This window comes from Hippopotamus amphibius, chromosome 5 (genome assembly GCF_030028045.1).
Source record: "Hippopotamus amphibius kiboko isolate mHipAmp2 chromosome 5, mHipAmp2.hap2, whole genome shotgun sequence".
Taxonomy (NCBI): domain Eukaryota; kingdom Metazoa; phylum Chordata; class Mammalia; order Artiodactyla; family Hippopotamidae; genus Hippopotamus; species Hippopotamus amphibius.
The window spans coordinates 30315488-30451160 of NC_080190.1; the positions used below are offsets into that span (position 1 = coordinate 30315488).

The following is a 135673-nucleotide window of genomic DNA, read 5'->3' on the forward strand; positions in this document are numbered from 1 at the left end:
TAGCTGGATGGAATCTTGGTAAAGGACAGTGTAGGGGCACCTGCTGCCCTTTGTTCTCAGTGTGCCAATTTAGTCCTGGGGTAGATCAGTGTGTGAAAGAAAAGAAAGGTACAGGGTTCCCTTTCCTAGAAACTTCTGATTAAGAAGATGCTTTGTTACACCTTTTAGAAGACATCCAAATGGATAAACATCATTTTATTTCTGAGCGTATAAGAATAAATTTCAAAGAGTCTCCTCCCTACGTATTGCATCCATCAGTGTAACTGTTTGCATCGTTATTGTCATAATTTCCATTGTCCAATGTGGTTCACTATGGTGGTTTTGCAGTATAGATGAGAACATAACTATTTCAGAAGAATGGGGCATTGGATACATTCTGTGGTACAGTGCAGGTAAGAAGTTGGTGAGCATCCTTCATCCAGTATGTTTCCACTTTCCGACATCTTTATTGTTCTTGGTACTCCATAATCTGAGAATCTTTTATCTCCCTCAACTTATTCTCCATATGGTTTCTCAATAAAAACCCCTCTCTCAGGTTAGGTCAAGTTTCCTTACTTTCATCCCTCCCCCACAGGATATAATCCCTTCCTCGGTTTCTCTTGGGAGGAATGCCTTTTCTGCCTTTCCCAATCCTTTCCTTCCTCCAAGGTCCACTTTAGATCCATGTCCTCCATCAAGTCCTCCCTGACAGCTCCTGCCCAGTTCCCTCTTCCTTCTCTGACCTCCAACTACACAATGGTATGTGATAATAATAGCCTTCATTGGCCCACTGGTTGACAAAGCGCTGCACTCACTTGAGATTTTCACAAGCCCCTGAGGCTGGTAAGGAGAATTTTCCTGTCCCCTTAGAGAGAATGAAAAACCATATCGCAAATGGCAAAACTGGGACGTCAGCTCGGGTCCTTAAAGTCCAAAGCTTTTCCACTACAGTCTTTTGTCTCTCACACTTCCATATGCTAACAGTGCCTAGTTCAGAGTTGAGAAAAATTAGACTCTGTGAGGGGCATGGCCTCTCTGAGAGCTAGAGAAGGCGGCATATCTCTAAAGCACTGCAGAATGAGGACAGGAATTCACTTGTTTGTTATGAGATTTCTTTTTGAACCAAAGAAAAGAGGTATTAAAAAAAAAAACACTAGCAGAGAAAATCTCTCTCCTTTGGCTGGGTGACATTTCATGCCTGTCCATATTTCTATGTCAGACTTTGAAAAATGAAGAGCTAATGCAGTCTCTTTCCTCACAAAACAAAAGGAAGAGCTGGGTGTTTCCCCACTAAAAGACCCTAATATGATGACTGAAACATTAGGACTGAGGCTGAGTCACTGGCATTGGCAGAGTGTGTGTGTGTGTGTGGAGCGGGGGGGGGGTCAGAGACTTCCCCTGAGCTTTCAAAGCTGGCAAATGTACTTAGGACTGCAGTTACACACACCTGTTAGCTGCAGCCAGTGCTGACATTGTCAGCATCTGCAACATGGTGCAGGGAAAATCTCCAGCTGTCTTTAGTTATTTCAAAATAGATCTTCTCCAGATCAAGGCGCCAGTATTTTAGGTGTTTTTAAAAAATATTCATTTATTTATTTGGTTGCAGCAGGCGGGCTCCTTAGTTGTGGCATGTGAACTTTTAGTTGCAGCATGCATGTGGGATCTACTTCCCTGACCAGGGATCGAACCCAGGCCCCCTGTGCTGGGAGAACAGAGTCTCATCCACTGCGCCACCAGGGAAGTCCCTAATATTTTACATTTTAATAACTTAAAAACTAATTTAGGATTTACAAGTAGTTGCAAAATACTACAGAAATTTCCTATGTGCACTTCACCCAGCTCCCCCAGATGATACTATCTTAGCTAACCATAGTTGTTTGTTTTTGATGTAGTATCTAAGAACAAATACTTTATTATTATCTGCGATGGTTCTAGGGGTTGGTGAGCTCAGCTGGGTGGTTCTCACATGGGGTCTTTCATTCAGTGACTATCAAATGACAGCTGAGTCTAGAGTCGACTGAAGGTTTCTTCACTAATGTGAAGCTGGGCTGATAAAGTATCTCTCTCCATGTGGCCTTTCCTAGCTCCAGCTTCGTAACAGCAGGGTGGTGTCAGGGTAATCAGATTTCTTGTGTAGTGGCTGGCTTACTCCAGAACAGTTGTTCCAAGAGGCCCAGGTGGAAGCTGTAAGGCTTCTTATAATGCAGTCTTGAAAGTCCCAGAACTTCACTTCCATCACACTCTGTTGGTCAAGCATGTCACTCCTGCCAGCCAGATTCAAGGAAAAAGGGAATCAGACTCCACATCACAATGAGAGAAGTAGCAAAAAATTGACAGCTGTCTTTAACCCATGACAACTGCCCTGCAGTTTGGTACTCCCAAGCAAATAGACAGCATGCTAAGGAAGAGCTCACTAGAAGCGTTTCGTCATTAGTAGGATAAGTCCTTATGGTTGGCTCTGTGAGAATTTTCATCCAGTCACAGGGTCACAGCACCAGTAGGCAGCATATGCTCAATAAATGTTGTCTGATAGAGCCATCGAATCACCTTCTCAACCCATACATAGTAAGTGGAAATAAACAGGGAAGTAGTGGCTATCTCTGTGGACTTTAGGGTAAACCCTGGAATTGCCCTTGTACTGCTGCAGCTTCCATTCTCCAAGTAGGCTGGAATCCATAATGTACTTTTTGCTATATTTGTGTCTGTTGCAGAGTAATCCGCCTGGGCTAGGTAAGGCACTGTGCTAGGTACTATGTGTGTTACCAAGATGATTGACGCTTGGCTTCTGCTCTCGGGAACGTTGATTACAATTCCTCACTACCTTTCTGTTGGGGTCTTATTTTCCTGCCTGGGTGTTAAGTGTGAGTGGAAGAACAGTGGGGAGGAGAAGCCGTCCGGGGAAGCAATTGCCACGACTGTTGTGATGGTTAAAACAGGCTACTCCATGAGGGAATCAGCAGCTTGCTTATTTTTTTTTTGCCTTACCACACCACGGGGCTTGTGGGATCTTAGTTGCCCGAACCGGGGCCCTCAGCACTGAAACCGCGGAGTCCTAACCACTGGACCGCCAGGGAATTTCCAACAGCTTGCTTCTTGACAGCAGAGTCTATGGGAGGGAAACATCCTTCTGGTTCTCTCTTAGGCGAAGCGCAGGGGATGAGGATTGGCATGTCGGATCTCGGTTTTTTTGTTTTTTGTTTTCCCTTAAAAATGTACACCTCGTCAAATCATCTGGGGAACAATTCTTTGAGTACGCACCATCTGGGTGAGAAGAAAAACCTTCATTGAGAAGTGGGGACCTTCCAGCCCACGGTGGGTGGAGTTGGGGAAGTCTTAGGAGCACAATGGGCCGCAGCGGAAGCTGAAGCGAGGGGAGAGCGAAGAATGAAGCCTGCGCTGCTTGAATTAAGGGAGAGGCGCAAACTGAACAACTCAGCGGGCCTGTGTACTGAACATGCTTCCTGTGCTCCTCTTCCTCAGATTAAGGTTCCAGCCTTGGGGTTTGTGGGGAGGAAATTCAGCGGAGAGGAAGTTAGGTGGGAAAGTGGGTGTGCCTGACAATAGCAGAACTGAGTGAGAGGGCGCCACCTGGAGGCCTTTTCTGGTGCTGGGCGCACAAAAGTGGAAACGGGGTGCGCCTGGGAAGCGGTCTCCGCGTCTGAAGAGAGGGAGAAGAAACTCCCTTATAAACGGTGTCAGAATAGTACCAGCATCATCTGAGGTAAGGGATGGGTGGGGTTGGGGGACTGTGGTTATCCCAGTTTAGTGTGCATTAGAATTACCTAAAGGGTTTGATAACCTCGTATTGCTGGGACAATTCCCAGTCCACATGGAAAATGGTAAACCCATAAATCACCTCATTCAGTACGTCTGGGGTGGGGGGATGAGAATCTGCAGTAGGTCTGGGGTGGGGGGATGAGAATCTGCATTTCTAACAAGTTCCCAGGTGATGTTGATAGTGCTGGTCCAGGGACCATGAACCTCTGGTTATCACAAATAAGTCTGTTATGGCCATTCATGTACAAGTCTTTGTATGGACATATGCTTTCATTTATTTGGGGTAACTATCTAGGACCAAAATTGCTGGCATGTGAGACTTATGTTTCATTTTTAAAGAAATTACCAAACTATTTTCCAAAGTGGTTGGACCATTTTACATTCCCACCAAGTTCTAGTTGGACAAAAGTTCTAGTTCCTCTACATTTTCACCAACCCTGGGTATCATCTGTATTTCAGTTTTAACTATTCTAATAGATACATGGTACTATTTCATTGTGGTTTTAATTTGCATTTCCTTAATGTCTAATGAAGTTGAACATCTTTTCGTGTGCTTTTTTGTCATCTATATGTCCTCGTGGTGAAGTATCTGTTCTAATCTTTTGCCATTTTCTTGTTGGATGGGTTAATTGTTTATTATTGGTTTCTTTCCTATTATTAAGTTTTGAGAGTTCTTTATTCTGGATATAAGGCTTTCATCACATACATGATTTGCAAATATTTCCTTTCAATCATCATAGACTTTCCATTCTCTTAGCAGTGTCTTTCAAAGAGCAGAAGATTTAAATTCTGCTGAGGTCCAATTTATCAATTTGCCTTTTTATAGAATGTGCTTTTGGGATTGTGTCTAAGAAATCTTTACCTAACCCAGGGTCACAAATGTTTTCTCCTATATTTTCTTCTAGAAATTTAATAGTTTTAGGTCTTACATTTAAACCTATTGTCCATTTTTTGTATATAGATATCCAATTTTTCTATCATCATTTGTTGAAAACACAATCTATATCTCAACATTGCTTTGTAGTTTGCAGAGTACAGTGCTTTCATACCTGTTGTCAGATTTATACCTAAGTACTTTATATCTTTTGCTACTCTTGTAAATAGTATTGTTTATTTAATTTTAATTTCTGATTGCTCATTGCAAGTATGTAGAAATGCCATTAATTTTTGCATATTGATCTGGTACCATGCAACCTTGCTAAACTCATTGGTCCTAGTAATCCAGACCACATTATTCTTTTTGTATTCCTATAAATATTCTGGAGCTTTGTTCTAGGATTTGGTGAAATCACTTGGGAACAGTTTAATGCTTTGGGGTCTTGCTTTTAAGATTTGTTAGGTAGGAATGGGGCAGTGTTCAGCCTAGGACTAATGAGTCTTTACTGTAGAGCAGTATCCTTCCGTGTATTCATACTCCTCCGCCCCGTGCCCCCCACCCATGAATCTTGACGTTTTCAAGTCTGGCTGGTGAGAACAGACACTCTTCTCAGCCCTGTGTGAGTGCCAGCCAGTTACCTCTAACCTTGTTAGATGATTCTCTGGCCTCAGGTAGTTTTCATATATGTATATGCTGATCAGTCCTCAGCTGAATACTCAAGTGAGAACCTTCTGCAAACCTATAGAACTTCCACTTCTGTGCAGTTCTCTCCTAAGAACTCCAGCAGCCTTGGTCTCATTGGACTCTCAGCTTTGTATCCTCAGCTAATTGAGTTAGCCTGGCTCTGCCTGGGTGCCACCTCTCTATGCAATGGTCTGGGAACTCTCTTAAGGCAGTAATCTGGGGCAATTATAGTGCTTACTTGATTTGTTTCACATCTCTCAGGGATCACTATCCTACTTTGCCTGATATCCAGTGCCATTCAAACCATTGTTACAGATACATTGTCAATTTTGGGGGTTGTTTCAGGTGGGAGAGTAAATCAGTCCTTAATCTTGGCCAATAGTTTGCATTTAAAATTTAAAGCATGCTTTCATCTTGAAAAGTATTTATATATTTTACAGAATTAAAAACAATTGGCTTATGTATTTCTCAACTAAAACTATAGTTTTCTTCACCTGAAAACTGTCCCTGACAAAGTGAATTGCCCTTTGCTGTAAAAGCATCCCCATTACTCACTCCAGGATGTTAGAACAGAGCTGCATCTGAATATAAACCAAGCTGTATTAAATCACTGTGTGTGTATTTCACAATGACTGGCAAAACACAACTCTAGTTCTAGGTACAGCCACTTGAGCTAGAGCAGCAGCATTAAATCTTCGCCTCACTCAAGTATGGCCACTCTGTGGTTTGCTTTACAGCTGACATGTCAAAGACATTATGAGGAAGAAGATGAAACTCAAAGGTAAGATTTATAAACATATGCTCCCTGCTCTTAGAATAAGTGTCCCTGAAGACTTCAACCTAAAGTGGACCTCTGTAAGTCAAGATCCTGATCATGCACGTGCTGATGTCTTCTCTTTGGATACCAGTGGGAATTGTTAAGTGACTATGTAAATCTGACAATAGTGAAGTGCAGGCATTTATTTGAGAGGGTCGAATGGGGGAGGTGCAAAATATGAAGCAGTAACAAATGAAAACTGCCTGCAGACATGGAAGAATGACAGGGATGTACTCAGGCATGTATTGAAGCATTAAAATGTCAGTACATTATAGAAAGAATACAGATTCTGAGGCCTTGAATAATACCGATTCAAGTCCTATTGCTGACAATTATGTTTGCGTAACCTTGGGGATGTCACTTTACCCTTCTTTAGTTCCCACAGTACTACCTTATACAGTTGTTGCAAGAATTAAATGAAATAATATGTGCAAAGCACTTATAATAGTGCTTGGACACAATGAGCTCAATATAAGTATTAGTCATTCGTACCACCATCATCATTTTATTTTTCATATGTGGGCCACCACGCAGCTTGTGAGATCTCAGCTCCCCAACCAGGGATCAAACCCGGATCACGGCAGTGACAACACCTGCTCCTTTCCTTCTGCCTCTTCAGTCTTGTCTCTGTTTATCCATTCCCCTATTTTGAATCGCGAAGCCTATGGACCATCCTGGAAAAGGTAGAGCTCTACTTAGAGGGCAGGCTTCACAAAGCTATCAAAGACAAGATTCTCTTCATGGTGGGCAGTAGAGAGGTCTGTGTTGTGGCAGGGAGGTTATGTATCAACACTCATGTTAATACATTTTTTAAATAATCAAAGATAATACTAACACTTCGAGTCTCGGTGATAGGCTCATGGGGGGTGTATCGTTACAGAAATAGGGAAACCAAGAAATGGAAGACCTTCGGGGGCACGATGATGAGTTTGGAACAGAGCATGTATTGGAGCTACAGCATCATTCCAGGAGTAGGTAGGCAAAAGAAGGCTGGATAAATAGATCAGAAATTAAATGGATTTGGGCATCATTCTCGAAGAAATGAGAGTTGAAGATGTGGAAATGAATGAGAAGAGAAATATAGAGAAGGATGAGAGTTAAGAACAGAACTTTAAAAAATACCTACATTTCAGGATAAGAGTTGACAACCGTTGACAACAGGATTCAACAAAGGATCCTGGTGTCCAGGCCTCACCCCGATGGATTCCATCAGAATCTCTGGAGGTGGAATTCATGCACTAACATTGTCGATACCTTCCCCAGCAACTCCATGTGCAGCCAAGGTTGAAAACCATTGTTCTCACGGCTTATGCGATGCTTAATGGTTTTTAGTGTTGTGGGGGAAAGCAGTTACTAAGGAATAAAGTCCGAATTTTTTGGATTTAAAAACCAGAAACTCTAACATTCTCATTTTGCTGAGGAACCCGGGGCTCAAGGAGATTAATTAATTGTGTGACCTTAAACAAGAAATTTAATGAATTTCCAACGTTGTGCTACCTCTCACTGGCATAGACCCAGACTCTTCTCCCTCATCCTCTCTCACCCGCTCCTCCTCACCCCAGCCAAAGTCCTCCAGTACCCGTGCCCTGAGACTCCCAGGGCGGTGCAATCCTTCCAAAGGCCCTCTGTTCAGATTTTAGAACACATTTCTGACAGGTTAAAGGCTCACTCACCTGAGGTTTCTTTAGCAGCAGCAGACTAGACCACGCTGTCGGAGGAAAACGCTTTATGGGGCTCTCTCATAACTTTGTGAGCCTGGGGAGAAGGTTAACCTCTAGGAGGAAAATGGGGTTGGGGGATCCTATATTTTGAGGTGCTGGAGGTGGAGAAGCCTTGACTTCTAGCACAGCCCCCTCCATGCTGTTTATGAATTGGCGTTGAAGTCTGGGGCTGTGGGGGTGAGGCTGCCAGAGCTGATGAGGACACGGCATTTGTGGGAATTCTGTGACTCCAGAAGGCAAAAGGTCAGTTTCTTTTCATTGACAGTGTTCTTGCTGCCCGAGGGTTTATCTCTAGAAATCTTGACTGGTTTCCAGGGTTAGGCTTCACCTCTATTGTTATCTGGAAACACAGGAACAGCCCTGTTGTCGTGCCAGACCGGGTTAGACATTGGACCCCATTCCCCACGGCACTGTAACCATGCCCTCCCCCAACGAATGAAGTCCTACAGTCTTCCAAAACAGCTGGAAGAGGATTTTTAAAGATACACAAACCTGCTTATGTTCCTCTCATACATATACGTTCGGGCTTGATTTGGACTCCCCTGTCTTTCATTTTTTCTCAGGGCTCCACAAGATCAACCATGAATATGATCCAACATGGGAATGCACTCTGGAACTTGAGGACATGCCTGAAACCCCCTGCAAACTCTTGTCTTCCACTCATCCTCATACACTGAAAAGATGTGCACATGTAACTCCTGAACTCACATATGACTCCGCCAGTCCGTAGTCACACTAAAAGTGGGTTCGAGTTCCACATGTACTTGCTAGACCTCGGTTCACACACTTCCACCTGGACATTTGTGTACACAGGGCTTGTTCATTCCTAGCAGAGCCAACATCTGTGTTCATGACCACGTCAAAAACACATCTTCAGGTTCCTAAGAAACAAATGGCGATAGAGAAGGGAAACAGGGCAGTTGAAAGAATGGCCCTTCTCCTTCTGCTCCTGTCCTGAAGCAAAGCAACCAGGATCTTTTGGGCTAACTTGGTAGGGGCCCCAGTGTAGACTTTTATAACAGGCCCTGATCTGACTCTAAGGCTGAGAGTAGCAATCTCCTCCCCGCTGGGTTCCTCCAGCTGTCTCCAGGGCAGTTCTCCCTAAATGCAAACTATTAGCATTTCCTGTTAAAACATTTCTAATAAATAAATGAATACATCATCTTTTCAACCCAAAGCAGGTCTGAAAGCAGTCTAGGAGCTACTTTGAGCTAAGGACGGACATGGACCACCCAGCACCAGCCCGCTGGCCCAGGGCCAGTGCTGCTTTTGTTTGAATTCCTGTATGAGTAACTGCTCGAGTTGACGCCAGCCAAACTCAGTGAAATATTATTTTTAATATTAAATAAATAGATGGTGGGGTGTGTTGATCTTTTTTTTTTTTCCAGTGAATTGCAGCATCACAACATAGAAGCTGGCTCTTGTATCCAGATTTCCTCAGATAGCAGAAGGAAGGTTGACATTCTCTTTGACCTTCCTCATGGAGCACTTACCCCCCAGGAGACAGAAAAGTCCCAGTTGGTGTTGACAGGACCCTATTTGGAGTAGGCTGGGAGTTCAAATGCTAACAAAACTTGTATGGGATCACCAACCACTTTTGTTAATTTTTCTAACTTATCAATTCCTTTCATTATACAAAGGCACATGCTCTTTATATAAAAGTCAGAAAGCAGAGATAAACAAGAAGCTGCTGAAATCCTACTACCCAGTAAGAGACGATTACTGCTAAATTTTGGTGACTATTCTTTCCTACTTTTACATATCTATATGAATGTATAACACTCAACGAATGTTGATTTTACAAAAATGTACATTGTACATACGTATGTTTTCTTTACACAGAATTGCTCTTGGGCATCTACTTTATGTCAGTAAATACTCTCCTAAAATGCTACTTGTAAGGACTGCGTAATACCCCATAGTGGGGTATCATGTGAATTTGCCGTAGTACACTCAACCTGTCGCCCATTGTTGGATATTAAGGTTGTTTCCAAGTTTTTTCTATTATAAACAACACTCCAGTTTAAAAAAAATCCCATAGCTAAATCTTTGCACACATCCTTAATTATTTTCTTAGGATAAAGTCCCAAAAGTAGACTTCTAAGACTTTGGCTACATATTGTCAAATAGCCGTCTAGAATGATTATACCAATTTACATTGTCACCAGCAGGGAATCAAAATGTTCCCCTGCTTGAACCTCTGCCATGTTGCATATTATTCTTCAAAAACAATCTCTGACAATTTGTTAGGCAAATAAAAGAAAGAAAAAGAGAGAGAGAGAAAAGAAAAGAAAAAAAGAACCACCAGCCTTAAACGTTTAACACGAGAGGAGAGCAATGTAGAAGTTTTGCATGTCTGAGTCTTTTTTGCAACATGTTTTTTGCCACGTTCGGCAGCGAAGGGAATGGACAGAAGAGGAGCCCCTGGCTGTGATGGGCTTCAGAAAGGCTCAGACAAGTGAGAAGATGCCTTGATATCAAGTACGACTGCAGGAAGTTCCACGGGGGTTCCCCAAATGTATTCTCAATGAGATTCATTTATTTGAAGGGAAAAGACACTGAAGTCAAGGAGGTTTTGGGAACAGTGGGATAAGCCAGGCTAGACCAGTTTCTTCACAGCAGTATTTCTCAGAACCTATAAAATGGTAATGGGGGTGCTGAAGCTCCAAGGGGTGACATGGTAAGCAGTTTAACCACAGATCCAGCTTCACCCCCCCCACCCCCCGCCCATCTTTTTTTATTTTCCACAAAGCATCTCATGGACCTGGAGCTTGGTGGAACACACTTTAGGAAATGCAGTCTGATGCCATTGTGGAAAATGGTCTTCACAGAAAAAGCAGAGGACGGCATCTAGGACAAAAATGAAGGGATGGGGAAGAGAGAAAGAAGGGGACAAGAAAAAACAGGAGAATGGAAGGGAAATTAGAAAAAAAGGGGGGGATAGGAGAGAAACACAAAGGGGAAGGGAAAGGAGAAAGGGAGGCAAAAAGAGGGAGGAAAAATGAAAGAGAATGAGGAAAAGGAAGTGGGGAGCAGGAAAGTACCACTAGAGAGACCCCTTCTTACTAAAACCACCTCCCCACTGCTTTGAGGAGTGACTCAGGGGCCTGTGTCTTCCCTGTGCTCACCTCCCCACAGCCACCCACCCCCAGGATGTCACCCTCCACCGCTGGTTTTCTCTGAAATGTGAGCCATCTCACAGTCCCTTCCTCAATGGATAATTACTTAAAATGCAAGAATTCATTTGCAAAGGAAGCTCAGAACATGGCAATAAACAGTGGGCCCCAAAGAAACCCAGAAAAGTGGAATAAGAAATTCCAAAAATATTTAATTACTACATCTCTCATTATTGTTGTGTAGCTTCTTGTAGTATAGAAATGACCAAAACCAACCAAACATACTCTACTCAGCCAGGAAGTCTAGTTGCCTAAAGAGCCGATGAAGGCAAATTGACAGCTTTTAAATCCCAACAGGGCCTTTTACCCAAAAGGGCCTGCTTTCAAGCAAACTGAAAGCACCAAAGTGGTAAAATAAATTCCTGAAAGCTTAAATGCTGTGCATGTACACAGAGCTAAACCCCTTAGAATTCTACAACAAAAAGATACTTAACTACTTAATGGAAGCTGTTTGTTATTTTTTAAAAGTCTCAAGTAACACATGCTAGAATAGAAATAAGTATTTGGAAATAAACTTATGGAGTGTTCATCCAAATCTGAAACCCCTAGAGTTCTCAGAAATATGGGGTAGGATTTGAAGCAGTTACATTAAGATTGACACCAGATATCATTAGAAAAGTGATTCCCAACCTTTGAATCACCATGACCCTTTTTTTTTTTTTTTGGCGTTTTTCCCTGTAGTCAGTCATTTATTATCTTGGTTTTCAGTCTGTATTTATGTCCACAATTACTCATGGGTTCAATGCTGGACTGTCAGATTGACCAATAACATCCCCAAATTTTCTGTGATTTCGACAAATCTAGTGACTAGCATAATACACCCTGGGTTAGAGAATGGAGTTGATACTATTCTACCCAAAAGGACAGAAACTTGACATTAAGTTAACCTATTTAATCTTATCACAGATAAGGAGTTGGCCCTTCATGTTATTAAAAATAAGACATAAGCCAATATTACTGGCTTTGTAAATGCCCCAGAGGATGAAAACACCCACATTTGAGATTTTTCTGAAAACCTTCAAGCTTTTAATATTTGTTGCATTTTTTTAGAGTTGACTCATCTTAAGCCTCTAAATCAGGGGTGGACAGTGATGGCACATGTGCCACTGTTCTCACTTTCTTTTTTTTTCTTTTAATAAATTTATTTATTTATTTACTTATTTATTTTATTGGCTGTGTTGGGTCTTTTTTGCTGTGCGCGGGCTTTCTTTAGTTGCGGTGAGTGGGGACTACTCTTGGTTGTGGTGCTTAGGCTCCTCATTGCCGTGGCTTCTCTTGTTGCGGAGCATAGGCTCTAGGTGAGTGGGCTTCAGTAGTTGCAGCACATGGGTTCAATAGTTGTGGCTCATGGGCTCTAAAGTGCAGGCTCAATAGTTGTGGCGCACAGGCTTAGTTGCTTCGCAGCATCTGGGATCTTCCTGGAGCAGGGATCGAACCCGTGTTCCCTGCATTGGCAGGCAGATTTTTAACCACTGCATCACCTAGGAAGCCCCTGTTCTCACTTTCGGTACCTGTGGCAGACATCTCTAACTGATCTCTACTTTCCCACTGAGTCGTTTTCTTAATACAGTGTTCCAAGCAACCAAGGGGTCAGAGCTGTTGCTGAAGATGAAATCAGCTTGTCTTTCCTCGTCTACTCTGAATCTTAGGTGTTTTGTTCATAAGGCAAGTATAGGGGATATAGGCTCAGGATTCCTCTGAGTATGAAAGCTTGAGATCCCCTATTAAAGATGGAAGATGTAGAAATGAGGGGAACCAAGAGAGGTAGAGTCACATGAAAATAAAATCTGACTTCTCCCCCATCCCTTTGACAGCTGATTATAAATAACCCCTCCTCATTCTTTTTGCTTCCTGTACTCCTCTTCCTAGCAGGAGTGCAAGGATCAGACAAAAAAGGTATCGGAAAGGTTTGTCCAAGAATGGATTAGTCTGGGCTGGGGAAACTTCCAAACTGGTCTTGGAGTAATACTGATACCACCCTACAGGGCCACAGGGTCACAGTTTCTGGTCTCCCAAGTCTCTCTCTCACATTATCTCCTTGGAGCTTGACAGCCCTGTGAGAAAGGACAAAGAGATGTTGTCTTCCCTTTTACGCATAAGAAAAGAGAAGCTTAAAGAAGGTAACCTTGATTTTGCAAGGTCATACAGCTGTGAAGGGATGGAACTGGAAAAAGAGCCCCGGTTTTAAAACTGAATTCAGTGCTCTTTCTGATGCACTTGTGCTGCTGCTCACGCTGGGGTGTAAGCATGCCAGGATAGGTAGTGCAGGGCCAGGAGATCATTTCAAAGATTTAGTATAAAATGGCACTTCTCAAAGGTTTTAGGGAAACATTTGGGTATAAAAAGAGTAAAAGCACATTATAAAGTAGAATGCAGAATTTGCAATGACTTTTTACAATAAAATATAAGATTTCAAAGATATTGGCACCCTTTTTCTGGCCATGACCCCAGGCCTTCTGATGGTGTGCTCTTATTGTTCTCGGCTGTTCTGGTGGAAATGAGTGAGAAGTACTGCTCTTTATCATGCTGCCTCTCACCTTTTCTTTCCTCCTTCTCCTCCTGGTTCTTCTTTGTCATCTTCATTTATTTAGGTGATGTTGGCACTCTCAGAGCCCCGCAAAGGCAGCCTGCTTGTGATCATTTCAGAGGCGTGGAGCTGCTGTGGGTAGGTTCTGGTGAGGCTATCTTCCTGGCTTACAGACAGCTTCCTTCTCAACATGTGTGTCCTCACATGGCAGAGAGAGCAAGAGAGGCTTTCTGCTGTCTTTTCTTTTCTTTTTTTAATTAATTAGTTTTTTTATTTTTGACTGCGTTGGGTCTTTGTTGCTGTGTGCGAGCTTCCTCTAGTTGTGGAGAGCTGGGGCCACTCTTCGTTGTGGTGTGCTGGCTTCTCATTGCAGTGGCTTCTCTTGCTGTGGAGCACGGGCTCTGGGAGGGCAAGCTTCAGTAGTTGTGGCGCATGGGCTTAGTTGTTCTGCAGCATATGGGATCTTCCCGGACCAGGGATCAAACCCATGTCCCCTGCATTGGCAGGCAGATTCTTAACAACTGTGCCACCAGGGAAGCCCTGCTGTCTTTTCTTATAATGGCACTAATCCCATCATGGGTGCTCCACCTTTAAGACCTCTCTGGCTGGATTGATCCAGAGCCTGAACCCTGTCATCGAGGACCCTGGTGTCCACAGCATTGCCTTCATACTGAGACTGATGTAGGATGTCTGAGACTTTGTGCTTCCTAGTTCACCTCCAGTGAGCATGTCTCATCAGTTGGAATTATAGCATGGACCTACTCCCAAACCAATCACCATTGCCAGTGTGATGGGCTTTATTGATTCACTTAAACCAAAGTTCATTTCAAGAGCTGAAGGGTCAACCCAACCAAATTCTACAGCTGCTTCATAATCTGGGAAAGAAAAGAGGAGAGATGATGGGACGTGACCATGTTGCCCACTACAATTTCCTCTTTAAAACTATCAGCTTCAAACTGCTGACTGTGTCTGGTACATGGAAAGTTGTAAGTAAAACAAACTGTCCAACTGACCATCTGCCTGTTTATTATGAGCCATAGTGAACATCCTGGGAGAGGGTAATAATGGAATGGACCCTACAGAAAACACAAAGGGAAATGCTGTGAATCCTGAGGCCAACACCTCTCTGAACTCTTATGTTGCAGCAACACAAAGGCATTCAAGAAAGGGACAGGGGACTTCCTAGGTGCCGCAGTGGTTAAGAATCTGCCTGCCAATGCAGGAGACATGGGTTCCATCCCTGCTCCAGGAAGTTCCCACGTGCCGTGGAGCAACTAAGCCTGTGTGCCACAACTATTGAGGCTGAGCTCTAGAGCCTGCGAGCCACAGCTACAAGCCCGCGTGTGCCTAGAGCCCATGCTCTGCAGCAAGAGAAGCTACTGCAATGAGGAGCCTGCACACCACAATGAAGAGTATCCCCCGCTCACTGCAACTAGAGAAAGCCCAAGTGCAGCAACAAAGACCCAACGCAACTAATAAATAAATAAATTAATTAATTAATAATAAAAAAAGAAAGGGACAGAAGTCCCTGACCCCCAAAATTGCATTTGGGGTTTCATTGGGTCCACGTTCTACCTGCATCCACTGCCTCCTCCAGGTCTGGGAAGAGCCATCTTCATTCTTCGTCCATATGGAAATTTAAATCACTTTGCAAATGACTTTGGAATATATATAGTTTAAAGGTCCATTATGCTAAGTGAAACAAGTCAGTCGCAAAAGGACAAATACTGTAAATTACACTTGTATGAGGTACTTAAAGGAATCAAATTCATAGAGACGGAACAGTGGTTGCCAGGGGCTGGAAGTGGGGCAAATGGGAAGTATTGTCTAATAGGTAGAGAGTTTCCAGTTTTGCAAGATGAGGCGTTCTGGAGATGGATGGTGGTGATGACTGCATAATGATGTCAATGTCCTCAATAGGACTGAACCGTATACTTTAAAACGATTACAATTGTTTATGTGTATTTTACCACAATTAAAAAAAATGTTGAGGGTCATTTGTGGGATTTCCTTTTGTTAACCTTACTTTCACCATAATTTTTTTTTAAATTTCTTTTTTTTATTATAAACATCTTACTTGAATAGTCAGCAATTTTTCCCCCCACCTCAAGCACCTAGACTTTTTTTTTAACAGTTAAATTTAGACCTTCTATTGATCTACTCTGTTCTTTTTCTAGATTCACAATTTTTTTTCTTTCGTCTAAAAGGTTGCTTTTCATTTTTACCCTCCTGATAATGGAGTTCTTTTGCAGCTCCTTTCCCCTCTCCCAAGTAGAGTAACTTTAGTTAACCTTAAAGCCATTAAAGTTACCATCATCACACATTTTCTTGGCAGGATGGGCATAGCCCAACTGCATTTTGGGTAGGATTCAGCAAAAGCCAAAGTCTACCACTAACTGGGGCTGCAGCCTGAGTGTCACATCTTTCCCCAGGTGCTCAGCAGTCACCTCCTCTGCCAGGTCCTTTATGAACAAGATTTCACTGGGTTGTCCCAGCTTCCCTGAGATGTCTGTATATCATCACCGTTATACACAGGGACACCCAAAGATGTTAAGTAACTTGTTCAAAGCTCATAGTTAGTGTCCTTGGCTCTAAGCTTTGTAATGTCTTTCTTTCTATGCTACACTGCCTCTACGCAGTCTTTTCCTTCTACTCCAGGCATTAGGATATTTCCGTACCTGAAATGGGGGTTAAAGAAGCTGACTGGGAAGAACTGGGTGGAATCCCTGCAGGAAGAGATGAGTCATCACTTGCCTTGCCTTCTGACTTGCCTTCCACTGTCTCCCTCTCCATCTGCCCAGTTCCTCCTGGTTCCCCCAGTTTTCCAGATGCCATCACCACACCTAACCCAAAGGACACATCAATCCTCTCCTTAGTTGGAATAATCCTCCCACTTGCTAGCCTATGAAATTACCCAGTCCATAAAAACTAACCACCCCATACTTTTGGGCCGCTCTCAAGCCTTTTGAGACAGATCACATTCTGTCTATGGAGAGTGGCATGCATCTCTCTCAATAAATCTACCTATCACTTTGCCTCTTGCTGAATTCCTCCTGTGCTGAGACAAAGAACCTGAGCTTCCGTAAGTCCTGAGACCAGGTGTGAGATTTCAATGAAAAGACAGTGGGTTCCAGTCCCTGCCCACAGGTTTAAGTCCCAATCTGAATTTTGGCTGGGTTTGAATCCCATCTGAGTTGTGTGGTTTCAGAGTTAAGAGTGTTCAAATTCCAGCCAATGCCCATCACTAACTAGCTATGAGACCTCAGGCTGGGCAAATCTTTCCATACCACCAAGTCCCATTTCCCTCCTAGGTAGGGTTTCAGGGAAGACTGAAGAGTTACATGCACAGAGCATTCAATAATCCCTCCCAAAATGTCCTGTTATCAACCACCCTATGAGTTGGGTGTTGATATTCCAATTTCACAGATAAGACAGCCTTTGAACCCAGGTCTGCTGTGGTCAAAGCCCATGTTCTTTCCAGCTCCCCCCTGCTATGACCCTCAGGTGAGTGCTTGTTCTGGTGCTGTCTTCTACCGTTTCCAGACTGTGCATTTGTGGAGGCCAGAACAACCCCAAATAAACAACTGTTTGAACTGAACGGGTGAAAGCCCATGTTAGTAAAAGGAGAGGAAATGATTTGAATTTGAGAGACAGAAAAAGCACTTGTACCAGAGGCAAATAGATTAATTCATTTAGAGAGTCAGTTAGTTAATATTTACTGAGTATTCATAAGATACTTGGCCCTATTCATATAGATCGTACCATTTTGGATGCCTGGAGGGAGTGGGGAAAGCAGGGTGCGGGGATTGGAAGAATGGGGAAGTTGGCCTTAAAAAAAATCTGAATTATAAATTTTAATATTATTTTATTATTTTCAGATAATTGGAAACCTCAAACTGGATTAAAAAGTATTATTAGAAATAGTAAAAGCTGATAACATAATATGATTTGTAATAACTATGCTAGTAACTATTATGTGAAAACGTTTTTGTCCTCTTCTATTCCCAAATCCTTGCTGCATGCATTCTCTGTGTAATCTCTCAAGACTGGTCACTTTAAATTCCAAATTAGCACAGAGTTCAAGTGAAGGTTTTTATTGGACTGTTGCTGTAGGCAGAAAGTACTTGAAAAGAAGATACCACACCTTGGATAGGAGGTGCAGAGAGCCTTCCAGAGAGCAGGACTTCGTGTCTTGAAGGAGGTTCATGCTCCTTGACTCAGGCATTCATTTGACTTAGGAGGGGGACGAGCAGCACAGGTAGGAACCCCAAAAGTCCCAGGTATGTGCAGTTAGTTGGGGGTAACACCACCGTTGCCAGGAAGGCTTGATGTGGTTAGGGTTCTGGATGAATTGGTGGAAAGAGGGGAAGAGAGGGAAGAACCCAGGGCCCAGGATCCCTCAGTGTGGGCATCTGCAGGTTCAGGCAGGTATCAGAACAGACAGGTTAAAGCAGGTTGGATCACAGGTGACACAGTGAGGAAAGACTCCTGGGAGCGGCTCCCAAGCATGAATCCCCAGAATGAGTGCTGAAGTGGGAATGAGATGAATCTGCGGACCTCTCTCCTCTTGTGATCAGTCTTGAGTCATTAAATGGATTCTGGCTGATGCAGAAAGGGAACTGGCAAAGGCAGTCTAATAGGGTGCCTTCAAGCATATTGAATCCCAGGCTGTCACAGGCTGAGCGATCTTGGTAACTCATTTCATCTTTAGGCTTCCCCTTCCTCATCTGTAAAGTGGGGATGACAACAACAGTACCTGCCTCCTGGGATATTATGAGGATTAAATAATTTGATGACTGTCATATGCTCAGCATTGTACACAGCACCTAAGCACCTCGGGGCTCAGTATCAGGCAGTGATGATGATTATTGAACTGCAAGAACCTAGGGCTACCACTTTTGGTTTGTTAGCCCCTCAAGGGCAGGATCTATGGTTTTATTTTTAGCACTCATTAAATTACTTAGTTCACTATCACAATTGTTAATAAAATAACACTCAGCTATTTTGTAACATGGCTTCTGCTTCCAATGATGACTAATATCTGATACCAAGCAACCTCTCTGTGGACCTAGAACCAACGCTTTCAGGTTTTTTCCCACCAGAAAAAGAGACAGCTGAGCCATAGCAACACAGCTGAACTGTCATATGAGTCATCCCTGCTCCCATTGTATATCCTTACATTATTCCCTGAACGTCAGATCCCAATAAAAGAGCTAGCATAGAAAGAAAGAAGAAAGGAATATGAAAGCAGAAGTACAGAATTGGCTGCCTGGAGGGTTGGAAGGCATTTCTGAAGGTTCTCCTGACCAACGGCCCCACAGCCAATCAAGTAACAGTGAGGTCAAGAAGGGGATGGAGAGAAGTGGCAGGAGGAAGGGAGCCCTCCAAGGAAAGGCAGGTTACAGCTTCTAAGGGGGTTCAACAGAAGTTTTGCTTCTAATTCCAATGTTAACAACTGATCTATGCTATGTTAGACAGGCTGAAATTCCTGGGGAGTAGACAGGAGGTCTTTTTCACAGATCCTGAGGTCTCTTGCTGAGAATCTCTTTTGCAAAGAGGCAACTACCATCTCCTGTAGATACTCTCATCAGATAACTAGGTTAAATTATAATAGACTTTTTTTCAATCCCAATTACTCTCTTCCACTTAGTTTTTGTAGTACTCAATGTACAGTGTTACCAACTTTCTTTCTTTGCCATCCCTTTTCTTTTCAAATGTTGTTTCTCTACTTCTCTCTTTCATTCAAAGTATAAACTATTCTTTAAAAAGTCCCTTTGTTTCCTTGTTTTTGCTCCCTCTGCCTCTCCAGCTCTCTATCTCCTGCCCTTTGCCCTTCTGTTCTTTCTGATTATTTATTTCCTTTTCTGTTTTACTTGCTGTTTTTCTTGCTCTAACACTGCATATGAGCCTCTACTCATATTCAGGTCTACATCTTCAGCCCAAGATAATTCCATCTCTTCACAAGGGGGAAAAACTAGAAAACCCCAGAGCTCTGGTTCTGACCCTTCTCTTATTGTGTGGCTGTGTTATTCCTTAGTGCTTTTAATTCTTAGTCTCATCACTGAAAAGAGAGAATGACCCAGGATACTACTCAGTAATGTGCTCCATTAATCACTTTTCAACTAAAGGCTTAGAAGGCACAGCTTCACTATTTAAGGTACAAGATATTCCAGGCAGATATTATGCCACTGATATTATGTTCTTACAGGACTAGGTGATCTGTCTGAAGTCTGGCCTCTGCCAGTCTACTTTCCACAGGCATTGGGACACTCTGTGATTCTGGGATTCACTTCAGAATTATAGAGATTTTGGCAGAAAGTTTCTTCAAAGCGAATGCAGTCCATCTAGCCACCCAACATCTATATCCCTGAATCCAGGGAAGGGAAACTTACTACTTCCTAAGGCAGCCTAATCCATTCCATGACCAAAAAAGAAAGCTGGATTTTCAAAGAAAACATTCGTATATTTGGTCATGGTGGTTGTTTGCTTAGCAAACTCTCCTTCCATGAATCATAGTTATTTCTAACTTTCAATAGCCATGGGTCATTCCCCTCCTATCAAAGTCTTTGAAAGAGAGAGGGCTTTAAAGTTATCAGAATACTGGATTATTTGTCTTTTTAAATTTTATAGATGTGGAGGTAAAAATGTGTTTTTTAGTGCATGGATCCATCCTCATCAGCCTCATCTTCATGTATAATATTAATAGCTAATACTTCTGTAGAATTACTGTGTGCCAGGCATTATTCTTAGAATTTTGCATATATTAAATTGAGTAAATGTGATTTCTCTAAACAACTTTTCCTATTTGCTTCCTTGCAGGGGCCCAGAATTTGATGGCACATTAACAAAAGAAGGAATCTAGATGTCACCTAGTTCAATCCTCAACTTTCCCCGTAAGTCCCAGAGAGGGTGTGTGCCTTACCTTAAGTCACACAGCTATTAGTGGTAGAGTGGGATCTCAAGCATCTTAATAATAACAAGCTCACTGTTCATAGCCAGGATCAAGAAAGGTATTTTAGGAACCTGAGATTCTCTTTCATAAGAATCTGCCTTGTTTTGCTCTATGTGTGGCTAATACTCTGCCACAGTTGCCAAAATCACTTTTCCTCCCCTGTTATCTTTTTTAATTAATTAATTAATTAATTAGCTGTGTTGAGTCTTTGTTGCTGCGCATGGGCTTTCTCTAGTTGCAGCAAGAGAGGGCTACTCTTTGTTGCAGTGCACGGGCTTCTCATTTCAGTGGCTTCTCTTGTTACAGAGCACAGGCTCTAGGCAAGCAGGCTGCAGTAGTTGTGGCTCAGGGGCTCAATAATTGCGGCTCACAGGCTCTAGAGCTGAGGCTCAGTAGTTGTGGCGCGGCATGTGGGATCTTCCCGGACCAGGGATCGAACCTGCATCCCATGCATTGGCAGGCAGATTCTTAACCGCTGCGCCACACACACCTGAGGCTCAATCTTCATTCTACCACTTAAAATTGTGGGATCTTGTGTATGTGACAACTCTGAATCTCTGCTTCCTTCCATGTGACAGCACTTATCTCAGAAGCAAATGTGGGTTTCAAACAAGATATTTGAAAAGCACATGGAATACATTTGCATAGTGTTAGGCATACAGACACTCAGTAAATGTTAGTTTCCTTCTCTTTTACTGTGTGTGTGTGTGTGTGTGTGTGTGTTTTGGAAAGAAGAGGAGGAAGGTTTGATGAGTATGAATTGGAGGACCAGTCCACAAATAAAGGATTTGTAAACAAACAAACAAAAAATCAAACTCAAAACAGAAAGGAACAGAGGTGAGAAATGGAAAAAAGAAGTTTAGAAAAATACTAACAGTAAATATTTACTAAGCACCTCCTATTTATATATTTAGATCATCTACCCTAGTAACCAATGTATGGGACTCAAGGATATTCTTGTCTTCAAAGAGCCTACAATACTTTTGAGGAGACAAGATTTATTCATTTGTAAAAGAGACAATTAAAATGCAAAGGAGTTGTTACTCTTGAAGTTGAGAGGAGAGAGCAATCTCTGTATTTATGGTATCTTTGGAGATCAGACAGTTCAGTGGTGCTGTGGGTGGGAGGCAAGGGAAGATGAGAACATCTTGAAATGACCAGCCATTTGAGTGATGACTTGGCTTGGGAATATCTTTACAAGAGGAGACCGTTGGTTTTGTTAAAACTGCAGTGGTGAAAATGATCTTGGTATTCTTGTAACAATAGAAAATCTCCAAACAAACCTAAATGAGGCCTGGCAGTGTCACAGCCTTTATGCTAAGGGGGAGGGGGTGGGTGGGCAGGCTGAAGACCTGTGCATACTCCTGGTTTCCTCATTCAATCTGAGAGACTCTGATACCCCTTGTTGAGTTACTTATCCAGATTCTCTTTAAGCTCCGTTTCTTTCTTTCCCCAGTAGATCCCTGGAGAGATGCCCTTTCAACCCTCCATCTCTGCTAAATGCCTTTTGGATCCCAGCAGTGGAGCCCATTGGGTGATTGGATTGACTCAGAGCAGACTATTACTGAGGCCTGTTAGGGTTGGTGAAAAGAATTCTAGCCAAATCCTCCAGGTTAGAAGAGAAATGACAGCTCCTCCAAAAGTATTCCCTTGACAAAGCACAGCAACCACCCTTCAAAGGGTTAATACTACCCCCCCCCCCACCCCCCAACTTGCTGCCAGAGATCAGCTAATCTGATAATTATGGCAACAAACACAGTTTAGACAAACAAGACCTGACCCTAAGGGTTTGGAATGAAAACATTTACTCTCTCCCTCCCCAGAGAGACTGTGCCTGGAGCATACACACAGAGAGACACTGGGAAAATACCCTTGTGCGGGAGCGACAGGGTGAAAACATCTGTGTTCCTGAGCTGCTTTAGAAGATAAAGTTAATGGGGAGAAGGAAGGGGGTGGGGGAGGCGGGAGGAGTGGGAATGGTACAGTCGAAGGGCGAGCATGTTTGGAGCAGATGGAAAATGTACCCAGAACTGGAGATGTAAGCCAATTGTAATTGATTTTACAGCAGAGGCAGAGTGAGAGAAGAGTTACAAAGGAGTCTCAATGATGCAGAATTCCAGTGGAAAACCTGGATTGTGGCTAGAGGAGGAGAAACATCTTATACCCCCCCCAAACAGGACTTATTCCTGAAAGCTGGAAGGGAAGATTATTCCAAGTAGTCCATGATTCTAAGTGAATTTAATATCTGCCTGCCAGGGAGTGAGGCAGTCTAACTTGGCTGGTCATCCTTTTCTCACCCCTAGGTTTGCTTCTAAACTGAGTGACAAGCCCTTTCCCCCTCGCTGTCTGGCTCAAAACTTGTCAAGCTACTTTTTCCCTTTCTGCGTCATAAATGCTGCTTCCTAGGAGAAAGCTTTTTGGGTTGCTTAAACTGGAGATTCTGACCTTGGCTTGCTTTAACCTGGAATTCCAACAGTTTCTCCTTTCCCAACTACCCTCAAGTTTTGCCCCATGTATCCATGAGCCTAATGTCATCCTAGAGCCAAATGTCATTTCTTTTTTACACATGGCTGGTGTTGCATCAGCTGGTAAACACTCCTTGCCCCTTAGAACTCTCCAACAGTCTCTAGGCATCCAAATCCTTGGGGATTTGCAAATCATATATATGGATGACACCAAGCGAAGAGGAGCAACTACTGTGATTAATGATAGGATCAAGGTTTAAAATGAATTCCATAAGGTGAAAGATGGTCTAAAATCAATAAGAGAGGATGTGCCAGGAATGTGAAGCACTGCATTTAGGTCCAATAATCAATTTACGAGTATAGGACAGAAAGACTTACAAAACAACAGTTTATGTAAAAACAAAATAAAACATACAAAACATTTTTTGGTCAACAATTGATTCAATATGAGATAACGATGAACCTATCTGCTTAAAGAGTGAATACAATCATGGTAAGTGTTAATAAAAGTATTGTGATCATATTAACATTTTATTGTGTTCTTAGCAAAGAAGAGTAGAACTGAACAAACCTTTTTCTTTTTCTTTTTCTTTTTAAAGTGTAACTGTCGGCTGAGAGTCCAGAAGGCTATGTGGATCAATTTTCCTTTCTTTATGCTTTAATTTAATTTCAGATTTGAGTGCCCTATTGCAATCTACGCAGGGTCCACCTTGGCAAGCATCATACCTTGTTCAGCTGGTTCCGCTCACCCCTGTTTTGAATCCCACGCAGGGCCACTTACCTGCTCCTCTGCCAGTCTGTTAGGGAGTTGGAGATTCCTCTACTCCTCAAGGAAAGACACTTCTTTCCAAATAGCCCAGTCTTCTCACGTCTCCTCACACGCCCCATGGTTGTTTGTTCATTTGTTCATTCATTCATAAATGCACTGACCATCCACTGTGTGCCAGGCACTGTGCAGGAACCGGGAGGCCACAGTGATAAGACACGGTCCTTGCCTTCTTCAAGCTTATGTTCTCAGGGGGGTAAGCAGACCCTAAACAAAAACTAAGAAAATTTCAGATAATAAAAAGGTATGAAAATTTACCCTGTACTTGAAAAGCCTTCCAAATTCTGCCTAAAATTCTCAGAAAGTTACCTCCTGCTTCCTAACCCATCTCAAGTCCCACCTTCTCCTTGGAGGCAAAGGACTCCTCCAGCTCTCTCCTCCCTGAACTTCTGGTGTCCAGGAGCTTGTAACATAATTAATACTCAACTGCTTTCTAATTGTTTCCCTTACACTAATTTTGCCTGCCAATAGACTGTAGGAGCCAGTAAACTCTTTGAAGTTATAGGATATGCCTTCAATTTAAAAACATTCAGTCAATCTTTATCTATGACGCTGTTAAAAAGGAAATGAGAAGCACAGTTTAAACACAACTTGAGGTTTTTAAGCCGATTCCCAGATAACAAGAGAACTTCTGCCAGTGACTCTGAAATCCTATAGAATAAGAATGTAAAGTCAGGATGGTAGTTTGTTTATTTGCTGAACTTACCTCCTCCGAAGAGTCCTAGACTCTGTAAGGAGATCTTTAAAGCAACAAACATACCTTGAACTGAGTATTAGTAAGATTAGAGGAAGCAGCAGGAGGGAAATGGCCAACAAGCTCAAAAGGGAAGAAAGTTAAAGACAAACAATGGCAAATGCAGAAAAATGCTCCATCCAAAATTGAGCCCAAGCAACATTCTTTTGGGTCCCTCACACTCTGTAGAAGAAAAGTGGCCCCCAAACAAAACAAAACAAACCCAGAAACAATACAAATAGCCATCAATAGAGGATTCGATTGTGCATTCATAAGGTGGACAGGTATGCGGAAAGAATAAAGTAGGTAAAGCTACATCCACTGACGTGAAGAGACAGCCACTATGTAGTTTAAGAAGCAAGTCTCAGAACGATACAGCTAATATGATCCTTTTCATTAAAAACTTCTTTACATATCTGTAGAAAATGCATTTAAGGATATATACCAAACTGTTTACAATGGTATTTCTAGGAATGGGTTATAGGCGATGGGTTTGGGGAGGCAGGAGAATTTAATAATTTATTTTTACTTTATAACTTCTGGATTGTTGTATATCCTGCACTTAATTAAGGATACCCAGGGTGGTTCCTGAATTTGCATGTGCTTCTTGTGCCACAGGGAAGGACTTCTGAAGAGAAATCCTAAGCATCTGCCAATGGACTGCGCATGCCTACGCCCTAGGGGGCATTCTTAGGTAGAACCAGAGCATGTCCCAACCAAAGATGTGGCAGGGCACACAAGGAGAGCCATGAGGAGGCATTTACAAGCATGTTTCATGAGTTTGATTCCTTAATGCAACTCAAGTATGCACTGAACAAATTCCTTGACAAATTTGTTGTTGTTGTTATATAAATGAACCTCTGGAAAAACATGTATAAATAAAACTTTTACATCACCAGGAAGTAAGGGAAAACAACATTTAAGAGATCTTGAGGTCAAGATTGTGGCTTTGGAATGACAGAGACATTTTGAATTGTAAGTTTGCCACTTACTAACTTTGTGATCTTGGGCAAATTATATCACCTCTTATTGTTTTCCTCCTCCTTCTTCTGAATCTTTTTCGGGGTCTCCTCCTTCTCTTTCCAGCCCTGAAATGCTGGTGTTCCTAAGGCTGCTGTCGGAGGCCCTCTTCTTCTTTCCTTTGGTGGTACTATCTTCCTGTGGCTTCAGCTGCCACTGCATGCCTGTGACATACGAGTCACCGGATCAGGCTAAATGTCTCTCCTCAGGTCCATGTTCTGCCTTATACTTTCTAACGGATCCGCATTTCCTGCGTGATTTACATGGTCCTTCAAAATCTGGGGCTAGGTTACCTTTCCAATCTCATCACTCACACATTCCCTCTTCCCTCTCTGCTCCAATCAGACCGAACCATTTTTCACCTCTTCCGCTAACCATGTTATGTGCTTCTTAAACTCGGGGCTTTTACAACTGTTTGGTCCTCCTGCTTTAGCTTATGTGTCTAGCACCTACTCTGGCTGTTTCCCAGTACTGCACTCCTCACACTGCATTGAATGACTTGTTTACACATCTGGACCCTCCACCAGATCATGAGCCCTAGAAAGCCGGGATATTTGTCTTGTTTGTCACTGTATCCTTAGAACATAATCCCCAATGCTGGCACTTGACAGTCTAATTATAGACACTTGTTAAATAAAGCCCTATTGTTATTTACATGAGCGAGGTGATATAATGGTTAAGAACTGGGCTCTGGGTTCGAACTTTAGGTCTACTGCTTAACTGTGCAAATTTCAGTGTGTAATTAACTTGTCTGTGCCTCATTTCCTCATCTGTTACCCCATCTATTAAAATGCTTAGAGGAAATGAAGGACTAAATGAAATAACTGTTTTCATTACAAAGCCAGTGCTCAATAAATATCAAATATTTTAACACTTAGAATATACTTAGAGCAGTACCTGGTGCATAGTAAGAACATAACACATATTAGTTATTATTATTACTAAAATTTTTGTAATGATAAAAATAATCTCTAATTAGTTTTAAAAGTTTAGATTTCTGTTTATGGATTTTCTTAAACCACAGCGTATTTGTGCTAAGTCAAGCAGTCCAGTAGCTTTTTCCCCCTAGGAAAGTATTTGCATACTTGGGCGGAGAGTTATTAGGGACAGTAAGGGAGCAAGGAAGGAGAACCAACTGTGTTCAGTGTTAACAGTGCTTTAGATTTCAGTTTTTGCAATATAGTGGCTGGACTTTAATGTTTCTATGATTGTTGCTTTTGTTTCCGTGGCAGTTCTCAAACCTTGGTGTGCATCAGCATCATCTGATGGCATGTTCGACAACCCATCAACCACCTCTGTGGCTAGGTGTTTCTGGGACAGGGCCTGGGTCCATGGAATTTTACCAAGATCCCTTGGTGATTCTGATGCAAGATGAGGTTTAAGAACCTGTGAGCCGGGACTTCCTTGGTGGCGCAGTGGTTAAGAATCCCCCTGCCAATGCAAGGGACATTGATTGGTTTGATCCCTGGTCTGGGAAAACCTACATGCCGAGGGGCAACTGAACCCATGAGCCACAACTACTGAAGGCCGGGCACCTAGAGCCCATGTTCCACAACAAGAGAAGCCACTGCAATGAGAAGCCTGTGCCCTGCAATGAAGGCTAGCCCCTGCTCGCTGCAACTAGAGAAAGCCCATGGGCAGCAACAAAAACCCAACACAGCCAATAAATTAAAAAAAAAAAAAAAAAAAAAAAAAGAACCCGTGAGCCAGTAAAAAGCAATTGGTTAAAATCAACAACTACTATGTCCAGGTGGCAGCACTGGGCTTAGCAGGACTTTGTTGCAGTTGCCTTCTGGAAAGGGCTCTGAGAGATTTGTGTCCAGGAGATGCCTCCACTGCTGGGGCCTACTTTTACCTCCAGGAGAATCCTAAAGATAACTGGCTTCACCTCTAACAGAAACAGCTGCTGAGGACTCACTCTGGGCTTATTGGGGGAGGGGAAAAGGAGCTCTGGAAGCACCATTAGAAGCCCTTGCTGGAGGCTCTGCCCTGTAGCAGCAGGTAGAAGCAATGAGAATCACCTAGAGAGTTTGTTAAAAACGCAGATTCCTTGGTCCTACTCCAGACCTACTGAATTGAGATCTGCATTTGAAATAAGCTCCACAGATTAGTCAGAGGACCATTGACAGAAGCTTGAGTTGATCTCTGTGTGTCCCAGCCTCTGCCATCTGGAGTGGAGAGGAGTTTTCGTTTTGTTTTGTCACACTCGCCTTCCCAGCAGTCTGCCTGGAACCTAGACTGACCTCTCAGGTCTTAGATGGTCACCAGCCCTCAAAGACCAGGTGCAGGGTGTGACTCGGAACAGACTTTTGTAAATCAAAGCATAACTTTCTCTGAGTTATTAGATGTTATGCCGTTTTCTGAGGACACTTAGAGTGGGCATCTGGTTTTCAGGAACTGTCTGGTTAAAATTATTTTCTCAAGAGAGAAATCTCAATTGCGGTGGGTGGGCTTTGTCTGGATTCCTCCTGTAGGGTCCTGTGAGGGCGACAGGGCTGTCCTGGCACACTTGGCTCCGGTGAGTGAAGCGTTTTGTAGGTGACATCTATTCTCTTCATCTGTCAAAGACAGATGAGCGGGGACTTGGCTGCCGCGGGGGATGTTACCGCCTTGGTTTTCCCATCAAACTCCGGCAGGCTCTGCAACTTGAAGGAATGAAAGGGGGAGTGGGAGAGGGACAGTTTCTAACGAGCTGTCAGCAGGGCCCCACCAGCCTGCCTCAGCCCAGACTTTGTTCCAATGCCATTAGGGTAAAAAGCCTTGAGTTTCTCTCAGAGAAAGAGAAGTGGCCTGGGGCCGAGAGGCGCAGATTCATAAGTAATTTCCCTCATTATACACTTCCAGTGCTTAATCACCATTTCAAAGAGGAAGAGCTATCCCAGCAGACTTTGAGAATTTTGCCCTAGACAGGATGCACAGCCCTCATACTGTAGCGTAATCAGCGTGTTTTTTTCAGTTGCCTAAAATGGGGGAGACCTGGCTCTCAGCAAGGCTGAGTTGCAGGAGGCCTTCTGTCCCTAGTGATTTTTAGGATCGGCACAAGGGAGAATTTACAAAGTGCTAATGTAGATATCTTTCCAGAAGTGGGATCTGCTTGCAGTTATCCAAGGAACCAGAGAGATTGTTAGAGTCAATGCCAAGTGTAATATCGGACAGAAGGGTATCTGGAAAATCAGGGCAACACCAGCCAGCAATCCCAGAGTCAAAAAGCAACAAGTTTAATAAAAAAAACCCTTGGTGCCCTAGACTTTTTGTTTGGTATAGGAATTATAGATTTATTTTTGTCGGTCACTCTGCTATTTATTATAAAATTACACATTCAAGATTATGATGTTAAAATAATAGTTAGCTTAAATAGTCTGTAATCCAGGATTACAGATGGTATGACAACCAATAGCCCTGGAATGCACTTGGAATAGTTACATAAGTAGTGCATGGATACATTCTTGTAAAATATTTAGAAGTTTACACAGCAAAAAGTCCCTTTCCCTCCCATTCCTCTTCACAGAGGTAACCACTGTCAACAGTTTGGTCAGTATCCTTCAGTTATCTTTCTAAACATTTACATACACATGTATGTATATATGCACACTCATCTTTTCACATAAATGAGATCATATATCACATAGTGTTATGTAACTTTAAAAGAACCTGAATAGTGCGTGTGTGTATATATATATTTATATCAGAGATATTTTCACGGCAGTGCATGTGAGTCTTCCTCATTCATTTTCACATCAGCATGGTACTGCATTATAGGGATGTGCCCTACTTAGGGAATCACTCAGTAACTGGTGGACATTAAAATCGTTTCCAATATGTTTGCTGTTAAAAACTTTTAAAAATGATATATGCCCAAGTGGCACCCCAGACCCACTGATTTGGAATCTTTGAGAGTAGGGCTTACACTTTGGATTTTTTCAGAAAAAAACTGGAAAATTCTAATGTGAGGCAAGAATTGAGAATCATGATCTATACATTAAACAAAATAAAACAGAACTCTAGAGCATTATAAGATAGTACAATCAATTATTATGGAAGCAATCAGAGACAGTCAGTCACTGATTAATTTTTAATTGTTTGCTATGAAAACAGCTAGAGATCCAAGAATCAAATTATCCAAGTGAAAATAAATATGGTGTTGAATAGCTGCGTAGCATTTTTATCTTTGGAAGTGCTTTCCTTTTTTAATCTCAGCATCTTAAATTGAAAGCTTTGAACAAGGTGGGCCAGGAATGACTTTGTCTATTTTACAGTCCAGGAAGCTGATGGGGGTACAATAATGCTTCTCAATTTTAATGTGCTTAGGAAAAGTCTGAGAACCTTCTTAAAATGCAGGTTCCGACTTAATAGGTCAGGGGTGGGGCCTGAGATTTTGTATTTCTAACAAGCACGTAGGTGACTCTGATGCTGCTGATCTAAGGACCACAATCATTAGTAAGCACCTGGATTAAAGGCAGTGAGCTAAATACAATGGATAAACCAATTCAATCGAAGAAACTGGGTGCCATCAAAATGATGAACACTTGGCATGACAAAGAAAGGAGTCAAGGAGAAGGGAATATAGGGTGGGGAAGGATGGAGGGCAAAGAAATTCTTCCTCTACATTAGCTAAACAAGGGTGCCTTTTATCTTGGAATTCCGTGCACTAAACAGGGGCACATTTTGAATATGGCACTAAAAGCATTCCAAGCCTATTGGCTGTCATACCATCCGTAATCCTGGAGCTTGCCCAATACTATTTCTTGTCTCTGTAACTTTCCCTTCTGGGGGATCCTAATGGTAGCCCATGGGTCCTGTAGTGCTCATCCCATTGCCTTTCACCTTATTTACAACCCATCGCTTCCCCAGGGAACCAGAGGCTCCAACTCTGAACTTGACTTGTCTCTGCCCACCACTTACTCTCTTGGTTCAATGGTCTTCCAGAGGAGACTTTGCAGCCCAGTGCTGGCTGTTATATCAGCCAGACAAGGAGGAGACACCACAAGTCTCTTGGCAATATCCACTAGCCATCTATGACAGTTCCATCCTCTTTGGGCAGTGCCTGCCATCCGTTTTCCTCTCACTCTTTAGAGATTCTTGTCCTGTGTAGGATAAGAGTAATAAACATATAAGTACATGTTTCTGATTCTCCCTTCTCTTGACATTTGTTTTTTCTTTAAATTAATAATGATCTATGTGATTCAGAATAATTTTTTTACTTGCTTCACATTTCTCAACTGAATCACAAAAATGAAAATACTTGTATCTTACTAATAGAAATTAGATTTTTTAAAAGTCCTGTCTCTTTTTTTTTTTTATCATTTGGAACAAAAGAGCTAGGAGCACTAATAAAATAATAAAGGTATCATTTTAATGGGCCATTTTTTCTTGAAAACATTGGCTACCAAACCAGATTCCAGAAATTTAAGATTAATACGTGCAAGCTGTAGGGTCTAAGAGGTGCTGCTGGGGTGGGAATTAGAAGGGGAATGCTATCCATGCTGGAGGGGACATTCTGAAGGGAAAGAACTGGACTCAGCTAGATGAGTTCCTCTTATTAATGTGCTTTCATGTTCTTTTTCCGTGAAAGGAAAAACAGCACTTACTGTGGTTGTAATTTTAGTAATTTTATTTGCACATTGCTTTTATTGTCTGTCTTCCCCATCAGATGAGAGAATTCATGAGGACAGGGGCTGTCTTTTTTTCACCATGTTATCTTTTTTTTTTTGGCTGCACCATGCGGCTTGTGGATCTTAGCTCCCTGACGAGGGAGTGAACCCAGGCCACGGCAGTGAAAGCGCTTGAGTCCTAACCACTGGACCATCAGGGAAGTCCCTCACCATGTCATCTGTAGCACCTAGTGCAATGCCCGGCACATCATAGATGGTCAATAAATATTGATAAAATGAATGAATAAGTGAATAGAAAATTCATGAAGAAAAAGAAACAGTGGTATTTGTTATGAGACGAAGTTAAACTAAGGTTAAAACTAAAACTAAACTAAAAAAAAAAAAAGGCTCTCAAGCCTACAAAGCTGATAAATGGAATATTGCCTGCCATATCAGTAAACAAAGGATATCACAGTCACGAGTGATTGCAGCCACAGCTGATGGTGAGCTAGTGAGCCCTGAGGAAACTCAGGATGAGAAAACACAGGGTAGTGGCCCCACATAGCTGAAGTACATATCAAAAGAATGATTTCAGTGAGCCCAGACTCTTGCACCTTCCCATACAAAGAAAATAACTAAATTCCTTAAATTAAAATTTCTTGTTTTCTTTAATTAACAGTGATCTTTTGTTCCTGCTACCTGCCCTTTGTCGTAAAACTATATATCCTAGCTACCCCCTCGCCTCCTTGGAGCAGGTCTCTCAGGGTTACTCGAGATGCTCCCTCCTGAGCTTGAAGTCCTAAAAATTCCCACTGAATAAATCATAATTCTCAACTTTTAGGTTGTATTTTTTTGGTCGACAAAGCTTAGCTACAGAAGAAGAATTCTTAATTGGAAAAGTTGCAGACCCATTGCTTTAGTCATGTGGAAGATGAAAACTCACACCTACCCCTTTAAATAAGTTTGACATTGTTATGTCATTCTTCTTTGTAAGCCCTATGCCTCTTCCATTTCTAGAGCAGGATGTTTCTCTGTTCAGAACTTGGAACTCTTGTTTGGAAATTAATATGATGTCAGAAAGCAAATACAGCGACTTCATCACAGAACAAGGACCTCCTGTTGTCATTTTAAACACAATTAATGGACCAGTAATACTTTTAAAATGTTTTTCAAAAATATGCTCTACCTTAAGGAGAAGTTGTGGGATTAATTTTAGGTATGCATTAACATAAGATATTCTGAGCTCCTTGGAATAAAAGCATAATATAATATCTAAAACCAGAACATCCCATTCACCCTTTCATTCAGTAAACTTTTGTGACACCAGAGGCCACATGGCACAGTGGAGCAGGGACCCTGAAGATAGACTATCTACATTCATATCCCTACCATTGTATGGTTGTGCCATTTTTGGCAAATTGTTCCAGTGCTTTCTGCCTCAATTGCCTCATGTGTTAAATGGAATAATAAGACTATCTACTTCCATTGTTATCATAATCTGAATGAGTTAGTTTGTATGGAGTACTCACAACAGTACCTGGCATATAGTAAGCACTATGTATATGGCTTTAAATAAACAAACTCCTGTAATTTGCCAAGCAGGTATTAAGCACCAATAGGCTCCCAAGAAAGTGGTGAACTAATATCTACTGTACACTTGCTATGTATCAGGAACAATCTCTAGGCAGATTTGCATCCATTTTTATGACAGTTCTGATGGCGATATCAACCTCCTTCATTCCTTCAGCCAATATTTATTGAGTGTCCACTAGATGTCAGGAGCTCTTTTCAGTTCTGAGACACAGTGTCTTGGGATTTAGGTTTTAAAAAATTACTATTTTATTAACAAGTGATTTTCGATAACTCCCTTGATTTCCAGACCAGCTCTAAACTGAAGTGTATCACATTAATCTTTACTAAAACGTATTCTCATAACTTCTGAAGTTTTAAAGTACTACATTTCTAGAGCTTTGTAGAACTATTCCCCCCCATCTATTCTAATTACCATTAGAGACTATCTTAATTTTGTATTCTTGTTAAGCCTCTTTCAAATCTGTTATTTTTTAATAAAAACTTGATTTTTTAGGTTGTAAAATAACACATTTGTTGGAAAGTATGTCATTGTTTATTTTTCTATTCAATCAATGCTGCTATGCATAGTTGTATATGCCGGTCTATCTTTGTAAACTTATATAAATGTCTTTAGAATAGATTTCTAAGAGGAGAAATTGCTTGGTGAAATAGTATGTGCATTTTAATGTTGACTGCTATTGCCAAAATGCATTCTAAGAAAAGGGTTTATCGATTGCCATTCTCAGCAACAGTGCACAGAAGTGCCTACCCCCCTGCACTCTCAACACTATTTTATCAATATTCGTAAATATTTTTGTCATTCTGATGGGCAAAAATGGGTAAATTGGTATGGTTTCAGTTTTATAATGAGGATGATTTTGGGTCCGTTTATTGGCCGTTTCTATTTATTCTTTCTTGATTGATTTCTCTGTACCCTTAATTCATTTTTATATCAATACAGTCAAGCACTGAGTATCTAATAGGTGTGACTGATAAGCAGGCTGCAGATATTTTTTCCAAGTCACTATGGCTTTATTTATGGTGTCTACCATCAATCTTTTTCTTTACAGCTTCTGCAATTGTGTCGTGACTGGGAAAGTCTATTCCACCCCAGTACTGTTTCAAAAATATCCACTCTCTTCCCTATTTTGTTTGTAGTTTAAAATATTTAAATCTCAAAAAATTGCTACCGTGATAGCAATAATGATTAAAAATAGTACTTAATTTTCAGTAATTAACAGAAGTCACATATTCTGAAAATCAAATAATAATAGTGAGTTTGTTTGAACGTGATAGTTTCCTTGATATAAATGTTTAATTATATGCTAGACATAAATGACTCGTGAAAGCATTTTATAGAGGCGCCTCTCTTTTCTGGCATATATTCCCATGTTTATAGAAAATGGCTGAGAAAATGGTTAGAGACCAGGACAGAACCTCTCTGAGGGGAGTGAGAATTTAAAACAGAGTATAAGTCTTTTGATTACCTTGTTTTACATATCCCTATCCACAGAGTGAAAGTCCTATTTTTTTTCCTTTTTTTTCCCAATCAGCAAAGAAGTGCTTTGACAAGTAGGTGATTTGGAAGATAGTTATTAAGAATTAATTCTGGATGAGAAAGTTATAGAGATCTGTTGTACACAACGCACATAGCTAAACCTAGTGTACTACATACTTTAAAATGGTTAAGATGGTAAATTTTATATGTTTTTTACCATAATTAGAGTTAGTTCTGCATTATAGTGTATGGGTTTTTTTAAATTAATTAATTAATTTTATTTGCTGTGTTGGGCCTTTTTTTGCTGTACACGGCCTTTCTTTTAGTTGAGGTGAGTGGGGGCTACTCTTCATTGTGGTGTGCAGGCTCCTCATTGCCGTGGCTTCTCTTGTTGCGGAGCATGGGCTCTAGGCGCGTGGGCTTCAGTAGTTGCAGCACATGGGCTCAATAGTTGTGGCTCATGGACTCTAAAGCGCAGGCTCAATAGTTGTGGCAAACAGGCTTAGTTGCTTCGCAGCATGTGGGATCTTCCTGGAGCAGGGATCGAACCTGTGTCCCCTGCATTGGCAGGCGGATTCTCAACCACTGCGCCACCTAGGAAGCCCCGATAGTGTATGTTTTTAATCGATCAACAAATATTTGAGTACCTATTATGTACCAAATATCTTTTTGCGGTGGAGGACCTTTGGAAATATAATTGGTGGTTTCAGTTCTCAAGGAACTGAGAGGCAATCAAGTTGGAGAAAAAAGTTAAGTACGCATGAAAACGTACAATCTCAGGCAATGTAATGATACAAAATGAGGAGAAGAGACACAAATTCTTATAGGAGTTTAGAAAAAGCAGGAATCTGACTACAATGATAGAAATATTTGTTAGGTACTTAAATGGCTTTCAAAGCCATTTAACATATATTTTCCAAACTGACCCTTTTACCAGATGTAGGAGACATTATCTCTGTTTAACAGATGAGGAAACAAAGGCTCAGAGGTTGTAATTTTTCCAAGTTCACATGGCAGGGCTGGGAACTAGACTCAATGTCTTCCTAGTAGGATTCATTTAAGTTAGCACTGAAGATCTGCTGCCAGAAAGTTTTGAGGGTTAGAGCAGAACCCAAATGTGCTAGAGACACTGTGGTTATGTATTTGCTGGAATTCGGATTATTGTCTCCTCACTGTCATCCTGCCAAAGAGCATCGAGTAACTTTTTCTTTTCTTTTCTTTTCTTTTCTTTTTTGAGTAACTTTTAATACGAAATAAGGGATTATTTTTTTCTTGCTACTTACTGCATAGAGAAACTCAAATCAAACTGCAATCGAATGAGGCTGACATACAAGGCTTTAATTTCACCGCTATATTCACACAGCCATTTAGCCAACTGCAGTCCCATGATAGACATTCCTTACCCATCACATCTGACTTCATTCTTTAAAGTCATAATACATGTGGTACAGTTAAGAAAGGTCTGATCTGACCCACATGTGACAGAAAGGAAAACTAACACAGACAGCAGGATAGTCAGTGAATTCGAATTTAAAAGCAGTTATCAGGGCTCAGACCATATGACTTACACACATTTTTTAAACCACATCCTGCTAGTTCAGTGGATTGACTTCTACCCAGAAAGTGCAGGAGCATTAGGTCTGTTCATACAATAACCCTATCTGATTGCCCAGGGTCAAGCTACTGTTTATCTTTGCCGGACACAACCCATATCCTGAACAGAACCCATATCCTAAAACCTGAGCTTTTCACCAATTACTTCAGGGCAGTACAGGCTCTGACATTCTTTCTACATAATCACCTAAACAAGAAAAACTCTCTAATTTTTTGCTTTTTAAGTATTTAGGTAAAAGTAAATACACAGACACAGTGGTCAAGAGCTTTGCTTTTCATTTTCCTTCTCATGAGTGCTCAACATTTTGCAAAAGAGGGGCCGTGCTGCCCTCTACAGCAGGATGTTGAAATGTTCACAATACACTTTATCCGCCCGCCGCCAGGGACCCCACCCCAACTATGTGGGATAGAGTAAGACACTCTATTACAATGTTTTACACTATCTCTTTAGGAGTTGTTTAAAAGAAATGTGTTCTTGGAAAATACGTTGAATTTGTTTTCTTCATTATTTCTTCGTCTACCTTCATCTTGTACCAAAGTGTAGGACTTTAGGACAGGACCTAATCAAAAAAAAAAAAAAAAATGGTATTACAACTTGGGGGAGAAAAGCTTAAGACATTACTCTAGAGGTAAGAGGCTATGTTGTGATGCATTGAGGGAGAAACAGGGCAAGGGGAGGGAATTTTCTTCTGACTTTAAGGTCTGTAGCCTTCTGGTCTTCTGTCATTTGGAGTGTTCTCATTAGCTTTTTGCTAAGGTGATCTATTTCCTTCTCTGTGTTTCTTTGACTGGGATGACAGTCACCTGGGCATGTTAAGAGAGTAGTGGAACAGGGTTTCTAAAACACTTTCTACTCTTTAGAAAAAAATAGAGAAATACAAAGGGCTATTATTAATATAGCTACATTTTAATTATTAAATATCTTGTCTTGTTACCTTTAAATTGCTTTGAGCTTTTACAGATCTCTACAAAGACTTCTTGAAGGGCTGAAGATATTAAGAATTATGTTCTCTGTTTTCTTTTCCATTAAAAAAAATTTCAGAGTACATGCCCTCAAGAGGCCACAGCAGAGAGACTTTAAAGAAAGTTAGTCTTAACCATTACCCTATAGCTACCCAGGGACTAAACTGCAATTTCTATGATAATAATTTCTACAACTGTGTTAAGTGTATGTGTGCGTGTATCAACACCAAGAAAAAAATCTTTTCTCCCCTGATTTACAGATAAGGATACTAAAACTCAGATACGTTAAGTAATTCACTCAAACTTGCAAAATTAGTAAGAGGCAAAACTAGAATTTGATTTCAGAATCTGATTGAAAACCTACGCATTGTTCTACTTTGCAGCTCATCATTCAATGAACAAACTAAACAAATCTCAAAGGCAAGTGCTTGTAAACAACATCTGTGATGATGGTGATGGTGACAGATAACACACTGAGTACTTACTAAGGGTCCAGTACAATTCGAAGCATCTTAGAGTCAATCATTTAATAACATGAAATCATTTAATCCTTACAGCAACCCCATGAGGTAGAAATATTATTATCTCCATGTTATAGGCAAGGGGACTGAGGTACACAGAGGAAATTTAGTCCCAGAGGCCACGCTTTTAACCATTATGCTATACTGCTTCTTAAGTATAGTACAAAAATTATATAGCACAACAATTTCTAAATGGTGCCCTGGAACTCAGATACTTTAATAAGTAGATAAAACTGATCCAGGGTTGTCAGTCCTGTTGATATCTGTTATACAAAGGCCCCGGCAGCTTTAAAAAATGTTCTACCCATGTTGGTGCCTAGTTTAGGAAATAACAGTAGAACTTGTCCACCCCAGGCCTCACTAGACATGCCTTTCTATGAAATAGGAAACAGCAAGAGACCTTCACTTGGTCCAATTCGTGTGTGCAGGTGGGGAGAGAAGTCATACATAAGGGAGGGAGGAGAGAAGTGAGGGAAGAGATGCAAGGGGAGATGGTTCCACCAAGGCACAGCCAGGAAACAAGCCAGTTAAGTTGAAGGGAGCAGTTGATAAGCAAGTACTTTCCTTAGCAAGAGTAAACTCAATACAGTAAAAGGACAGCACCAGCTTAGGGGCTCTACACTTATCCTCTTGCCCACGATTTAGTCACGGGGTGACTCTTGTACAGATCTCCTCTTACAGCTTTGGTTTTTTTGTTTTTTGATTGTTTGTTTTTAAATTTTCTTGGAGTATAGCTGATTTACAATGTTGTGTTAGTTTCAGGTGTACAGCAAAGTGACAGCTTTGGTTTTTTTGTTTTTTTTAATTTTTTTCTGGTGACTTTTTTTAAAATTTATTTATTTATTTTATTTTATTTATTTATTGGCTGTACTGGGTCTTCCTTGCTGCACACGGGCTTTCTCTAGTTGCTGAGAGCGGGGGCTACTCTTCATTGTGGTGCACAGGCTCCTCATTGTAGTGGCTTCTCTTGTTGTGGAGCACGGGCCCTAGGTGCGTGGGCTTCAGTAGTTGCGGCACATGGGCTCAGTAGCTGTGGCTCACGGGCTCTAGAGCACAGGCTCAATAGTTGTGGTGCACAGGCTTAGTTGCTCTATGGCATGTGGAATCTTCCCAGGGCAGGGCTCAAACCTGTGTCCCCTGCATTGGCAGGCGGATTCTTTACCACTGTGCCATCTAGGAAGACCGACAGCTTTGGTTTTTAAAGAAACATTTGTTCAGCGCACGACTCAGCTTCTAAATAATATCCTACCCTTAGTGACAGCATATGCTCAAATATGACCATTCCAAAGCACGTTGTGCTTGAATGCAATGTGTGATAAACACATTGACTTGTTGCTAAGTGTAGACCTTCTGGGTATTAGGGGCAAGATTAAGTACAAGCAGGTGTAGATTTGCTTAGAGGTCCATGCAGTGCCCACTACTGCCCTGGCCTGCCTCTTACACGATGGGGCAGTGCTGCCTAGCCCTAAAGGCTTCAGATTTCCAAGCGAGTATATTCTTAAAGGGATGCATTCCTGATCAAACTGTTGCTGTCTGGTTCCTACTTCCTCCCGTCCAATTCTTTTGAAGCAAAAAAATAAAGGGAGAAGGGAGATGGTAGGGACAGATAGTTCCTTGAACAGACAGTCATAATAAAGTCAGGATGCAGGGGGAATACCTGCCCCTTTTCTTGCTGACCCTTACTGCCCTTTCCCCGGACACTCACTTTATCTGACTGCCTACTTGTCTGGGCAAGAATCTCTCTTGTCTCTCAAGAATCTTTTGCTTGAATTATCCATTCGGCAGGGAGGCAGTCTTACATCCATTCTAAGCCAAAGTATTAAAATTAGCGATGGCCTGGAAAACATTTTGTTTACTTCAATACAGGCATTTTGCTTAGAGGGGCAGCCTGTAGGGCTCAAGACAGAAGGGTACTGAATTAAAGTAATCTCCAAGAAACATATTCCCCAGGAAAAAAGTTTGAGACTTGGATCCCACATAATACGTAATCCCCTCCCCCAACACCCAGTAACTATTTGTCCCTTTCTAAAATTCAGAACAGATATTATGGAGACATGAAGAAAAACTGCATATGGTACTTTCTTTGTCCTCATTAGCACTGACTTGGTTATGGGGTTGCTTAGGTTGCCAATAAATATTTATCTGGACTTAGCTAAGTTGATAATATTTAGGTAACCTAGGGTTGTTTTTCCCCAGGGAATTACGTTAGGAGTGACCATGATATTGTTGGCCAATGTGGTGAAGCTCATACTTTTAAATCAAATTTTGGGAAGGCTGGGCTCTAGAACATCCCACTCAGCAGTTGCCCTTTGCCTCTGATTATGGAAGCACCAAGAGTTCATTGTCATTTCACCTTCAGTGTTGAACTTGCAATCTTAGAGGGAAGTGTTGTTAATGAAACTGTGGACAGTTATCTTTAAAATCAGATGCTAAGTTTCTGAAAAGAAGCAAATGATACAAAGGTTGGCAGGTGTTGCACGAAGGTCTTTTGGCTTATGTTTGTTACGCTGAATGAAAGATTCATTTTGAGATTTGTCATATTATCCAATGAATAGAGGCTGAGATATTGCTTTTTTTTTTCTGAAAAAACCAATAGAACTGACTCCTCCTTCCACCATTTATTGAATACTTACTAAGTGCAAGAAACTAAGGGAGACTAATGCAGGGTAAGATCTCTAGCCAAAAGAAGCTTACCATTTACAAGGGGTGTGAAGATATGCAATGATGACAATAGCTAACATTTGGGGAGTGCTTACTATATGCAACTAAACACTTTATATGTATTAACTCACATAATCCCCACAACAACCCTAAGAAAATACTATTATCTCCACTTTATGGAGCAGGAACAGAGAGGTTAAGTAAGTTGTCTAGACCTGCCCAAGTTAGTAAGGGATAGGAAAAGAATCTAAACCTAGGTAGTCTGGCTCTACAGCTAGGTTCTTAACTGGGCATTTTCTAACATTGTAATATTGCCAACAAGGTACAGAAGCACAGGAAAGAGAGATGTATTTTAACCAGAGTGAGGGTTAAGGCAAAGCTTTAAGGAGGAGGCATCTGCTCTGAATCTTGAAGGTCAACAGGTGGAGAGAGGGGCTGGGGAGGAAGGAACAGCCTAAGAGATAGTTTGAGTACCAGCCAGCTGACGACAGCAAGATCTGGTTGAGTGCCTGCGGGGGAGAGAAGCTGGAAGGGGAGCCCGTGCCCAGATCCGGAAGGTCCTTGAGGACCAAGCTCTCTCGGTAAAGAAAGCGGAGCAAAAATCTAAAACTGTAAGAGCGGCAGAAAGGAATTCCTGGGCACTTCCTCTTTTAGTAGGATGGCCCCCTGTCTGAAACCAAGGCACATTTCTCTCAGGGAGAAACAGCCGGCAGAGATGGTCAAGGTCGCCCGCGCGGGCTCCGGAGCTGCACGTCCTGGCCGAGGACTCACGATCTGTGCGCAGAGCCGGATTTGGCCGCCAGCCCGAGCCGGGCCAGATTGGGTCAGGAACGTGCGCACTCCCGGGCCTGGTAGCGAGAACACCAGCTCCGCGGGTACGGGATGGCCGGTCCTCCGGAATTCCCGCCAGCTACCGTCCGCTTGCCTCTTGGCCTTTGAAGGTCGAGGAGGCCGCCCCTGGGGTACGCTGCTGGGCTCCTCCGCTCAGCCCCTGGAGGGCCAAGGAACAACGGGCCACAGCGATAGGAGCACGCTCTGCCAATCAACTCTAGCCCCGCCCCGTCCCAGCCGGCGTACAGTGCATTGGTTGCATCATTACCGGCCTCCGATAAGATTCTCTTCTTGGATTGGCTAATACCATCTCCTCCCTCACGTCCTTTTTGCGTCAGAAGATCGCGATTGGTTAACCGCGTTGCCAAGCTCCGGACGCGGCTCGACCATTGGAGGCCGCGGGCCCGTCCCCGTCGGCTAGGTGAAGGTGAGAGTCTCCTCCAGTCGCCGCGGTTGGACCGGACCGAGCGGCTCAGGCGCACAGTGCACCTGTCGACTCCTGCTTTCTAGCTATGGCGCCTCCATCAGTCTTTGCCGAGGTTCCTCAGGCCCAGCCGGTCCTTGTCTTTAAGCTCATTGCTGACTTCCGAGAGGATCCGGACCCCCGCAAGGTCAACCTGGGAGTGGGAGGTAAGGATGCAGTGCCCAAGAGTGTGAGCAGCCTGCGAGTGGAGCGGACCTAACCCTGGCTGTGGGGACCGTAGGAGATGCCGAGGCCCAGCTTGGCTCCGACGGAGAGGAGGCAAGATCCACGAGGCTTAGTTCGACCTGCCCATTTTACAGATGGGCCTATGGATCCCTGTGTTTATCTGTGTACACAAAGAATAGGTGTAGTAGTAAGGGCACAAACTCAGTTTTTCCGATTCCGCATTGTGTGTTCGTTATACTGCATCCTTTCGCCTCTTAAGAAATGGGGCGGCTGGGGATGGAAAGGAGAGGGATAAAAATAAGAAGGCTGATAGGCTTGGAGTCCTGGTTGCTGGGGAATGGAAAAAGAAGAACTGTTAGCCTTAGGGAGCTCTAGTCTGGGTCGGTAAATATTTGAGTAACTACGAGGTATCAATCAGGTTCTTTACCATGTCTTGTGCGGGGAAGACTGCGTCTTGGTTTTGGCCCCAAGGAGATTAAAATCATCAGGCATTAAGTGATAGGATAGAGATCTGAAATGCTTCTAAGGCAGGTTAATGCTCCCTGGGAATCTGGGAAGAACGTTCTGGCTCTCACAGATGTGGTGGGAATGGGTAGAGATGGTGGAAAAGAGAGGAAAGAATGTGGACAGTAGAAGCTCACTTTCCACATATCTTTGTCATCATTTCTTGCTTGTGTTTCTTGGACCTTGGACAGTTCAGAGCATGGATCTCAGTTTTTCCTACTGCCAAGAAAAAGATTTGGACTGAAGTGCCTCTGAAATTCCTTTAACCCTTATCTTAATCTTCTCTGGTGAATTTGTTATGTCTGTCACTATCATTTGGATGTCTGAAGCCGCATCTACACTTAACCACATACAAAGACGAGCCAGGGAGAAGAGAATGAGTAGGATGATGTTCTGTGCTAGGGAACAGACTTAAAGCAGAAGGACTAGAAACTTCAGAAAGAGAAAACTGAACTGTTTTGTAGCAGAGAAGCAGTGGCGAGAGGGAGGTGTCTCACAGTGACTGTGTCTGTACATAGAATCTGTTAAAGTCTTCACCAAGGAGTATGGGGGAGGGGTGAGGAACAAGCCATTAAAAAGTGATAGTTTGTTGAAGTTGGGTAATGGGTACATGGGCACCCTTATATTATTCTTACAACTTTTGTATATGTTTGAAACTTTCCATAATCAAGCATAAAAAAGTCAATTCTACATAGTTTCATCCACAGAGGGAAAGTGATGTTTTTAATAGGCAGCAAAGTGGGAGTAATATTGAAAGATTGCCTTGAATTGAATTGGAGTGAACACTATTCAAGCTCTTAATTTAAAACAAATCCAAAACCTCCAAGTATTTCTTTAGGGCTGGATATATCATAAAGAACTAGTGTTGATGTTAATCTAAATACGTGTTTTTAAAACCTTATGTTTCATTGGCTCAATTACCTTTGAACTATCTTACAGGATTTTGGTGAGGATTAAATGCATTTAAAGTGCTTAGAACAGTGTCTGGCACTTAAGTAGGAGTTATGTAAGTATTAGCTATTACTGTAGTTGTTTTGGCTTTTCTTTGGGTGGGTTGCATAAAAGACGTTGAATAAAAATTTTCAGCTCAAGAACTGCAAAAGGAAATAATTTCTGACACTGGTTCATAAATAAATTGCTCATGCATAGAAAATGCACCCTGCCTGTCCAGGCCAGAAGTGATTGGCTCAGAAGCATATTCTGCAGTCCAGATGGTGGTCACGTCCACTGTGAAAGTGCCTTTGTCGTATTTTCCTGGAACCGAGGAATTTTTTCTCTTTACTACGAGCAAATGATTTATGCAGTTAATAACATTTAGTGCTTAGAATGACTCTGGAGTGTTGTTTATTACTGTTACTGTTTTAGAGGTAAGAAAGCTGAAGCCCATGTTGATGAAGCATTTTGACCCAGGTCACATGGCTGTAGGTGGTAGAGATGGGATTCCAGGCTGTGTTTTGAAGCTCCTTGGGTCTCTGCCGCTTTATTTTGGGCATCTTCAGGTGGTCCAGAGGAAACCAGTGCACTGTAGTGGAACAGCCAGGAGACCTGGGTACAGGCCCAGGCCTGCGGTCCAGTGATGTGACCTTGGGAGTGTTATTTAACATCTCTGGACTCAGTCTGTTAAGTGAGGAGCCAGATCAGAATGACCTCTGTCTAAAATTCTACTGTAAGATTCAGTAGCATGTTATAATAATGTTACTGGCCTCATCAGATGACTGAGAATTCAATGAATAATTATGTGTGAAATGTGACATATAAATGAAAAGTGTTATATAAATGTTTTTTTTGATGATCACTGTGACCCATCTTTTTTGTGGATGGCAGGTGTTCAGATAAGGGGTCTCATGCAAACATAGTAGAATAAGACATCTTTTTACAGCCTTACATGTCCTAGTTCTATTTATACACATCCCAAAATATATTCTTTGTGAAGGAAATGTAATTATTTTCTGACTTTGGTAAAGATGCTCTTTTTTTCCCGTAAGTTAAGAGAAAGCCTAATGGAAGTTACCCAGCTCAAGTTCTAGTGATGTTGGACATTTAAAATAAAATGCAGCTATAATCTCATTAGCTCGTTCCTACTTGCAGATAGTTTCCCCAGAGATTTTCTTCTTGCTGTGACTATTTGCATAATTTCCATATAGTTATACAGAGCAGAGCATCACATTTTTCACTGTTAAATATGATGCTTTCCGAGTTGACTGTTTTAGTGCTTCTCAAAGTTTCAGACAAGTGACTATAAGGGCAGGGGAGATATGAGTCCAGCCTAATGCAGCCTGAAGCAGGACATTTCTACGTAGACTCCAGTCCATTTATCATGTAAACTTAGCTTTCTTTTGTTCCAGATAAACTGCTTGCTTTCATATTTGTTGTTGTTTTTAATGTGGGTTCCTATCTTCAAATAAAATTGTGGGAGAGATGTGCTGTATCAGGTGTTTCTGAGTACCTCCCACCCTCTCCCTAGGACCCTCGTTGGAGAAGGGCCTTAAAGAGTCATATGTGTGTGGGCTCTTGGGGGGATGGATGGGGGAAGTGGAGATCTTAGGAAGAGGAGGAGGGTGATGGTTTGATCATCTAATTCTCCATGTTCTTCCAGAAGTCAAGACTGCTGGACTCACCTGTAACCTGTGTGACCCCTCTAAAAGAGCTGCTTCTCAGGGAGAAGGGCAGTGGTGCATGGAGCTGGGGGGTGTGCTGGTAGAAAGGCCCCTTGCACAGTCAGTCCTCTGGGGCCTGCTGGCATTAGGCTTTCCCTAGACATCTCTTGCTCTTTAGAAAAAGCACAGGGATCCATGCACTTAATAGCATGACAGCCTAGCTCTTACAGTCCTTGTGATCTTGGGCAAACTTCTCTGGCCTCAGTTGCCAGATCCCTAAAATAGAGATCATAATATCTATTTTATGAGTTGTTATAAGAATTAAATGAAAGTTTAAAAAAAGGTGAAGTATTTAGCACAGCACCCTGTATGTACTAAGTATTCAGTAAGTCCTTGTTATTATATGGCTTCAGCCACCATCCATGTCTATAATTACAAACTCTTTCTTTCCATCCTGGACTTCTTCCCTGGACACCAGAACCATACTTGCTGCAGTTTGCTGGACACATTGTACAGTCATGTCAAATTCAACGTGTTTAAAACAACACATGGATTCCACCCTCCTCTCAATCTTTTCTTTTTTCTTCTGTTTTGTTCTGTCTTGGTTGCCCCTCCCCCCCACCCCACTCCCACTCCAGTCTTTATCCAGACTAGAGAGAGACTTTGGAGGTCGTCTGTGACCCTTTCATCAATCTCACGTCTATTTGGTCATTAGGTTCTATCTTTTTTATCTCGTAAATTTATTTTGAAAGTCTCCCCTTTTATTTATCCCTGCTGTTGCCTTGATTCTAGACTTTATTATTTCCTTTGTGGATGATGGCAGCAGCTTCCTGACTTAACTGTCTGCTTCTATCCTCCTTCCAGCTTATATTCTATCATGTCACTCAAATGATTCTGTTAAAATGTATAGCTGTCCATGTCACTCGCCTGCTTAAATGCTTTCAGTGGTTTCCCCATTGAAGCAAACAAAGTTCCTCAGAGACTCCAAGACTCCCTGAGCCTTTCCTTGCTGTTTCTCCATGGAGCTTACATCTGAGCCATGAAAATGCAGACCCTCAAAAACCTCAGCTCTCCACGCCGCTGGGAGCCTGCACAAGTGTCCCCTCTCTCTGGGATGCCCTTTTCCCTTGTCTGTCTTTTAAACTCATTCATCTTTCATACTTCATCTTTTGTAAGATCTTTTCTGATCACTTAGAAGAGAATTAAGGACTCTAGGCTCTATGTTTCCTGGAGGAAGGCCAGACAGTTTCTTGTTTTATCTTACCCATCTCTGTGTAGCTACTTCTAGCCAGTGCCTGGTTCATGGTGGATTCATTAAGTACCCATCAAATGAGTGAGAGAATGAAAGAATGAATGAGAGACTCATGGGTCCAACAAACAGGAATAAAACCCCTCTGGGAGAGCAGGAATAGTGGTTGTTGATAATGCTTGACCTTGTTTCTCCAAACACCCAAGAGTAACTGCAGTTCTACTTTAGTAGGGCAGTTAGACAAGGCATTGGGAATAAATCTAGAACTGAATCTGGGGGAAACTGGGCAGGGAAGAAGGAAGCAGAGGCGTGTATTGGCCAATTTCTCTTTGGTCACAATATGGACACAACGCCTCCCTACCTCCAGTCGTATTACAGGATTTTTTAGAGTTGCATGGAGTATACGTTACTGATAAGAACAGCGGTACTATGGCTTTTTCTTTATCTTTCATTTTTTATTTATTTATAATATGTGATTTACAAATGGCATATCACATATAATATATGTAGCATAATTATGTAATATATAATCCTATCCAATCACAGATGGGAAGCATAATAGAGCTAGTTTTTGTATGAACGCCCATATTCTTGTAAATCTAAATAGTATCCCCTCTGTGTAGTGTAGCCCATATATGCTGCTATTGCTCAAAGTTTTCTGAAGACCCTCTTTTAGAATGGCCTTCAAAGCATGTTAGATCCACATAGGAGGCCATCTTTTTATAGCTGTTTGCCATTAATATGATTCAGTCCATTCACCCACCTACTTTTCTAGACATGATGCAAATACTGTTTTCAAAAATTAAATTTACTTTCAAAGGATGAAGCTTTGGCACCATTGAGGATATTCAAAATAATGAGATGTCAAGACTCTAAAAACAATTCCAAGAGAAGAATTCCAAGAATATTCTGAACAATGGTGGCACTGTGATCACAGAAGGGGTGATCTACTTCAGGGACAAAGGTTACTTGGGAGTAGTTATTTTGGTATCTCCTTGAAAAATCAGACCAAATCTCACCTGATAAAGTAGGTTTTTTGAGCTCGTTGAGAGGACGTTAGTTTGGTTGGGCCGAGGGTCTAATGTGAGTGATATGACAGTATTGTGAAACAGATTCACCTACCCAGAGACTGGTTGTTGGTTAGTGGCTGTGTAGTCTGGAACTCTGTCCATATTTTTATTGCTAGCTTGATATGCTTATCAAATTTGCAGGTGAATATTCCTGAAGGGTAGGGTTAGTTGACAGAATAGAAGACAGATGCAAAATCAAAATATCATATAAAGTCTTTTTTGTTGTCTGACTTTTGATCTACTAATTTTACATCTAGAAAGTTTTCCTAAGGAAGTACTCATAAATATGTATAAAGATATAAGAACATTCATTACACTGTTTATATTAGCAAATAGTCAAAAGCAACACAAATAGTTAATAAATCATGGATAGAAAGGAATATTTTCTAGCCACTAAACTTGTGTTGTAAATGGCTCATATATATGAAAAATGCCCAATTGCATCCACGTAAGAGAAATGCAAATTTAAACTGTGCTGAGATAGCATTTGCACTCTTAAATTGGCAAAAATTCACTCAGTGAATGAGGCTTTGGGGAAGCAGACACTGCTGTGCGTTGATGGTAGGAATGTAAACTGATAAAATCCTCATAAAAAAGCCAATGTGGATATATCTGTCAAAACTACCAATACACAAAGTATGCTTAAAAGTAATATATTTGCATTTAAAGGAACACATTCTTTAAACTTTTCATCGATTGCCACCAGTATTCTTCCAATCAGTTGTTTTAACCATTTTTGTTATACAACCATGTGTTGTAAAATGAAAGTCAGTTGAAAGTAGTAAACTAATGTATACCCTCAGAAACAACAACAAAACTACAGATATACATACTTCTCAACCTTCTCTTCCGTTTTCAGCCCTGCATCGTACAGCTATATTTACATACACGTAAGATGACATCTGTACGGGGTTCACTGAAGTATTGTTTTCTAATAGCCAAAGATTAGCAACAAATGTCCATCAATAGGAGACTGGCAAAACAAGTTACGGTACATTTATCGGTTATGCAGCTCTAAAAAGAACAAAGACACTCTGTGTACACAGATTTAAATGGTTAATGATGATAAAAGATACTCATCATATATATTTAAAAAGTGGAAAAAAGCATGTTGAAAATTCTATATAAAAATGATACATAATTTATAAAAGAATATACTCATGCAAAATAAAGCTTAGAAGGTTGTAAACCGAAATTTTCATCCTCATCTCTGAGTGCTGGAGTTCCATGTAATCATGATGTTTATTATTTTCTTTCTGGGCTTTTATAAATTTTCTACAATCAACGTGTGTTGTTCAGTAAACAATATCAACCACCCTAAAAAGTGATTTGAAAAAAAAGTCAGGGATTAATGTTGAGCAGAAATAAATAAGATAAAGAAGAATTACTATAAAAATTTCAGTTTCACAATCACTTGCCAAAGTATAGGCTTGTTGGAGACCTAAACATTCCAGCAGAAGCAAATTCCTGTCAGGAATCCTGCTCAGAGAGGTCATTGGCTTGGATGCAAGCCAAAGCATCTGCTCTCTCAAGCTATAATCTCAAAATGATTATAGGATAGTATAGGGGAAAAAAATCAGTGATAGGATAACAAACTAGACGAAAAGTACTTTTAGCATAGAAATAATTCTTAGAAATTTGCTGTAATCAACATTAAATTTTATGAGATAGGTAAGCTTACATCAATAAAAGTGTGAAGCAGAGGAAATGAGTGGTAGGAACTTTCAAAATGGTAAACATTGGCTGATGTCAAAAAACAGCAAGAGGACAAAGATGTATTTAAATTGGTTGTTGGATGATTGTGTAACCAGTTGTTGGAAACTTCAGTCACAGGGTGTTTCCTCGCCATTTGTCCCATTTCTATTCTTACAGGACAAGAGGAGGAGGTGGGCCGTCCTCCACACCCCACCCCCCCATGTTTATGTTTGAAGGTGCAGCGTTCACCTGAAGTAGCACCAAACCTTTTTAGGGAGATGCAGAAGGAAGGCAATTGCCGGGCCAGTGGCTATAGAGACGTCAGTGCCCTAGTAATATTGACATAGCATTTTTAAGGTATTTTGAATTTGTGGAGTGCTTTTGTGTGCACTCTCTCAGTCGATCAGGCTCTGTGATGTCCCAGTTTTATTTCAGCATTCTACTTTTTGGAGGTCACATATTTAAGAGCTATAATTTCCATAAGGATAGGAAACTGTCCTTCTGCCTGCCCAGCACCTAGCCCAGTGCCTGGCCCAAAGCAGGCGGTCAGTAAATGAATGAACTTTAATTTCTCTCACAGTTCTGTTTTGATTGGAAGGTGGTAGAACTCTCCCTGTTCACAGTTCCACACTCTTCCTTGGACAAAGCCTAAGACTCCTCCATTGTATGTCTCTTTCCTGTGTCCTAGCTTATCGCACGGATGAGAGCCAGCCCTGGGTTTTGCCAGTCGTGAGGAAGGTGGAGCAGAGGATTGCTAATGACAGCAACCTAAACCATGAGTACCTGCCCATCCTGGGCCTGGCAGAGTTCCGGACCTATGCTTCCCGCCTGGCCCTTGGGGATGACAGCCCAGCTCTGCAGGAGAAGCGGGTGAGTTTTGGGTGAGGATCTGTTTTCTCTCTAGAAACTGTGAGGGTAAAAAGAAGTTAAAAATTAGGTGCTATGTCTTTTGAACTGTCAGTGAATAAGGGTTTAAATAGTGTGACCTCAGGAACCTGATAGTGCAAATAACATGCTTTTAGTATAAAGCATGGCTTCATCAGTTGTTTACTTTTGCCCAAGAGGTGATCAGATTTTAGCTGCTGGGTTTTTTTTTTCCCCTCATTTTATTTATTTATTATTTTTTTGGGGGGTACACCAAGTTCAATCATCTCTTTTTATACACATATCCCCGTATTCCCTCCCTCCCTTGACTCCCGCCCACCCTCCCCGTCCCAGTCCTCTAAGGCATCATCCATAGCTGCTGGGTTTGAAGCAGTCTGTGGAAATGCCAAGCCAAGGGAATTTAATGGAATGATCAAGAGAGTAGGGTCTGGACCCAGCTCCGCCACTATTTTTGACCAAAGGCAAGTCATTTGCCCCTCCAGCCCCTCCGTCTCATCTACGTGTTAGAAAAAGACTAGTTTATGGTTCGTGGTTCCATAAGGAGCATTTGCTTGGGGATCATTTAAGGGGCCTCTGGACTCCCTGAAATTGTATGCAGGATCATGTGTGTATGTGTATTTCTGGAGAGAAGGTTCATAGCTTTTATCAGATTTTCTGAAGGAGCTTGTGTCCCCTGAAAGTCCAAGAGCCACTAGTCTAGGTGCTCTCTGAAGATCCTGCCAATTCTAACATTTGATTCTTCTAGCCTTGATCTCAGCTTCTCATTTATAAGTGCTTCCTGGTGTGTAGTCTATGTATAACTAGAGAACCCATTCTGTATGTGGCAGAAAGTGGTATGATAGAGATTATCAGTGTTGTAGGAATTCAGAGAGAGAAACTGGTAAAGGCTGGAGATGGCACTTGAGCTGAATGAGGCCAGGACACTGGTTCTCAACTCTGACTGTATCACCTCGGGGTTTTAAAAACATACTGATGGCTGGATCCCATACCAGACCTGTTAAATCAGAATCTTGGAGGGTACCACCCTTCTGTGCCCTTTTATTATCTTTCCCTCCAGTTCCCTTCCCTTCATGGGTATTTTTTAAAAGCTCCCCGTATGACTCCAAAGTACAGCCAAGGCTGAGAACCACAAAATACAGAGGAAGAGAAAGGAGGGGTATTTGTCTGGAGTCCAGGGACAGAGGTTGGAGGTGAGCAGGTCTAGGTTGTAAAGAGACCTACCTGATTAGGGCTGGGAACATGTTGGATAGATCAGGCAGGCTGATTTTGGCAACCAGGGTAGGGGAAGCCCCTTGAAGATTGGAGCCAGAGGAGTTACCCAATAAAAGTGTTTGAAGGAGATAAACATGGCTGGATGAGTAGGAAGGGGAAGCGCTCAGGTTTCTGCAATAGTCCAGTTAGATATTGTGCAATTTAAACCAATTGCCCTTATTGCTCTGCTGGGCAGTGTCAGCCCAGCGGAGCAGCCTTCATGCATGAAAGGGACCATATCTTGGAGTCACTGATTTATTTCCACCCTGTTACCCAGATGCCCTGATAAGCAGAACGGCAGGGTAAAATGAAGATTGCACACAGGCACATTCTTATGTATATCAGGAGACAGGGAGGCTCTGGGTGAAGGTCTTAGAGCTCAGATCAATGATCAGGTAAGCAATTAACTTGATTAGGGTTTTTTCTGGATTGGTATGAGAAACTGTGATTGACTTGCCTCAAGGAACTGAAGGAATATGGGTAGAAGTGGTAGACTTTAGAGATTTTGGGTGGCTTTGGGAAGTTGCTCTGAAAATCCAGGGTTTCCATAGAGGAAGAAGGAGAGTCCTAATGAAGTTTGAAAATGAGGAACTTTGGTGACTGGGGGTGATCTTCTGAGATGTTGATAATTAGTTGGAATTCCATTGTTGACAAATGAAAACAGAGATTCTGTGTTGGGGAGCTTCTTCCTCTTGAGACTGTACATTTCTTATATGCTTATTAACTCTGTTGGCAGATAGATGCTTGTTTCTCTGCCCAGTGTTCCCCATTTTGATCGCTTAATACTGAGACTTGGGGCTGTTGCATGTGGAACAGAGCCTTCCCTTGTAGTCTAGTTCATCCTGCGTCGTGTTTCTGATCATAGAACAAATTTAAATGGCAGTATTAATGGCAGTCTATAAATATTTGAAGAATTTTACTTTCTTTCTTTACTTTTTTTTTTGTAATGGTTTAGGATACCCTCTTGGCATCTACAACACCCTAGGTTCCAATTGATACTGAGCCCTTCCTCTTTCCCTGGACCACCCCCAGGTGACTATCTTAGCTCAGTCCACTGTCATTGTCATCTCATTTGGATTCTCATAATAGCCTCTTGCCTCTAGTCTCGTCCCCATCCTAGTACGTTCGGTACAGTGCAGCTAGAATGATCTTCCTCAGCAAAAAAAAAGCTGATCGTGTCACCTGCTTCCACACACACACGCGTGCACACACGCACACACACACACACACACACACACACACACACACACACAATAGCTCCTCCATTATCTACAGGGTAAAATGCAGACTCTGACCTGGGCATGCAGCATGTTTTATAACCAGGCTTCAAAGTGTTCTTCCAGTTACTCTTGCTCCCATCTTCCCAGGGTCCTGCCATCCCAAGGGCCTGCTATTTTCTAGACCTGCCAGCCCCTGCCATGACTCAGCACCTTTGCCTCAGCTGTTTCCTCTGCTGGGAATGCCCCCTTCCCTTCTCTGCCTCCCCAGTCCCCACCTCCAAGTCCTTCAAGGCCTGACGGAGGGTCACTTTCGTGCTGAAATCCTGAGCTCTCACAGGCAGAGCGAGTTATTCGAGTACTCTGAGTCATCACAGGACTATGCATCACTTGGGAAAAGCAGTCCTTACTGTGTTTAAGATACAATTTTGTAAGCCTGTCCCTCCCACAAGACCCTAGCTTCCTCCAGGGCAGGGGTGCTGGCTTACTTATTTACCTCACAAAGCTTCAGCATTTAGCTCCTAGCCTGGCACTGCAGAGGTCTCATTTGTTCAGTCAGCAGGTGTGTGCTCACCACCAGGCACCATTCTGGCTGTTGGAGCACAGTGGTGACCAAAACCACTGCCCAGCGTACAGTTTTGTGGGGAAAAACCGACAGTATACATAATAAATAGGAACATGATATAGTATATTGAAAGATGATAAGTGCTACAAAAATAGAGCAGAGGAAGGCATGTTAGGAGTGCTGAGGGTGGGAGTGAGAGCAGATGCAGTTTTTACTAGGGTGGTCACGGTAAAAATAGAAATGACATTTGAGCCAAAACTTGAAGGAGGTGCGGCATGAATGAAAATGGACAGTAGTCATGTCTTCTCTAGGTTTTTCTCCAGATTTCACGTTACCAGGTCCCTCAGCTGTTTTGAGGAGACAGACCTATTTTCTAGACCCATCACTGCCAGGTAGCTTCTCCATCTTCAGATCTTGGAATCAGACCACATGTCCAATTTTCATCTCTTGCCTGGGAGCATTTCAGCTTCTGAAACTACTGAGCCACTGCAGGTAGGAGGGCTTGTGGGTCATGAGATGGCATCCCAGTTTCCTGCTTGGACCATTGCCGCTGGGAGACTTGGGACTTTCTCTTTGGCTCTCACTTTGTCAGTAGTCTTCTTCTTCATCTAGCTCAGCCCGTGTTTATTGAGTGCCGTATGCCAGATACCGTGTGAATTACTAGGGATACCCAGACCAATGCATCAGAGCCTTGGCCACAAGCAGCTCCTAACCAGCTCTCCTGCTCCTCACAGGGAAGTTTTTACATCAGCAAATTGTGATCTCGGACAAGCGTTCTAGGGGCAGCGGGGATTTCTTCAGGCAGCGTGGCTAAGTTGGGAATACAGATTGTCTACTGGCACAGCTTTCTGCCAAGTCTTACTGGATTTCTCTTGTTCTGGATACCGCTGTTGAGCCACCCAGCTCCAGTTGCCTGGTTTCCTTTGAAGTTTGTATTTATTTCCTTTGCAATTATGATTTTTTTTCCTTCATCCCAAATATAGGACTTTCTTGAGCCTTAGAGCTATTTGCCAAAAATCAGTTCACAGAATGACCAAATTGACACATTATTGATTCACCAAAAATTTGTTTCTGCTGGTTGCTGATATAGTTTAGAACAACTTGTGTTTCATGGAAGCCATCTAATGTATGATGTATGTTTAGAAGGAATGATAATTTCTTGGGAATTTGATATGTCAAGTGTCATATACATCATGAATGTCAAGGATTAATTAATGTTAGTGAAGTGGGTTTATCTCTTCCAAACACATTTTCAATCTAGTCAACTGACTTTCTGACTTCTTTCAATTAATGAATATGCTTTCTGGAGTGGCAGAGAAAGGGTGGAATTAAAAGCTGAGCACAGGAAATAAAAATCTATGCCTGAGAATGTCTTCACTGATATCCACATGTACCTGTCACATATCCACGATAGCTCAAAACCCTGTTCAAGGGAAACCTTGCTCATTCGTACAGGAAGTATCGACATTCCTATACAAAGTGCTGATGTGTTTGATGTGAAATAATGAATAAAGTTGACATTCAACTTAGCTGATGACAAATCCATGAAAAATAAATGTACATTTGGGTTATATCACCTTGGTAGCGATTTGCATAAGGAATCCAGGTAGATCACAACGTGAAGGCCAAACCTTTAAAGTAATGGGAAGGGACTGGCGCTCAGGGGGTCCAGTGTAAAGAACCACATCTGACACTCACCGGCCTTTTCCACTCCAGTCCAGTGCCTTTGCTTCTGTCTGCAGTGGATGCCTTATTTCCGAGTGCCAGCACTGCTTCTGTTTCACGTTTCAGACAGTGTTCTTTCACAGGTGCTCAGATCTCTGAATACAGATGGAGTAGTGGGGAATAATAGTGGTCATTGGTATCGTTGTCTTGTTCCTAGCTTAAAGGGGATTTGTGCTTGTGATTCAGTATTCATCATGAAGCTGACTTATTCATCATGGCTGAATCAAGAAAAATTTTTTTTAGTTACTTTTAGGAGTGTCTTGTTTAGTTGTTTCTTGTTTTATGGAACATTTATATCAGAAATAGCTATATTTTTCTCTCTTGTTTTGGTGATCATTTTTGGAATCATTTTCTCTATCTAGCAGCATGACAAATTTTATATTTCTTTCCTCTTTTTTTTTTTAAGCAGGAGAAAAATCAAAGTTGAATAACACATATGCATGGGAGAGGCCCAGGAAAACTGACTCACTACTAATTTGTTAATAATCATTCATTCATGGGGTGACTCACTTTACCTCGGGGGTGTTTTTAAATGTACTGTTGGATTCATACTGTTCGCTAATATTTATTTGGGAAGTTAGCATCCGTATTCATGAAAGAAGTCTCTCTTTTTGTATCTTTTTTTTTCCTTTGTCATCTTTTAGCATTGGTGTTATGTTAGTTTTTTTAAAAAAGATTTTGGAAGATTTTCTTCTTTACCTAGGAAGTTTTTTGGTTTTGTTTTTTTTAACCTTTTTATTGTGGAAAATTTCAAATATATACAAAAGTATATAAAACAGTATAATGAACAACCCCCCATGGATCCATCAGCTAGCTTTAACAATGATCTGTATATGGTCAGTCTTGTATATTCCCCCACCCCCCTTGCCAAAGCTGAATTATTTTAGAGCAAATTACAGACATCTAAATCTATTTTTTAAATTATTAAAAAATGTTCCAAATAATGCATGAATACATTCTCCTTATTTTTTAAAAAAACTTGTAGATTAGACCAAAGTCCCTTTGACCACTATTCCTACATCCTAGGCCCCTCCCCAGCAGTGGCTGTTATTATCACACTGGCGTGTGTCCTTCCTTTTCGATAGACTTTCTTATGTGATCTTTTTCTTTCTTTCTCCTTTAGACATTTAAGCAACATGTAATTTATGACATTTCTCTATTGAAAGAGTTATGCTGAAATCTGATTAGAATTGTGAAAGGACAAAATCAAAGATGTTTAGGCAGAACAACAGAAGTAGGGCCTAGTGACTAGATGTAGAGTGAGAAGGCGAGGATTTATGCCCGGCCCTGCTGCTTACCGGCTGCGAATCCCTTGGCAAACCACCTCTCTGAATCAATTTCCTCATGTATAAATTGGGGATCTAGAACTTACTTTACAGGGCAGTGTGAGGGTCAAATAAGAACATGTGTGAAGGTATTTTGTAAATGGAAAAACATAGGACTTTTATTATTGCCCACGTGAGGCCATTTTAAGATGAGAGAGGCTTCAGGAGAGGAAGTAATATTTGTATATCACCTTTGTTCCGTGAGAACATTTCTAAGGATTAATAAGCCTTCGTTACAGTGATAAGAAGGGACATTGTAGATTAATGTTGATGGCAAGCTTGGGACATTATTTTACAGGCTTCTGTTGGAAGCCAATTTAAATCTTGGGATGGGTGCAAAGGGATGGGCTTGCCTTACAGGGCACACTATGATGGTACCTAGGTATGTCCTCTACCTCTGTGTTCAGAGGGGTGCTCCCTTGGGAGTCAGACTTCCAGACTTCCTGGGTGAAGACCTGGCCTTTCTGCTCAATAGCTGGTAACTTTGAGCAAGGTGCTTCAGGTCTTAGCCTTAGTTTCCTCATTTGTAAACATGGGCGAATAATACTTCTTCATGTAGTTATGACATTTCGTAGAGATTACACATTTAAGGAAGTGCCCATCATTACCATATTTTCCCTAATATTATCTGACCTCACCATTAAATAACCAGTGACCCTGCTTCTTCTCTTTCAGGTAGGAGGTGTGCAGTGTCTGGGGGGAACAGGTGCACTTCGAATTGGAGCTGAGTTCTTAGCGCGGTGGTACAATGGAACAAACAACAAGGAGACGCCCGTCTATGTGTCCTCACCAACCTGGGGTGAGTCCTGAAGCTGTAGCTAGAGGAGAAACAGAGGCCAGGGGAATTATCCTCAGGAGTCTCACTGCTTACGCTGAAAATGTAACCCAGCCCTGGATCAACTAACACTGAGAATGGCTTGAGCGGTGGATTATGGCAGTACATGGGTAACCTGATGCTTAGATTCAATTGGGAATACTTTTTCCCAAGACTCTCGGTGAACTTGTGTTTTAGTGTACATGAGCCTTCCCAGAGGAGGGAGGTCGCACTGCAGTAGGATGTAAGTCAGCATGACTAGGACTGGTCGAACTTGTTTCTGATTTCAGTCATTCCTCTCAATCTTAACCCCTCACCTCCATGTCACCCGGTGGCCATCGGGCCTGTGAGGGCCCTGGGAGCTGCCTTGTGTCCTTTCCGTTTATGCCTCCTTGTGTTTGTAAACCATTTAACGTCTTACCCCTTTGCTTGCAGAGAATCATAACGGTGTCTTCATCGCTGCTGGATTTAAAGACATTCGGTCCTATCACTATTGGGATGCAGCAAAGAGAGGACTAGACCTCCAGGGTTTCCTGAATGATCTGGAGGTGGGTGATTAGAAGAAAAAGTAAACAGATTGCTATGGTGTCAGGAAGAGCAGAGAAAAAAAAGTCTTTGGATCAGTCGATAAGTGAGAGAGTGTGAGACATCCTACCTAAGCCAGATGGTGGTTTCTGAAATGGCCTGTGAGGAGGAGGGTGTACCTGGCCTGTGTGTCCCTGACTCTGCCCACCACATCCCTGCTGGTATCAAGGCTGACATAGCTTCCTTCTCTCCAGAAAGCTCCTGAGTTCTCCATCTTTGTTCTCCATGCCTGTGCGCACAACCCGACAGGGACTGACCCAACTCCGGAGCAGTGGAAGCAGATCGCCTCCATCATGAAGGTAACTGCCTTTCCAGAGCATCTCTTAAAATAGTGTGCATTAATATTTGATGTATCCAAAAGCAGTACCTATCTACTGAAGAATTTGGAAAATGGAGAAAAGCCCAAAGAAGAAAATAAGTATTAACTATAAAGTATATTACCCAAAGAAAGCCACTGTTAACATTTTGGTATACAGAATTCAGGCTCTTTTCTTTTTTAATTTTTTTTCTTTCATGTAGTTATACATGACATGCATGGGTATGTCACATTACAGGTTGATTAAATCAGTTGATGACCATTTAGAGCCCAGGTTTCTTACTCTTGTAGACAATATACGTAATAAACCTCCTTTTTTATTGTTTCTTTGGGATAACTCTCTATATTGGAATTTCTAGCTCAAGGTGTATATATTCTTCATTAACATATTTAAAGAATATTTCTTGATAAACTATTATGCCATAGGTGCCAGGGGGACACGATAGTGAACAAAGCAGAGGGGGTCCTGCCCTCAGAGTGTACAGCCTGTTTGGGGAGACAGCCACATACTGTGAGACGGCTGTGTTGATGGGGTCCTGTGGAGGCACATAGCCCAGACTTTGGGGAGTGCGTGTGTTTTGGGAGGGTTGGTGGTAGCAGAAGAAGCCTTCCTGGAAGAAGTGGTTTCTGTGTTTAGACTTCAAGGATGAGGACAGGTCCAGGCTGGCAGGGAAGGAATGCTCCCTGCAGCGGGAAGAGCACCATCAAAAGCCCAAGGCCGAGGTCAAGGTCCATTTGAGAAAGTGAAAGTAATTCTTGGTATGGGCTAGAGTTCCAGGGGAGGGGGCAAGTGAGTGATGAGGCTAGAGGAGTAAATGGGGGTCAGGTCCTGTGCTGAGGCCTTGGACTTTATTCTGAGGGCAGTGGGGAACCCCTGGGAATCTTCAATGTCATGGAGTGACACGATCAGATGTGCCCTGTTGTCAAAGCAGCATCATGACACTCTAGGACAGTATACTTAAAAAAATAAGGTTTACTGAAATTGTTAGATTTGTTGGATGGTCTTTAGGTGAACAGAGAAGCAGATGTAGAGTGGAGTTGGATGCAGAAAGGAAAGAGGTAGGAGAAGCGGACAGAGTGAGACATTCCTTCCAGGCACCAGTTGGGGAAGGAAGGCTGGTGTCTGAGGTCGGTTCCAGGAGGACTTCCTGCCCTGACTCACTTTCCTTCCTCGCAGCGCCGGTTTCTGTTCCCCTTCTTTGACTCAGCCTATCAGGGCTTCGCATCTGGTGACCTGGAGAAAGACGCCTGGGCCGTTCGCTATTTTGTGTCTGAAGGGTTCGAGCTCTTCTGCGCCCAGTCCTTCTCCAAGAACTTCGGGCTCTACAGTGAGTGCTCTCCTGAGTTACAGCCCAGCTGCCCCAGCCCCGCCCCCACTGGAGCCCCAAGGCTGATTCTCCTCCCTCTTTTTAGATGAGCGAGTGGGGAATCTGACCGTGGTTGCAAAAGAACCTGATAGCATCCTGCGGGTCCTCTCCCAGATGGAGAAGATTGTGCGAGTTACATGGTCCAATCCCCCTGCTCAGGGAGCGCGAATCGTGGCCCGTACCCTCTCTGACCCTGAGCTCTTTAATGAATGGTAAGGGACTCAATGCCTGATGGACGAGGGCTGGGGATGCAGTACAAGGATTGTCCCATTGCATTTAACTTTCTCTTCCTTTTATTGGGTTGCCCAAAATGTTCCTTCGGGTTTTTCAGTACCATCTTACGGAAAAACCACAATGAGCTTTTTGGCCAACCCAATATTTTAGCAGAGACAGGACAAAACTACTTGAACCTCTTTGAGTGTCAGTTATTTTTGTAAAATAGGGCTGGGAACATGTGTGTAACACAGCACTGGGAACACAGGAAGGAGGCACTCGGTAAATGGGCGTGTCCCCCACTCTCCTGCCTCCCAGGTTTCCTCCCCTTAAAGTTGGGAAATACAGGAAGCAGTTTCTGATAGAATATCCAAATTCAAGTTAGTCCAACAATTTTGGGGCTCTTCATTCTTATATATTTTATTTTATTTTGAAACAGAGTAATTTTTGTATAGGAGTTAAATCTGCAATCTCTACTTAATTAGGCCTAATAAAATATATTATCCAGTCTTGAGCAGCACCTAGCTGAAGTCTGAGTTAAGACACAAGTGGTGTTATAGCCCGTCTACCCAAGACTAGCCATAAACTCCATCAGTAAATATAGTCCTTTTCCTCTGCCTAGTAAGTCTGTCTCCCTGGTCTCCTTATCCATTCATCTAGGCATCCATATACCATAATAGGCAGGTTGTGATCCCATTTTCAGAGTATAAAGTTACATTTTAAAAATTTTTATGTTTTCGTATACCATCTCTCCTTTCTGGATTGGTATTCATATTGCTGTCCACTCAGGACAGGTAATGTGAAGACAATGGCTGACCGCATTTTGACCATGAGATCTGAGCTCAGGGCACGATTAGAAGCCCTCAAGACCCCTGGAACCTGGAACCACATCACGGAGCAGATTGGAATGTTCAGCTTCACCGGGTTGAACCGTAAGTGGCCCCACCACCTTAAACGCTCACTCCTCACAGTCAGTGTTCTTGGCCTTGGCTTCCTTAGCTGTCTCCCATTTGGTCAGCCATTACTTTGGACCAGAACAAGTTAGATTTTCTCAGTGTGTCCCACCCATCTCCTGGGCCCCTTGGGTCTCAGAAGAGCATTATTGTGGCCTACCCTCCAGACCATAACTCAGGTATTTTCATTTTTGTGGACTTGGGAAGTGGCTCAGAGCCAGCTGGAAAGTAACAGGATTTTTACCTTGGAAGCTTGATTTATGAAACATCTTTTATAAATGCTTAGGCACCTTTTGGCTTTTCCTTAGTCTTAAGTATAAATATTACATATGATTATCCAGGGACCTAATTTCTCAGCAGGTCTTTCCTAGTCTCCAAGCATTGCCTGGGTTACAGCATTCTCTCTTTACTTCATAAGTAAGAACTTAGATTGGTAGTTGGAATTAAAAGCCAATTGAAAGTCTAGCAGGCAGCCATACACGATCTTGGTCAGCCATCAACAGGGTGTACCAGCAATGGGCCATCCCATCTGATGGTGGAGGACTCATTCATTTAGTAAGTAATTCCCAAGCACCTCAAGCCAAGCCACTGGTTGCGTGGTACAGATATGATCTCCTTGTGGAGCTTGTGTCCGAGTGGCTTTAGGGACAGATGTGTGCCTTTGGGTAGTAAGTGGAACATCAGAGGTGCTGGGAGGTACTGTAATCCAGGGCCATCAGCGTGCCTGTTTGAAATGGGCTCAGAAAAAGGTAAAAGAAAGGTGGTAGAGATTGTATGTTATAGACCCACTGAAATATTTTGGGGTAAAATGAGGCTACTCAAGAAAGTAAACGGATAGCTCAGTTACCTTCTGGTGTCCTTATGATTCTGGAATGGGGAGTTAGTTCACTTGATTAAGGAAAATCATCCTTATACAATTTTCAAGATATTAAGTATAGTGGAAATGGTGTTTAGTAGTAATATTCTAAAGCTCACAAGGTGGGGATGTCTTCCCATAAAATATCCATATTGTCCCACTCTCCAGAGTAGGAAATTAGTTTTATTATGAATTTAAAAATGGTGAGAATAGACCTGGGCTTATAAAGTTATATTTTTAGCACTTGGCATTTTTTACCCTTTTTAAAAACAGGGTTTTTTTTTTTCCTCCCAACATTTTGTTAGGAAAAATTTTAAACATACAAAAAAGTTGGAGGAATTGTACAGTGAACCCCATGTGCCCACCACCTAGTTTCCACATTTCTCATGTTATGGTACTTTCTTTACTACATTTTATCTATCAGAACAGGGGCTTTCGTCCTGAAATATTTTAAAAATTGTATATGTGTATATTGGTCTTTTTCTAGGGAAAGAGTCCCTAAATTTTACTAGCTTCTCAACTGTGATACTCCCCTCCCCCACAAAAGTAGAGACGTTTCTATTTAAAAAAGGGTGGGAGCCCTGTAACCGCAACATCTACCTCTGAGGCATAGGCTTTACAAGTGTGCTGTGCCCGTGGCTCTGTTGGTGTGTGAAGTTAGGCGCTATCTCCTTGGATGGCTGTCATTCACACAGTTAAAGCTGGTCAGGGTTCCTGTGAAGGCGGCTTTGTTTGGAGGGGCCCACAGGTAGCACTGAGTACAGGTTTTTCACTTCCATACAGAGGCAGTGTAGTATCCTGGCCAAAAGCTCAGACCCGGGAGTTACACTGCCTGCCTTAAACTTCCTTATCTTCCACCGACGAGCTGTATGACCTTGGGAAGGTCATTTAACTTCCGTCTATGCCGTTTATAACATGGGGTGATAAGGCTGTTATCAAGATTGACTGAGCTAATATGAAGCGCTTAGAACCCTGCCTGGCACAGAGTGTTTGCTTCTCTGGTGATTATAACTTTATTACCATTTTAGTCTCCTTGGGCTGCTAATAACAAAATGCCATAGACAGGGTGCTTAAACAACAGAAATTTACTTCTCATAGTTCTGGAGGCTGGGAGGTCTGAGATCAGGGTGCCAGCATCATCAGGTCCTGGTGGGGGTTCTCTTCCTAGCTTGCAGATGGCTGTCTTCTTGCTGTATCCTCACATGGAGGGAGGGGGAGGGAGGCAGGGTGGTGGGGGAGGGGAGAGCAAGTGCACAAGCAAGCGCTCTGGCCTCCTCTTTTAAGGTCACTACTCCCATCATGCATGCTTACCCTTCCGGCCTCATCTAAACCTAATTACCTGCCAAAGGCTCTACCTCCTAACACCATCACAATGAGGGTTAGGGTTTCAATGCATGAATTTTGGAGGGACACAAACATTTAGTCCATAACAATTATTATTATCCCAATCCCTCAAATTGATGGTGTCTTAAGGGTGCTAATTATTTAGGGGAAGAAAATCAGCTAAAACTCTCATGGCTTTGCAATAAAGCAAAAAATGCTCTAGAGTTTGCAGCCGAAAGAAGTACAGGCAGTCCCTTCCCATTTCATACAGCAGCGTTTCTGCAAGCTCAGGGAAAGCCCTCCTGCATGTGTGTGAATGAGAGCTGAGATGCGCCAAGCCCGAGAGGTCTCTGCAGTTTTCAGCCTGCAGGTTCACACACACAGCATTTATCCAGTAACTCTGCTTTCAGGGCCTTGTCCAATGTTCTGTGAAAATGAAATGTCAGAGGGAAGTTTCTCTGGGTGCTCAGGGTTAAGCAAATACAGGTGAAGGAAGAGATAAATGAAGCACTTCTTAATCAGTTTTTCATATCAATGGATTGTTCTTAAGTCTGTGGGTTTGAGTGGATAGAGTGTCTCAGTGAATGTAGTCTCCAAGGTGGTGTTGGGAGGTAGTCCCGGATTAAAATTCCCATCAGGAAGAACCAGATTAAACTTTCAGGGCATTAGAAAATTAGCTCATAAGAGTAGTTTCCAGAATCTGTTGAGTGTATTTCTCACTGTGTCAAATGGGCAAAATAACTCCTATTGTCTTGCTTCTCTGTGTTAGGGGGAAAGAAGGAAGCTGTAATTGTAATGAACTCTCTGGGCCTCCATTACTTAAAGGATTCCTACTGCTCTGATTATATATCTCTTTTGGTTTTCAACAGCTAAGCAGGTTGAGTATCTGGTCAATGAAAAGCACATCTATCTGCTGCCAAGTGGTCGGATCAACATGTGCGGCTTAACCACCAAAAATCTAGATTATGTGGCCAGCTCCATCCATGAAGCAGTCACCAAAATCCAGTGAAGAAGCACCATTCAAACCAGCACCACCAAAGCCGTCCTCTGTCTCGTGTGTTCCCTGCCTGCACAAACCTGGTTGTATACATCACAACTAGATTAGAGACTCCTGAGGGACAGAAAAGGCTGCTCTGATGAGGTGGCTGCTGTTTAAATTGGCCCCATGGGAAGAGAACGTCTCTTGAAAAGAAATGGGGGCCTGGGATTAGAACCCTTTTGACGGCCAGAGCAAATTAAGGCTTTTACTTGAGAAGAATAAGAAGGTACCTTGGTCATGAAATGTAGATGTCTTGCCCCCTCGCTGGAAGCAGGAGTGTTGCCTGTGTCACTCGTGCTCCTGTGTGTTGCTTTACTCTGTACAAAGTCGAGTCCCAAAGATCCAGTTGTCTGAAGAGCCAAGTGTGATTGTGGGTGTTGGCTGTGTCATTAAAACTCGTCCTCTTGACCCAGAGTGTCTGTCTCCCTGCTCTTTCTGCATGGTCGTGTCCCTAGCCCTAAGCTTGCGTTCTTTAGGGTGACCAAGGTAAGAAATATATTTATATCTCACCCACACATTTAACTGAAATGAAAGTTGCACAAAATAGTATTTACCCTTGCTATGTGTCGTGCATTCTGCTATTTTCTATTCTATTCTACTATGTTCTATTTCACTAAAGTAATAAAGTGAAAGTGCTGATTGAGACCCATGGACTTGATTTTGTCGTCCTCTAATGGGATGTAACCCGTGATTTAAAATGAATGCCATAGTGAGATTTACCAGTTGCCAAAGAAAAAAACTCAACTATATTCCTGCAATCTGCTTCCCTTTAGAGAGCTCACCATACCACAGCCCTTTGTCAGTGTTGTCCTTCAGAGGCCAGCCACCTTCATGTGTTGCTTGAGAAACTGAACTTCATGGATTCCTAGAAGGGTTGACATCACTCAGGGTGATTCGAGAACCCAGTCCCTCCCACAGTAGCTGGAGTACCTCTTAGACTATTGAAATGACTAGAGCCACTTAAACATAGATCACATTTTCCAGGGAGGCCAAGGGACTCTCTAAATGATGATTTCGTAGAATTAAATATATTTTCCATGCATATAATTAACAAAGGATTACTCTTCAGAATTATAAAGAATTATAATTATAAAGGATTACTATCTAGCATTTTTTATTTTAATTTTTAAAATCCTACAAATTAGAAGAAAAATGCAAATAACTAGTAGAAAATTGAACAAAGGATATGAACAGGTAATTCACAGGGAAAACTCAAACCAACTATAAAAAGTGAAAATGTTCTGAACATGGCCAGAAAAAATGGAAAGGTAATGAAGGTAACAAGTTACCATTTTAAAGTTACCAGATTGGGGAAGTGGGATATATGGCACAGATACGCTGGAGAGCAATTTGGCAACATTTTGAAAAGCTGAGGATATGTGTACTTTACAATCAAGGAATCGTATGCACTTTATGTATACACTTTAGAGAAACTCACACATGTGCACCTGGAGAGCGCCAGGGGGGCGACCAGAGCCCAGTGTAATGGTGAAGAGCTGCAAGCCCTGAAGTGTGCGGCAGCAGGGGATACATCAGCACACCACATCCAGTATCGTCACAGGACGGGACACGGCACCACAGCTGTGTGTGAGGGCAAAGCGCACACGTAATTTTGAGTGGATGAAAGGTGCAATGAAATGCCATTTATGATACCACTTCTTAAAATGTGCCGCACACTGCAGTTGCTTATGAATACATGCATACGTAATATTTTAAAATATAGGTAGGAAAGGTGCACATCAGTCTCAGGAAAGTGGTTACTGAGTGAGGAGAAAGGGAGTGAGACGGTGAGGCGCTTCACTTAAAACTGATATTTTCTTTAAAAATTATATATCTAAGAAATATGAGGAGAGGCTTTATTGATAAAATTAATATTTATTGGATACAATTTGCCATTGTCAGGCATTATTCTCAGCCTTTTGTATGTATTGGTTCACTTCAACACAGTAGGCACTTATGTTATCATCACCCTTTGCAGAGGAGAAGGCAGGCACAGTAAATCAAGTAACTTGCATAATATTAATATTAGTCACATGACTAATAGGTGATAGGGATTTGAACCCAAGAAGTCTGGCTCCAGAGTCCATACGTTTAGGCTATTACTCTACCCTGTTGCTGGGCCTTATTCTCTCTGAATCTCCTAAAGCAGGAAGGGTAAGTACAGAGCAGTTCTCAGGGGCTCAGTGTCGCCTATGACCTGTTCGGTGTCAAGGACAGAGTAGGCTACATGGCCTAATCTGGATCTCTTTGTGACTCCAAAAGGGACAGGGTGGCCATGTTCATCTGAGGCTGCCTCCTACACCTGCCTCTCCCTTCTTCAAAATACCTGTCTGTTCAGTCTTCCACTCTTCCCTCCCAGGGCCCTTGGCACTCCTCACCAGTTCCTTCTTCAGGCCCTGCCAGGTTTGGGATACCATATGTCTCCTCGTGGTTCCTGAGTTGGCAAATGGCACGACAGCCCTTTTGCCGTTCAAGGGTAGGACCACAGATCTTTCCCCAAGAATCCAGTTATACTAGAAACAGAGTTTCCTTAGTGGCAAAGTAAGAGCTCCTCTCCATTCCTCATACCCAACCAACAGCAGCCGGAAGCCTTGTTCGGGCAGATCTCATGTCACAGTGGAGGATTCTGGAAGGAACAGGGCAGTGAGAAGTAACTGGAATCTGGGCATCTAATGCTTACTGAGCACTTACAGGCATTATCTTAGTTAACCCTCACAACTACCACCAATAACCCAGAGGGACTTCGCACCCGCTCCTTACATGAGGCTGAAGCTCGCAGTGCTAAACGACTGAGTCACGGGGCCATCTTAGAGTGGGAGGCTTCTGGGCCGGGGGTGGTGGCACCCAACACCTCAGCCTGGGGACGACTCTGAGGCTGAGAAACTGGAGCTCCTGGAGTGCAGGTGCGTGGCCCTATCCTATAAATCTTGTCAGCAAATCAGGAACACTCAGTGTTGGGCTGCATTCCACAGGCCTATAAGCCTTGTACTAACCCAGCCTCAAGACGGAAGAAATAAAATCCTACAATCCTGAAGGACGATCAGGGTCTTAGAATTCATAAACTCCAGCCTCTCTCTCAGTGCGCGAGTCTCTTCTGTGTTGTCCCCGACTCATCACTTTTAATTGGAGTGGGTGGGGGGCTGGGTTCTTTCAATACGCGGTGAAACATCCCATTCTATTAATGGAGCACGTTCATTAAAAAGATCTTGTTACCTTGATCCAGAATTTGATCTCCATCTGTCCTACTCCCCCGGTCCCCCACCCTTCCTTTAAACCACAGACACTAAGTCTACTGGCACTTCTAATTGATGACCTTTTAAATATTTGAGGAGTAGTTGTTATTCCTTGTTTTTGCTTCTCTATGTAAAACTCCTCCCTCCATGATTCTTCAGGGTTTCCACACAGATTGTGGTTTCCAGATCCTTCACCACCTGGCTGGCTCTCAGCAGTCCTTCAGAGAACATGTGCAGGTGAGTGATTGGGTCTGGCAGATGGGAACCAACTTTAAGTGATGAGGTGACTTCGCGCGTATCTTTTCATTGCCTTTCATTCTATTTTTCTGTCAATATTTGTTCTCCTTCCCATTTAAAGATGCTTGCCCTTCATAAGGGAAGATGGGAAAAACTGGAGTCAAATGATTCTACCTCCTGTCAGTCTTCTTTTTGTGTGTGTGTGTTGTTTTGTTTAAATAATTAATTTATTTGCAACGTTGCATCTTTGTTGCTGCATGCAGGCTTTCTCTAGTTGCAGCGAGCGGGAGCTACTCTTCATTGTGGTGTGCAGGCTTCTCATTGAGGTGGCTTCTCTTCTTGCAGAGCACAACCTCTAAGCACGTGGGCTTCAGTAGCTGCAGCACACGGGCTCAGTAGTTGTGGCTCGAGGGCTCTAGAGCGCAGGCTCAGTAGTTGTGGCACACGGGCTTAGTTGCTCCTCGGCATATGGGATCCTCCCCGCCCAGGGCTCGAACCCATGTCCCCTGCATTGGCAGGAGAATTCTTAACCACTGAGCCACCAGGGAAGCCCTACCTTCCGTCAATCTTCTATCATTCTTCCCAAACACAGCTTGCAAACCATGAATTCTCAACAAGGGTGATCGTACCTCTAAGGGGGCAAAAATTGGTTCATGGGGAAAAAGAAAGTCTGAGATATTAAAGTAGTTTCGTGGTCCTCCAAAGCACAATCTTACTTGACCAAATCTTATTTCTGGGTATTTAATTTCTCGGTTGAGGAGAATTTGAATTTAATTTTTCTCTTTAGGAGAGTTGCTAATGAAAAACTGGTTGAAAAGACTTCTTTAAGCCAAAGTATACCTACCAAAGTGCTCAGAATGTTTTGAGCATTAAAAAAAGCCCCAACCTCCGTGGGAATCTGGCCTTATCCTTTCTCTTCTTGCATATATTCCCCACAGCATTTTTCTTTTTTCCCATGAGTGTTCACATGAATGGGGCCTCTGAGCAAGTCTGGGAAAAGCCAGGCTTAGCAAGTTACAGGTTTCTTTACTGCAGGGCTTCTCGCTGCTCAGTGCCTCTCACATGCAGGCGCTCTCATTTCTTTCTCAAAACCACGCTGGGAAGGAGGTGTCAAGCCTGTCCCTGTTTTATAGGGAAATAGGCTGTGAACAGTTAGCTGAATTGCTCTAGGTTCCACGGCCAGAAAGTGGCGGAGCCTAAGGACGTGTGTTTCCTCGCAAGCGTGGACAGTCCTACCTCTGACGTTCACAGTGCACACCTGCTTAGCACAAGACCTGGCACATAAAACTCTCAGCAAAATAGTTGTAAGTATTATTTATTTACTGCTAACAAATGTAACAGCCTATGGAGGCTCCTGGGAAGAATCACGACTTGTCCTGGTGCAGGTCACTCGCTAACTGTCCTGTGTGCTGGTTGGAGACTTTGCTCAGATTCCAACCTTCCACAAAGACCTCAAATGCCCCAACCTATCTGGCCGTCCCCTCGCTCCTGCCTTGGTTTAAATCAATAAGCCCTGCCCGCTCCCTTGTTCCTTTTCCCAGCCTTTGGTTGGATATCGCTGGAATTAGGCCCCTTTGGCTCCTCCCCACAGGGCCTGCAGAAGCGAGCCAGAGTGATCAGGACATTGTCTCTAGTGCTAGACTGGGTTTGGCCCCCAAGACCTCGAACTTGGAAGGTGCCCAGCCTCCTGCCTCACACATCACAGGGCTCCGGCAAATGGCAGCCCTTCTCTTTATCATCCTCGTGCTTCTTCCTTGTCTAAAGTCACACTCTCGCTTCCCATTTAGGTTTTATTTTCCATTTTTGGCATTTGTTCCTGCAAAATCTTATGCATCTGACATCCCAAAGCAGAGCGCCAGGGCTTTCCTGTAACCTCACCGGCAACCTCACACCTGGTCTCAAGAGGGGTGCCTCTTCAGGCAGGTGGGTCTCAGGTAAGATAATTATGTGTGTACACCACCCACCCTGCACCTCAAATGAAACCACTTCGGAACTCTGAGATGCTGGGGCAAGGAAAACAGCCACATTCCAGGAAAAGCATTTTTATTTTATTTAAAAATTATTTACAATTTATTGAGCCTTCACAAATGCTTTATTTTAAAATCCTCTGTTTTTTTTTTTTTGTTTTTTTTTTTTAACCTGAAGAAAATCTTGGGTTGGGGCAGGGAATAGGGAGGGGAGTGATGACAGGCTCCTTAGGCATTTTGCAAAGGGATTAATGCAACAGCAGTGGCCTAAGGGGTAATGAAAGGAAGACTAGCCAGGCAGGCCCCCTTGGGCCACTGGCCAGCTGGGCAAGACAACTGCATGATGGCAGTCCTTGTTTGAAACTCACTGTTTACTGGTTTAGGTCGGAGGTACCCAGCACTGAGGGCTGACACTTTGCCTGTTTCTACCAGGCAAGAGTAGGTGTTGGGGGTGGGTGGTAGCTGTGAGTTATCTACAAAAAGTCATGCACTGCTGAGCCTCAGGCAGAGCCAGGCAAGGGATGTGAAGTCACAATACATTGCTGAAAAAGGCATCTCGAGCTGGAAAATCTACTTCCACATGCTGTGCCCCTCCTGTCTGTAACACCTGCTCTGGTTTGGCGGGGGAGGAGGGACCAAGTTATGTGAGGTGTAGGCTGTACAATACCATAGGGTGTGCCAAGGATTTCTGATGACTTCCACTTGGTGGGTGCCAGCTTTCCCCATCGATTTGATGGACACTTAAGAAGACCATTTACAACTAAAAATCTGTCTCGAACTACCCAGTATTCACTTCACTCTGCATTGCAGAAACTCTGGGCTGAAAGTTCCACTAGTTAAAATAGTGGGTTTTAACACTTTGTGGGTCTGAGACCTTTAAGAATCCTATGAAATCTTTAGCCCTCTGGAAAACACACACAGAATGGAGGCTCTAAGTTCTGACAGAGTTAGGGGTTTCACAGAGCCTCTGAAGTCCAACAGTGGAGCCCCTGGACTGATGGACCCCAAGTTAAGAACCCCTGAGTTAAAGGTTCCTGTGGGTAAGCATTTTCTTTTGAGATGCAAATAACCCAGAGGAATTATCAGCCTTCCCACTCCCCATGTGATTATTGATTGATTGGGTGTGGGGAGGTCGGAATAATGGTTTTGGAGGAAGGTGAGGAAAGCCTGAATGATATACCCCAGAGAAAAGTTAGGGAATGGTTTGGAGATCAGCAGGTAGTACTGGATCACTAGATCCCTGGCTCCCTGATCTAGGGAACCCAAGGGGTGGGATATACATCAGAAAGGGAGGCAGGTGTCCAGAAGACAACCTTGTCTTACTTTCACATTTTCCCTAAGGCTGGCTGTGTGGTTCCTGATCAGAACAAGTTTATGCTTCAAGTAGGTCTGTGCAGTCATCCTGCCATCTGGTGGTAATACTTGGAATTGCATCTGCCCCAACATCAGGTGAAAAACTAGAGATCTGGTATATTCTTGGAATAAAGTACACTCAGCCGACTTGCTGGAGTGGAGTAAGGGTGGGGGGTGGGGGGAATAGATGAAAAAAAGAAGAGTGATTCTTCAATGTTCCAGTGTAATACACACTTAAGTCCCATGAGAGCTTGCATCCTTCTTGGCCGACCTGGGCACTCTTTGGTTTGTCATGGCTAAAAACTTTTCCGCATAATTTTTTTTTTTAACTTAAAACCTGAGGTTCCATCTCTGGCTCCCAAATGGGTTTCTCTGCTCCCTGTTCCTCCTCTTCCAGAGCAGATTTATTGAGGGATTGATGACTATTGATCAGGAGCCAAAATAGATGTGTCCCTGGGAAATACAGTGACTTGAGGTCCCATCTCACATTCTTTCCATTCCAGCTGAGACACACCTCCCAGGCTGCTGGAACCCTTATCTAACAGGAAACTGGTCACTGACAGTTTTCTGTCCTGTAACTTCACACGCCAACGTGACTGAGTTCCGTTGCTCTAATGTTCTGAAGGGATTGTTGGTGCATCTCCTGAGCTAAGCTTCCTGTCTGCTGCTGCAGCCTCCTTTGTGCCCGTCTGCCAGTGGCACCTTCTGACCTAAGCTAAGCATGAACTATGGTGCCAGGGGACACCAAAGAACAAAAAGGGCGTCAGGGCTCCTAGAGTGGCATTGTCAGCCTGGGGTCATTTCTTCTCTCGTCCCAGACTGTGCTGTGGATAAGACCATTTCTAGCATGTTCCACGGAGGCACCTCATTCCGTTATGGCCACCGCAAGGCTCTGAGTCAAACTGGAGGCAACGAGGGAAAACCTGCCAAACCGACAGCGAGGGGTGAAGAGGCGGTAAGGAAAGCAGAATGCTCTGTCAGGGAGGCCTTGGGGAGAAGCAGATGATGGGACGATGGGTTCTCCCCAGAGCGCTGGAATCTCACACACCCAGCGAACGCGGACTGCTCTGTCATGTGATAAGAGGCGTTAAGTTGGACTTCTCCTCAGAGGCTCTCTCTCCATCTGATGACTTCTTCCTTTTTCGACCACCTGAAAAACACAGCTTGTAAGGATCAATCTGTAAGACTGGGAGGACACTGAACTCTCTTGGTGCTCCAAGCTCTCTTCAAAATAGAAGCAGGAATGGAGAAAAAGCCCTTGATAATTTGGCACAAGTAAACTGCATTGTCTCCTGGTGCTGACATCAGCATATTTACATTGTGTAGGATTAGAATGCACCTTCCACCTGAGATGACATCTCCAAAAAGCTGCACACCCAGGCTAGTGCCAATGGGATGGAGATTTCCTGGAGAGGATTGAGCGAAGCCCACGTAACGCCTCAGGATCCTGCCTCCCCATCCCCAGCTCAAATGCCTGCCAGACACCCTCTGAGAGATGACTGGGCTCATGGATTTTGATGTCCCTGGCTCAGGTGGTGGGTGTAGCTGGGATCCACCCCCAGGGACCAACATTCACTAGATCAGAGGCAACCTCCCTTCTGCATTGGGGCAAGTGAGGGTAATTATATAACTGTCCTCAAGGATAGCAGGGCACTCTGTTCCCAGCACCATTGTTTTTAGGAAGGAGTATTTTTCACCTTATTCTCTCTGCCATTGGCTTCCTTCCACAGAGGACGTTGCTTTCCTTTTTATTGAGTCTCCTGTACACAAATTCTTTCTTCAAAGGACCAGACTGTAAATATTTTAGGTTTTGTAGGCCATTTGGTCCCTGTTGCAACTACTCAACACTGCCACTGTGGCCCTCAATAACAAGTGGGTTCTATGGTCCAATAAGTCTTTATTTTTTATAGGAATGGGCAGGGGAAGGAGGTCAGGATTTGATCTGTGGCCATGGTTTGCAGACTCCCGTCCTAGATGACCACCAACTCAATGGGACAGATCCCCAAACTATCGAGGGTGCAATACTGGCCCAAGCCCTGTTATGGGTTTCCACAGTTGTACCTCATTAGGGTTCCCAGCAGGAGTTAATGATCCCTCCTCCAGGAGTAAGATCCTAACATGTTTTTCGTACTAACCAGCCAGTGGGTGGTTTTCGTCTGGGTGAAGAGCTACTCACTCAAGGTTCTCAGCAACTTCTTGCCCATGGTTTCCTCAAAGTCGCTGCTGCAGGGGCTGGTCTCTGTGTCCAGGTTGATAGGACAGCATTCACTATCTGATGCTGAGAGAAAGGAAAGAAGAAAGAACACAAGCCTTTCCACCTACACACCCAGGGATCCAGGTAGGGCGTTTTGGTTGATGTTCCTCAGCAAGTGAAAGTTCAAAACCAGATTACTGCTAGTCTCTGGGGCCCTAAGGAAAGGACGAGCCTTGTCAGCAAGAGTGATGGCTGACCTCAGTTTCCTAATCTGTAAATTAGGCCTAATAATAACTATTGAGACCTAATATTTAGGGAGCATGGTACCAAGTACTGTGATGTGCCCTCCTATAAATATTACCTCATTTATGCTCAAAGCTACTTCATGAGCTAGCAACCGTGATTTATATCTACTAATGTAAGGAAACATATCTATTAAGATAAGGAAACCTAGTCTTCGGTTAAAGTAACTTGCCTAAAGTTGCAGCACTCCTAAATGGAGAAGCCAGGATCTGAATCCAGGTGGAAACCTAGCTAACAGTGTCCTACACACTGTTTTCCTAGGTGAATGAATTAAGGTGGGTCTAATGCATGGTGGGTGCCCAGTAAGCCTTGTTTCCCTTCCCTGGTGGCATAAGGAGGTGGGAGGTTTCACGTGGGGGCTGGGGGTCCCAGACTTCCCTCAGCTGGCTCACCCTGGGCCGTTTCAGAGCCTGATGGCCTTGACACCCACCCCTACTTGCTCCTGTGGCGCCCAGTTTCCCTCCCTGACCTGCTCTCGGAGGAACAGTTGCAGGAGACAGCGAGAGGTGCTGTGTGCTCTGCTGCTCGAAGTCCGTCATTTCCTCCTGGGTGAAGGCCATCTCCTCCATCCTCAAGTACACGACCTCACTGGGGCTTCTCAGCCCATCTGAGCGGCTGCCTGGGGAGGACAGTGAGTGTGTCACCTCCCTGCTTTGGAGAAGACCTGGGGCCCCATAAGGACAAGATGGCAGCTCTGGGCAGGGCTGAGGAGGAAGGCAGGGCCGTCCCTAGCCTATGGTAGCCCGGTCCATCATCCGCTCAACTGACTTACACGGCAGGCTATTCCTATTGCTCAGGAGGGTGACGGCAGGGTCATCCTTGGGGGTCTGGGGTGTGCCCCGGGTCATGGGGGCCTTGGTGGAGTCTCCATCAGTGAACACCTCCATGTCGGGGGACTGGGGTGAGCTGTCCATGTGGCAGGCAGTGAGCGCATTCTGGTACTGCTGCCGCGTGACCTGGAAGGAAAAGGCAGAGAAGGGGCCAAAGCTCAGGAGGAACTGGATGTAGCCCACCTCCCTGAGCTCAGAAGCAGCCCCACTAAGGTGCTTTGCAGGTTCTCCTGGCTTAAAGGACAGGAAAGTTTCCTAAACGACACTTGATAAGCTCAACAAAGCACTTGATATTACTGTTTGGGTTCTTTTAACTAGTTAGTTTCGATCTGGTTTCCAGTTTAGTTAAAGAAGACCAAATGACCCTTTGCCTAGAAAATATGGTGTGAAACACACTGCCTATTCAAGACAAAGGCACTGTCCATTGGTTACCTGTTCTAGGTATCTCACAGCCTTGCTTACACACTGCTTCCTCTCTTTCAGTTAAGAAAAAACTCACAAATATCATGTCAATGTGTCACCTTAAAAAAAATTTGAGAAGGCATCACTCTGGAAATGTATTCAGGGAATCTCCGCAGCTGCACTTCTAGATTCAAGCATAACTTTTTGTCAGTTCCCTCCTCTTGGTCACCTATGAAGCCTTTTCTACCTAGCACAGTACTGTCCAAGAGAAATATTACATGAGTTACATAGGTAATTTAAAATTCTCTAGTTGTCACATTTTTAAAAAGTAAAAACAAACAGGTAAAATTAATTTTAATAATATATATATTTCATTTAACCCAACATATCCAAAATAACTTCACTTCAACATGTCACCAATATAAAATAGTTAATGAGGAATCTTATATTCTTTTTTGTACCAAGTCTTTGGAATTCAATATGTATTTGACATTTTACTAAACATCAGTTTGGATGAGCCACATCTCATGTGCTCAACCGCCACATGTGGAGACTGGCTACTTTATCAGACAGTGACGGTCTAGCAGATCAATTAAACGGCTCTGCCCAGTTTTGAAAATCCAGCCTGGCTTGGCCATAATGTCCCACTGCTTGCCAGTGCAGAACCACTGGTCCAGCTCAGCTCCTCCTTCACATTCCTTGAATGCACCACATTCACTCGCCTTCCATCCCTATTTATCAGTGTCCCCGCACCCTCCCCCGCGCCGCCCCCCCCCCCCCCCCCACCCCGCTCTTGGCATTGCCTTTACTCTCCTCTCATTCTTCCCTAATTCTTACAGGTCTAATACATTAAGCCAATATAATGCTTTCAATAAAGTGCCATACAATTTTGTAATCGATTAGATACTACCCTGCATTGGTCACTGTCACTTGACTTAATGTTTCTTCTCCCCAGCTATATTTCTTGAGTATAGCTCATGGTGCCTAGAACCATCATTACTGCTCAACAAATACTTACTGATTGGCACTGAGGGAATCAAACCACTGTTCAAAAGACAATATGTTCTTGTTCTCTTTTCATTACTGTAGCTACAACTATTTCTTAACAATAGCTTGAGTTCAAGTTGTCTTATATTCTGGCCAGTTAAGAATCTAGCATCCTCTAAATTACAAAGGAAATGGAGAGCTGTTTATCTTGAAACTAACAGAAGTAAAGGGTACAAAATACTCCTTTGGGATATTTTGACTTAGCAGTCAATGTGTCCAGAAGTTAACCTTTCAGCCAGTGTAATATTTCCAATCATTTTATGATGTTCTGTTTATATTTTCAACTTTCAGGTGGTTTAGTCTTCCCTCAAAACACTATTCTGCAATTTAGAGATTCTGCCACCAGATGGTGATGGGGCATCTTGGCCATGGTTATACATAGTCTGGCTATACGACATCTGCCAAACATTCTTAATTTAAAAATGATATTTACAGAATACTTCTAAAAAATTCATAAGGATCCTTTGGTACCTTCATAACTTATTAACTACTATTAATCAGGGCTTTAATACCTTTCCCAGAAAATCACTGGATACACCTTTCTAATTTTATCTTGAACTCAAATTACTCCTGGACTTAATGAACAGTTCTAGAGCTTAGTCTGTTGGACAGGAAAAGCCCTTGCAGTCAGTCAAAGGGGCTTCGGCCAGTGAAATCACCCCTTGAGCTTCCTAAAAAACTCTCTTCATATTAAAAAAAAAGGCAGGTTTGAGGAGATGAGTAAAAGAGCAGCCTGAACATGGCCCTAAAAGTCCATTCAGTCATCAGGAAAAAAATTTCAGCATCAGTTTACTGTATCACCTTAACTTACAATAAAATAAGAAACAAAGGAGAAAATCAAACCCTTATGTTAAACAAAAGCTTGAACTCACTACGTCCCCTTCTGTAGAACAATCCATTGCAACTGAAGTTTTTAAGAGACTAGAGCCACAAGTTGAAAGAGGTTTCTAAATAATGCTTTAACTGTTTCTATCCTCCCCTCAGCTTCTACTTTTGACATGTAGTCTTCTCAATTTCAAAATATCTAGGTAGAAAAAAGAACCATGTACTGTGAGGCTTGGCTGCCCCAGTCACAGCAAGGTCTTCTGGCCTGAGAAAAAGGATGACACTTGCACCTAAGAATTGACCTTGGATTTGGAGTTCTCAACACCCCACTGGCTCACATCAGGAAAGAGACTTTCCTTTTATGTTCCTTGTTATTTATGGAATGTTCCCCTTCCTTATGTTTTAGGGGTGGATATGTGAGATCAACTGTAAGTTTTAGGAAAATCCTTACAAACTTAGTGTTAGGTATTCATCCTAACACGTTCCTTTCTGAGGAGTTGCCCAATCCATCTGTTGAAAGTGCTCTCCAATCTATGCACTCCCAGAGACGTTTCAGAAAACTCTAGCTCATCATAGTTGCTCATGAAACGGGACTCCTCAAAATCTCATTCACTTTTCTCCCCAAAGCCAAATATGGATTTTCTCAACTTACGATATAAATGGTGTTATAGAATGAATATGTTTGTGTCCCCTCTAAAATTCATATGCTGAAATCCCAACCCCCACGATGATGGGGGTAATTAGGTCATGACGGCGGGGGGTGGGGGCGGGGAGCCTTCATGAATGGAATTGGTGTCCTTATGAGAAGAGAGCCTGCTTCCTCTCTCGCGCGTGCTCTCTCTTTCTCTCCTCCCCGTCATATGAGGATACAAAGAGAAGACAGCCATTTTCAAACCAAGAAGTGGGCTCTCATCAGATACCACCTGGATCTGCCAGCACCTTGAACTTGGAGATCCAGCCTCCAGAACTGTGAGAAATAAATGTTTGCAGTTTAAGCCACCCAATCTACAGTAATTGTCACAACAGCCCAAATGGACTAAGACACATGGAAAGACCTAAGAAACAAGCTTAACAAAAATTCCCAATGCACTTAAAACAGAATCCAGACGCCGTAGTCTGGCCTAAAGATGCCAGGCAACACTGCTGCCAACACTCCATTCCCAACTCACATAATGCACCAGAACAAAGATTCTTGGACTACCAAGCTCTTTCCTGCCTCTGTTGTTTCTATCTTGAATATTCTCTCTATATCCCCTTCCAGGTCTCAACAAAAAATGTCCTTTTCTCAGCCTGCTATAAAAACCATTTCTAAAGCGGCCTCCTTGCCAACTCTGCCCAATCACTGTTTATCCGATAATCCTGTTTATTTCCTTCATAGCCTTCATCACTCCCCTAAATCACCTAGGTTATTTATGTGGTTACTTGTTTATCATCTTTCTCCCCCTATGAGCATGGAAGCTCTGGAAAGGCAGGAGTTTGTTCATCATGGTATCTCACTGATGCCTAGACAGCGCTGAGCATGAGCAGGTAGTCAGTAAGCATCTGCTGAACCACTGACTCATACAGTGACATTCAGTTTCTTTGCCCACAAACCACGTGCCCAGTACTACAAGCCACTAAGAGTTAGCATAGCAGAATTTCTCTTCTCCCATTTTTTTCTACCTCCACTTCTGAGGAAGGTCTGCAATGAGAGGGCTTCAGGGCTGGAAGCAAGAGGGAGGAGAATCGTGGGCTGCGGTTTTCTGAGGTTCAACCTTACAGTCACAATAGACTAGTTAAGTGTCCACAATCATACACACTGTGTGTGTTGTTGGGTTAGCTTCTAAAGCACTTCTCCCTGGCTCTGTCAGCTCTGATTTCCCTAAACTCTCCCTAAAGCCCAGGGACTTGAAGGCTTGGACTCTGGAGGAAGAGAGATTCAGTCTGAAGTTTGGCTCTGACACTTCCCAGCCATGTGACCTTATGCTCCTCAAGCTCCCACTTCATCTATAAAGTGGGGATGACATAGTACCTACCTCTTAAGCTGGTTGTGGGACTAAGTGGAAAATTCAGATCGAGGACTTAAAGTGCATGGCACATTGCATCCCACCAACAAGCATCCCAGCCCACTCCCCAGGTGCGGCCCATCCCTCTCCATGGTTACTTTTATCAGCAATGTGAGTTTTAGTTCAGGGTGTCTGCAGAGTTCTGGAACATAGAGAGCCAGCCAGGACACACTGCCTTCAAAAAATCAGGGTGAGTGTTCTGAACAGAAGGAACGGACTTTCCCCCACCTTTGTGATTTCAATACACCTCTCATCACCTGGCCTGCAACTGGGACGACTATTACCAAGTTGGCTTGTTGGGTGTTTAGTTGGACTCGGGTAAATGGGTTTGCTTCTGATCTCAGGCCAAGTGTGTAATGGTTTGTGGAATGCTGGTGAACAAAACAAACAAAATAAAACCTATCAAAGCAAGAGAAAGGAGAACCCTTAGAATGTTTCTGTCCAATACCGTTCTCGATGAGGGGTATGAAGAAACAGCTCTCCTTCTTAATTACAAGGCGATAAGCATTGCTGCTTCTCTCTACCACACTTGCAGAGTGGTTCTCCTCAAATAGCTCAGTGACGGCAAGGGGTTATAATAATCACAACAAAAGATTTTCAGCTAACATACAGGCTGAATTGTGTTTTAGACTTTAAATATTAATATGTGAAATTTTACACATAGGTAAAATCATAGCATGGTTTCTGCTATACACTTGGTTTATTAATCACCTGCAAATTTATCTTGAATAAACAAAATCAACGTGGTGCCAATGGCGGGGCATCCAAAGGAAACAGTTCTCCTGGCAACTTGTCTCAGTCAAGCTAATCCCCTATCACTTTATGCCTATGAAAAATGGGATCATAGTTACTCCACGTGAAAAATGGGATCAGGAGATTTTAATGAACAACCATGGCTCAAACAAACAAAGGAACAATAATGGTGACAGATAAGGAACAGAATAAAGCTACCTGAAACCAGGGCCTTTATAAACCCAGGGAACAATTGCCATGCAGCATTATCTTGGAACAGGGAGAAGGGGATGCTGTGCTGCTGGCTGGGAGCCAGGGGACGGCCCTTCCTGTGGTGTTACCTTCACAAACTGCACGTCGCTGAGGATGTGGACTGAGTAGTCAGGTGTGTAGAGGTTGTTGCTGCTGCTACACAGCTGGGTGTTGCTCCCCCCAAAGTCGCTGCGCTCACGGTTCGGAGACTCTGAGCGGTTCAGCCCGCTGCAGCGGGAAGGGGACCGGTTTACTGCAAAGGGTGAGAGAGAGGAGAGGGAGAAAAGGCAAGGAGGGAGGGGTGTGGAAGAAGGAAGGGGGAACAGAAAGAGGGAGAGAGAGAAAGGGGTGTTGTTTTACTGAGGTCCCGCGGGACATTTAGATGATGGCAACACCGGCCCTCGCGCCTCCCATCAGAGCCCAGGAAAAAGCCCTCTTGTTCCATCTAGGAGCAAATACCTAAGACCTCACGGCTCCACTCTGCTCAGGCTCCTCCTGCACCCCACGACCTCTACCAGCCGTGGTCCACCACCTTTTTTGGGTCTGGGCTAAGTGCAGGAGATGAGGACCCTGCTATGAGTGTGGGGTGGATTGCTTCCCCCAACCATGAGACGCCACTCTTCATTTCTTCCCAAAAAAGAGAAATGGGAGGCTGTCAGCCTCTCCTAACACAGATTCAGTTCATGGGTTCCAGTGAAGAGCCTGATTCCTCAGAGATCTGCTCCTTGGTTCTTTCAGGGAAGAAGCTTGGGAATTTAATTCTGTCTCTTAAGACAATGCTGCCATCAATCAAAATGATTAGCATCTATTTGGAGTGACTTCTGGAGGTCTGATGGTCTGTTTAGCTGCCAAACTGTTAAATTGTTGTCTGGCAAACCTTATAGCAGCGGAAAGATTAAAATGACAATAGGTTGAATCACTTTCTCATTAGAGCCAGAATAATCACTGCCTTGATTGGATTATAGAATTAAGGGTTCCACCTCCAGTCTTCCCCTTTTCAGTAAGTGTCATTCACATACATGCTCTTTCTTAAACCAGGAACCTGGGATCTCCTGTGACTCCTGCCAGTCGTTAGCTCTACATCAAGTCTCCACTTCTGACATATTAAACCCGTCTGCCTCTACCTCTGTCTCCACTCAAGTCCCAGTTACCACTGCCCTCGCCTGGACGACAGTCTTGTCTCCCTGCTTATAATCTCATAATCTATTCTCACCTCAGCTGTCAAAAGCACATTTTAAAAACACAAATCAGCTTCCTGTTGAATCTCAGTAAAATCCACACTCCTTGCTGTGACTCCTAAACCCCCCATGACTTGACCCCTGCTTCATCTTGGGGCTCCTTCCCTCCCCTGCTTGCTCTGCTCTAGCTTACTGGCCACCCTGGGGATCCTCAACCACGTAAGCATCCCCCACCTCAGTAGGTGCCATTTCCCCTGCTCCCCCTCCCCCTCTCATTTCACCCTTACTCTCCCTCTTCCCCCACACAACCCCCCCATTCAATACCCCCCCCCCCCCCAATCCCTGCTCTCACTTCTCAGTCATCAGGTCTCAGCTGAAACACCACCTTCTCTGGTCTGGCCACCCTAAGAAGATTCCCCGTTTTCCTCTATCAACATCCCCTGTTCATCCCTTTAAAGCACTGTTCACAAGTTTTAATTAATTACACTTTTCCATTTATTTGTAATGTCTACTCAATGAGACCTTGTCTTTTCTGGTCCTTGCTGTACACCCAAGTACCTAGCACAGTGCGTGGCCCAGAGGAGGTACTCAGTAAAAAAGTATAGAATGAACAAATCAGCATTAAGAGTCCCTGAAGGAGTTTTTATTTGGAATCTAAATTTTGTTCTAAAAAAAGATTTCAGGGCTCTCAATCAACCTGGAATCAGAAGGCCTTTCCCCTGCAACCTAAGTCATTTTGGGGAAGCTGACTTCTTGAAGTGAGGGGTGGGTAGAAGGACACTCCAGAAATGCACTGGAGAGTTAAATACTGTGCAGTGAGAATCCAAGGGCACCAAGAAGCCTCAGGCCTTGGCCCCACAACTTGAGGCCGCAGGGAGCATCAGGACCTTTGGTTTGTTTGTCTGTTTAAAAGAGCATGTGAAACAGGGGGTCCTGGAGTTAGGTCTCTAGGGCTCTATTTATCCACTGGTTGACACCAGAGTGACCAGGGACCGAGAGGGACAGTGATGGCATCATGGAGAACAGAGTGAGGCACCAAGGTGACTGTAAATGGCAGTATTACTGGGCAGAAAAATACCCGTTTCACGTCTGGTCCTGGTCCCTTGAAAACAAACTGATGAGGTCTGGCTTGCCTAGACCTGCTGCGGCGGTTCTGAGGTGGCAGCTGACTACGTAAGTTGGTGGTGCTTCCATGGGGCTGGCTGTTGTGGAAAAGTGGGCAGGCTGTCCTGTAGGAGTGCGACTTCTTTGGTGTAAGTAGAGTCTGGAAAACCACACCTTGATCTGGTGGGTCTTGTCCTCAACTCAGTTTGGAACAAGAAGAGAGTGTGAGCCGTGGTTTGTAGCTTCAGTTACCCTGAGAAATGACCATTGCTCCTTGATAATCCTCCACGTTGCCTGATGGGAAACGTGCTTCACATACCCCACATCTGCTGTTCTACATCCTCATCCCTTAGTCATAATTCAAGATAGGGTCAGGGAGGTTGATAGGAAAACACAATCCTATCGCATCTACTAAACAACTTCTGCCTGAATCACTTCCACTCCATGTTGGAAACAGAGGAAACAGCTTCGTCCCTGTTCCCCCCAAAGCTCTCACCTTCACTGACACCGAGCACAGGCAAGTCACCCTGCTGTCACTCACAAGGACCCACAAGTCAAACACAAGCGACATCATTGTTGTGCTGGGAGGAAAAAATATGTCTTTTTTTTTTTTTAAGTAAAAACAATGCTATTGAAGGTTTATTCATAAAATCCCAAAGGATTCCCAACACCGAAAGATACAACTGCCTTACAAAGGTCAGGTCTATAAAAGCAATTTTTAAATGAAAAAGGAATCCTCATTTCATGACAAAGAAAGTCCCAGCTCATTTGAGTGTTGTGCAAGATCATTGTTTTTGTGTCCCAGAGCCTGACATTCCTCAGTAGGTAGGATGCTGATGAGTCGGCATTTTGGTAATTGTCCACATACACTCGGATGTTTCTGAGCAAGGGGAATGGAAATGTTTTAATAAAAAAAGAGAAGAAATCAGTAACAGACGCGTGTCCCAGCAGCATGGCAAACTAGTTCAAGTTGTATAATTCCCCTTGGCATTTCCTAAGAGCATGGAGGCACAGCTTGTGGGGAGTGAAGAGAGAAGGAAAATCCTAAGCCCAGCACAAAGAGGTCTGAGGCGACAGATCAGGCAGTGATGCGTGATACTGACCACAGGACTCCTCAACAGGAGGCGAGCCAAGCTGCTAACGTATCCCTTGCCCACTCTTGCTCTTACCTCATACCCTCAAGCTGGCCCTGGAGAGGTTGGGTGGTGGAAGGCAGGGTTTTCTGCTCTAGACCCCCAATGGCTGTGGAGAAGTGTGGCAGACCTCATTCCTGCAGACTTCGAATGGTCGAATGGTCAGTCTGCAAGAGCTATCTGTCTTGGATGGCAAGCTGGAGTTACTGAGGTTGGGTGGAGAAGACACTGGGGTAAAACTCGGTCGGGGTGGGAGAAGGGGAGGAAGAGGATTTTACACTGCCAGTTAGGGCTGGATGGAACCTCCCCTCATTCTGCACTGATAGGCAGGGGTCCTGAAAACCTATACACAGCTCTGGGACTCTTGCTTTACTCGTGACACCTGTGTCCGGAGAGCTTTCACAACTCTATCCCAGGAGCAGGACCCACGATACAGAAGAACACCCCACTCTCCTTTTCAGTCTGGGGATTTGAGGGGAGGTAGGGTTTGGCAGCTGCCCACTTACATCTGTCGGAGCATCAGGGAGGGACAGGGAGGAACAGCCCAGTTTGGTCATTGTCACTGTGCCACAGTCCATCTGTGTTCTCTAAACTGGGTGGGGAAATTTAATTACATAGGCTTATAGGAGCACAAACTAGGATTATTAAAATTCATCATTCTGGGGTAATATTCAACATCAGACAACCAAATGCCAAAAGCTCTCTGTCAAAGCCACAATGTGGACTCTGCAAATCAGCCCAAGTTAGGAGCCCAGATGAACTCGCTCACGTTACATGGAGATTTAATGGTTCCCAAATGTTTACTACGCAAGAGCCGACCCAAAGGAATATTTCCACTTACCACATTTCACAAAGTAAAAAGATTATTTTTAGGCACTCCCTTTATATTCTGGGGAAAAAACTGTCCTCACTGATTTCAAAGTACATTACAGATGGACAACTGGGCGTTGAAAAAGGACCCTTGCTCACAACCTCTCTCCTGCTTCTGTGCTTTTGTCGATTCGGAAGGACTGTCATGGGGAACTTGAAATCATCTCCACCATCGGGAGAAGAAAAAAAGGAATAAATCTGGGGAGAGGGAACGATAACTGCAGAAGGGCCATATTCTCTCAGCGGTTTTGCTTTTAAATGAAAGCACCTGCAAATCTGGCTAATTATACCACACTCTGGAGGTAATCCACACATCACTCTACTCTCTTTATTTCAAACTAAGGCTCAAATAGAAGGAAACTGCCTATGGGTAATGGCGGCAATATTTGGTGTAGGCACCGCCGGCCTAAACCCAGGGTGAGCACCGTAGTTCATTAGCACAGCTGCTTTCAAAATGCAAGCAAGTCACAGCCCTCTAGAGGGCACAAAATGGCCACATTCGGAAGGGCAGCAAGGTCCCAGGCAATAGAACAGGACCTAAGAGACTCGGATTCCAGTCCTCATCCCTCTGTCTTCCTACTACACCGCTGACAGCGACCGGACAGCTTAACTTCTCAGAGCTGTTTCCTTACCTATCGTTGCCCAACAATCATCCTTGCCCATCTTCTAAGGTGGTTGTGGGGATCAAATAAAATAACAAAGGTTTTTTTGTTTTGTTTTGTTTTTGTTTTTTGAACTTAAAGGCCCTATTAATTTCCAGGGCTTATCTAAGATGGGGGTAAGACATAATATGTATCTGGATCATAAATCAAGTATGGGGACCAGAATGTGCCCAGAACGGCTTTCCATAAAAATCCAGTGACTGAGGCTTCTTCTGTTGATATGGAACAGAAGCAAGAGTGACTGGAAATACCAGATTATAGGTCCTGGGGATGTCACCTGACCGCTGGGAAAGCTTGGCAGCTGGCTATAGAAAGAGATGAGACAGAAGAAGGTGGGGAGAAAAGAGCCCAAGGAGAAGCAAAATGTTCCCATCTCTCATTTTCTCCTGCTGTGCCCGCCACTGCTCCACTCTGCAGAATTAAACCAAGGGTGGGCATAAGCTGGCCTTGCTCTCCCCTGCTTCCTATTGGGTTGAACACCCACAGTCATGGAAAATGGGGAGAAGTTTAAAAGAGCTCTCAGAAGCACCTGGCACCAGCCAGAGCTCGACTGGAAGACTCAGTACCTCCTAGGGAGACTGCATAGCAGAAATGAGTCACCTTAATTTTCATAATAAGTACTGAAGAACTAGAACTAATCTTTTGATAAGTAAGAAGTTATAATTAACTAGGTTGTCTGGTTAACTGAGGTTAATTAAAAAATATATACTCCCGCTCTCATGCTTTCATTCTTCTTGTTTTTAATGCTTTGATCCTTTTGGTTGAAAATCTTTTAAAAATGTGCATCTTCCCTTTCTGCTGAAACTTCATAGCACATTCTTCATTCACCAAGATCCTCACACGGGAGGGATCGTGAAAGTCTGTGATGTGGTCATTTCTAATTTTACTGGCATGCGGGAGTGACCACTTAACTGGTAAGGGTACCAGATTGGCGTCTCCCATTGATGGTACTCCTGTAGTCATCATGAAGGCATGAGCTCTCATAAGTCGAGAACAAAATTTATTTCTTGGTGGAAAATCTCCACTAAGTAAGAGAGAAAACCTTGGTGAAATTTGAGTAGGTGATTAATTCGTCTCGTACAGATAAACATGGGAACCAGATGGTTTTTGATGGGAAAATGTGATTTGTGAGAAAGTAGGAATCAACATAAATAGTTCTGAAGTTGCAAATTTGGGGGTTTGAGATCTCAGGACAGAGCCTTTTTGAATGTTGAGGGTCTACTATACAGGCAGTGAAACATAGCTGGGTTCTTGATGACTGAGGCTATGGTGTGGCCTCAAAATCATTACCAAAGCATTGGGATGAGGGAGACAGATGTGGATGGTATGGGAAATTGGGCTGTGCTTTAACTTCAGGGCAACTTTTTTTTTCTCTTTTTTTAAACTCCAGGGTAACTTAACAAACAAATTCTTAGTTTGGTCATTACTTGCTCCATGACCCTAAGAGATCAACTTCTAGGGATAAAAACAGTATAAACACAACCAATTATTCAGATTTATTACATTCTACTCAGTCCTTGAATAACTATGTGGCTCTATGAGGAGCCACATAGTAACCCGATTAAAAAAAAATCCAGTAACTTATTAACAAGAGAGTTTAAGCCTAATGAAAAGTTGCTTTGAAATTTTTACATATAGCATCCTTTGTATGAGCAGAGCCAGAGAGAATATGGTCACTACACAGTAACATCACAAGAAAGATGAGGAGGGGTTAGCAGGTTAGCTAAAGGCAGAGACCACATAGAAGAAAAGATGGAGGAAAAAAATATTGGGTTGGCAAAAAAGGTCGTTCAGGTTTTTCCATAAGATCTTACAGAAAAACCCGAATGTACTTTTTGGCCAACCCAATAGGAATAAAGCATAGCCTTTCATTGTTTCTTCCTATTTTTCTTCTCCTACAGCCCTTATCCCTCTATGCTGCACTCAGACAAATGATAAGGAAAAATTCACACCATCCCTCACCCCACCATTTCTCCATCTATGTACACAGATACATCCCTGGGGGCTAAGTTCACAAGTGACACCATTGAAGCAGCAACACCTGGTCAGTGAGTACAAGTGAGTGTTGGCAGTGCAACGTGCTATGCCTTCGTCTTGGGAGTGCCTGTTGGGACAGACCAGTTTTCACGCGGGACAGTGACAGAGCCCAAAGTCCTCTTGCAAACCCCACAGATCTATGGAGACCAAGACCCCATGCATGTTTACCTGGGGAGCCTGCCAGAGAGTCCCCTCTGCTGAAGGCGAAGGTACGAGACACAGAGACGGGCACTAAAGAGTCAAGAATTTGTGAGTTGCATAAGGGAAGATAAACACAAAAGGAGAGAGACAAAGAGCAAAGTGTGTGAGACAGTCTGTTCCTGGATCTTCACAATATCACATTTCTCTGCCAAAAGGAATCTTGCCTCTGGAAACATGGAAATCGCATCCTCTCACAAAGTCACTTTCCAGAAAGAAGAAAATAAAACAGCCTTTGCTGAAGGTCTTCCAAAAAGATACACAGTGATCTTTGAGGGGATCAGACCTGCCATTGACAAGAACAGGCAGTGCCCCAGCAGGGAGTGTGTGTGGGCAGTGCTCTTTTCTGTCTGAGGCGCCTTTTGGAGCCTGCAAATGTGCTGGGAGCCCAGCACTGCATTTCCGCCAGGCTCTCCCAGCTGTCTCAGGTCTCCAGCTCACCTGTGAGAGGGCTGAAAGCAAGGGCATGCTCCTGCTAGGGGCATCCTTGAGGAAACTGTCTCCTGCCTCGGACTCCCAGGAGCTCCCTCTGTGGTCATCGTGCTGGGGAGGAACTGTGCGTGGCTAGAGCCTTAGGACACAGGAAGGGCAGCGTTTCTAGCACTCTTAATGTGAATCAACTTGATAAACTAAATCTAGTGATTTCTTTGCAACTGCAAGTGCTCCAACGCACCTCTTGTCCTATGCCCTTTTCCTTTTCTCTCTGTGCCCACAGAGACTGAAACGATGCTGGTTTTCACTTGGGGCCTGGGTGCGGTAGAGTGTGTAGCAATACTCCAGTCCTTTCCCGATCTTGACCCTGATCAAGTAGTGTTTCTGCATGGGAATCTGTCTTTATTTCTCTTATCTGATCATTCCCAGAGTCCCTTCCAAGGAGCTAAATGAAGTCAGTCTGCAGGTGACAGCACACTGAAATAGGTGGCTTCCACAGTCTTAGCTGCTGAGCCTGATGATTTGCCTGAAATTACCCAATAGTACAAGGGAGTGGGGAGGGGAGAGCCTTACACCTACCTGATAATCACTTGCTTTGTCAAATAATCAGTCTTTGTAAAAGAATATTTAAACGGGCCCCTAGTGTTGCAAGACACACTGGAATAAGAAACCCCATTGTCTCAAGAAGAATCCTAGCACTTCTGGGCCACACATTAAATGCATACCCAGCCAGGCAAATAGGATACTTGTTCTCTCGCTGCTTGCACACCCCTGTGGGCATCTGTTCTGGCCACGCTGAGCTCAGGCCCCATTCCACCGGAGTGCCAGGCTCACCACAGTCCTCCTGGGTTCCCTGGCAATCAGAACCAAGACAAAGGAGGCAGTGCTGACTGTGCCCACTTTGTCCTGCACAGAAAAACCAGAGGGACTTACTTGTAACCTCAAGTTCAACTTTGAGGCATCGGTCACAGGGCTATGTTCTGGCAAACTCATCATCTCACTTATCACCTGCAAGGCTGACAGAGCTCTAGGCTGGCATCAAGGACAGGGATAGTTTAGTAGACTGAGACCCTACAAGAGTTTACTGCCTTGTGCTCAGCTTAAGCTCTTCCTCAACCTACAGGTGAGGTTCTTGGCCAGTGAAAGATGCTGGGTGGCTTGATCTGGGCTGAGAGTGGACCTGGAACAAGCAGGGGTGGGGGTGTGGGGTGGTGGTGGTCTTTGCAGTTATTCACATGTCACTGTATTGAGTAAGGAGGACTCGGTGGGGGAGGATGGAAAATGTTCTATACCTCTACAGGCTAGTTTAATTTCTTTTTCCTCCTGAAGATTGATAAAGATGCTCAGAAGTGTGGGGAGGGAAAGAGAGGTTAATATTTCTTTTTAGTTAACCAGTTTTGAAGGAGAGATTAGTGTTGTAAGTTTACTCTGTCTCACTGATAAAATGGAAGGATTTTGATATAAAGAACTAGAGACAGGAAGGAGGGAAAGGAGGAAACCAGACATCTTCCTACTACTTAAAGATTTTTTTTTTTTTTTAAAGAAAGAAAAGTCATCCAAATTAGATGTGCTTGGGAGCTTTAGGTAGCTCTTTTCCCCTAGAGTTCCTACCTCTTTTGGTCCCAAGGAAAAGCCAGAATAGGGCCAACATGACTAGGTAACATTTCATATCCCAGGAGTTACTCTATCTTGAGCAATCCCCAATGTGATGGATGGTGGAAAGCTCCTTTAGAGAATCAAGGTTTACCTGGTCCTATAGACCATCCCTCTCCCATCTAGACTTCTTGTTCTGAGAACTGATGCTTCCTTCATTGACCTTAATTGAGATTTGTTGGCTTATGTAAGTATAATAATGTATCAGGATTTTTTATTTTACAGCTTTCCTTCAACTAATATTGGACCACCCTTTGGGTGTGAGCAGCTACTTCAATTTCATTTCAACCCTCTGCTGGGCTAGGCTGTGAAATTACGCTGCAAATTGTTCCAATATTCCCACATAGAAATTACATTCTGTAACATGATGGATCTAAAATCCGTACTTCATTGTGCTGTGTGCACTAGTCAGGACACCGGAATGCATCTAGGTAAATCACCAATCTGGTGATTCGGAGCAAGTCATTTCTTTAGTTTCTCTATGTTAAAATGGTATCTACTTTTCATGTGCCAGGGATTGTGATATCAAGCTTTGGGACCCTCTGATAAATCCCAATATAAAGCACCATGTAAAATCTTTTTTATGATGAGAAAAAACACCCATTTGGCATTAAAATGGCCACCATAAACACTAAGAGCTGAAAGCAATGCAAAATTCAGACTGGTGAATCAAAGAGAAATCTAGAGAAATAATGCTTTCTGGATCACACTTATATCACAATAAATGCCATGCCCTCTAAGCACAAGTGCAATAACTTATGCAGGAAACAGAAGTGCAATAACTTATGCAGGAAACAGAGAGCAGGTAGAGCACAGATGGGGCAGAACACACCTGCCAGCAGCCCTGTGCCAGCCCCCACCACCAGCATGCACAGCCAGCTGCAGACAGCTCTCCACCAGCTGAGATGTGGTAAGTGAGGAAAGAGAAGCAGATAAGCAACATACGCACCAGCCTGGGATTTCCATCCTAAGATCTTGCAGTCATTTCTTACCAACCGCCACAGACACAATAATAGCATATTAGGGTTTGCAAGTAAAGGACAGTAGGTGAATTATCACAGCAGAGAAGGAAAGGCTGAACCTCCACCAGAGCACACAAACCACCTGCCTTCATTCCCTGGCAGGTGACAATAAATGGTGCCTCCCCTCACAACCTCCCTCCCTAGCCATTCATCATTTGCACATGAGCAGAGAAGCAGCAGAAAACATTCCAGACACGCAGAAACTAAGCCACCCGTGGTCCGTGGGTACCTGGCAGAAAGCAGTGTTCCTGGCAGAGCACACAGAGTCTGCCAGCATGTGTGTTAGCCCCAGCCAGGGCTGAGAGTGCTCAGTCCAGGTCCCCAGAGTGGGCTGAGGCAGGACCACGCCAGGGAGGACGAGGGAGGGGTTTGAGAGATACATACGAAAGACAGAGGATCCAGCCAGACTTCCAACCTTCCGCACATCGTTATCTAAGGACAGAAGGATGCAGTGTGTTTCAGAGGCAATTCAGAAAACACACCTTCTTAAAGGAATTCTCCCTCTTCCTCCCCGCCCACAGCGCCAATCAACTCTGTAAAAGTAGGGCAATCAGGTGGAAGTGTAAAAAGTAAAATAAACTGTCTTTTCATATTGAAAATTACCACTATCCATCCCTAACACTGGATAATGTTACAGTCTACCACGTACTCCCGCTTCTGAAGCCCGGGAAGGTAAAAGGCTTGTCCAGGGTCCATAATGGGAGTCATGACTTGAACCCAGATGCATTTTCTCCACTATCCCACTGCTTCCCCAATTAGCTATGGCTTGGAAACTGGAATACCTGAGCAAGCAGTGGTCATGATGGCTGGGACACCATAGTAGGTGAAGGCTCCGTTCTCGAAGCGAAGGCCTTCCTTACCAACCTCCACCTCCACTTTACCCTGGAGAAAGAAGGAAGTGTACTAAGGGTGTGGACGAGCACTTCCAGCTCTTTTAGTGACTACGTCCCTTCTGCTTGGATAATAAGTGGGCTTAAAATCTTATCACAGGAGAATGTGAGTTCTATCCGGATATGTTTCAGAAACAGCATGCTGCTCCAACTTCAGGAGCCCTTGACAGTAAATTACTTGCTTAGTTTATAAAGCAGCATCCAGTCAGGAACATCCAAGCTTTCCTTGCAGACTGTCATGGCTCTTCCATGATGCAGGTCCAGGCACCAGCTAGCCCAAGACCCCGTAAACGGCTCCACTGGTGTAGTCTGAGACGAGACCATCTCTAAGTCTGGCTGAGATAAAGCCTGATTCTGTGAGAAGCTTGTGCATATAGTGTGCAACGATGGGCCTGAAACCGTGTATATGCACTGTGAGGGTCCATCCCACACCCTGAGGCCTGTACCATTTTTATCTCCAGTTTGCAGATGAATCAATTTTGAGGCTCAGAGAGGTTAAAAAACTCGGTCAAGGTTAGTTAGGAAGTAGCAATATTGGAGTTTTAAAGCTAGATATTTCTGATTTCTGAACCTACACTCTTGCCACTACATTTTATCCCTCCAAGATTTATTTGAAAATGGTTAAGTTTATACTAGGCATACGACTCTGCGTGTTCCTCCTGTTTTATAAACAATGTAACAGGACCCGTCTGGATTTCCAACAGTAAAGAATGCAGCTCCATTTCTGGAGAAGAGAGGGCATTTTCTTGAGGCTATCTGGAAGGATGGGTATGAGGCACACCACCATGTCCAAGCAGACAGGCTGCAGGGCGACTCTAACAGAGAGGCCCTTTCTAAGTCAGTGTGAGTTTAATTAAGACTTAAGGACAATCGCTGTATTTAGGGTCCACCAGATTCTGCCGGGAAGAGACGGGGAACAGGGACAGAGCTAACGGTGGAGCCAGGCCAGGACGCCAGCACTACCTAGTGCTGGAACCATGCCGGACACTTACTTACGGGCTTCTCCAGGCACCCAGGGCAGAGGGTGACTGTGCTCATGTAAGTACTGGGTGAGTACTTGCTCATTTATTCCCTTCCCAGTCCCCTTAAGGAGGCAAAGATTAAGGGACTGCAAAGGCTGAAGTGGGTAGAGAGAGCAGATGTGTTATGTGTTCCTCCAGAAAGCAAAGCAAAGACCAGTGGGTGGAAGTCAGAGATGGTGAGATTTCAGCTCAACAGAGAGGAGGGCTTGAAACAAGAAGTGTCTGAAGTTTGGGAGGCAGTGCACAGTTGCATTCCCGGGCATGGCCAAGCAGAGACAAGGAGGTGTTAGGGATTCTGTAGGGCAGCAATTTTGGAAATTCAGCAGCAGAACCGTTCTGCTGGGAGGTACCGACTGCAGCCCTTCACAAACATTGCTGATGTCAAACTAAATGCCATCAAGATCCCACCACTCCAGGATGCCAGCCAGTCACAACTGTCCCCTTCTGTGAGTCATGGACAAATGCCCACCCCAACTGGCCTTGCTCCCAGGGCAGCCAGCTGAGCCTTGGAAGCTGGCACGGAGCAGGCATGGCCGTTCCTCTCCAGCCTGGAGATGTCCTGTCTTGCCCTTGGAAGGTCCGTGGCTTTCCCACTCACCTGCAGAAGCAGCACAAAGTAGTCTACTGGACGGTTGCGCTGGTAGAGGTAGTGTTCCGGGGCCTTCTTGTTCTTGTCATCAAACTTCAGCTCCTGGATCACGTTGGGGTGTTTCAGGAGCCGGAGCAGGATCTTCTCCGAGAGGTACAGAGACTTAAATGGCTCCACTTCTAGGGGAGAGTGGGAGGCAGGAGGAATCGGCAGCTGGGAGGAGTCAGGGTGGGCATGACCAGGGCCAGTCATGCTCCCAGGCACCAAGCTAGTAGGGTTCCTGCAATTCCCTTGGGGGGGTGTGTGTGTGTGGGGGGGGGTCTTAAGCCCAAGTGTGTGTCTCAGGCCCTCTGGGATGTGTGTCCCTTCACTGGCACCTCAGGAGAAACAGGCCACCATTTGGGCAATTTCCATTTTGTTATTAGTTTTCTCCTTTATTTATTTAAAGCTGCACATAGATTTAAAGAAGAAAATCCTGCCATTTGTGACAACATGGATGAACCTGGAGGATGTTATGCTAAGTGACATAAGCCAGGCACAGAGGGACAAATACTATATGATACCATTTATGTGATGAATCTAAAATAGTCAAATTCATAGAATCAGAGAGTAGAATGGGCTGGGGGAAAGAGGTAATGGGAGGTATTAGTCAAAGGGTACAGAGATCCAGTTATGCCAGATGAGTAAATCCTAGAGATCTACTGCACAGCCCCTGGAGCCTAAGAACAGTTCTATACTGTACACTTAAAAATTTGCTAAGACGGTAGCCCTTATGTTAACGTGTGCATGCACGCACACACACACAAATAATGATAACAAATACAGAAGGTGGGAGGAAACTTTTGGAAGTGATGGACATGTTTATGGCATAGATTATGACGATGGTTTCACGGGTGTATGCTTATCTCCAAACTCATCAGGTTGTATACATTAAATATGTACCATTTCTCATATGTCAGTTATATTTCAATAAAGTGGTTTAAAAAACAAGAGTTGCACATGCGTAAGTAAGCCATGTGAATGTGGCTAAAAAGGCTTTATTACTATAATCAAATGAAATGCAGAGAATTTAATCTGACTTATTTTTATGACATATATCTGTTGAATGAAATAAAATTTTAAGTTAACAGGAACAGTTAATTATTTAAGTGGGAAGTTCTCAATAATGAGAAGCATCATTGCATCATGTTTACATATTAATAGATATTATTATATATTACATTGTTATGTTATACTATACTTTTATATTATGGTATATCGTTATATTAACAGATGCAGCTGTTTTGTTCTAGGAAATCAGACAGCCAGCAATTAAAAGAAATCTGTATTCAGAACTATATAACATGTTGAAAACCCTAAAGAAGCTCCAATTTATTTATTTATTTATTTATTTATTTATTTATTTATTTATTTATTTTCTTCATGAACTGAAATTTTTCTTAAAATTTTTATTGGGGTATAGTTGATTTATTGTACAATGTTGTATTAGTTTCAGGTGTACAGCAAAGTGAATCTGTTATACATATACATATATCCACTCTTTTTAAGATTCTTTTCCCATATAGGCCATTACAGAGTACTGAGTAGAGTTCTCTGCACTATACAGTAGATCCTTATTAGTTATCTGTTTTATATATAGTAGTATGTATGTGTCAATCCCAATCTTCCAATTTATCCCTCCCCACCCTCACCCTCTGGTAACCATAAGTTTATTTTCTAACTCTATAAGAAACTTCAATTTAAAATTTTCTACTTTTTAGTACCTGGAACAGTACTAGCACTCATTATATACTCAATAGATACATGTTGGATTAATTAAATGTTGAACTTAGTAATGCGTGTGATCATTCTAGGTCAGCACATTAATTAGGCATGGATGAGAAGGTTAGACAGTTCAAAGACAAATTTTACTTCTCTATAAGACGGAGAAGTTTATTTTTGGATCCTCTTTTGTTTTTCTTTCTAAAGAGTCCAGGATTCACAATCCACGTCTGTATTTGAAGAACTCATAGCTCACAGGCCTACATGGCCCCTGGAGGGTCTGGGCTCCAGGGCCTTTGTGGCTGCACAGGACATCGCCCATCCTTCCCTGATGAACCCTCTGGGGCCCCCCCACCCCTTCCAGGAAACAGGTGGAGGAAGGGAAAGTGCAGCGGTGGATTCCTCAGCTTTTTTCTCCAGTAGAAGAGAGAAAAGCAGAGTTGCGTTATATTCACTCCCCCTCCACCCAGAAGATCAAGCCTGAGGCTGAAAATGACAGTATGTAGAGTCCTGTCACCCCGACCTAAGATGACCTCCTCTCCTGGAACAGTGGTTCTCAGTCCCAGAATTGGAATTACGTTGCAAGGTATTAAAGATGATTGATGCCTGGGTCCCACTCACCAGAGCTGCCTCGCCTACCTGGGGTGGAGACGCAGGTGGGCAGAGTCATCATACCTGTCGCCATGAATCGGTGCGTGGCCAGCAGAAGCTGTGGCGAGATCCTCACCCTCATCTCTGAGTCAGAAAGCTTAAACAAGGAGAAGTCGTGCCGCTTCCTCTCCCGGTGTGGGACCCTCTGCTTTTTCCGATTGTCGGCTGTGGGGACAGGAGACAGATGGCAGCTGTCTCAGAATCGCTGTTGATTTTTGGAGGTTTCACCATAGTCACGCGAGACAGATAGATCCTTTGGGACCATGGGGATTTCTGGAAAGTGTCAACTGTAGGTGACATCACAACATCTCTTTTCCAGAGGCTGGAAGGATTTGGATAAGTGATAGAAGGTAGGAGGTGCTGCCATGTCTCACTGTTGTTTGCACTGAAGTGGTGAACAGTGGAAAGGGGAAAGGCCAGCCTGGTGCTCCCAAGTTTGGGCTTCTAGGGCTGGCTCCCCTGCTTATGAGCTGTGCAAACTCTCTAAGCACCAGAGTGTTTGTGTGTTTTAATCTCTACAATAAGGTTAGTGATTAATCATAATTTTTTCTTCGCATCTCGGGCAGTTAGTATGAGACTCCAATCAGAACCTACCTGTGAAATGCTTACAAAAAGGCCTTCAAACACAAGGGACTTGCATTCTTAGCATCAAGGAGTTTGGCAGGGCCCAGGGGGTTTCTGCCTCTGCCCTTCTTCTGTCTCCAGAGCTGAGCTCACCTGGTCTCTTCCGGCTGATTTAAACCACGCTCTTAGTGGTACCTGAGGCACGCCACGCAAGGGAGGAGGGTTGTCACCCTCTCTTCCCACTCACAATTCTTTTGCTTCAACCCTGGCCCCTCCACAGGGAGAGAATTGGGGGAAATAAAGGAAAGAAAGAGAAAAAATGGGAATAGTTCTATAATCCATAAAGGTGTGTTCTCCAGGTGGAAGCCCCAGGCGGGACTACTGTGATTATTGACTGAGAAAATATCTGCTTTTTCCAATTTTTCCTCCTTGCTTTTTTTTTTTTTAAGCTCTTTATTGGAGTATAATTGCTTCACACTCTTGTACCAGTTTTTGAGGTACACCAAAGTGAATCAGCTGTATTTGTACATATATCCCCATATCCCCTCCCTCCCGTGACTCCCTCCCGCCTTCCCTGTCCTGGCCCTCTAAAGCAGCACCCATCATCGAGTTGATCTCCTTTGTTATACAGCAACTTCCCACTAGCTATCTATTTTACAGTTGGTAGTGTATTAATGTCTATGCTACTCTCTCACTTCATCCCAGCTTCCCCTTCGCCCCACACCCCCTACCCCAACCCCATGTCCTCAGGTCCATTCTCTATATCTGCATCTCCACTCTTGCCCTGTTACTGGGTTCATCAGTACCATTTCTTCAGATTCCATATATATGAGTTAGCATATGGTATTTGTTTTTCTCTTTCTGGCTTACTTTGCTCTGTATGACAGTCTCTAGGTCTATCCACTTCATTACATATAGCTCCATTTCATTCCTTTTTATGGCTGAGTAATATTCCATTGCATATGTGTGCCACATCTTCTTTATCCATTCATCTGTTGATGGGCATTTAGGTTGCTTCCATGTCCTGGCTATTGTAAATAGTGCTGCAATGAACATTATGGTATCCTCCTTGCTTTTTTATTTTATTTATTTATTTATTTATTTTTTGGCTGCGTTGGGTCTTTGTTGCTGTGTGTGGGCTTTCTCTAGCTGCTGAGAGCAGGGGCTACTCTTCGTTGTGCTGTGTGGGCTTCTCATTGTGGTAGCTTCTCTTGTTTGAGAGCATGGGCTCTAGGCACGCAGGCTTCAGTAGTTGTGGCACCGGGCCTTAGTTGCCCAGCATGTGGGATCTTCCCAGACGAGGGCTTGAATCTGTGTCCCCTGCATTGGCAGGCGGATTCTTAAGCACTGCACCACCAGGGAAGTCCCATTCCCTGCCTTTTTAAAGCTTGTCTTAAAAAGTATGTTTGGGGGGGTAAGGGAAATGTTTTCTTTGGTCATGTCTCTTTTGCTTTCCCTCAGTACTGAGTAAAATTTTGAATCTTTAGTCTATCTTAACCTGTGCTAAGGGAAGTAGAGAAATGGATTTGAGTTTTCTTCAAAGTCGGCCTAGAGAAAAACAGGGCTGCAGGAAACTTTCAGTGCAGGTTGAGCACACAGTGGAAATGAAAGAGAATGAACTCCAGGGACAGGGGTTCCTTTGGTCTCTCTGTCTCCCTTTGGAGCTCACTCTGACACTCTTGATTCCCTGCTAGAAGGGAGAAAGTGCCTTCCACCGCACTGCTCTCTTGTGGGCCTGCCCTGGACTCTGGGCCCCAGCTTTAATACCCTTTGTGTCTGGCTGCCCAGCTGTCCTGGGGGTCAGTGTTCGGGGAGAAGCAACACAGTATTCCTGGCTCCTCCGCCTTCTCACAACTCTTAAGGATTCATGCTGGAAGCCTATTTATAAGAGTGGGAAAACCCTAACCCTCTCCTTTAGAGAGGATGGTTCAGCAAGAGAGCAGCAAATATATGTATCAGATCAGTTCTTTTGTGTTACTAGTGAATAACCTTCTGATCTGCATGACACGTTTGTCTAAATAACCCCTCTCCCTCCTCCATCAGAATGCCACTGAACAGTTCATCGTTGGAGAATCCATCCTCTGATCTCCCTCTTCATTGCTTCTATTTTAATGGTGCGTATCTGGAGTACTAGGTCGTTCAAACAAATGCCCTAGGCAGAGCTTACTCATTTAGACCATTGTCACTACTATCCGCCACTAATACTTTAGTGTGAATGTTTTCACCAATACATCTATTGAGACACTTGAGAATTCTAAATCATGAGCGATGGGCAGAGGTGGAGAAGCAAGAAAGGAATAGGGGAGGGAGAGACGAACCCCTATCTCAAGAAGGTGAGCCTGGCCAGGGATCCACAGCAATAGCAGACACGGCCACGTTCCTGCTATGTTTCGTCAAGGCCCGACCCACATTTTAGGTCTGATCTCTTCTCACCCCAAAGTGAAGCACTTTCTGCATAGCTCACTGCCTTAGAGTCTCAAAGCTTTTTCTACTGGGAGCTAGTCTCTGAATGGCTGCCTCTAGCAAACGAAGGATAGGAGTCTGGAACGGGTTATCTGAGGGGAGGAAAAGGGACTGCTGTCCCAGGCGATGAAATTTGGAGGAGGAAACACTTCCTGGCCTAGGGACTCCCTTGGATTTAGATAACACTCCCATCCCTGAGGAAAGCAGGCCTTTGTAATGTTTGCAAGCTTTGATAAGGCTCCTAGCTGAACGCAGTCACTATCTGCACCGAGGAGTGCTGTTCCTGACGGGGAGTGGGAGGAGGGAGAGGAGGCCAGAAAGGAGGGAGCAGGGACCAGAGCCAGGGGTGGGAAGAGAGGAGAGGGAGAAACCAGGCGGCAGGGCTGAAAACACACAAGGGATAAACGCAGCGTCTAAAAGGGTGGCTTCAGGTTTGGCTTGGGTCGTGGTGGGCAATCTCGTGAGTCTGCACGGCATGCTGATGTATTGAGTGAGAGGATCATGAGTGAAACCCCAGGACGTGCTGGGGTCTGCAGCTAGGTGGACAAAGAGACAAACCACGAACAGGACAAGGGACAGAAACAAGGGCAGAGAGGTCATCAAGTGCACCTTATTTCCTTTGGTTCCTTTTCCATCCAAAGGCCAGGGGGTCTCCTTTTCATAGTCTTGGCTCTGTTCCTGAAGGTTCCCTCTAGGTAAACATGTAGCTAGCACCCTCTCAGTGACCCAGGGGTGGTTCAAGCCAGGGCATCCTGCCATGCCAGCCCCTGGCAGGAGCGGGCTGACACACAGCAATGCCTGGGGCTTGTCCTGACCCCCTTTTACACTGTCCACCAAACTAAGCCAGCTCTGAGAATCTCAGAGGAAAACATGATGGCCTTGGAGAAGAGCCAAGGCCGTGCACTTACTGTAGAGGTCAGTTTCATCCAGGATCTCCGACTTGATGATCTCCTCGATGATGTCCTCCAGGGTGACAATGCCCATCACTTCATAGAAGGGGTCCCCCTCTCCCTCATTATTCACCCGCTGGACAATGGCCAGGTGAGACTTTCCTAGAGACAACGGAAGTCACCGTTAAGCATCTGGGACATTTTCAGAGAACTTTCCTTGTGAGAAAATTATACTGTTGATTTCTGACCAATCTGGGGACTGAACCCATCCCAGGACTCTTTAAAATATGAAGTTTGTGTACAAGTTCTTATAGATGCAAACTTTACAATTTTACTTCACTGTCTCTTTTTAAGAAAGTTACCTAATATACACAATGCCATTTGAATGCTTTTTTCTTTAAGTTTCCTGTGTTAGCAAGTGTATCTAAACTGAAGGAGGATGAATAATCTAATTGAGAGAACAAGAATTTGGAGTCAGAAGAATTAGGTTAGAAGCCTTTTTCCTCCTGCAAACTTCCCTGCCCCCACCCCCAACTATCCCAGCGACTATCTGTGCAGCTGATCCTGGACAAATCATTAAACCTGTACTGAGTCGAAATCTTCTCACCTAGAATTCGGGGATAATACCAGTACAGTGATTTTCAAACATTCTTTGATATGCCTAAATTCTTTGATACGCCTCGCATTGAGAGGTGTTGTCTAATCCCCTTCCCCTGAGCCTGGGCAGGCTTGTGACTGCTTCAACCAATAGAGAACAGGGAAGTGTCTGCTATGAGGCTTCTGAGGCTGCGTCATAAAAGGCATGTAGCTTCTGCTGCTGCAACACTGTAAGAAGTCTGATAACTACCGTGAGGCCACCATGGTACAGAGGTCAGATGTAGGTGCTTAGGTGACAGTCCCAGCTGAAACTGGCCTTTCAGCCATCCCACTGGCCTTTCAGACAGGTTAGAGAAGAAGCCATGTTGGCAAGACATCTTCAGCTGCGGGCACAGTCACAGTGAAGCAGAGATAGGCAACTCTCACTGTACCTTGTCTGAATCCCTGACTCAGGAATCTGTGAGCATAATAAAACAGTTGTTGTTTTATGCTTCCAAGTGTTGGGGTGGCTTGTTAGCAGCAGTGGTAACTAGGACAACCAATATCCATAAGGTAATTGTGGAGCTCAAATGACCTAGTGGATGTGTGAAAGTGCTGTATAAACTATAATGTGTCATAGGCAGTTAGTTAACTTACTGTCCAACAACTGAATAATAATAGTTAACATTTATTGAGCTCTAACTACATGCCAGGTACTATTGGGAGCACTTTACATGCATCAGTTCATTTAATCCTCTTAACCCCTGAGACAAGTATCATTATTATCCCTATTTTACAAGTGAAAGAACTGAGGCACAGACTGGTTAAGTACTAAGCCTAAAGTTACACAGCCTGTAAGTGGCAGGGCTGGATTGTGAACCCAGGTAACCAGGTTTGGTCCTAATCTAGGGACTGAGTCTTACCTAACAGTCTTGCTTCACCTTGCTTTGTTTTCATCTGCTAATAGATGCATTTCCTGGATCTGTTTCTAAAATGTCAATCTCGGTGGTTCTCTTCCTTGGCTAAGAGAACATCTTAAATTAGGAGACTATCTAGGGTACTGACTCAGATGTTATTCTTGCCAAAAAAAAAAAAAAAAAGGAAGTTCATGTCTTATCATTGCTACCCTTTATAAGTTTTTGCTTGGCCATTACTAAAAATATCAGATAAGAGGAGTAGTCAGTTTGCCAGAGGCATAATTAACCATTAAAATTTAAACACATGCATTTCTGTATCAAATACCTCAAATCGCAAGATAACTACTTATTGGGATTTTTAATGGGAAAGATGGCATCTATATCACTCAAGAATGGTCTCTAATTTCCTCTCCACCTTCATCCCGTCCTTCAAATTACTCCCAAACTGATTTGATCAGGCCACTGCCCTGCTCAAACACCTGCCATGGCCCCCCAGTGTGCACAAAATCAAAGTTAGGCTCATTAGTTTGGTATTATCAAGACTGTAAAATGTAGCTCTTCCCTGTCTTTCTAACGGCATGCCCTGCTACAGCCTCTAATCATCCTGTACTCCAGGTGTACCAGGTTACCTCCAGCTCCTCAACTTCCTCCACATCTACTTTCCAAGTCCTCATTCACATTGTTTCCTTTTCCCACTGTCTCTGTTGGCCCTTCCAGTTCCAGCTCAGGTGCCAGCTCCTCAAGAAAGCGCTCCTGGATTTGCCCCATTCTGAATCTGAACCAACCTCTCCTTGCTTGTGTTTCTAAGCCCTTGATAACTCCATTAGAGCATTTATTATAGTTTGCTTCTTCTCATAACTCGCAATGTGTGTCCTCTAAAGGACCACATTTCTTGCTTGGATTGTAAGCTTGTTCAGGACAAAGGCTCATATACTTAGGATTCTCTCCATTCTCTCTGCAGGCAATAAGTTCCTGATGAACCGAACCAAGACTGAATAAAAATCCATAGTTGATGTAATAGATATTAAAACCAGACACTAAAACCTTTTTTAAAAAAAAAGTACAATGTGTTTAAATTAACATTTAAACTGCATCTGTGGTTCTAAAATTATCCTTTGAAACAACTATATCCTGCCCAATTGGACTGGTGTTTTGTAGCTTAAATTAGATTATGTTAATTGTTAGGATGTGCTCAATTTAAAGTTGCTTTTTTCAACACATGTTCTTAAACTTCTGGCACCTGTTCTACTTTTCTGCTAACATGTGCTAGCAGATGACAAAACAAATGACTAGCATAATGGAAAAAAACTGGAAAAGTGATTTCTTAAAATTATTTTCTATAATTGGATCATTTTTGTTATGTGGAGCCCAGAATATATATAATACAGCCATACTTCCTGCCACTAAGAGATTAGTTCACATGATGGGATTAAATAAATTAACATGTTGTTTCACAAGGAGTGCGTAACTTCCATGTGAAAATCCACCATTGGTCTACACCTTCTATGATCAATTTGAGGACAAACTATGTGATCACCAGGGAATAGAGATTTTAAGTCCACTTATGTAATATTCAAGACAATGTACTTATGTAATCTACATAGAAACATTTTATAATTCACTATCCGCCTTTATGATTCCCTCAAGTACTCATAGAGATCTACAAACAAATGAAGTCATTGTTTCTTGGGGACAGATTGGAACAGGAATCAGCAATCACATAACCCTGTTCTGAGTTGTCACCAGGACAAGAAAACCAGCTGTTCCCATGACACACATATTCAAGGTCCTTCCCTCAAAAAGGCTACCTCCTGGTACTCCTCTTCCTGGGCCCCACAAGTGTTGGGGAGCTGTGGGCCTGGGATGGTAGCCTCACGTCTTTGTCAGGGATCTTATCAACCCTGAGGGATGCCTTACAAGTACTTGAAACTGGGGCAGTGGGGGCTCAAATTTCCCAAGTGTTTCCATCTTTTTCTGGGCAAAAGCTGGTTTCTAACATGCTTTACTTCTCCTCCATGGATGAGTGCTGTGTTTACTTCCTAATGGCACACTTGAGGGAGTGGCCTAAATCTTGGTTAATCCCCTCTTCTGCCCTTCTAGAGGTTCTGTGAATGGGAACTGTGGCCTTTTCTGTTGAGCTATCCCTCTACAGACTAGCAGAATTTCTCAGGTTCCGTCTCATGATCACTGTTCTATTGATTTCAGTTTCTTTCCAACTTACTAGAAAAGCAGGATACCTGTGAAATAATTTAGGCTAATGATGAGAATTGTTAACATTTATACAGAATTTAACAATTTAAGAGATTTCATACAGGGTACTGGAGAGTCATGGAGATTGTGAGGAGATGTTCCTGAGAGTTGCGAGAAGCCCTCATGTTGCGAATTAGAAATGTTTGGCCAGGTCCTCAGCTTTCTCCAGAATCTATTACAAGACAATAGGAACCGCTGTCTCATGCATATTCTTAAGCAAGTTAGTCTCTTTTTCAACTTCCACCAAAGGGTTCTCTCTTACTGGGTGCCCACTTTCCTTGAAGAATTAAAAAAGACTATTTCTTTAGGATTGTTACTGCAAAAAAGATGGCACACAGAGGACGCAAAGCTGCGTTGAACTGCTGATGAGCTTGAACTGCTGATGCTGCTAAGAGCTTTGCTCTGCACACTCCCAGCCTATAGGTAAGTCCAAAGCAACTGGGGCCCTGGAAAAATCACCCTTCCTTTTGCTAAAAATAGTCAAAGTGACAAACTTTGTCTGCTGATTCCAAGGGCCTACTGGATTTCATCAAGATATAATGAGGCAAAAGGTAATTCTTTAAATAGAAAACTCATGAATGCTACTACTTTATGAGGTATTTTTACATGTTCCTTGATCATCCTACTGTGGCACTGAATACCCACAGATGGGAAATCTCTGGGCTGAGTTGAAAGATAAAGAAACAGTGGATTTTATGGCAATGCACTTTCTAAAAAGGAAGGCAACATCTGTCTCTGTTGTAAGAGTATATTTTATTCTGGGATCGCTGGTGTTCTACTTCTGAACTGCTAACTACTGACTCTCTGGCCTCTGGCTTGAATCCCTGCCATGTTCCTGGTATCCAGCCTCAGCAGAAGCCCCAGCCCTGTCCTGATGGCTTGGCCTGTAGACACGCCTTTCTTGGCTTCTAGCAGCTGTAGACTCCTTAAACCTTGGTTTGCTTCCCTCTAGCCTGGACTACTTCCTCTCAGCCTCTGATTTACAATCTCCAGCTCCAATGCTGTCTACAGCCTGATGAGACACAAAGTAGAGAATATGCACCTATGGCTTGAGACTTGTTTGGACTACAGTGTTAGAATGATTTGGGTTGGAACTGGAGAAGTAATCCTCAATGAAGCATAAGGAGTCAGATTATGGGATTAAGTCACATTACAGCCTTAAAAAGGTAGGGTCACCTCATGAGACCCTCCACCCCAATGCTTTGGAATACATTTCACCTAGTTCAGTGGCTCTCAATGCTGGCTGTACATAAGAATCATCTGAGAAATTAAATATACTCTAAAGACTGGATCCTATGCCCAGAGATTCTGATTTCATTGTTTTGGGATGGGGCCATAGCATCAATAGTTAAAAATGTTCTCCAGGTAATACCAATGTTCAGCCAAGGCTGAGAACTATTACTTGGTTTATAGTAATGGTTCTCAAAGTGTGGTCCTGGACCATCAGCATCACTTAAGACCTTAGTTAGAAATGCAAAATTCTCAGGCCCCACTCCAGTCCTAGAAAATCAGAATCTCAGGGGCATAGTCCAATGGTTTAATAAGCTTTAAAGCTGGTTCTGATGCAGGCTAAAGTTTGAAAACACTGGTTTATGGGTAGGCTCTATGGCACTCTGGTTATTTGTCTGATGACCTATACTGAGGAAGAGAAACGAGCACTGAGATTTCTAATAAAATCCTCATCCTTTCACCTGGTTTAAGTCACAAGATGTTAAGTACTCATGAAAAGATGGGAAAGAACCTCCTGGCACAAAGGGTAGTTGTATGGCAAGCTGATAAATGCTTTCTCTGATATGATGTGGTGGCTATGGTATTTTGTTATTGGGCAGAGAGTAGTAGTTGAATGTTTAGTGCTGAGCTTGGAAACAGGTTTCTTGTAACTTTTGTACCAATCACCTCTGAGTCAAGTTTGAAGTACTGCACTATCTATTAGGCTTTTTGTGTATCTGAGGTCAATAAAATTGCCATTACTGAAAGTCAAACTAGTCTTTTCTATTGCCCCCAAAAATCCAAAGGGTGGTCCTAGTATTGGTTACTGGCAGTGCTCTATCTTATCACTACCTGGCATCAGCATACCCAAACTGCATGTCAGATTTCTTAGACGGTGACTAGGTTTTTGGACGCTGCTTTTTAAGCAGTGGGACTCAACTGGGGCTGATTTTTGCCTCCCAGGGAACATTCGGCAATGTCTGGAGACATTTTGGGTTGTCACAACTTGGAGCAGGAGATGCTACTGGCATCTAGTGGGAAGAGGTCAGGGATGCAGTTAAACATCCTATATGAGAGCCCCACAACAAGGAATGTAGGAAAGTCAATATTGCTGAGGTTGGAAACCTTGCTTTAAAGAGACAGAAAGTTAGAAGTGGCAGCAACATTACAACTGTATTTTGGTATTTGAAGAAGCTGAAATATCTTCCAAAGGTCTTTAATAAATATAGCTTCTAGATGGTTTAGGCACATTCACAGAGAAGAGCTCCCAAGGACCCTGTTAGCATACCTCCCATACCTTGAAAAAAAATCAAATAATTGATTTGCTTCCTCTCTCTTTCAAAAATAGCTAGAACACTTTGGTAAGGTAATTGTTCCCAAGATAAAATACAGAAGCTAAGAGGAAAGCTTATTGCTTGGAAATAGAGAACCAAGGAAAGCAGAAATCATTTTATGGTTTTATGGTTTCTGCCTCACTTATGACCTTCACCTTGTAAAATGTAGTGGCTTTTGCTACATTCTTATTCTTCCTAGTATCCCTATAGAATCTTTTATTCATTTGGTAGACAGTATTGAGTGCCTCTTCTTTCTTACCTTGGTCTTGGTGACCCTCTACCACTTGAAGTGTGTCCCTTGGACCAGCAGCATTGCACATCACCTCATTCAAAATGTAGGTTCTTGGGTCCTGCTCCTGACTTACAGAATCAGGATCTTGGTGGGGTCCATATAGCAGCTTTAATGATATCCCAGGTGATTCTTATGTACACTAGAGTTTGAGAAGCACTGCTCTTGACACGTGCTATTCAGTGTGGGTCTTGGACGAGAAGAATTAGCACCACCTGGGAGCCTGTGAGAGATGCAGAAGTTTGGCCACCATCCCAGCAGTTTGAGTCAGGATCTGCAGTTCCTCAAGATCTCCAGGTGATTCTTATGCACAGCTGAGTATGAGAAGAACTAGTCAAGACTATCCTGTTTTTCTTTCCCCATTATGACTGATATTTTTCTGTTTCCATTGTGGACTCCTTTACTTTATCCTCACCTAAAGGTAAATATATCTTAAAGACTCTAGCTCAGTGATTCTCAACACTGGCTACCTCTGGGAATCACCCTGGGGAGCTTTAAAACCTATTGATACCTGTGTCCCACCCACAAAAGTTCTGATCTAATAGGTCTAGTGTGTGCTCCAGGCATTGGAATGTTCAAAACTTCTTCAGGTGACTCTAATGTGGGCAGTTGCTTTTCTCTTTCTGACCTACTTCACTCTGTATGACAGTCTCTAGGACTGTCCACATTTTTACAAATGACCCAATTTCGTTCCTTTTTATGGCTAATATTCCATTGTATATATGTACCACATCTTCTTTACCCATTCCTCTGCTGATGGACATTTAGCTTGTTTCCATGTCCTGGCTATTGTAAATATCACTGCAATGAACATTGAGGTGCACGTGTCTTTTTCAATTATGGTTTTCTCTGAGTATATACCCAAAAGTGGGATTGCTAGGTCACATGGTAGTTCTATTTTTCGTTTTCTAAGGAAACTCCACATTGTTCTCCATAGTGGCTGTATCAATTTACATTCACATCAACAGTGCAAAAGGGTTCCCCTTTCTCCACACCCTCTCCAGCATTTATTGTTTGTAGATTTTGTGATGATGCCCATTCTGACTGTGTGAGGTGATAACGCATGTAAGTGGAGTCTGAAAAAACTGGTATAGGTGATCTTATTTACAAAGCAGAAACAGAGACACAGATGTAGAGAACAAATGTATGGATACCAAGGGGGAAAGGGGAGGGTAGGATGAATGGGGAGATTGGGATTGACATATAAACACTATTTATACTATGTATAAAATAGATAACCAAAGAGAACCTGCTGTATAGCACGGGGAACTCTACTCAGTGCTCTGTAGTGACCTAAATGGGAGGGAAATCCAAAAAAGAGGGGATATATATATATATATATGTATAGCTGATTCACTTTGCTATACAGTAGAAACTAACACAACATTGTAAAGCAACAATACTCCAATAAAAAGGTTTAAAAAAGTTATTGATTAATGGTTACACAGTTTCTGTCTGGAATGAAGAACATTTTGAAAATAGTGGTGATGATTGCACAACATTGTAATTGTAATTAATGCCACTGAATTCTAATTAGTACAACTGAATTGTAATTTTAAGTTTAACCACTTTACAATGGCAAATTTTATGTTATATAATTTTTTACCACAACAAAAGAAATTTCTAAATTAAAATGGTCTACAAAATAAATAAATAAATAAAGTGGGCAGTTGCAGTAAAGAACCTCCACTCCAGTCCTTCATCCTCTGCTCTTCTCTCTCCTCTCAAAGATCCCAGCAGAGCCCATCACTTTAAATATCATCATCACCTCTTTCCTGAGAACCAAATTTATATCTTAACATCAGTGTCCATTTTGAACTCTCGTCCTGTTTTAGACAGTGTGCCTGAGCTGTCCCCTTGTCTTGGGCAAATCACTTATCCAAACAGCAACACACGATCTCCAGTACCCACTATCCCCACTCTGCCTCCCTCTCCACCACAGTAAATGGTACTATCAGCTCTAGCTACCCAGAGTCATAACCCAGGAGTCAGTTTTTACCTTCCTTTCCTTTGCTCCTATTTAGAAAAAAAATCCCCACACTCTTCCAATTCTTTTTTCTCTTCATTCTTTCAACAGGTATTTGTTGAACACCTACGATGTGCCAAGCACTCCTCTAGGCACTGGGCATGCAGCAATGAACACGCCAGACAAAATCGCTTTGCTCGTGTAGCTTATATTCTTGTGCGTGGGGTGAGATAAATGTGTAAAATCTATAGCTCCTTGCTATGGGAAAAGCAAAGCAGGGAAGATTGGTGAGGGAGTCTGTGGAGTGAGTGACCAGGTAGTAGAGTTTTAGGCAGGAGAAATCAGGTATGAACTCCCTGGGAATGTGGTGTTTGAATAAAGATCAGACAGCAGTAAGGTAGGGAGCCCCATGGCTACCTGGGGGATGTCAGTAGAACAAGACGCAAAGGCCCTGAGTTGGAAGTATAACTGATGTGCTTGAGGAATAGAAATGAGGCAGTGTGGTGGAGTATGAGAGGATACTAGTAGGGGCCAAGGTCAGGGAGGTAAGGGGTGGGGTATGTGTCACTTTGGTAGAGCCTGGAAGGCCACTGTGAGGACTTTGGCTCCTACTCTGAGTGAGATAAAGCCATTGTAGAGTTTTGTGTTTGTGTGTGTGTGTGTGTTTGATTTTGGCAAAAAAGGTGATATGATCTGATTTATGTTTTAAAAGGTTTTCTCTAGCTGCTGTGTTAACAGCGGACACAAATTGGGCAGAGGTGGAAGCAGAGAGACCTCACAGAAAGCTCTGGCACTCATCTGACTGAGAGATGGCTGGTGGCTTGGACCGGGATGTAGTGGAGGTAGTAGATATAGACAAATTCTTTATATATGCTGAAAGCAGAGCCCACATGAGGGACTGGATGTGGGGTAAGAGAGAAAGAGAAGTTTGGGCCTGAATAACTAGAAGAATGGAACTGCAATTTAGAGATTTGGGGAATATTGTGCAAGGTGTAGGTTTAGCAAAGAGGGCAGAAGTTCAATTTTGGATAGTTTTAAGTTTGAGATGATTTTTACACCTCCAAGTGGAGATGTCAAATGGCAGTCGGAAATATAAGTGTGGAGTTCAGGTTGGTGATTTATGAGAGAATGAAAGAAATAACTAAGGGAGTGAGAGTAGTCAAAGAGATTCATTTCTGAGCCATGGGGACTCCCAACATTTAGAGGTTGTAAATGCGACATTCATGCAACAAATATTTGAGCATCTGATATGGGTAGGTTCTGTTCCAAGTGCTGATAATATATCAGTGAATATGATGTAGGAGGAACAGTAAAGGAGACTGAGAAGGAGCGTCCAGAAGGTAATGAAGCCTCACATCTCCCTCTTTCCAATTGCAAGTGTAAAACCCTTAATTTCCATGCCCTCATTGTATCCTAGACGGTTGCACGAACATCCTAACCAGTCCTCCTTTTGGTTTTTTTCAGTTCTAATCCATTCTATCCACTAAAACCAGGTTGACTGCCCCCAAACACTGCATTTATGAGGTTATTCCCCATCTCAATAACATAGACCAGTTGCCAGTGAGGATCATTTCTGCTCTTCCTCCTGCCATTAGAGGCCTCCATGGTTTGGGGTATATACCTTGCCTTCATTCCCACTACTCTATTAAAATATATTGTGCTTTTTCCCCATTCAGAAAATAACTGGTCCAAGGATACTCAGCCAATAAATGGTAGAGTCAAAATGTGTACTCAGGGAAATGAAGAGGACTTACCCAGCTAGGGTTTGTGGAAAGCTTTGAGACAAGCTAAACAAGATGGGATACTTTAACCTCAGGCCTCTTAGGCACAGAATTGGTCTTGGAGGCTTCCCGTGGGGCCAGTTTGACTCTCTCCAGGTTCAGGCTAAACATAACCAAGATCCTCTGTTTAAAAGTCTCCATGATAACCCAGAGTGACATGGCTAAGCTTTAGCAGATGGTATCATTCTTGGGCCACAAACCAATCTCAGATATGAGGAAGATACACTGAAAGGCAAAAATGGCTGGCATTAGTTGTCCAGCAGATAGATTAGTTCTGAGACAGCACAGGGGCTGGTCCCTGGACAAAAAAGACAGATGGGGGGGGGGGGGCTCTGTTTGAAGTAAGCCAGACACCTGAGGTGGCCTGAAAATCCACCATTCTGAAGGTTCTCATTCCAGTGAAGATAGCTGATAGCTACTCCAGTGTTCTCCAGACTGTTTCTCATCTAATCCAAGCTGACTTCTGAGAGCACATTCATTCACCCCATTTTCCAGTTTTTGCCATAGTAGTGATTACCATACCTACTGTCCACTGGGGTCATATGCTACCTCTGGTTGTCTTCATTTTTCTGCAAAATTGGAATTGTTATTACTAATATGAAGATAAGGAAGCAGACTCAGAAAAATAAGTGACTCGCCCAAGGCCAAGAATTAGTATGCGATAAAGCCAAGAAACAACTCAGGTCTGTCTGCCTCCATAGCCTATGCTTCTCCCAACATACCTTGCAGACTCCACATTTCAGGCCAGATCTCAGGTTTCCTGTCCCAAATGTGTTAAGAACAATGGGAACTTATTCTGTAAGTGGCCAAAGCCCATAGGAAAGTATGCAGAGCTAATGCCCAGCACCTCATAAAGGAGGAGAAGGGCTTTAGACTGTGAGGGGGAAAGGAGGAGTCACTGTCCCACCTCCCCACAACACTTCTGCCTTCCGGGTCAACCCTTCCCATGTCCAGCCTGATATTTCACTTTGTGGACTGCATGCAGCTTTAATGGGTTTCATTGATCTGGCTATGATAATTGTTTGTAGGTTAGGTTTTTTTTTTTAATTTGCCTGGGATGTCTGAGGAAGGGCAGAGTGATGCAGAGGGAAACAACTGATGACAGGATAAAAGATTTGTAAGGAAATTTCCACAATCAATTTTGATCTTCTGGGCCTTATCCAAAGTAAACAGCTCTCATTTTATTTTCTTATTATATGTAATGACTTCTACATGGGCTGGATCACAGAAAGTACTTGTTGCACAAAATGACTAACTAGATGCATTCATTTAACTAGATCATTGAGTTGAGAGGCAAATGGTGGAGTGTCTTACATGCTGTACAGGCATTGTCTTTAGCCTTCCCGTTAATCTTACAGCCTAGGATCAATATTGCCATTTTAAGAAGAAGGAAGGTAAGCCTCATTCAGAGTGGTAAAGTGACTCTCCCTAGTCACACAGCTGGTAAACAGAAGAGCTGGGCCCAGGTATCTGTGACTATGTCTGTGGCTCCACGGTCTGAGATGGCAAGTCACAGATGTGGCTTCTGGTTCTGCCTCAGTCGCTAACATTGAGCAGGACACTTGTGTCTCCAGATGGCAGCTGCCTCTTATACAAAAAGGGGATAAATTCTACTGACTTCACATGCATGGTGATGGCAAAATGATTTACTATTTGGAAAGATCTTTGCAAATGTAAATGCTTTGCAACTATAAGGGAATATCATCGCTAGTTTTATAATTTGTCTTTTCTGGGCTTCAGTTTTTTCTACCTTAAAATTAAAGGATGGGATCAGGTGATCTCCAAGGTGGTTTTCCTGGCTTTAAAATTCTATAGTTTTATAAGACTAAACAGTTCTAGGCTACAAAACAGTTTGGCTTAACAGGATGTTTCTTTGTGATGATATATGACATACCAGAATTTTAACAGTGCCAATAGTTACAGCCTTGTGAGTTTACAAAAGAGCTTGAACTCTAATGTTTGTATTTTAATATTAAAGAATAAGATGAGAGAAGTTACCTTGATACATGCTAGACTTTTTAAAAAATTTTATGGCAATCAAATCAAATCACTTCCTATCAAATCAGGAAGAGAAACACAAAAAAATGTTATCCTACCAGTCCTGCAGCAACTACCTTAATTTGGAAAAACAAAACAAGTCTCTTTCTCTAGTTTTAAAAAAAAGGCTGTACTTTGTAGTAATCCTGCTCTGCTTCATCAGAAATAGAGTAATCAATGCATTTAACACAAAAAATTTCTCAAGCCGCTAAAAGGCAATTATAAAAAAAACCCAGCCATGTCACCCAGAACACCATGGTAACCAGCATCACCAGGGCATGAAAAAATAGATGTTAGTCATTAGACTCTAAGCTGGTTGGCAGTTTGGCTTGCTAAGCAACACTGCAAAAATAGCAGAGTAACAACCCATTATCTGGAGGTCTGATTTTGCACGGTTTTGAGTCTGGTCCCAGAAGGAACTATCCCAGGTCTATACACCAACCCCATACCCGAGGCTCCCAGTCAAAGCCTAATTAACCATTTATTCAACAAATATTTATTGAAGCCTATTGTACACCAGGCACATGATTCCCAACACGTGTATTTACTTGGTTTCTCAGTTAAACAGAATCCACACAGAGTGTTTTGTGATGAGTGAGGTGGGGGCAGGGATTTGCTTGAGGCCAACTCAAAGAGAGCTAGCAGCTGACAGCCAGAGGACAGAGGAAGATTAAAAAGTAGACAGAGAACTGCTTTATAATACAGCATAAAGTAACTACACTCTCATGACCATGATCATGTGTCATAAAGAAAAGATTGTTATCTTTAGGGTCCTTTGTTAAGCAAGGCAGGAACAGATATAAAACATTTTAGAAATATCATCACCAAAAATGGTCAAAATATACAGTTCTGGCACTTGGAGGGAACATAAATTATGTTTGACAAACACCTCAATCTGTCTAGTTCCCTATTTTGCTGGAAGAAAAGCAACATTATAATCACTGCTTTACCAGCTTTTGAGTGTCGTCTCGGCTCCCTTTCTGCCTTTATTTTTCTAGCTCCAGCTCCTGCCTCAGCTAGAAAGCCCCTTCCCTTCATAACTGCTTATCAGAGTCCCCCTTCATTCACTTCCTCAGAGAAGTTTTCCCCGATCCTCCCAGGGAATTATTTCTCCCTTCCCCCCTCACCCATAGATGCTGTCCGGATGCCCTTGCCTGTACCCCAGGCTGCTTTGTATCATTTTCATCAGGGCCCTTTCTCTGTTCATGCTCCTGGATATTTCCATCCATATCCATCTCCTGCAGCCCTGTTAGCCCAGCATTCAGATAACGTCGGTTAAGGGAAGGTTGGTCGGTAGAGGTGGCGCTTTCCCTAATGGGTGTTGAACGGTCCAGGAACCCTCCATGGCACCCACATAGCCCTCTTTGCTCAGAGCCTTTGCATGTCTGTTCTCTTCTCATGGAAAGCTCTGGTGAACTCCTCTCCACCCTTTAGGATTCAGTGCAAATATCACTTGGGGAGGGGGGAGTTTATCCTAACCTGTAAGACCAGGTCAGGGACCCCTATTATATGCTCTCATAGCTCCCTATACTTTTTCTTCAAATCACTTGTCTTCATTTGTAATTGTTTATTGATTAGTGTATATCTCCCTATTAGCACCAGGAGTGCTGGAAGCCTCACACAGAATAATGTCATAGGGAGGGAAGGAAGGAAGGAAGGAAGGGAGGGAGGGAGGGAGGGAGGGAAGAGAGGGAATGAGGGAAGGAGAAATTGAAAAGAATCTCAGTTTGGAAAGGAAGAGGCAGCAGAAAACAGAGAATTGAGAGTTTTTATCGAAGGTCCAGGGGTCACCAAATGTGGACCCAGAGGTAAACCAGTTTAAGAGAGTGCTAGGAAAATTCAGACCCCATCCCCTGAAACACCAAATGCTTTAAGGGAGCCAGAAACACAACCAAATGAATTCAGTTGTTAAGAAATGGAATTGAGGTGAGCTACTATATTCTCCAAATAAAAGAGGACTCACAAAGCATGATAAAAAAGAGGAAATGGAATTTGGCTGCAGCCTGTGGGATTTAGATTAGATAAAAAGATAGTCTGATAACAAAGGCTGTTATGCCCTGGAAAGGATAACTAAATCTTAAAAAAAAAAAAAAAGTGTGAATTAGATTCTCTCTCAGGTTTTTCAGTGCCCCTTCCAGCTCAGATTCTCTTGTTACTTGGTATTTCTACTGCCAGGCTAAAAAAAACAATTATTGCATAACGATATTGCAACAATCACAATGAAAAATTGCAAAGAAAGAAACATAAACCAGCAGTTTTAGCATCTTGTCTAATTAATTATTTTCACCTTTCCTTGTTTCCTTTTGTTCTTCCTCCCTACATGGACTATGCTTTGCTTACTGTTTACTCTAATTATGATTTAGAAGGTAAACATCTCACTCTAAATTTTACCAATTATTATTTAGCAATATTTAACACATTTTAAAGCATATTACATCTAATTATACCAGTGAATTATAACTTTGAGTGAAATAACTTTTTATTTTCTTTTATAGAGGACAAACAATAGAACACTAACATTGCGGCAGCTTTATTTTTTTAGAATTAAGCAGTGGGATGACTATTTTTCCTGCTAAAATAGCTCACACCAGAATTTGAAGTGAAACACTGACTTTTCAACCAGATTATTCCTCAGTGAAAATGTTACATTGTGTGTTGGTGCCAGAAGCACTTACTGGCTGGTTGGATGTACTTTACACAGAACAAACCACATTCAGTAGAACCAAAAATTGAAGTGGATATTTTTCAGCCCCATAATGGCTGCTCACTGTCTTTCTTGTTCGGGGCAGTATTCCCAGGTCCCACCTCAATGCCTGGCCCAATGCAGGAGTTCAATAAATATTCACTGAATGAATGAATGAGCAAAGACTGTATGAAAACTGCAATAGGCCATTTTACATAATTTTAGATGACTATGCTCGCCTATAGATAGAGTAACCCAACATTATATGGATTCTGCTGTCTTTTGTTTAGGAAGATGTTGTTACTAACCCAGCAGAGCTATATTGTTTAACCAGGTTAAATGCCAGCGCTATGGTGCCCAGAGGCCTTCAACTTGGGAACAATGCTTTTTTTCCTTCTCCCTGTTGTCTATACAAGATTAGTTTTCTCCTAAAAAGAATCCAATATATAGAATAGTAAACTTTAGAAATTAATTCAATAAATCTCTAAGGCTGCATTTTATAAATTAGTCTTCCCAAATTATAGAATTCAATCTCAAGGAGACTACTGTGAAAATAATACCATCATATCAAAAAATCACTCTGAGGATTAGAATGGGATATTTGATTTGTGGAAGAAGGCAAGACCATGGGGTTTTTCTTTCTTTCTTTCTTTTTTTTTCTGTTTAAGAATTTGATTAGGGTTGTTATTGCATGCAATGTATTTTTAACATGACAAAATATTAAAAGCTATTTTTTCAGGACAATGGGATGATTATCTTCAGGTGATTATCATACATTGTTCTATATTTTTCAATTTTCTATAATGAATAAATATAGAAATTTATAAATTTTAGTAAACACTTTATAAAAGCAAAATAACCCTATCATTATTACTCTCTTCTCCATATTCTCATTGCATGTTCATATTTCTAATACTGGATGTTTGCTTTAATGATTTACATACCAGTCTGTCTTATCCACATACTTATATGCTGAGCTATGACTTGTGAAATGTAACATTGTTGGAAGCTGGGGGGATAGGTGAGTCCAGCCTGCCTTCTAGCTTTAGGAAGTGGAAAGCTAGTCTCTCATTAGGCTGAAGGCTCTTTGGGAGCAGGGATTGTATTTCATACCTCCAATTCTTCTCACAGTGCTTTGAAAAGGGTTAAATAATTGCTACCTAAAGAAGTAAAGAAACATAATATAATACATAACACTTTTCTTCTAACATATAAAATTTGACTTTGTCCTTCTGCATGGTCCAAAGTGATGGGGCTGGAGATAATGCATGATTCATTTATTTGAGGTCTGCAGATCCCTTCCATTATATTAAAGTTTAACTCCTTCTAGTCATTCATTCAGTCATCCAGTAACGATTTATTGAAAACTTACTGTCATATCCATTGTTAGGTGCCACAAGCTACAAAGGTAGATAAGATGGTCTCTGTCCTCCAGATGCTCATTATACAGATGGGCAGCACTTTTCAACAGATACTAACAATGCAGCCTGTTAGTTCAATAATAGAGATATTGAACAATTACGTTGACCAAACTGGGGTTTATAGGAGAAGTTTTGCAGCGGAGGTGGCCCCTGTGCTAAGTGTTAAAGGAGGGGTTAGAGTAGGCATTAGTCTGGTAATGTACATTCCTGACAAAGAGGACAGCATGAGTAAAGAGACAAAGGCAAATAACACAGTGTGGCCATGGAGTTTGCATTGCTGGAGCATAAAGCTGTGGAAGTGATGAGAGATGAGTCTGCAGGGGAGGGTGGGGAGCAGGTTATGACGGTACAGCTTAGACTTCATCCTGCAAGCAGTGGGGAGTGCAGAAGTGTGTGAAGCAGGGGATGATGTCACCAGAGATTATTTATTGGCACTGGAGAGGATGGATTTGAGGGTGAAAAAAACTGGAGGAAGTGGAACTTCTCTGGAGGCATTTGCACAAATGAGTACATAATAGATTTGTGTTTATATTCAATAATCATAGCTAACACTTCTTTAGCATTTATTATATGACAGTTACTAAATAAGCAATGTTATGCAATATTGTCTTAATCCTTCAAACAACCCTATGAGTAAATACTATTATTACACTTATTTTATAGCTAATGAAGCAAAGAGTTAAAAAACTTGTCCAAGGTCATGATGCAAAAGCTTATGCTCTTAATTCCTATCTCATTTGTTTAATTTCTGTCTCCTGTATTAGAATGAAAGCTCCATTCAGACAGGGACCATATTGGTGGTGTTCTCCACTGCGCCTACACGATAGGTATATAGTAACTATTTGTTGAATAAAATTAATGAATAACCTAAGTGGAAGAAATAGTGGATAAAGTTATGTACAGGTACAAGAAATATTTTGGATGCAATATTGGCAATTTTTTGCAGACTTTGTTCCAAATATTTGGCTGACTTTGGACATTAATATGGACTGAATGTTTGTGTCCTTCCCCTCTCCAATTTAACATGTTGAAGCCCGAAACTCCAGTGGGCCTCTAAGGTTAAATAAGATAATAAGGGTAGGGCCCTACCCAAAATGATTGGTGTTTTTATAAAAAGAAGAGACCAGAGCTGTTTCCTTCGCTCCCTGTGCGTGTGCACTAAGGAAAGGCCATGTGAGGACACAGTGAGAAGGTAGCTGTCTGAAAGCCAAGAAAAGAGCTCTCATCAGAAACCAAATCAGCTGGAACCTTGATCTTGGACTTCTTGCCTCCAGAACAGTGAGAAAATAAATTTCTGTTGTTTAAGCCATTCAGTCTGATATTTTGTTGTGGCAGCTCAAAAGGACTAAAACAGCGATTAGTAGGATGAGGATGGGGAATGAAGGAGAGGTTTCTAGCCTGGTAGCCTGGGGGCGCAGTGGTGCAGCTAATTGGGGTAGAGAACCTGGGAAAAGGAAAGGTTGGTTATGGTCAATGGAACAACACTAATTATTCTGTACTTAAGGTTCACCTCACTCAAACATATAATTGAAATTAGCTATTTAAGATCATTTATTCAATAAACATTTATTCATCCTCTAGTCATGATGGCCACTGTGTTTGTCCTGAGCATACACAAAGTAAGCAAGATTTATTCTCCACCCTTAAGGACCTCACAGTCCAGTGGGGAGAAGTATTGTTTGTTTTTGTAAAACTAGCATGCTTGCTCTCCTTTTCTCCCACTTCTAAAGACCTAGAGCTCATAAGAAACATATAGAGAAAATCCCATACGAATAAGAGCTTTGGAATTACGAGACCGGGACTTGAATCTGGGCCTTGGAATATACCAGGTGAGTGATGACCTTAGGCAGGACAAGTAACCCTTATGGTTTTTATGGTCCTCACCTATGCCTGCAGGGTTGTTTTAAGGAGAAGGGAGGTAGGTAGAAATGTTTTGTAACATGCAGTTGCGTGTTAGCAATTACTGTAATTATAAAAAGCTACATTTCCAACCTGCAGCCACTGGAGGTGAATCAGTCATGGGTAGCAAGTCAGAGGTAAAAGGCCCGCTTTGAACCCTTTGGGTCGCAGGAGTTTTGGGATGGGAGATGGAATGAGACTGGTGTGGTGGAAAAAAAGAACCGGCTTTGGGGTCCTGTGACCTGGTTCAAATCACAATTCAGTCAGTTATTAGCTATGGAAAGTTGAGCAGGTCAGATAATTGACCTGAGCTTTAGCTTCGTCATCTGTAAAATGGAGTTAATAATACGTACCCAGGAGAGTTGTTCTGAGTATGTTCAGGGGTTGGCGTGGTGCCTGGCAAGGCTGTCGCTCAATTAATGGTAACCGTTGTTCCTATTAAAATTACCATTTTCCTCTCCTACCTCCTAAGGGGTTTGTTTAGACGGTAAGTTACTTGAAGTACAAGGAAGTAAGGGAAATGGAAGGGCTAGTATGACTTGCTTAAAATGTTATTTTTAAAGGTAAAGAAAAGTAGTTCAACTCAGCTTTCCTCTCCTAACCTATGATGCAAACATAACTCTTACAGAAAATGACCACCGTATTATATGGCTTGGAGCCAGAGAACACCGACTTTAATAATTATACCTTGTATTTACTCTATTCTAAGTTAATCTACCAATTATTGTTAATACGGTTCTCTGAAGGCAATGCTTCTCAAAATTTAATGTACACACGAGTCACTTAGGGACTTGCTAAAATGCAGATTCTTATTCAGTAAGGCATGAAAACCTGCATTTCTAAAAAGGTCCCAGGTGAGGCCCATGCTGCTGGTTCGCAGACCACACTTTGAGGGAGGAGCAAGGCTCTAAAGGGGCGTGGAAATATCTTCCTTGGTGTGGTAATGGCTTGCTTCTCTTTAGTGATTTAGCTAATTGCAAACTAACCACTTAACTGATAGAACACTACCAAGCCCTTCCTAGACCAGATTTAGAAATTCTGCAACAGGACTCATTTCTGATCAATATTGACTTCTTTGAGCAGCCTACTATGTGCAAGGCACAGTGCAAGGTGCTGGAGATACAGAGGTTAGTAAGACACAATTTCTGCTCCAGAAGACTGCCTTTATTCTAACACTGTCCACCCTTGTAGACTGTTAACTTTCTGAGGACAGTCTTATTGTCTCCCCTGTTGCCTAGCACTATAGAGATGCTCAGTGAATGCTAAATGAATGAATGAATGAGTTCCCAGGAATTTCATTAAAAATGTCTGGCAGAGAAAGACAAATGCTGTATGATATCACTTATATGTGGAATCTAAAAAATAAAACAAGCTAGTGAATATAACAAAAAGAAACAGGCTCAGATATGGAGAACAAACTGGTGGCTACCAGTGGGGAGAGGAAGCAGGAGGGGGCACAATAGAGGTGGGGTACTAAGAGCTACAAATTATGTATGAAATAAATAAGCTACATGGGTATATAGTACAAAACAAGGAACACAGCCAATATTTACAATAACTATAAATGGATGTAGTCTTTAAAAATTGTGCATCACTATGTTGTACACCTGAAACTTATAGAATATTGTGCATCAACTATACCTCAGGAAAAGAAAAAATCTTGTCTGGCAGCAAAGGACAATGAACACTATCTTAGCTATCACATGTAAGAGGTGGTTAAATTAAAAAGGGGCTGATAGGGTGAGCCTTAATCCAATCTGACTGGTGTCCTTATAAGAAAAGGACACACAGAGAGACTCCAGGGATGAGCACACACACACACCGAGGGGCAACCATGTAAGGACACAGCAAGTAGGCAGCCATCCGCAAGCCAAGGAGAGTGGCTTCAGAAGAAACCAAACCTGCTGGCACCTTGATCTTGGACTTACAGCCTCCAGAACTGTGAGAAAATAAATTTCTGTCGTTTAAGCCACTCAGTCTATGGTATTTTGTTATGGCAACCCTAGCGAGCAAATACAGATTTTCACAGCTTTTATGGCCAGAACCACGACTCCCTTCTGTAGGGTACACAAAATGTAAGAAAAATGCGAAGAGTGGACGGATGAACCTCCAAGTGTAATGGGAATGAGTCATGGAAGGACTGCGGGGAGACAGATAGAAGAGGGGGAGACAGTAGCCCGGATGGGGCTAAAATAGCTGCAATATATATATACATTTCCTTCCCCCTCTCATGATACCAACACAAAGTGCAGGGCTAGTTCTCTCTCCAAATCTGAGACGGAAAGTAGCTTTTTGACTTTTTCCCCCTTCTCAGGTTACGTTTTGATATTTAACACAATTTCACTTGTCTAAAAATATGGTGGCAGGAGGAGGACTCCAGGTTTCTCTCTGTATGCAAAGTCTTCATATACAAAGAGTACCTGTGCTGATAAGGTAATGAGATTGAATTTTTGACAAACAAAAATATGTCAAAAACACACAGCCAAATGAGAGTCCTGCTAGCCACAGAGAAGGTACATTTGAAATCTGATTCTAAAGTCGGGATTAATTTTTTCCTTGGTTTTGTTTTCAATAAACATGCCAACTCATAAGTACAGATGAAAGTCTCTTTCAAAATAGTTATCCTGGGAGGTTCTACACTTGTTCTAACCATGTCACTGTTCTCAAATCATTTCTGGAATTGCTTTCAGGGTCTGTGAGATAGTCTTCTGAAGGCTCTCAATGGTGACTCTTTAAGGTAGATTTGATTTTCAAAAACAACCAAGGGTCCTTCTGGGTCAACTCTGGTTAACTAGGGGGACTGGCCAAACTGTGTAATGTCAAGAGGATTGACCCTAAAGTATCCAGGCTGATTTTTCTGGAGTGAATTGTTCTTAACCCCAGAAGGCAGTTTCCAAAGGCAAACCCCAGATATGGAGTAAACATGTTATAGGCATGATGTCAAGGGCAGGAGATGTGACTGCTCTGAAGGAAACCCAATTCATTTGGATATGCAGGTTTTTTAGTGATTCCCTTTATCAGAATATTTTCTCTGGTCTAGATCTACCTTACTTTATGGGACCAGGGTTCCCAGAAGTACAAGGACCTCACTGCCTTAGCCAACTTTCAGTCTCCAATCTGGGTACTTGATGTGTGTTCAACGCATAGTTGATGGAAAGATCAATATGGTGGAAGAATGGCTAAGGTGTCTGGGGCTTACTCTATGTGATTCAAAGGGCAGAACTAGGAGCCAGAGAGAAGCTCTGGAGACATAAATTGCTGCTCCGTGTAAGAAATACGTTGTCAGCAGCTGGAGCTGTCCAGCAATGGAGTTTGCCCTGGAATGGGAAATGTTGAGCTTCCCACCCAGAGAGGAGTTCAAAGCAAAGACTGCTTATGGGAACTCTTAGAGGCTCCCCCTCCAATGGGGAGCTATGCAGTGCCCTCCAAGGGCTATCCCTTGAATCCTATCCTCACAATACCTGGCAACTGGTAGGCCCTGAAAAAACCCTGGAATGGAATGAATGAGGAATGCCGGGCATATTGTGAGCCAAGTAAAAGGGGAAGAGACAGGGACTCAAGCATTCTCAAGTAAGGTGGGGAGAAGTAAAATGAAAAGACCCAGGGAGCCATGAGGTAAGGCCTTCTCTCCCACCATAGGAGAGAAGCTGCTTAGGGTACCTGAAGCCCCACGTGTTTATGAAAGGGTAATACTTTTGAAGGGGGTAGGAGTTGAGGGAGGAGATAGACCACATGCTCACCCTTCTTAAACTCCTCCAGCACCGTGTCCAGCCTGGTATCACTGAAGACGCAGTGCAGGGGCCGGTTGTAGAAACGGGTGACCGTGAGGAGCGGCGTGCAGTCGTCGGGATCCACGAAGGCCAAGTCCTTGACAAACAGAATGTCCACAATGTTGTGCCGCTGATCGCCCTCGTACACGGGGATGCGAGTGTAGCCGCTGCGCAGGATCTCGGAGACAGTGGCGAAATCCAGCACAGCGTCGGAGCGCAGCATGAAGCAGTCCCCAAGGGGGGTCAGCACCTCCTCCACCACCTTGGTGCGCAGCTCCAGGGCGCCCTGGATGATGTTGAGCTCCTCTTTCACCAGGTCACTGTAAGGGTCCGCGGCCCGCAGGGTCTCCAGCAGCTTCTCCCGCGTGTAGAAAGTGCTGATTTCCTGGCGCAGCGCCCAGTCCAGCAGGCGGCCCAGCGGGTAGCACAGGGGAAAGGCGGCCGCCATCAGGAGCCGGGTCAGGCACACGCTGTGTGAGGCGATGGCCAGCCCATGCCGCGAACACACTGAGTAGGGGCAGATCTCAGCACCCAGGAACACGGCGCCGGTGCACACGAGCGCCGGCAGCCACGGGAAGTGAATCCCCGCGTCGCCGTAGTCTTCCCCGGTGTCCCCGACGCCCGGCGGCAGCGACGCGTACAGCCAGCCCGCCAGGGCCGCGTTGGCTCCGGCTTGGCCCAGGAGCAGGGTGCAGAGCAGATGGGTCCCCCTGCCGCGCACGGCCTGCACTCGGCGCGCCTGCTCCTGCTCGGCGGCCGAGCCGCTGTTCCGCAGCACCCGTAACTCCACCGGGTCCAGCGAGAGCAGGCTCAGGCGCAGGCCGCTGAACAGGGCAGACAGGGCGAGCAGCAGGAGCGCTCCGAGCGCCCGCAGCCACGCGGGGGGCAGCAGGTCTCCGCCCGGGCCGTAGAGCCGCGGGCGGACGCGCAGCAGGAAGCCGCCGGCGGCGCCGTGGTGGTGCCAGGCGCGCCCGTCCCAGGCGCACAGCGAGAAGAGCTTCCCGCCACCGCCCGCGCCGCCTCGCTCTGCCTCGCCCTTACGCAGTTCCCGCACCCGCACCTGGACTAGAGCTGAGCCCGCCACGCCTCCGGGACGCAGGGGCCCCAGGACCTCCACGTCCGATGCCCAGTCGCTCTGCTCGCGGCAGCGCTGAGACCCCGGGGGGCGCGTGGGGACGGCGCTGGGTACCGCGCCGCTTCCGCCCGGAGGCTCCTCGATAAACACGAGCCGTGGAGCCCAGTCACCGGTGCCGTTCTCCCCCGGGGAAAGGGTGGGTGCGGGCACCGGCGCCACGGGCGCCGCGGGCCCGGGCTGGAAATAGACGCGCAGGAGGAAGCTGGTGCCTTCGGCGGCGCGCAGGGTGCCCCCCTCCAGAGACACGCGGCCTCCAGCGGTGTCCTCGGGCCGCAGGCCCAGCAGCCAGGCGGCGGCGGCCGGGGGCCGAGGGGACAGGGAAAAGAAGAGCAGGAGCACAGCGCCCCGGCTGCAGCAGTCTCGGAGCCTGACACCAACCGCTGCTGCAGCCACCGCCATCCTGCACCCGGCGCGGCTGCACGTGATACTGCAGAAAGCCGAGCGAGAGCTGGAGGGAGGAGGAGCCGGGAACCTGGCCCCAGGCAGGTCACCACGTGTACGCACCCCCGCGCGCGTGAGCTGGAGGCGGTGGGGGTTCAGACCCTGACCGGGCGGTGGGTCCCCGTGGGAGGCTGGAGATGGTCACGCATCACTGCATGGTGCGTGACCACCACGCACTTGGGTACAGCACAGTTGCAGCCTAGAGAAAGGTTGTCTTGGAGCATGGCCTCCTAGTCCAGCAGAAGGGCGCCCCTCGGCGAACTCCTACCCGGCAGTAATTCCCTTCTGGTCCTGCCACTTCACCATTGGCCGGGGGAATTTCCCAGCGTTTCGCTTCTCCTCCTGCCTCTTGCGTTCCCCCTTCTGGTCAAAAGATATTCTGGAGACAAGTCTTGAATCTGTGTTTGGTCTCAACTCCAGCTGACCTTTCATGTTTTAAAAACTGACAAATTACTTAGGTTAAATTCCTTGTTAAGATCCAAGGGTCCATTAATAAGAAACTGTTGAATTAAGTTATGATACCACTGTGTGATGGAATACTACTCAGCAGGAAAAAATAATGATGTGGATCCATGTGTTCGTGATATGGAAATATCTCCAAAATAATAGTTGAAAAATAGCAAGGTGCACAACAGTGTGTATAATAAGCTACTGTTTGTATTACAAGTATCTAAGTATAAATATGTATGTACATATATACATATATAAAATATTAGATTTAATATGCAGAGGATACACAAGAAATTTCTAATACTGTTCACCTCTGGGGTGAAATACAATACCAAAAGCAGGAAATTAGCATTGCTATAATGTGTGTGTATAGTTCTGTATCATCTTACCACGTGTATAGATTTATATAATCATTGCTGCAATCAAAATGCAGAACTGTTCTGTCATCATAAAGAGCTAGGAGGGAGACATTTTACTGAATTCGTTGTATTGTTTGAACTTACCATGGGCATGGTTCTTTATTTTTACTTTTATGCATTTATTTTAGGAATTTATATAGTAAAATTCACTTGGTGTACTGTTCTATGAATTTTGACAAATATTCATGTAACTATCACAATCAAAAATAGTGCCATTGTCCTCCAATATTCCCTCTTACATCTCGTTGGGGTCAACTCTCCTCCCATTTCATCCTTTGACAGCTACTGATTTGTTCTCTCCTATAGTTTTCCTTTTCCAGAATGTTGTATTAAGGGACTAATACAATATGTAGCCTTTTGGTTCTAGCTTCCTTTACTTAGTTAGCAATATGCATTTGAGAGTCATCCATGTTGTTGTGTTTATCAATAGTTCATTCCTTTTTATGGCTGGGTAGTATTCTATTACATGGATGTGTAACAGTGTATCCATTTACCACTTAACGAACATTTGAGTTATTTCCAGTTTTTGGCAATTATAAATAAAGCTGCTATAAATGTTTGTGTGCAAGTTTTTGTGTGAACATATGTTTTCATTTCTCTTGGGTAAATTTACCATAGGTCTGTATTACTTTTTAAAATATGAAAGTAACAATACTACCCTTGGTACCTCTGACTAATTTTTTCTTTTTTTTTACATTTTTAAGCTCTTTATTGGAGTATAATTGCTTTACACTGTTGTGCCAGTTTCTGCTGTACAACAAAGTGAGTCAGCTGTATTTATACATATATCCCCATATCCCCTCCCTTCCATGCAACTCCTTCCTACCCTCCTTATCTCACCGCTATGTCATCACCAATCATCGAGTTGATCTCCCTGTGTTATACAGAAGCTCTAACTAATTTTTAAAAAATCATATGTGAAATCTTATTTTTCATAGAGTTCCAAAGATATTAAGACTTGCAAAGAATAAAGCTCAGTACAAATGGTCCCAGCTAAAAGTTACCTTCTTTTCAAGGCAAACCTTACCATCTGGAGTGGAAATAGCCCTTTCCTAGTTTGAGACTAGATAGGCCTTAGTGGGCTGCTGCTCATATTCTGCTCAGATAGGCTGCCTTTCACACCCTGCAGGGAGTGTGAAACAAACCTACCATTGCCTGAAAATGTATTATATCCTGTGCACTACAAGCTGCCTCTTGCATGGGCTGCTTCAGAGACCGAAGGAAGGTTTAATCTAGAGAGGGAACATTGAGGCATTTATTGGAAATATAGGGGAAAGAGTGAAGAGATGTCAGGCATGTGATTGTTTCTCTTAAGTATTGGCAAAAAAATATTCTCACTTTTGTTCTGACACTTAGATCTCTCTCCTCTTCCAGCCTAAGACCCTCAACACAAAGGGACATGTTATCCTAAGGGTTCTCCCACCTCTTTTGGGTCACAGGACTTTATCATCATCATAATACCACCTAACACCTTTATCAAGCTTAAGACTTACAAAGGGGTTTCATATCTATTATTTCATACACACACACACAGCCCTGTGAGGTAGATATAATTATATCCATTTCATGGATCAGGTGAAATGACTGGTAAAACTTCTTTGGACTCTAGGTTGATGCTCCCTCACTCCACTGGGCTGACCTGTACCAAAATAGAAGCTTTCAAAACTATTCAATTAGGAATTTAAAAACCTAAATTTCTGATACAAAGTATTATATTCCCAACAAAAATAATGTTTTAATGCAGAAAAGTGTACATAAAAATTATAAACCCACCAACCAGAGATAAATACTGTTAATAGTTTGACACATTTCCTTTTTTATTTTCTACATAGACAACCAAGAAACACACACACACACGTATAACTGAATACATATTATGCATACAATTCTGGTCTGCTTCTGTCACTTAAGATATCAAGAACATTTTCCCTCATGTAATAAAAATTCTTTCATAAACATAATTTTTAATGACTGATGCTGTTACATTTTTGGATATATTTTATATTGACATAGAGAGAGAATTGTAAGAATGATATCATTTCTAGTTCCACCAGCTCTATTACTAACAAGTTTTAGGCTTAGGAAAGTCAACTCACTTTTCTGGACTGTGTCATTTCCTCATCTGTGCAATGAAAGACAGCTTTAGGATCCCTACCCTTTCATGAATCAGTGAGTATGGAGTAATGTATACCAGGTGAAGATAATCTAGAGAGACTGAGTACTTTTCCTTTTCTGAACAGGAGGTTCTGGAAAAGTACTGGGTTTCCAAAGCTCTACTGTAGCTTAAAGGATTCCTGGGGACAGATTCAGGCAGTGTGATTCTAGTAAGGAAGAGCTGCCAAAAACAGCTCCCCAGAATCTGAATGTTGACTCTATCTTCCTAGCTTACAAAATGGGCAACTCCTCACCTCCCAGAGAGATGGAGGAAATGATACCTGCCTTTAATCTCAAGGCTATGCTATTTTATTTTAATTAATTAATTAATTAATTGGCTGTGTTGGATCTTTGCTGCTGTGTGCGGGCTTTCTCTAGTTGCAGAGAGCAGGGGCTACTCTTCATCATGGTGCTCGGGCTTCTCACTGCGGTGGCTTCTCTTGTTGTGGAGCATGGGCTGTAGGCATGAGGGCTTTAATAGTTGTGGCACATGGGCTCAGTAGTTGTGGCTCGCGGGCTCTAGAGCACAGGCTCAGTAGCTTTGGCCCACAGGCTTAGTAGCTCCGAGGCATGTGGGATCTTCCCCGCCCAGGGACTGAACCCGGGTCCCCACTGGCAGGTGGATTCTTAACCACTGCGCCACCAGGGAAGCCCGGCTGTGCTATTTTAGAATGTACATATTAAAATGCTTTTGTTTATTTCATTGCTTGTTCATTCATTCCATAAATACTTGTTAGTCAACAAAGGACCAGGCCCTGTGCTAGATGTTGTACGTAGACAGATACCATCCTTGCCATCACTGAGTTTAGATTCCACTGAGGATGACAGACATGAACCAGAAATTGCTTACCGATCTAATTAATTACTCCTATGGTAGAGATCTTCAAAGTGCCATGCAAGGATATAATCTGAGGCCAAAGAGGTAGGTCTGGACAGACTATACTCAAAATGAAATGAAATGAAAATGGAAAAATTTATACATTAGGAAGAACATGAAAAACATACTTTGTACCTTCTATGCTTTTTTGTAATATTTTAAAAACTATGACAATGTGTTAATAATATCCCTTGTAATATAATCTGTTGACATTTATTGAATGCTTATCATGTGCCAAGTACATTATCCGTTTTAATCCTCACAATAGACGAGAAAACTGAGGCTCAGATTGGGTAACTTTGTGAAAGTCACGTTGCTGGTGGGTAGCGGTGCCCAGCTGGGTACACAATCAGTTTAAAAAATTAAGAAGGGCTTCCCTGGTGGCTCAGTGGTTAAGAATCTGCCTGCCAATGCAGGGGACACGGGTGAGCCCTGGCCCAGGAGATCCCACATGCCAAGGTGCAACTAAGCCCATGTGCCACAACTACTGAGCCTGTGCTCTAGAGCCCGTGCTCCGCAGCAAGAGAAGCCACAGCAATGAGAAGCCTGCGCAGCCCAATGAAGAGTAGCCCCCATTTGCCGCAACTAAAGAAAAGCCTGCGTGCAGCAACGAGAATCCAATGCAGCCAAATATAAATTAATTAATTAAAAAAATAAAAATAAAAGTTAAGAAAATAATGCCAGTTAACCCTTACGTAGGTTTACTATGTACTAGTAAATATGTAAATTAACTCATTTAATTCTTATAAGAACCTTTGGAAGTAGGTGTTATTATTATTTCCACTTTACATGAGGAAGCTAAGCTACAGAGAGATTAAGTACCATGGTGACCAAGATTAGGCAACCAGTGGCAGAAACACTACTACTACACCAAACAGTTTTACATGATACTCTACTATAGCCACCTGTCATATTTTTGCCCCTTTATATGTACCATCTTACACATTTGCACATATATTCCTACAATGTAGTATTCTATTTCTTTTCACTCATCATTATAGCATGCTTTCCCTCATTAAAATTATTTTTTTAAAGAACTTCTGTTAAGATATAATTGACATACAATAAACTGCATATATTTAAAATGTACAAAAAATTGCTTGTAAACATGTTTTTCCTTTTTCCTCCCCACACGCATACTCTGATGTTATTATTGTTTATTTGTTGGTTTTACCATAGACACAAAGGATTGAGTTAATCATCTTCCTCAGTTCATGGGGTCTGAAAAGGCCTCTACCCCATCCAAATTCCAATCCCATCCCCTACCCCTTCAGGCAGCTATTCCAACTTTTTGATATGTCCTTAACACAAGTATACAATATTGGTTTGTGTGTATTTTTTCTTTTATTGTGATATGATTCAGATACCATAAAATGCACACTTTTAAGCTATACATTTCAGTGGTTTTTAGTATATTCATAAATTTGTGCAACCATCATCACTACCTAATTCCAGAATATTTTCAAGCACCCTCAAGAGACCCTTACCCATTGCCACACTTCTCTTCCCCTGACCCAGCCTTTAGCAACCACTGATCTAATTTGTGCTTTTAATTTTCATTAAAAGTGCTATAGAACTTGTTCTGTTTACCACGTTTTCACTCAACACTATGTTTGTAAAATCTGTCCACGTTTCTGAATGTTCTCCTAGTTTCATGGTTCTGAATGCTGGGTAGTCTTCCACAGTGGATAGCCACAACATTAATTTCATCCATTCTCTTAGAGATAGACACTTAGATTGCCATTAACTTCGCACTACCACCACCAATGCCACAGTGGCATCCTTATCATTCCCTACTGGACCAGTGGGGGATTCCTCTGGGATGTCCCCACTGTGGGACTGTTGGGTCACAGCATATACGTATACTTGATTTCACTCAGGACAGCTGGATTTCTCCCCACCAGCAGTGCCTGAAGTTTCCTGTTTTCCTACATCTTAGCCTACACTTAGTATTATCCACTTTCTTAGTATTATCCAAATTTGGCCAAGCTAATGGGCGTGAAGCACTTTCTCATTAAAAAAATTTGAATGTCTCTGATTTCTAACTTTGAGCATCTCTTTACATATTCATTAGCCTTTCAGGTATGAAATTGCATGGACTGTGGCTAAAGTCTGGGGCTGGCATTTAAAATATATCTACTCTCTTATAGGACATATTCTCAACTGTGCTTCATAACTGAAAACATTAACCCATGCTTTACTTGGCTTGAAGCCCTGGACCAACTCAGACAGAAGCATGGAGATGGAGCTTCCGGTAGAGCTGGGGTAAAAACAACATGGACTTGTTAATGTCTACAATAAACATTTAATTGTGTGCACAGCATTTCTCAGATATAGGCATTTCTATCAGTTAATAAGAGAAGCCCCTTCCCAGGGCAGAGAGAGATTTTTCCACTCCAAATGGTCAAGAGCTTTCTGGGGGAATGATTACTCTCCAGCATCTGGGCAATCTGAAGCCTGGTCCCATATTGGTCACCAGCTAATCAGTTCATTCAACACCTGAATTGAGTAATCCAGTGATGGGGGAGGTACCAGCCTGGGTCACAAAGAGTTGGAAACAGGGAGAGTAACCTCCAGCCAAACAGAAAAAAACCCCCAAAAAACATTGAAGATGTTTTCTTTGCTGAGAGGGGATGGGAATTGAAAGTCATTCAGATGTGACTGGCTTGAGTGTTGTTCTCCGGGATAATCTGGTTCTCAGATGGGCAGGAGAGAAAGTCAGTCTTATTAAACAGTCTTTCATGCAGGCAACATTTATTTTTTTCTTTGTAGATCAATGATTCTCAAATCTTTTAGGCATAAAAATCATAAAAATCATTTGGGAGTTTTTTTTTTTTTAACAGATTCTAGAAGGAGACACAGGAAACTGCTGACAGTAGTTGCCTCTCTGAAGAGAAACTGGTAGCTGGGAAACGGATAGGAGAGAGACTTTTCCCTTTTGATCTTTTAAATTTTGTACAATTAACATACATTTCCTATTCAAAACCAATTTACATTTAGTTTTAAAATACACATTCCTATCTCTATTTTGATTCTGTGGGTCTGGAATAGGATCTAAGAATCTGCATTTCAACAAGTATTTCATGTGGTTCTAATACAGCTGCCTGTTGGTTCACTTTCTGAGAAAAAATGATATAAAAGAGTGGTTTTTAATCTCTTTTGGATTTACACACACCTATGAATTTCTAATGGAAGCTATGGACTTTTCCCTAGAAAACTGCACATGTATTCAAGGACATAATGTGAATATGTTATGAATACAGCTGCAGGCATTCATGCCATCCCAGTGGCATCATGCCCATCCATGATCCTTATGTTAGGGACCCCTGATATAGAGGTTTTGTTCTATATCATGGCAAGGAGATTTTTTTTTAAGAGAGGAAAATTTATAGAATTGAGAAGATTTTTTAAGTGGGTGTGTGTGTGTGTGTGTGTGTGTGTGTCTGTGTGTGTGTGCATGTGTGTGAGGTGCGTGTGTGTGAGAAAAGAGCAGTGGCAATTTTTACCTTTGGCGACAGGTTCCTTCTCCATTCCTAGAACCCATTCCTAATTAATTAAGGAACAGAAGATGGATCCCTCAACAATTCACTTCCAGCTACATTCTGTCCACAAACACGCTAATGAAATTTGCAGATGACCCCAAAAGAGGATACGCTCCAAACACCAAGAAGGCTAAAGAAATTGTATTAAACATTAGCAATATGGCGAAGAGAATGACACTCAACTTGGAAAAATTTCAAGTTGAGGCATTTGGGGAAATGTAATTGCAAAGAAAATTTTTTGTGGGGAGGGCAACACCTGGAAAATAGCAATGTCTGTAAGAGGCCCAAGGGTGATGCTAAATGGCCAATTAGATACATGTCTGTTGTATAATATTGTGAGAAAAATATGACACTGACCTCTTGTCACAAAATTCTTTCTGTCTGGCCCTAGTAAGATAGCACCTGGGATGCTGTTTTCAGTTTTGGACACTTCATTAGTGGAAAATTATTGACTAGCATTTGGGAATTTGGAGGCAAGAAACAATTAGAAGCATATATTTGACACACCTCAACCATTCAAACAACAGCACAGAGCGAAAGAGGAGTAATAAGACTCTGCACTTAAATTGTGTCACTGAGAAGTTAGAAGTCTCTTCATTTCAACTTCAGCATAGAACCACTGATTGTGGGAGCTGAGAGGGACTTTGGAGATGATTTTTGCTGACCTTTAATTAAGTTCCTGGGCAGTGCCAAATTTTTTAGCTGGGTAGGTTACTCTTGAGCTATGCATTAGACAGAAATCTGGAAAGGGTCCTCTTAAAACATAGATCTGATATTATTCTCCTAATTAAAACCCTCCAATGGATTCCCGCAGCATTTAGAATAAACCCAGCTTTTTATGAGGGCCCACATTGTTCTACTGAATCTGGCTTTTGCCTAAATCTTGGTTTTTACCATTCTCCCTTGAGCTCACCAATTTTTAGCCACAATGGTCTGCCTGCTGTTCCTAGAACTCTCCAAGTTCTTTCCAGCCTCAAGGCCTTTGCAGATGCTGTTTATTCCTCCAGCTCCTTGCATTATTGATTCCTTCTCATCTTTCTTCCTTCCATAACCATGTTATCTAAAGTCTCCATCCCCACTCCATCATGCTGCTTATAGTGTTATCACAATCTGTAATTATTGTTATTTAGTTACTTGTTTATTATCTTTTCCGCCTATTAGGATGTAGAGTCCAGGAGAGCAAGGACCTTTTCTATCTCACCCATTCCTATATTTCCAGTGCCTTGCATGAAGTAATAGCTAACACATGTTGAGTTCTTACTATATTTCTGACCCTGTTCAGTGTCCGACATGTATCAGCTCATTTAATCCTCACAGCAACCCTATGAGATAAAACTATGATTATCTCTACCTTACAAACGGGGAAAGCAAAGTGCAAAGAGGCTAAGCCTAAATAGCCCAAGGTTAAACAGCAAGTAAGTGGTAGGGATAGGATTTGAATCTTGGTAGTGTGACTTGCCCAGGGTCTGAGAAGTTAATGGAATAGCCAAAGCTAGCATCTAGGACTTTTGGCTGTCTGGTGCTATCTGCCTGAAGAACAGGCAATCGATTAATTACTTGGATAGTTATACACTATTATCTTTTCCCTTATGAGAAATTCTGGTAAATGAGAATTTACCTCCATATTTGAGAATGTGTGATCTTGAGTCATTCCTTTTGGGGATAATGAGGAAAAGAAACAATTTAGGAAGGGGGACAGGAACAAAAACAGAAGGTTAAACATATGGTGAAACAAGATTTGAGCTTTTTGTGATGCAGTCTTAAGAGAGGCAAAGAATGCTAAGAGGAAGTAAAGCAAGGATATATTTTTCTGGACCATTAAGAAGCAGGGAATTGGGCTGGTATAAGAAGAATTAAGGGCCTGTGCCTTGGCATGAACTTACTTATTATAGGGCAAAACAAGACCTATATAACTCCATATTTTAGAGAGAGGATTGAGAAATACCTGTTTAGCTAGACCAAACAGACTAAACAAAATATGGCTAAGGACTTTTTGTATTGAGTGTCCAAGTGATTTAGTCTCTGTGAAACCTATGGACCAAGAAAGTGGGAGTCAGTGACAACCTTTTGTTATAGAATCAGAAAGGCATATTTGGATAGAGGAGCCAACAGGGACAACATTTTCTTAATTTGCAGATTATCTGCAACCAAACAAAATAAATTCCCAAGCATCTTGTCAAAACTGCAAAGTTTTTAGCAAGCATGAGATGATACACTGAAATTATTTCGACATATCCTTACTATTCAGAGAGGTGAGGGGAATGTTAACATTAATAGCCTTAATAGTTTTATTAGCAGGAATAAAAACATATCTATAAGGGCTTTCATTGGTTCACTCTTTTTTTTTAAAAATAAATTTATTTATTTATTGGCTACATTGGGTCTTTGATGCTGCTCATGGGCTTTCTCTAGTTGCAGCAAACGGGGGCTACTCTTCATTATGGTGCTTGGGCTCCTCATTGCAGTGGCTTCTCCTGTTGCAGAGCACAGGCTCTAGGTACGTGGGCTTCAGTAGTTGTGGCACACAGGCTCAATAGTTGTGGCACATGGGCTTAGTTGCTCTGCGGCATTGGTTTACTCTTAACGGCCTTGGCTATTTCAACTCTATTTTCCCTGACTCCAGTCTTCACAAAGCAGAGACTGATATTTTAAAAAATTTATCTGTTTAAAACAATTTTTATTTTATTGAATTGCAGTTGATTTACAGTGTCCTGTTACTTTCTACTATACAGCAAAGAGATTCATATATATATACATATATATATACACACAAACATCCTTTTTCATATGCTTTTCCATTATGGTTTATTACAGGGTATTGAATATAGTTCTCTATATTCACTTTACACTAGAGTTTGAAGTGATTTATACACCATCATTACAGTATTAGAGTATTGTAAATTTAACTATATGCTTTCTGTTACCAATTAATTTTAAACTTTCGTGTTTTCTGGTTACTTGTTAGTGTCCTTTCACTTCAGCTTGAAGAAACCCTTTTAGCAATTCTTGTAAGGAAGGTCTAGTGGTGATGAATTTCCTTAGCTTTTGCTTCTCTGGGAAGAGATCCATATTTATAAAACAAAAATCTGATAACATCAATCCTCTGCTTCCAATGGCTCTTTTTTTAAAAGAACTTTTATTGAGATACAGTTAATAGACATTAAACTGAATATATTTAGAGTGTACAATTTGGTATCCCAATCTCCCAATTAATTCCCCCCCCACCCTCCCCGCTTTCCCCACTTGGTGTCCATGTGTTTGTTCTCTACATCTGTGTCTCTATTTCTGCCTTGCAAACCGGTTGATTTGTACCATTTTTCTATAGTCCTCATATATGTGTTAATATATGACATTTTTCTCTTTCTGACTCACGTCACTCTGTATGGCAATCTCTAGGTCCATCCATATCTCTACAAATGTCCCAGTTTCATTGCTTTTTACAGCTGAGTAATATTCCATTGTATATATGTACCACATCTTTTTTATCCATTCATCTGTTGATGGACATTTAGGTTGCTTCCATGTCCTGGCTATTGTAAATAGTGCTGCAATGAACATTGGAGTGCATGTGTCTTTTTGAATTATGGTTTTCTCTGGGTATATGCCCAGCAGTGGGATTGCTGGGTCATACGGTAACTCTATTCTTAGTTTTGCAAGGAGCCTCCATACTGTTCTCCATAGTGGCCAAAGGCTCTCCATTGTTCGTAACATGGCTTATCAAAGTCCTTCATTAACTGCCTTCTCTCTGCTTCATCACCCTTCTTCTCAATGGTAGTAAGTGGCAGAGCTAGGATTTGAGCTCAGATAATAGACTTCCAGAGCCAATACTCTTAATTGCTCGCTTGCATTGTCCCAGCAGTCGGTTGTATTGAATGTCCTTCACTGCCTCCCATGAACTATGTTTTTTCTTGTCTTTAGGCTTCGCTACACGCTGTTGTTTGTGCCTGGACTTTTCTCTGTCCACTCTCTCGGCTTGGAAAATCTCTCCATATTTATGTTTCATATCTTTAGTCTGAAGTTTCTTTAAGAAGTTTTATGGGATTCCCTAACTCTGGGTCAGAAGCCTCTGCCCTATAGTCCTATAGTTCTTCTTCCCCTGACATATAACTTATTTGTTGTATTATAGTTGCCAGTTTATTTATTTACCTCTTTGACAAGAATTTGAATACTGTTATTTCAGGGACTGTGATTATTTTATACATCATTATAGTCCCAGTGCATATAGTAGGCACTGGTAACATATCTGTTGTATACACGAACAGAAGATCCTATTCTGCAAGTTTTAGAAACTTAATACTGGAGGTTGGGAAGAGAATACTGTAGTCACTTTCCTGTTTGGAGCTCTTGTGGGGGCAATTCAAAGCACAACCTAAAAAGGACTCAAAGGCAGAGGGAGATGCTCATGAGAGACAGAAAAAGAGATATCTGGGCTGAGTGGGACCTGCTGCTGCTTTGCTTTTAGAGTTTTCCTCCCCGTGGCTTTTCTTGGCAGGTGGGTCACTGTTTTGGCCGGGTGGGGCCAGGAGCCTCCTCACAGCCGGAAACATCTCGCGGTGCCTCATTACTCGCGAGAGCCTCGCAGAGCTTCCTCACAGCCCCTCACGGTCCCGCGTTGGGTCATTGACAGTTAAGGAACGTTCCATAAGTCCTCGAATGTGCAGGGACCCTCCAACGCGTGCTCCGCCTCTGCCTGACTTTCTGTGGGGCCCAGAACACGGAACTGGAACCGAGAAAACCTGCCGAAGAATGGTGGTCGCCTGACTGGAGCCCCGTCAGGGGAAGAGCTCCGGCGAGTGAGGAAGAGCCTGTCGAGGCTCCCGGCGTTGCCGCCAGCGGCCACCCCAGGCCCAACTCTGGCCTGTGCCCTCCGACAGGCGGAGGACAAAAGGGAAAGCCGGTGTCGGGGAGCGAAAGAGAGGGAGCCAGGAGGGGATTATTTTCCCTGGTCAGCAATGGTGAAGAGTCCCAGTGGACAGAGGAGGCCACCAAGCCGACACCCGACCCTGGGCTGAGGGACCCTGGGCTGAGGTCGGAGAGCAGCAGGTGGCGGCGGCTCAGAAGACAGGTGAGCAGCACCCCCTTTTGAGGACTCCTGAAGGGGCTAACGGAGGAGGGGGTATCCCGAGAAAACATGGACTCCCTGCTAATGAAGGGGGTGGGGACTGAGAGCACAAGATTGGGGTTATGGCCCTGAGGGGACCGTTCTGGAAGACCATGGAAAATACTGGTTGTATTTAGACTTAGATGTGATGCAATCAGGTGACCCTTCATGGAGTGAGTGGGTAGGACTCAGCTGAAGAAACTACTTGTTATTATAAAAATGTTAATATAAAATCACCATAGAAATAACTCCAGCACTGGCTGAGGAATCTCCAAACTTATTTGCTTCGCCTGAGTCCAGAGATGTAGCTATGTTACGTTTCTTGCTCGCCCTCATTCTGTTGTCCTCCTTCCCTTCTTCCCTTCCTCACTTTTCACTCCTCCCCTTGCTTCTTTTCCCCCTCATGACTACCTTCTTCCTTCCATCAAACCTGGAGTTCTTAACCTTAGAATCTGGTGGTCTGCGAACTACAGTGGAAAGAAAAATCACATTTGTTTAACATCTAAATAAAAATTTTGCGTCTTTATCAATTATGAAAAGTGATCGTAAACGCCTTGTCTGTAACCTCGTAAACCACAGGAGTACTGGCAGTACCCATGACTGTCATCAGTAGAAATCAAGTGATATTAACAGTACCTCTCCCTTGCCACCAGATAAACCACAGATGTCATTCACATTGTGGTGTGTAGAAATATTTTTGCTGACTACTATAAAATTATGAGTTATTTGACTTGCCACTTGATCTTTTATTCAGTGCATTAACACTGAAGCATTTAATATTATGTCATTAACTTTAAAAAATATTTTGACAACTATAGTACAATATAATTCTTTTCCTTTGCATACTTCTTATCCATTCCTGATCTTGCTACGGTGCGTAGAAGGAAAATTGGTGCTGATCTTGAGGAAGTGAATGACCCAAATCACTGGGCCACAAATCTTTTTCCAGTTTAGTGGTTTCCAGTTCTTTATTTCAACGAAATAGAAGGAGGAGCCAACGTAGTTGTTAACTGATAGATAGTTAAAAGTAATTTTTAGTAATAGGTCACTGTGGGATTTTTGGCAAATAACTCTGGAGATCAAAGAATTATGGGCACAGAGGGAAGAGAGAAAGATGGCGGCGAAGTAGAGAGACGTGGAGTGCATCCCTCTCCACAGATGCATTGGGAATGCACGGAAGGACGCAGTCATTCCCACAGAGAACCAGCTGAACACCAGCAGACGGCCTCGGACACCAGAAAGGGCTGCGGGGAGCCTGACATAGCCGGTAGGGAGGCATCTACGAGGGCTCAAAGAGGGTGAAGCGGCGGAGCTGTGGCAGACGGGAGGGAGTGAGAAACATATGGAGGGTCCGCAGCGCAGCTCAGCGTTCCCGGACCGAGACATCGATCCGCGGCTGAACGGAGGGTCCAGGAGCGGGAGCGTGGGAACCGGAGAGCTGGTTCAGGGTGAGAAACATTGTTGCCGGTAGGGTGACGGACCGAGAGGACAGGAGGGAGGAGGTCCGCGGAGAGGAGTGCCAGTCCCTGAGAGCTGCCCGGCCATGATGGCGGCTGGAGGCTGCAGGCTCCCGGGCTGGGGGGAGGAGCCGCGCGCATAGCCTCTCCCTCTCTTTCGGCTCCTCTGCAACAGGCAGCGGAGAGACGCCCTGCGGGCCACCTAAGGCGCGCAGGGATAACAAGCACCCTCAGGCACTCGGGCGGGGCTAGATTAAAACTCCTTGCAACGCCAGCAGCAGGGAGGCTGCCGAGAGAAAAAAAAAAAAAAAAAAACCAGCATCAAAAAGAAAAAACCCCGAGAGAGGCCCAACTCTAAGACTTTCTGTGTACGCCTGAGCCACCAGCGCCCTCTGCAACAGGCATCTCCAAGCCTGACTGAAG

At 43.1% G+C, this 135673-nt stretch overlaps 2 protein-coding genes and 1 long non-coding RNA gene across 6 annotated transcripts; 1 reads left to right on the plus strand and 2 right to left on the minus strand.

The window, feature by feature from the left end:
- The first annotated feature begins 17731 nt into the window (after positions 1-17731).
- Positions 17732-63643, plus strand: GOT1 (glutamic-oxaloacetic transaminase 1). Of its 2 annotated transcripts, XM_057736325.1 has the most exons (10): positions 17732-17816; positions 20378-20451; positions 49258-49439; positions 56213-56336; positions 56787-56899; positions 57131-57235; positions 58430-58580; positions 58666-58831; positions 59622-59764; positions 62834-63643. In XM_057736325.1, exons 2-10 carry the CDS (start codon positions 20421-20423, stop codon positions 62971-62973), a joined length of 1155 nt encoding a protein of 384 aa, XP_057592308.1. In that variant the 5' UTR covers positions 17732-17816; positions 20378-20420; the 3' UTR covers positions 62974-63643. The 2 variants fall into 2 exon arrangements, with proteins under 2 accessions (XP_057592308.1, XP_057592307.1); XM_057736324.1 differs by lacking the exons at positions 17732-17816; positions 20378-20451 and adding an exon at positions 41197-41435.
- On the minus strand, positions 36089-40974 carry LOC130853888 (uncharacterized). Its single transcript, XR_009053897.1, has 2 exons — positions 40746-40974; positions 36089-36389 (listed from the first exon to the last, which is right to left on the minus strand). It is a non-coding gene; the product is annotated as an uncharacterized LOC130853888 (long non-coding RNA).
- A 4986-nt stretch (positions 63644-68629) lies between the features above and the next one.
- CNNM1 (cyclin and CBS domain divalent metal cation transport mediator 1) lies at positions 68630-121208 on the minus strand. Of its 3 annotated transcripts, XM_057737549.1 has the most exons (12): positions 119645-121208; positions 97561-97704; positions 93650-93790; positions 91223-91392; positions 89495-89594; positions 89097-89144; positions 85576-85638; positions 78513-78676; positions 73063-73246; positions 72760-72909; positions 71970-72071; positions 68630-70943 (listed from the first exon to the last, which is right to left on the minus strand). In XM_057737549.1, the coding sequence occupies exons 1-12, from the start codon at positions 121206-121208 to the stop codon at positions 70864-70866; spliced, it is 2910 nt and encodes a 969-aa protein (XP_057593532.1). In that variant the 3' UTR covers positions 68630-70863. The 3 variants fall into 3 exon arrangements, with proteins under 3 accessions (XP_057593532.1, XP_057593533.1, XP_057593531.1); XM_057737550.1 differs by lacking the exon at positions 85576-85638; XM_057737548.1 differs by lacking the exons at positions 68630-70943; positions 71970-72071 and having other exon boundaries at positions 72572-72909.
- Between the last annotated feature and the right edge of the window lie 14465 nt (positions 121209-135673).

Bases quoted from the DNA above. Each gene is read 5' to 3' on its own strand.
- CNNM1 (XM_057737548.1), bottom strand. From the start codon at position 121,208: ATGGCGGTGGCTGCAGCAGCGGTTGGTGTCAGGCTCCGAGACTGCTGC. The intron at 91,393-93,649 runs GTATGATGACTC...ACTCTCCCCTAG, and splicing joins GCACCGATTCATGGCGACAG to AAGTGGAGCCATTTAAGTCT. The intron at 73,247-78,512 runs GTAACACCACAG...TTTTCCTTCCAG, and splicing joins GCGACGTGCAGTTTGTGAAG to GTCACGCGGCAGCAGTACCA.
- GOT1 (XM_057736324.1), top strand. From the start codon at position 41,318: ATGGCGCCTCCATCAGTCTTTGCCGAGGTTCCTCAGGCCCAGCCGGTC. The intron at 56,337-56,786 runs GTGAGTCCTGAA...CTTTGCTTGCAG, and splicing joins TGTGTCCTCACCAACCTGGG to AGAATCATAACGGTGTCTTC. The intron at 59,765-62,833 runs GTAAGTGGCCCC...GGTTTTCAACAG, and splicing joins CAGCTTCACCGGGTTGAACC to CTAAGCAGGTTGAGTATCTG.